We start from the raw sequence: 117,864 nt of genomic DNA, 5'->3' as shown, positions 1-117,864 counted from the left end.
ACTTGTTATTTTATTTTAGCTCTGACAAATCTGAATAGGTAGGTCATAACTTTGGCTCAATTTGACAAAAGGTATAAGATTAAAGGTTAACATTGTATAGGCTAGGTTCTTTCGAAAGTCTATTATTGGTTTCGTTGTCTTACATAAATGATATCAAGCGAATCTAATTAATTACTTACATACAGGTTCAGCATTCGTATTACCTACCTAATAGAAATCTTGTATTCTACTATATAATTTTCCGTTTGAAGGTTTTAAATTTTATGGAGATGACAGGTGTCACGATACCCAAGCTATGTAAAAAATATTAGAATATCTTAATCTGGATTTTGCGAGGCAGAGTTTTTTTTTTTATACTACGTCGGTGGCAAACAAGCATACGGCCCGCCTGATGGTATGCAGTCTCCATAGCCTATGTACACCTGCAACCCCAGAGGAGTTACATGCGCGTTGCCGACCCTAACACTCCGCACCCTCATTGAGCTCTGGCAACCTTACTCACCGGCAGGAACACAACACTATGAGTAGGGCAACACTAGGAGTACCTAAATAATAGCAAAATCGGGAAAGCTTTACTTATCTAAGCAAGTTTTGGCTTCCGAGGGCATGCAGATGGGCCATTTTATTTATATACTCTGGCACACCTACTTTATCAGTAGAAAAAGGCGGCAAATTTAAAAAATGTAGGCGCGAAGGGTTGACTTTTCTTAGAAAATTTGAATTTCGCACCTTTTTTGTTAGGGTTCCGTAGCCAAATGGCATAAAACGGAACCCTTATAGTTTCGCCATGTCCGTCTGTCTGTCTGTCTGTCTGTCCGAGGCTTTGCTCCGTGGTCGTTAGTGCTAGAAAGCTGAAATTTGGTATGGATATATAAATCAATAAAGCCGACAAAGTCGTACAATAAAATCAAAAAATTTTTTTTTTTAGGGTACCTCCCCTACACGTAAAGTGGGGGTGAATTATTTTTTTCGCTTAAACCCTAGAGTGTGGGGTATCGTTGGAAAGGTCTTTCAAAACTAATAGGGGTTTTCAATAAACATTTTTTGATAAAGTGAATATATTCGGAGATAATCGCTCCGAAAGAAAAAAAAAATGTGTCCCCCCCCCTCTAACTTTTGAACCATAGGTCTAAAAAATATGAAATAAATCGTGGAAGTAGAGCTTAAGAAAGACATTAAATGAAAACTATAGCGGACATGATCAGTTTAGCTGTTTTTGAGTTATCGCAAAAAGTTTTCCCTTCATAGTGAAAAGACTTACTTTAATTAGGTACTGATTATGCAAATTTGCCTATTTGTTTAACTCGGGTGAAAGGTACCGTGTCATCCCTTGGTTAACAATTTACTATACTTTAAGCTCCAGTTTAGCTTATTGTGACGGAAGAGTAACTACGGAACCCTACACTGAGCGTGGCCCGACATGCTCTTGGCCGGTTATTACTGACAAAGTGGGTGTGTTTGAGCACTGTAACTGTACAGTTATTACCTATTTTTTTGAAACGAGCAGACGAAACGCCTGATGGTAAGCGATTACCGTCGCCCATAGACACCCGCAGCACCAGAGGGGTTTATTTCTCTGCTTTTTCGACTAAATGAATATGTCGCTCCACCTAGAGTGTTTGGAACTTTTAAGTGCGCTACCAGAATTTATGATGGGAGAACGCTCTTTTCATGATGATATCATCGGTCCGGAAAAACCGGAGACAGTTCATTCCAAAGTTTACCTGTGCGAGGCAGGAAGTTTCTGGAGAAAGGCATACTTGAGGACTGCCATTTAAGTGATAAAGATTATTTTTATAAATTTGGACATTTTTATGTCATTTTCACTCACGAGCTCTTTCTATCCTGATAGGAGAAAAAAAGTATTTTAAGGTTTGTATTTCCTTTCCGTTCCCAATTTTCATAGACTTTGTATGACGGTACCGGAATGGACACATCGAAAAATGTATCAAAAATGTTGAGACCCTTTATTCTCCTATTAGCATGGAAATTGTTCGTGATTCTGAGCAGAAATAACATTCCGGAATTTGAAAAAAAATGTAATGTCCAACTTTAAACTTAATGGCACAGATATGCTCTATAAGCCCTAAGCTATGGGTATGTTATACAACAACACTATGGATACTAGGTAACTACTATAAGCAGGTATTTATGAAAATGACAAGATAGGAAATTTGGTAAAATTTTATTTTATATTATAAACAAACTTCTGCCCGTGACTTCGTCTGCGTGGAATTATGATGATGATGGATGGAACTTGCCATCCTGCTCAAACTATCACCATACTAGGTAGGTAGTAGGTACCAAATTTTATTTAAATTGGTTCAGCGGTTTAAGCGCGATGATGAAGAGGTAACAGACAGACAGTTACTTTCGAATTTATTATATTAGTATTATGATATTTTCAACCTTATTGAAAGTACTGAAATACATTTCATCTATCCCAATCAGGAACTAACAAACTGCGAAAGGTACCTATTAGGTAGTAGGTAGGTAAGTACCTTTCGGAATTTTGTTTACACTGCCCGTACCCTAAAAGTCGCCTTTGCGACTTATTTGAGGGTCATAAAATATTTTTAATATGGTCAAAGCATCGTGGGGGGCAGTATGCAAATCACTCTACCTGTAACCTAGCTTGGGCAAATACGCCTTATCCTGTGTTTGCACAAAAAGGCTTAAGCGACGGGTGTTGTTTTGTTTAATTCGTCTTTTTGTCCTCGGGTTAGTGGAGTTTGCTTAGGTTTACGACAGGAGTAAAGTGCGATTATGTGGTCCATTGAAGTTGCCGAATGGATAACAGCGGTAGGACATGATTGCGTTTTGGCGCTGGTTATTCCCGCTTGCGTTTGAGGAAAAATACTTGAAGTTTTATTTAATTATTACGATTTAGGGGTTAAATATGTCGGCAGACTAAGAAATATTTATTATTTTATTTATTTGAATACTTTTTGATATTTAACAAATTTAACACATCAAGTCAAATGGCGTTCTAAAAGTTTTAATCATGTGTCGAAAGATGGCAGTAAATTTATATGGCTACAAAGTTTTCTTTAAAAATGTACCTCTATTTGAAATTCTCTTTGGTATTACCACACCCATCTATCATGAACATGTCATAACCGTTCATTAATATCTGAAGTCGAATAGCTCCCCAAGTATTCCAGTACTTGATTTAATTTCAAAACGCATTTTTTTTATTCCTGTGCCAACGCACATTTAATTGCACCTTAGTTTTACTCATTTACCAAAATTCGTAGTTTTGACAACCGAATAGAGTCAAAATGCCTGAATCTCAGTACTCTTCCTCAAAATACCCCATTCCCAAAATCCCTCCTCAAACTGAATAACATTTGACCAGCAACTTTTAAGCCACTAGTTTTTACGAAAGCGGCTGCCATCTGACTTTCCGTTTCCAACCCAGAGGGTTAACCTAGGCCTTATTGGGATTAGTCCGGTTTCCTCAAGATATTTTTATCTTTTACTTAGATGATAATTTATTCAAATTTTCTTTTTCCTTCACCGAAAAGCGACTGGCGATGATGGTGTACATTGAATAGATAACATTTAATTTGTATGGAAAACAGGAAATCTTATTAGACTTTACAATTTTCTAAAGTTATTGAACAAAAGTGTCGTTTGAAGAGTACAATCTATTTTTGCAAGTAAAATAAAAGCTTGTAAAAAGAAGTCCTATCGGCAATTCGGCATTTAATAAAACGCACATTACTCACGTCGTCTTATACAAATTTTTCGGTCCACTGAGGAATTCATATAATGACCTCCAGGCGGGCACCACAATTGTGCACACACAAAATCATCTGGTATAACTTTATTTCCATAGTATGGTGGGCGATGGGAGGTTGCAAGATTAAAACGAGAGCATTAGTTTAGTGAATTTATTTCTGTTTCTTTAATCATAACATTGAAAAAAAAAACTATATTTAAGTGAAAATATGCAAATAATTGAATAGCGTCCGAGGTTCACCCACTACTCACATGTCTATCGAACTTCTTATTAACCACAACACAACATAACACTATAACCATGTGGAGACAATGCGCTCAACTCGGATATGATATATGGATTACAATACATATACAAAGGTACAACGAGCACGTATCATTGCAAGAAAAATTAACCTTATCCCTGCGCGTTAAGATTCGAAATTGACTTGACAATGATCAACCTCTAAACCCTAAGGGCACGTTCACATTAGGTTTATGCGATAAACGCAGCGTCTATTTCGTAAAACATAAACGTTCTTTTCAAAACTGGACGACGATGGTTCACCGTCAAATTATAAGCCTAATGTGAACATACCTTAAAATTTCAATTCCCTACAATACCTGAGTTGAATTTATTAGTACACAGCCAATATAGAACTTTCTGTCCATAATTTCAAAAGTATTCAAGAATGATTCATAATCAAATACTTATAGCGATTGCATTCGAGAAATATAAATACCTAAGATAATTGCCCATTGCGATCGGGATAATCTCGAAAATCGTATATATATCTAATCTACTAAAATAGATGTTTTTGCAACACTTACTTTGACACTTCGGATAGTCTTGTCAAAGAATGAAGTGATGCTTCTAGTTCAGTACATTAACAGTGTTGGCCGAACGTTCATTAGAATTGACCATATTATTTATTTAAGCTTTATTGCACACATAAAGAAAACTGTACAAATGGCGAACTTAATACCAAAAGGCATTCTCTACCAGTCCATTGGGTCAAACAGAGACATTTGTACATATTGTTCAAAAACTATCCATTACAAATTGAACCGTAACCTGTATCCGTCCGTTACAGTTTACGGTTCTATTTGTAATGGTTAATGTCAATATGGTCAATTCTGTTTGGCCAACACTGAGTACATATTTCCGAAGTTGTCCCAATGCGTTTTACCTACGATTACGGTACAATTGTTAGTCTTTTCAAAAAACGTTTTTATCACCGATTTCTAATTTCGTGTTGAAGTCGCCGGTCGAAGCCTATAAACTTCGCTTGATCTTGCGCTGGCAAAGTATTTTACAAAATATAGCATCTTAAGAAGATTTATGTTCAAGAAAATACGGCTAAGTGAATTGACAATACATTCGTTTACTACTAATATTGATACTAGTAATATTGAATGTCTCGAGAATTCAGTGGTCTAAATGCCCGTAAATGTCTAGGCCAGAGGTCGGCAAACTTCGGCACGCAAGCCGTATATCACTCACTCAATGTAGGTGTACAATTGCAGCTGGTCTGATAGTCTCCCAAAAAAATACATTTAGAGTAGAGTAGACCGACTCAATCAACAGTGCTCGAGATTCTTCAAACTCAAAAATATATTGGCATTTAATTTATTTTCCAAAAGTTTGCAAAACCTTGTTTTACGGTGCTATTTTATAGCAGTGAGCTACAAGCAACCAGCAATATCATCCCGTAACAGTTTAGTGAAAAAAGTATGCTTTCATAACACTGATTTAAACTTTCACGTTTTTTACGAATTTATTATTGACTAATCTAGCCTTCATCGCGTATTTTTTTATATACTACGTATGTGTCAAACAAGCATACGGCCGCCTGATGGTAAGCAGTCACTGTAACCTATGTACGCTTGCAACTCCAGAGGAGTTACATAGAGGAGGAGGAGGAGGAGGAGGGAGTATTAAAATTAAGTTTTAAATTTACCTGGTCTCGGAGAAGACGTCGAAGGTAAATTTAAAACTTAGTTTTACGCGATTAAGTCCCGTTATATCAATATTATAGAAATATATTATGCTTTCATGACTGATGTACTTTTATATAAACAGGGTTCTAAATAGCTCTTCACACAATCCTAGACGATTCCTCGTATATCCTAAATTCAGATTTTAGTAATTTTTAAGTGGTTTCAGCTTTCAAATAATAAAATGAGTAAACGATCACTAATAAATGAACTTAAAGGACGGTAAGAAACCAAACCCTTTTTTGAAAATCGATAAAAATAAGGAAGATGGATATGTTAGAAGATTACACTTCCTTGGATAAAGTTTAAATACCGGTCCATAACATAGGTTTTATTATCCTAGCAATATTTAACTGTCATCGTAACTTACGCTTGACAAGTTCCAAGGCAAACGAGTCACTAGAAGTAAAACAAAATGGATTTGAAAGATTTGTTTGCGTACAATGTTGCATAAAGCTCGGCAAAGCTAATAAAAACTTGTAATTTGAATGAACTCACGGCGAGTCTATTAATGCATGCCAGTATATTTTGACCCAGAAGGTCCGAAATTCAAGTAGTATGAGAAATCAACCATTTGCGCGTGTATTGATTTTTCCGCCGTTTTCTACTGACAAAATGGTTTTCCACACTAAGACGCCACGTCGAGCAAGACAAGAGGCACGGCTGTACCATTGTTTTCTCGAAGCCATTTAGGTCTGTATCTTTAGCCGGAGAACCGGAGATTCATAATGGACAGCCAGTTTTTTTAATTGCTGCTTAGTCCCGACCATATAATCTGGTATATATTTAGCTTTGTAACGTTTATCGCCAGCGTGAGGCATTATCCTTTAACGCATGAGAGATAATGGATTTCGGCGAAGGTGCCAGCAGAAGTATTATGGTCGCGTTTATGATACAATCGTCAGCATGCTAGTATCACAGATGACTATTAACACGCGATTATATTGCTTATTGCTCGCATAAGCCCAAACATTAACGTTTACAGCTATCAGGCGTAGATTTGTCAAGACTCTTTCAGACAATCAATAACAAAGCGTCCATTGTGTATTATTGACGTAGCTCCACCAAGCGAAAGTACGGCAGATCAAACGTTAGCAATGTAATATGGTCAAAGAATTTAATTTCAGTACCATTTCGTACCTTGCCACAGTGATAATCAACATGAAAGTGGCCAGGAACCTCATACTATTGTCACGGTTACACCTACGAAATGTCCTCACACTATTGCCACTGTGCCACCTACGAAATGGTACTCAAATTAAATTACTTGACTGTACTACCCCGTAATAATATCAAATTAGGTATTCAATGGCATCTAAACATTGCTTCTTTTCTTTATTAGACTGAAATAGTATGAGATAAGTATGGAACCTACACGAGCTGAATTTCATAGACTACGAGGTTTACTTTCAAATAAATAAATGTATATATACATTTTGAATTGAGTTAAAAAGCAAAAACCTTAATGCTCAAATGGTGTCCTAGGTATGCAAGGCTCTGCCCTGTCAGTTTATATCATTTAGGGAGTATATTCTTTAAACACTGTTATATAACCAAGCTGTACATACAGATTGATAAATATGTAAATAAACAATCGAACTACTTTTTATTGAGGCAGCCGATCTTATTGCATAAGTTTAGAGCGCATTCCCATTAAAACATGTTGATAATTTCCAAAGATTCACTTATCAGGTGTTGCCTGTTTTTTTTGCATTCCTCGAAGTTATTACTTTCCTATTCTTTTTAAGTTTCGTACATATTAGTTACTCAACTTTTATGATGGCATTCGCTTAGATTCCTCAATTTGTTTTAACATACATTTGACCTGATATTAGGTACAATCTATGAAAATATGAACACGATTTCACACAAAACCACCTGCATGCATGCTTTAAAGTGATATTGCGAATTATTAAGAGAAAACTGACAACAAATTGAAAAATAATGCGATTCAGACAGTAGTACAATAAACTTTAAGTCATAAAAATACTAGATCCATACCATAACGCGGTGATCACGTTAATTACACGCCCGCAAAGGTCAAATTGCTCTTTCTAATTCTAAATATCAGTATATGAGACCGCTTAGCGTGACATGCGTTGTTGTCACACGCGACTTTATATGTAAGGTGCGTTTTGAAGTATTGAGTCGCGCGCGACATCGCAAGTCATGCCTAGCGGTCTGTTTTTGTCACCTGTTTTGAAGGACAAAGTAATAGTATGTATGCAGAAGATTGTGACAAGTGAGTCGAAATTATGAACTATCCGACGACGGCGCCTCCCTCCCAGCGATTACCCTGTTCATAATTTTATAACATCTCGTTTTAAGCTAATCTAATCGACTATTTAAAGATTAAATATTATCTTATAACATAAAAAAAACCAGAACATATTAATTTCAATCTCGAATATACAAGCCGTGCGAGGAAACTTTAACAATCGAAAATCATCGAGTCGAGCAATTCTGGTAATAATTCTTCCATATTTCTTTTTACAGATCAAAGGATTGGATTGTTGGACATTCCTCAACTTCATATATTTTTGCATGGAGGAATTATTACCATAATCCACTGTACACGAAGACTGCACTAAAAATAAATCCAGTTTCACTGGAACGGACGCTGAATGTGTGCGAAAGCAACCTTGCGAACCAAGCTGCCGGAGACGTCCACCTAACTACAATATCTATTTGCATGTTTACAGATTTGATACAAATTTCGAAATTTACACCCGCTTGACTGCCATTGGTGTCTTAGAAAAATTAGACACCAAAATCTTTACACAAAATATGCGAGTATTACTTGGACGTCATGTATACCATGTTTTTTTTGCCTCATTGTTGAAAACTCACAACAATTACAGACATCTTTTGCGTACAAAGAGATCATAGAGGTATGCTAATTGCTTCATAGTAACTTTTTAGTGAGTATGTAAATGCGAGTCAAGAACTCAGTATTGGCACATTCACAGAGCTTAAATTACAGTATCCACCCCGTCTACCCAGCCGGGAGTAACCGGTCAGCTGATAAAGAGCGATGGTATCAAATCTGGTACCAACCCGCAAGAATATGCATAACAACACTCTTAACAGACCATTTTTAGATTTTGTCTTTGTTACAGTAGGACTTCGATTATCCGAACCCTCTTATTATCCGAACGCTGACATAGTTTGTCCGAACGTTCGCGAGAACTTGTTGCTCGTGCGGAACATGCACGCGCGTTTTGATTTATCTAATGTTGTTCGATCACTTATGTCAAATTCTAATATGCTGAACTTACTCTTTTTCTGTGAAAAGGTATTGTTTTGTTTAATCTCGTCCCAGAAAATCCACTTTTGATTTAGTTCGGATAATAGAGGTTCTACTGTATAAGATTTACAAACAGCGTGGAACTCTAATTGTGCCATTACGTGTATATTTCGAAATTTGTAGTACAACGGTGGAACCGCGGACCGAGTATCGAATCATCAGTTTTGATATCTTCAACAATCGACAGCGATTCGTGTTGTACACTTGCGTGCTTTAAGGACGTATGGTACGATTAGCTGATGAAAACCGATATTATTTGGTTTTATTGTTCGATTTTCGACCTTATTTTAATGCACGTGATGCTGGAGATGTATAATGCCAAGGTTGAAATGTTATCATGCTGTTATCCTTATTTATTGAGATCGTGAAAATTAAATTTAAGCTTAATGTTGTTAAGAACATGTTCGTGATATCAGTGATTTTTATAAATATGTTTTATTCCTTTCCAACAGTTATATGACAACGTGATAGGACAGCACATTTATTTATTAATTTCATAATATTAATTTTAAAATAAAAAGGTACGGAATGTTTATGATTAACGCCATCGACTTGCGTTACCTTTTGCGTGGAAAGCAGCCGGCCAGCCAGCGATTACATAAATAAAGATGAAAACTAAAAAGATGAAATCAACTTTTTCGACGATCTCTCGAGTTACTCTTCTAGGTCACAAGGGTCCTGACTGAGCTGTATGTGGTCTGAAGTGATAATCTGTACGTTTCGCTTGCATCGGGACACCGGTGGGGGACCGTTAAGCTGCCTCGACATTATATTAACTTAGCATCATAAGACCATAATGTTTCAGAATGCTTCAGGAACTCGCGATTTTAAGTCTTCGTTGGATAAAATAAGGTCGAAAATCGATAACAAAACCACGTACCAGCCTTCTACATGCTTAGGTGTGTTAGTCTTTCGACGAGGTGTCCATGGGGCTGGCCGGCTGCAGGGCGGGCTCGGGCGGCGCGGGGGCGGCGGGGGCGGGGGCGGGGGCGGGGGCGGGCGGCGCGGGGGGCGGCGCCAGCGGCTCCAGGCGCGGCAGCCCCAGCGACGGCGGCGCCGGCTTCACGAAGCGCTCGCTGGGCCGGCGCGGCTGCGGGGAGAGGGGTATTAGCGAGCTGCACATTAGAGAGTAGGGGGACGATTTTTGAATTTCGAGTGCTCGATTTCGTCACTTGAAAATCTATAGAAAACGGCAAGATGGTATTTTTCTACACGTCGACTGTAATGGTTGAATTCAGATTTCGTATACCAATCTATAATTGCATACTTTTCATGTATGGGCTCCCAACTCAACTATAAAATATCTTCGATACGCTGTAGTCGACTATAAAAAAAAATTACCAATCACGTGCCGCCGTGCTCTAGGCGACGGGTGGGCGGTGGCTCGCGCGTTTGTCTTTTTGTCTACTTAGATACTTACTAATTTTCATTGCTTATTTAGGTTTTATAGTAAAAATATATTATTTTTGATTACCCGTAGAAAAAGTATCGTATACAATAGTGATTTAATAAAGCTTTTCAATTTCGTACCTCACTTTGGCAACTCAGCAAGCTTCGTTACCTAAACACGGTACTCGACTGAAAAGCTTTCTATTATATCACGATTGTATAAAATACTATTTTTAAATACGAGCGATAGAAATTTGGAATCTAGTGGTATTGACCACTGGTTTTCAATTCTATTAGTATAATTTAAATGCCGAATGGTGTAGATATTAAGAACACGAAATCGAGTGATCGAAATTCAAAAAACGCCCCCCAAGCTCTCTAATGTTTAATCTAATAATTTTAGTCTTAGAAAGCACTATGGCGCTTAATCACATATGATGAAAACTTTAAAATAATGATCATATTAAATTTTTTAATATTTAAAAAAATATATAAATTGTGACAAATTAGTGTTTGCGAGTCAGTCAGTGATTAAGTAGTTTAGTAGTACCTGCGAGTTGAAATGCATCGCGGGCCTGTGCCCGGCGCCGGGCAGCAGCGGCGAGGCGTACGGCGACAGCGGCCGCGACCCGCCCGGGGACGACACGCTGCGAGACCGGGCCTGCGCCAACCGAACAATACTACATTATTGTCGAACCTCGGAAGCAGCTACTTGCTGGCTGAGGATTCGTTTTAAACGGACCTTGCGAGTCCGTTAATTGAATCCGAAGCCAGCAATTAGCGTTCCAGCCGAGTCACAAATAATGCTTTTCTCAAAAATGGTGCATGAAAACAACTGGTCGAATATCAAATTTATTAAAAATAAACCCTTTCCAGAAATCTATTTTATTTATTTATTGCACAAAAGAAAAACTCAATGTACAAAAGGCGACCTTAATGCCACATGAGGCATTCTCTACCAGTCAACTTTAGGGTAAAGCAGAAAATATTGTAGGCAGAGCATCTAAAGAAATTTTTATCTAAAGAGTTAGAGTCCTAATACACATAAATTAATTATAAACTACTAAATTTATTAAAATTTAAATGTCATGTTGGTACAACTTTTTTAAGTTTATTTTTCTGCCGAAAATAAGCCAACCTATTTTAGACGGCTAAATTGTCGCGGTTAATTATGATAATAACTGATCAGCTGTTTGGCTGTTTACTGGACCTACATAACAAATGCTAGATTTGTTTTCTAACTTTAATTGCAGCAAGGGGTTTCAGATTACAGAAGAGAAGACAAACCAAAACATTGTGGCCCTTGATTTAGCCGATTTGCATGACGCTATAGGGCACCATACGTTTTGTTGTAACTGACAAATGTCATCTTTTAAGCAACCAGCCTACCGCATAATTTACGAGATCGTTCATCTACATCACACGCCAAATTCTAGGAAGACAAATATTTTTTTTTACTTTATACCTCTTCTACTACAAATAATTTTACAGTACATATGGTGCTACTTTACCGCACTAGTGCAAAAATTAGCATATTACGTTACTGTGTCGAACATTTAAAGGGCAATATGTACTGTAAAACGTTCTACAATACATGTGCGAATAGGTAATTCGCAACTCGTGTCGATTTAAAACACTCCCTTCGGTCGTGTTTTAATTTATCGCCACTCGTTTCGAATTTCCTATTTTTCGCACTTGTATCGTAATGTACTATTTTAGTTTGTAGTAATGACCAATAACCAGCCAACAACTTTTAAACGGGAAATGCAAAACAATCGAAGTATTAATATTACTAAAGATCAACAACACTTACACTTAACGCTTCGTTAAATTGCCGCTCCTCCTCCATTTCCAATGAAGATTCGCTCTCAGACAGATGCCGGCATAGCGCTTCGCGACGCTCAACCTAAAATAAGAAAATGAAATTAGAAAAACTTTATAATTTTCCTACATTACTAAAGAACAATTTGAATAAAAGTGCCAGTTGTTATTTCCGTCATCCTTTGTACTGGGAATGGTAGGGATCACGATGCGTGGGCTCGGGCTACAGTCCCCTCGCTAGCCCAATGCGGATTGGGGACTTCACATACACCTTACTTCTTTTTTTTCATTTCTTCGCAGATGTTTTCCTTCACCGAAAAGCTAGTGGTAAATATCAAATGATATTTCATACATAAGTTCCGAAAAACTCATCGGTATGAGCCAGGATTTGAACCCGCGACCTTCGGATTGATAGTCAGACGTCATATCCAATCAGCCACCACCGCTTCTTTACTGCCTTTCATTACTGTCTATTTTTTAAGAAATCATATAGATCGTGTCATTCGCGAAGACGCGTGCCTTGACTCGTATTTTCATGTTATTTAAGGTTAGATTTGACCAATCTGCGCGTCATCGTGGATGACACGAACTATAACAACCCATCGGTTCTGGAGAATATGCGTACTTTTACCCCGGACAACTACATAGCTGGTGTAGGGCGTAGCGCATATTTAGCCAGAAACCTTTTCGAATATCCAAAAGTCCGAGCATTAGAATTACAAAATAAATTCATAGCGAAAGTCAAAACGCAGACATTATTTGCAAACAACCATCTAAAAAAAAGTTTGCTCCCATACAGAAAAAGTGCCTCTGATTATTGTAATGTGTTAATTAAATACTCATGGGTCTAATAATGCCCGTGTAAACAAAAAAGTAAAAAAAAAAACAACATGTCAACATGGTTTTTGAAAAATCGATTTTTCTTTGCTAGGGAGTCTAAAAGTTGCAGTGTTCTAAGAGTTGATTAACCTGTGATTAACTCATAAGTAGGTATGACAAACTACAAGTATTGAAATTACCTCTTGCTGAAGTTTTCGTTGTAAGCGAACGTTTTCCTCTCGAATGTGTTTCTCCTCTAAGGCAAAACGATGCATCTTCTCTTTGTTTTCATTTTGAGACACGGCTAATTGATTCCTGTAACAAACAACAGTATTATTTTATACATAATACAAGATAATACAACACAAAAGCTACCTACCTAATATCTTGTTAAGTTTTAGAACATAAATATCACTCGCAGAGAACCAGTGTCGTCATACGAAATAATTTGTGCTTTGAAATTCAACCTTTCAAAAATCGAAAAATTGTTGAATTCTTTGAAATTTGGCGAAACGTCATAGTCAATAATAAGTACAAAAAAGTAGTTTTTGAGTTTTGTGAGCGTTCTTGTTGGCAATTAATATTATAATATTATCTCTATCGACTTCAAAGATACGGTGGGTACAAAACTGCTCTGAATTGTTTATAAAAATAATAGTATGCTCGTTTGTTTTCTAACCTTGGCGAGGGAACTACAGTACCCGTTATACATATATACACATATCAGTTAAACAATTGTTTTACTGGAATCAAAGTTAATTAACAATGTTATCTCAATCTTCATCTAGATTACATTCATTTCTAACTAGTCACCAAATTCATTTCTACGGCAGGTACATTTTAAAGGTTATTAAATAACTAGTAAAAAGTCAGGCAGATTTTTCTAATTAGAATCTTTTTTTATACTCCGTCGGTGGCAAACAAGTATACAGCCGGCCTGAAGGTAGGCACTCTACGTAGCATATGGCCGCCTGCAACTCCAGAGGTGTTACATACGCGTTGCCGACCCTAACACTCCGCACCCTTGCTGAGCACTGGCAACCTTATTCATACTCACCGGCAGGAACACAGCACATGAATAAGGTCTGCGATTATTTGACTGCGATTTGCTGTAACTACTACTCAGTATCACATAACTATTTTTCAGAATCTTTTTTTAGAATACTTCTTCTAAAACATGCTCATTAATGCTTCAACATACTCGAAAGTCGGGTAGATATTTTTGAATATTTTTTTTTTCATTAAAGGAGTTCTTCAATACACAAACAGTAAATCCGTAGGCAACCGTGACTTATATTTGCTTCTATGTACATACCATCAACTAAAAGAAAGTTATTAGCCATCATAAAGAATATTTTTAGATGTATACAATTTTGAAATAAAATAAAACACGTAAATATGAATTTCATCATGTTATTGGTTTTGTTGAAAAGATATTCTAATGCCAATAGTGCTTAAAAATGATTTAGGTCATATGGGCGCCACGGCTGGCACGAATGAAGGGTTATCGGGATGTCCAATTTTCGACCACTTTTTCGAGTAACTGGGGCCGTCGGCAATAAGAATGTTGGCTTTCAAGTGGTCCAATACGTCTGTGGTTTATCTGCTTAGACGTGTGATATCACATATCCCCAAATAAAGTTATCCATAGGTGTGAGATTTCATGATCGTGGAGATCAGTTCACAGTTCAAGTTTGATGGCGAACTGAACCATGAATTTAATATTTGCAGAATTTGCGTTGTTCTGAAGTAAGTCTCTATACATGGCAAAACATACTGACCACAATATACAAGGTACTAAGCATTCGTGGTAATAGAAACTAAAATGTCATATAAAATTTTCTGGATTAGGCCTAGTTTCAGAGATAATTAAATGTTTTTCGAAATCATTCTTTCGCCATAAGTCAGTACAAAACACATTTTTGCGGTATTGCCACTTTGAGGTCTAATCTGGACATACCTATTGATTGACATCGAAAAATTAAAAAAATGTATTCTCGAATACAGCCTCTCGAGGCTACCCCCAAATAAAAAAAAACTTTTTAGTTAATTTTTGGTTATGTGTTTATCAATAAAAATTACGTTTTATGTACAGGAGTGTTCAAAAAAACGGAAAAAAAAAATTTTTTTTGTCCAATTTCACAGAAAGTCATATAACATTTTTTGCTTCTGTTGCCATCAGGAATGCACCGTTAAAATCTCTCGCAATGCTCACGGGCACCTTGTATGGCCAACTGTCAAATTGACAATCGCTAGAAACAGTGTTGCCAATTTGAAAAACAAACCTCTAAAAAACACCTGTTAGTAGCAAAAAAGTAATAGTAAACAAATACCTTAATTTGACAACCTCCGAGCGTAAAGTTTGAATATGATTGCTAAGATTCGACGCAGTATCACCGTTGCTAATGTCTCTGGAAAGAAAAAGAGTAAATTAATTACAAGTACAAATTTTACTTAGATGTTAAGATATCCACCTGACTGGTGGCGAAAAAGCGGCTAGCGATATAGTTACACCAAGGTGAGAGTTGTAGACTGCGCAAGTGTTATATAAACGTCATAACTTCACATAAGTTTGATGTTTAAAATAACACTTGTACTGTCTGGGCTATCAAAATCGCTGCCAACTTAGCATGGTCTAACTCTAGTAGCGATTGAGTATTTTCTTGTGCAAGAAACATGTCCCTATATCTAGTTATAGATTCCGTTTCAGTGTAAATAAAAGAGATGCATATTTATAATCGTTAATAGTTAGGGCGGCGAATAGGGGAATTTTCGGTAATACTCGAGCGTGGCAGTTTAAGATATGAGAGATACCTTAGACCTAATAGAACAACCTTGTAAAGTATTTAGCTCTATATGTAGTGACGCGCGCCTAGGATAGACGATCAGATTAGTAAAAAAATATCGATGGTCTGAAATACTCGAGCGCGTCAGATTAAGATATTGGGGGTTGATTTTAGTGTTTTATTGTAAGACTAAATTTAACTAATCGATAAGTCCTTGACGCCGCCGAGTTATAGGGTCGCAACTTGTAAAAAAAAAACGTCAATCCGGCGTTCTCGAGCGTGATTTTTTTTTTGAAGAATATAATCTAAAACTTACTAAAAATACAAAATCTGCCGGTTTCCACATGACCGGAAGTGTGGAGGAGCCATTTCGTCTTCCGAAAAACGCGTTGCGGCATATAAGTCGCGAACGATACATTTTACAAAAAAAAGTTTAAATAAACAAAAAAGGTAATTTTATTTTACACAAAAAAGGTCTCTTTACATTTTTGTCCAAAGTTAAAACTTTTTGACTTGAAGCATCATAAAAACTCAAACTCCCGGTTTTTTGAGTATATCTCGAAAACTGAGGGTGTTAAAAAAAAATTGATATGAAATAACGATGATTAAATTATGTGACTTTTATTATATCTCAAAAAAAAATTTTTTTTCTAAAGCTTCTCGACAATTTTCGTGGACTCGGAAAAAGTTACGCGTATCTTTATACAAAAGTATTATTAACATGTACAGTTTCATGTATGTATATTATTCAATAGCCTGTTGATCCTCAAATTGTTTTTTGGACGTACCGTAAGCAAAACGAAGTGAAGAATTGAAGCAAAAAAGAGGAATTTGCCATAAACATGTAATACAGACTGAGCGCTTCGCAGAAATATATTTTTATATCATTTCATTTTTTTATACAATAAATAATACAATTCGTACTACATTTCATCTACATTTACGTTGGTTGCATCTATCGCTTTATTGTCATTCTTAAAATCCCCGTTTTATCAAGGAGAAAGAAAGGAAAAAAAAGATACCAAAAAACCTTTTTCGGTCAGATTAAGAGAACCCACCAACATTTTTGTCAGATTAAGAAAATATGCTTTCAGGATACCGAGATAAACCTCCCCTATGAAAATCTGACGCGCTCGAGTATTTCAAAAAAACTTTTTTTTTTTGCATTTTCAAAAATTCATCGTAACTTATCGTCACGCCGAAATCGTCAGTTTTTTTAAAGGGATCTTCCTTGGGGCCTACTTAACACCCCTTCCGAAAATCTGACGCACTCGAGTAATTTTTTTTTTTTTTGCATTTTTGACTACTTTATATTCCTACCCCCACCACGCAAACCGGCAGATTAGTATACCGTTGTTATCAGAGGCATTTGGGGCATACGTAGTATGAATATCTGACGCGCTCGAGAATGCCCAAGTAACTGTTTTTTTTAACATTTTTGAAAAACCGTACACGCCAAACCCACCGCTAAAATGGTTTTTACCATACGAGCTTTTCTTTTCGAAATTATTTTATCTTTCGATTTTGCTAGGTCTCGACGGCGCCGTTGAATTACGCCATTTAGCTACCTCGCCTCCCTAACTATAATTGCTGACTGTTCTCACTGCCAGTGAAAACTTTTCCTATGAGAAAAAATACACTTGCAAAAGATTACTTCCTATCCTGTTAGGAGTATGAGTTATAGACTTTTGTAGAAAAACTTGTAATGGCGTAATGGTGCAAATAATATTAATAAAATAAAATACCTTGGACTAGCAGGATCAGAGACTGGCTGGTCAAGACGGATCTGCAAGGAACGTTTTTCAGCCTCTAATTTGTCCATGCGTTTCCACAGCCTGTTCACAAGCGCTTCCTGCTCTTGCTCCAATGTGTTTTCCAACTCCACCTAAAATTGGAAAAAATAGAATTTTGAACTTTAACCCAAAGAGGTTTGGCCCAAACAACTTGCGTTGCGTTATTTCATCACAGAATTCCTTTGGTCCTCTGGTCTAATTTATCAGGGCTGCTCAATATCATTAAAAAATTGCATTGTTCTTTCATAAGTATGTCACGTTTCAGGTTAATCAGATAACAAATGGGATTATGGCATAGAGCGGAGGTACTTTCATGGGATGATTCCCATGAAAGTACCTCCTCCTCCTACTACCTCTAGCAGAAAGAGACAGCACATGGCATTTATATAAATAACTTCTGTACTTTTTCTTCCATATGCAATGACCATGCTTGTAAGGTTCCTGAGGGCCTACCACTCAAAACAGAATCAGATTTTGTTATCTGCCTCTCTATCACTCTTCCAGATTCGTTTGATAAAACAGCAGGAACTGAAATTTCAATTTTCGTTTTTCTTGATATGCCCTCGGCCATTAGCTGGATTTGTAGTATACACACGGATTACATATTATTATAATAATAACGATCAAACTTTGTTTACCTTTTCCCTGCGGAGTCTTTCCAGATTAGTCTGTTTAGCAAGAGTCTCAGCTTCAAGCTTCTCAATCTTCCGCATAAGTTTGTTCACTAAGCATTCCTGTTCTTGCTCCAATGTCTGTTCGAGGCGACATTTTTCTTGACGTAACTGTAAGAGTAATTGTATTTTAAGAATTGTCAGCTGGGCTAATATGTCGAATAAAGCTAATAAAATAAACTAAACAAAAAAAATAAAAAAATAATTCAGCCTATATACATCTCACTGCTGGCCACAGGAATAAAGCTAACATGGTAGTAATAAGTAAAAATGAAAGGTTAGATGCAGAAGCTGGTAGTCATGGACAGGGCCCGAAAAATCCATTGGTTCCTCTCTCCAACCACCAGTCTGGGCCCCGCTACGCTGGCGGTAGTACTAGCACCCAGATTAGTTTATAAAAAAAAAAAATTAATATAACTTTAACTGTGGCCAACCAAGACCTAAAACTGATGGGGGATTAATACAAGCCTTTTTGAGAGAAATAGAACTACAAAATCTTGAGAAATAAATGCATTTATGAGATAAACTAAATAGATAACTTTTCTGTAATCAACTCCGAACTTTTAGCTAACTTCTAATGGTTAACTGAAGTTTCTAAAAGACCCTGACACTTGCCAAGTTCCCCTGCAATCCAGACAAAAAACCAAAAATCCTGGAATATATGTAACTCTATGCAATAGAATATTTTGGATAATGGTACGTATTAGATATGGACCGAACATGGAGCGCCGAATACAAATATTCGCCCGATACTTCAGTTCAAATCTCACCAAACTGAATGTACAGCCCAATTGTTCAGTTCATCTGTCACATTCTAATAAACCATTGGAAAACCCTTTCATTACATTAGCACCTAAAGAAGAATCGCTTCCTAGGCAACAAACAGGTCTAAAGTCAAGGACTCTCAAACAAATTTTCAACACTCTCCAAATAATCAAAATACCCGACAACTTCATATGAAAAATTATTGAATATTCAGTCTTCTTTAGTATGTCTACCGTGTAGCTCTCCCGAATTTCGGCGATTATATCGTAATATAATAGTATGTATAACCTGTTCTTACCTGAATTAATTTTCTGGACAGATCATTTGTGAGACACTCCTCTTCCCTTTCATAGTGATGTGCTAATGTTTCCTTTTCCTTCTTCAAGGCTTGAATTTTTTTCAATAGTGTGTTGGAAATATATTCTTCCTCTTGTTCAGCTTTAGCTTGCTGTAAAATGGAGGCTTGAGCTTTTTGCCAAATCTACTCACTACTTGGTATACTTTATTCTTTGTTAAAAATAATAATGTAGGTCACAAATAATATTACTTTTAAATATCACTAGGAATTTTTTTATCGAGTGTAAGAAGACTTGGCTTTTTTTTATTCTTTAAAGGATTAACTGGGGCTGCATATTAACTATACATCAATTTGCAAAGCATCTGTCCCCATTCAATGATACTAATTAGAAAGAGGTAGGATATTTTTATCTACTCATACATGTTATGTGCAATTAAGTATTTTATCACCACTATTAAAAAAAATCAAATAACAAAATGTTTGCTCAGTTTGCAATTCACTAGTGTAATTGGAACAAATATGGAACATTGTAAACAATGTGCCATTACATGGCTGAACATGGGCATATTTGTTTAAATCACTCAAATGCAGCAGGTTGATTGCAAAAAAAATGTACCTATTAAGCAGATTCTGTGTAAGTTTCATGCATGAAAGTGTGTTACTGTATCATAGATCATAAACTTATTGTGTAAGAATTAGGTACAATAAATACCTTGCAATTCACCCAACCACTTCATATGGCAATTTAATTTGCCTACTCTACAAAGCACAACCTTATTAACATACCCATTTTATTGTGTTATTTGGCCCTAGAAAGACATGCCAAGACTGATGTCAATTATGCTCCTTAATCACTAACAAAAATACTTTACAAAAATAAGAGTGATATCACCTATGTTATTACAACAGAATGTAGCGAGTGGGTTGTCTCTGTAGATATATATCTGGGATGGCTGTATAACAGAAATACAATGGGCCTGAATAACAAGTGCCTAATGTAGATAATAATGTAAATACATACTATTGATACAGAAGCTTGTCTTAGCGCGCGATTTTCCTCTTGCAAGGCCTTTACTCTGAGCTTATATGTGTCCAGCTCTACTTTTAAGACCCTGGAATCATCACAAGTATTTGAACAACTGTCTTAGTAGATTTTAACATCATTTGTTTTACAAGAATACAAGTAGGTGACGTCCAATAAGACTATTAAATGTAAAGTAGGTATAGAAAATACACTAAGTACCTGTTTTGCTGTTGAAGAGATTCAATTCTTTTTTGTAACTGATCACGAGAAACCGTGGTAGGAGGTAACATCGCCCCGCCATCGAGAGAACTGGAATCGCTCTCCGATGCTGAATTATCTATTTTATTCCCTAAAAAAAGAAATAAACAGAATTGAAAACCAAACCAAAATGTCATTGTATGCCTTGACGAATTACAACCACATTTCGTACCTGGGGAAATCACAGAATCATCCATTAGCACGAATGTAATGAGGACGGTCAAAATATATACGAATTGAACTGATAGAGTTTAAAATTTATGTTAACTATCTTATATATCCAAACGAAAGCAACGGCAATAATAAATTTTGAACACAACTTCGAGGAAAATTATTGAATTGCACTTAAAAACACATGAAAACTGTCGTTGTAGGCAGCCACCCATTAAGCACGGTGTTTTTCTTCAAGATACAAGCACAGTTTTAATTTCCACCAATACTTTTAGTGAAAAACATTTACGATTGACGCTCCTAAGAATATTATTGGTCGAAAAGTCTAAATAAAACCACGTGATGTAACTTGAGGAGATTTCAACTAATCATAGAATGGTAAAAAAGCCACAGACTAAATATTATGAGTATTTTACTTTTGAGTTAGTAAGGAGCACAATCGTAATTTTGCCTTATAATCGGTTTTTACTAAATTAAATTAATTGACTCAAAACATTAACAAAAAAGCCAAGTTCGACCGAAGATATATATTAATATTTTTACATTATTAACAAAATACTGAATGAAACTAAATAAATTTTACATATGTTCTAAAATATTTCAGCACGTAGCACACATAGAACTGTGTTCTCAAGTAAAAAATCCTGCTATTAAACTAGGGAGTGGAATATTAATTTCGTTAGTAACAGTAAGGTGATACAGAACAAGCAAAATACAGTATAATTCTCTCTGGCTATGCTGCAAGCACAAGCGACCGTTGCCAAACTATAGAAACATTTTTGCCCTATGCAGCACTGAGATTGCGTGTAGGATATCACGATCCATTCAAAGAAATAATCGTTATAATATTTAGTGTTGATTTGCTTTTATTTTGTATAACATTGTGATTATTTTTTGATGATTTGAAAATATAATTTTTGATTTTTTAGTGTCTTGGAAAGTTTGTCTTTTGCGGAGAACATAAGGCATGTTTTTATTTTAATTAACGCAAAACCTTTAATTAGATTTAAACTTGGACTATGTAGGGAAATTCAAATTATTTTCTTTCAAGAAAATATTTTAAGATAAATCCTAAATGTTAATCTTATAATGAAGATATATAAAAAGTACTTATTTAACAATGAAAAACACTCAAAAGTATTGATAGTTTGTAAGAAAAAACACATGTTTCTCTTCAGTGTAACTTTTCCGAACTTGGCTTAAGCACTACAGTGCCCTCTGCCAAAAACAGCTGTTCATGCATTTTTTTTAATCTGTGAAGGTCAATTTCTTTTGATAAAATTTTAAATAAACCTAGGATGCAGATTTTTGTGCTATTAATCATCCAACTATAATACAAAAGTAGCAGAAAGGGCTGTTAAAGCACTTTATTGATAAAAACTTTGCCGTTCTTTTAAGACGTGTTGTGAAGGTATTTGTACTATAATTATGAATGAAAGTCCTAATTCACAGTACTGAAGACTGAAATATACATATTAATCTAATAAAATATGTAAAAATATCATTACTTTCACCAAAACTGCAAGAATACTATGAGATATGATTGGGAGTTGACATCCAATTAATGCTCTTGCTGGCAACTCTGAAACTAACGCAACCTTTTCCCAGCAACACCGTATTAAAAAACATACACTTATAAAAAAAAAGTGACACACACGCCATAATGTAAATTGCTTTTGGATTTGGCGTTTGAGTTAAAAAAATACAATTTCGTGTTAAATAGTTGCTATTTTAATGGATAAATACGGCATTTAAAATGTCCAACGTTAATATTGGTGAGATATACGTTTACATCTTTGGTTTTCATGCAATGGTCTTTCAGGACATAATTTAGGTTGTATCAAAGGAATCGAAGCCATTTCGTTATATCTCTTGATATTATAATCAAAAATGCTCTTGTTGACGCTATTGTTATAAATTATAACATCATAACACAAAAAGTGCGGTGAATCTTTTGATCGTAAAACGGTCGATGTGTCGTCGCCATAGTTGAGTCTTCTTACGGTTTACGAAGTCATTGGTTCTGGGTTGTGTACGTACTGCTCCGTAGGGAAGGGTGTATGAATATCTGTCATCATTATATGGGTTTGTTCAATGTTTGGCACAATTTAACATTTGTTTCTTTACATTATCATTAGGTCAGTGACTGAAGTGGTTCACGTAATTAATTTACTAAAGTTGTGATTGATGTAAACAAATTGTATAATGAAAGTTACGTTTGATTACATGTTCGTTTTGAGTAAAAAAAGATATTATTTTCAATGTTTTAACTTGCATCAATGTGTTGTGTGTTTGAGAAATTATTATTTTTTTCAGGCTAAGGCTAATTGCAATGGCTCAATATTATCAGATAGTTGGACAAGCCGGACGCACGACACTTACTCTTGAAGATCTACAAAGATATTGTCCTAACATTTGTTTGGTCAATCAAGATGATCAGCAGTATTCTCAACAACAGGTAGGCTACTGTGACATTGCTACAACACTATCATTCCTAGATAATGCCATTTAACTGCTTAATATCTAGGAATTGCCACTCTTATATGAAAAATATATAGCAATTAGCATTTATTTATTGCACTTATCAATCCACAGTTATACAATTGTTAACAGCCCTTATACTTCTCTACACCTTATTTATTTTATCATAGTTTAATTCCTCCATCTAATCACTTATCTTGTTTTTTAACCATTATATTCCTATTCTGAACGTTGACAAATGTTACTAGCAGATCTTAAGAAATTTCCTGCCTCCATGTTAAAATAATTCTACAAGCTTAGGTATTGTAAATTAGATTAATTAGTGAGTTTTAATAGTCACCAGAAAATCTATTATGTTTGGTAAAATCTAATATTTTATTTCAATGTAGACAACACAATTATTGATAGTGTCTGAATAGTTCTTTTCGCATCACATTACATTTTCACTATTAAAACTATTTACCTGTAAAGGTGGTGGTCCAGCCAGCAGATCAGCCTAATGATATCATAGTAAGCGAAGGAGTCCAACCACAACTAGTAGTTGGTGATGGTGGCCTGCAGTATCAGCAGCAGTACATCATCCGCCATGAGCCTCCACCGCCACCCCCGCCTACGGACTTCCAACAACAACAACAGCAGCAACAACAACAGCACCAGCAAGCATTGCACAGACAAGTAAGTTTAGATAGTAATGTGCCAGTATTTCAGCATTTCTCACATGATGAGTGTGTGTAGTAGTTTTCTGACAGAAATGGATTGATCATGCTTTATTGACATTCTTGTACCAAATCATATGGCCAAATTGCATTTCTTAACAAAAAATCTAGTAACAGGGTCAAGCATGTATACCCAAATTTCAGGTCAAGATACTTCAATATATTATTAACAAAAAATAAAATACATATTAGCATATTCAAGAAAGCAAGATACAGCTATAATTCACATAGACTATGGCCTGTTAATGAAAGTTCATAGATAAAGATATTTTATTTTTCAAGTAGGCATATTACTATGCACTTATGAAACGTCAAATAAAGCTATATAAAGAGACACAGCTGTCTGCTATCAAATGACACTATATAGTATTCATACCTTCATTTTTAATAACTCTTCATCTCGCAATGGCTTTTAAAGGTCTATTGAATTTTACAATTGATACTTTATTACTTTATTGGAAAAATCAGCAAGTATTGCCAACCCTGCCTTGCTGCCAGTATTCACCATTTCTTGGGATAAAATAGTCTAAACCATTATGTTCGTACTTAGCTCTTTTAGGTGTTGGTCTCCCATTAAAGGCCATTTGCCTTAAATAAATTTTATGTTGCATTAAGCAAACCAACACATGTAAACAAATTATGTTTTTTAGAAGTAGTTTTGGAAGGGAGATCATATATGTATATCTGAAAGCTGTGAATGTAATCTTTTCTGGGAAGAACTTGGACATAGATTAAAATATTTATATTTAAAGACTAGTACCTACTTATTACTCTGGTTTCAATCAATTTTAGTGTGTTGATTGGATGACTTTAATTCTCAAATTACTTCTAATGTTTATTTACTAACTCTAGCATGCTAACATTATTTTTCAAAATTGTAATCTTTAAATTTATAACCAATATAATAATACTATCTCTATTCAATTTATGACATAATTAACTTATGTCCAATGAGTAGTCTTTATTAGGCATACATATCCTGAGACACAGAGATCTTTATAAATAAGTTTGTATAAGATAAATGTTATATAATGCAATGTTGTGTTTATATACAATTTATTTGTAGGTTTACTACACATCTGATTTACCAGTGGATGCTCAGGTTGTCTTGCAACAGGCTCAGCAAATCATTGATGCATCTATGATGCAACAGTCCTCTCCACAACACCCTCAACATGTATGTTGTCTAGATAATTGTGCATTTCATAGTACACATATACTATTATACTTGTACTCTTGGTAGACTCAATGTAATTCTAGATAGACCCTGCTTAGCATGAAACTGTGATCTATTTTTTTGTGGTTCACACTTAACATGCCATTATGTGAATTAATTAATTTCAGTTAGCAAGTATGCTTTTAATAATTCTGTTGTTGAATTAGTTGCAAGAGCTTGGAATAACAAACACTTGGTAACCTAAGGTACAATGAATACTGTACTGGTCACATTATTTTACCTACCTTGTCTTTCCTGCATTAATTTACCTACATGTTACCTTACCATAGCATTGTGTTTTTGTTTCTAACTCCAATAAAATAGTAACCAGCACTAGTCCTAATCTTCAATTCCTACACCCAAAGGGTTTCCAAATTACGAGATTCAAATCTTGCACTTTGACCCGCTGAAGGGATTCTGGTGAGGCAAAGGACATACAATCCGGCACATAACAAAGCGGGAGCATTTAAGGGCTGACCCTTACCCTCAGGTCAATAAGTTTGAAGATCCTTGCTAATATCCTTCCTATAAATATGTCTGGGAAGTTCTTGGCCGCAAAATTGTTAAGTTGTCTCACATTCAATACAGCTACAACTCATTGTGGGTTCGGCTTTAAGAAAGTTCGGCTTGGTTTGGCTAAAAGTTATGTAAAATTTATGTTTGTAACTGATATATATCATAATATGGAATTGAATTCCATCAAAATTGTTTCTAATGAACTTTAGAATTGTAACAAAGCACAGATTCTAACACTAACATTTTATAAACATCCAATGTATTTGACAGTGACATAGACATATGTAACTTATACCTGGGAAATTGTATAGATATTTTTGCGGTAATTTCTTAGTTTTACTTTGATTAGTTCTGGTTAACTTATTTTTTTTTGTTATCTTTAAGTTGATTTTAATTAAATAGTGGTGTAATAACGTGAATGTATAAATGTTTAATTACCTGTTTTGTTAATGCTAGATCAAGCTGCAGGTAATTAATGGTGGATTTCATAAAAATGATTTTAAAACTCACAATGTATTTTTAACCCACTTCGGGTTAATGTAATGAATGGGATTTGTTTGGTCTCCAACAAAACTACTTTTTTTACACACATTTCGTACATTTTTATTGAAAACCACCAGTTTTACATTTGTAATTTGCTATAAGCTTGTATTTTTGGTATCAGCGTTATTCGTCCCGTTCATTTTTCGTTCAATTCTTAATTTCGGCTCATTCTGTATTCACCACTGATTCTTTTTTCGTTTTGTTCGCTATATGTCCCTGTCTTCCTAAATCCAATTCTGTAACTGTCTTATTCTTAATAAGTCTTAATAGTTTTTCGTCACGGTCTTCCTAGGACTCCGCCTTTGTCTCTCTCGTGTTTAGTATCATTCGCACTTTTTAGTCACTTTCGTTATTGGTCTTTTTTGTCATTATTTGCAACTCGTCTCGTTATTTTTTGGCATATTCGGTACTCGTCCCGTACGATGTACGCCTTCGTCGCTATTCATAACTTTTTTCATCGGATGGACTATTCATAGTTTAATAATCAATGATCTTGCATCAGTTCTGAAATCTGCCAGATGCTTGCTCTATGCCGACGACTTCAAAGTTATTTACGGTGTGCAAGAGGTATCCGACTGTTTATCTCTCCAGGAGGATGTGGATAAAGTGCATCAATGGAGTCTTCAAAATAAGTTGTCCTTTAATGTCACTAAGTGTGCCGTCATGACTTTCAGTAGGGCCCGTCATCCACTCTACTATGAGTATCATCTAGGATCGGAACCTTTATCCCGGGTCAACACTATTCAGGATCTTGGAATCATTCTTGATACCCACCTCAACTTCCATGAACACATGATATCGCTAGCTCGTGATTGCTATAAGAGGTTAGGGTTTATCATTAGGAACACGAGAGATTTTCAGGACTCTGGTACTATAAAGCTTCTATACACATCTCAGTCAGAAGCAAGCTTGAGTCAGCTGCCATTGTTTGGAATCCTTATGAGGTATGCTACGTCTTGCTTTTGGAGCAAAAAGTATTTCTCTGGTTCTTATATAAAAAATATTCGGGTATTTCCCGTTTTTATACCCAACAAAATACTTGCTAGGTTCTTTAGGCTTGAACTCTTTGGAGGTAAGACGAAATTTTAAGCTCCTTACGACTGCCTGTTGCGTCTTGCGAGGTGAATCTGACTGTGCCGAACTGGTGGCGCAATTACTGCGTCTTTTTGTCCCTACGCCAACCAGAGTCAATTTCCGGCCTCGTGACCGTGGTCTACTTGTAGGCTCGATTTCGCGAACCGTGTCTCACAGTAAATCCCCACTTGTTCGCCCTTTACCCCTCCTGAATGCGGTCTTAGCATCAGCGCCCGAGTGTGATTTATTTTTGAGGTTCTGTGAGAGGATGGATGCACGTCCTTCAACAGTTTGAATGTGCTTGTTATGTCTTAGTGTGGTAACCTGCCTAGAAACTGTCGATGCCTAATTAGTAATTGTACATAATATTATTAGTTCACCTATTTTAGTTTCAATTTGTTTGTAGTTTTGCAGTGACTTAGTATATAGGTACTGTTATGCTGTACAACTATTTTGGAAATAAATAATAATAATGATAAATAAACAAATTGAAATTTACGAGTTTACGGCTTATGATTATTTTTAAATTTGCCTACTTATGAAGCGATGTTTCTTGTTGCAACTCCGGAAACATATAAGGTATACAGGATAAAAAAATGGGGACCCTGAACCTTTAATACTTGAGAACCTTGAGATAGCTAACTTTTCTTAAGACAAACATTATTTTGTCGAAATTAGAATAACTGCCTTCATACATTTGCTTCTGCTTCAGTTTACTTGAGTTGGGAATCTAAGAGACGCAAAAAAAAAAAAAAAATTGATACTGACTAATTTATTTATTAAACGACTCTAATAAACAATTGCCATTTTTCAAAAACGTCACTTCCTTCCAAACGAATGTAACGAACATAGAATTGAACTAAAAATGAATGAGACTAATTAGGAATGTGACCAGCATCGAACGTATGGAAAAAGTTGAGGCGTATAAGTGAATGAGACCAAAATCGATAGGGACTAATGAAGAATGAGTCCTAGAAATACCGTGACGATAAACGAATGAGACAAGTTACAGAATTGGACTTAGGAAAACAGGGACATATAGCGAACAAGACGAAAAAAGAATCAGTGATGAATACAGAATGAGACCAATTAAAGTATTGAACGAAAAACTAATGGGACGAATAACGCTGATACCGTATTTTTTATTATTCATAGATTACAACTTAAAAAAAGAAATAGTAAAAACATTCTAAAATATAAGAAGGAAACATTTGGTTGTTGATTATAATTTTTTTATAGTGATATAAAAAATACAAGTCTGGTAATGATTTGCTTCTTTATGATGTCTTGTGTACAAATATATCCATAGAAAATTCCCCAATATTGGGTAGGTACTGTAGAGATTCACGCGAGTTGTACATAATATACACAATATAATTATATTTTTTAACGCCAATGATTTAAACTAAAAATTAATAAACAAAATATAAAAATTAATAGTTGTTAAAACTTGAAATAACATATTTTATTTACAAGAACATTATACATTGTTAAATAAAATTAGAAAATGTTCTGAACTTGTAGAAGCTTGGCGAGAATGATGTACGACTGTTTTCACTCCCATGTTATTTATGATTTAGCATTGATATTGCTTGATATTGGTATACTTACTCAGAATAAAACTGGTTTCATAATATGAATGAACATAATTGGAATTAGTTCTGCCAACCATTTTTGGAATACAATGTATGTACTATATATTTTGTTTTTCACTCAAAATTTTAGGTTTTCAGTGGTTCAACTTGCATATGGCGGTCTGATCTAATATTCATTTTAATAGGCGGGTCTACACAGAGCGAGCATTCGCGCGAGGCAATTTCCTCGCGTACAAAACGGCACGTCTACACTGGCCGTTTTGTGCGCGAGGAAATTGCCTCGTGCGTCTGCTGGCTCTATGTGGCCCCGCCTATTTAGATTTGTAAAGATTTGCTGGCTTTTGTAACATTTTTTCACAACAAATGGGTATTTTTGCACCTACTCTGGTTGACTGCCAGAACTTTATAAAATAACAAAGTTTATTAACAGTATGAATAAGTACTAAGCAGCAGAAGTATCTAAACGTGTTCATAACACAATCTTGTCGTGACCAGGATAAGAGGGTGTTTCGATCATTTTGGATATCTGGCCTGTTTAGCCAAAGTGTTGGCCGAACTTTAATTGCAATTGACCATTAACCATTATATATTTAACCGTAAACCGTAACTGACGGTTACAGTTTACGGCTCAATTTATAACGTTTCTTTCTTTTTCTGTTTCCTCGCGTTGTCCCGGCATTTTGCCACGGCTCATGGGAACCTGGGGTCCGCTTAACAACTAATCCCAAGATTTGGCGTAGGCACTAGTTTTTACGAAAGCGACTGCCATCTGACCTTCCAACCGAGAGGATAAACTAGGCCTTTCTGGGATTAGTCCGATTTACTCACGATGTTTTCCTTCACCGAAAAACGACTGGTAAATATCTAATGATATTTCGTACATAAGTTCCGAAAAACTCATTGGTGCGAGCCGGGGTTTGAACCCGCGACCTCCGGATTGCAAGTCGCACGCTCTTACCGCTAGGCCACCAGCGCTCTTAGGCAACGGTTATTGGCCAATAATGGTTAATTGCATGAACGTTTCGGACAACACTGTTTAGCCACTTCTGCTGCTAGATGCTAAGCTAAAAGTAATGACAGATTGCTCTAATTATTAGTCTACTAAAGATTTCACCTCTTAATACGCTTTAATGCTCTCCACATTTAACAAGGCAGACTGGATCATGGTAGTACCTAATTTACTTCGCTTGTATATATGCCCTTTCTGTGATCTTAAACATCAATGTCTCATAACTACGTCATAGGTGTGGTGCGATTCGCTACTGACTGTCTCCCTTTGCTGCTTTATGGGCTAACTTTTATAGATCGTGTCATTCACGAAGACGCGTGTCTTGACTCTTATTGTCATGTTATCAAAGATTAGATTAGACAAATCTGTGCTTCATCGTAGATGACACGAACTAGATGATTTTGGGATCGAATAATTTTAAAGTGACTGAGCGACATTACGCAATAATAAACCATGAAGTATGTTAGTTTTGAATTGTTTTACTATCGATTATATTGTGTGCTATTTCACCATTATGTATGGATAATACGGACTAAATTTAAGAAGGATAGGTGTAAAAAAAACATTAATAGCAGCTCGGCATCTATTCTCTTGCTTCTGATTAGTAACTATATTTATAAATGCGTAAAAATTTTGATATTGATTTACCATTTTTTTTCTGCTTGAACATGAAGGTAAATATGTCGCAGTCGACTTAGTGTTGGGAAAATGCCGGGGAATGGGAGAAATATCTTGTTTAATTGTACTGGTGGGATGGGTCATGTGTGTATATCCATGGCAACCCAAAAAATAGCGATCAATGGTCTTCTTAAATACAGGGTATCTGTATAACTTTGGAATATGTATATTACTTGTTGTTATTTATTACATGAACGAATGTGTCCATACAATTTAGATAAATACTAGATAAAAACAAATTGTGCTCTACGTTGTCGACAATCTACCGGGGACAGATTTCCTAAGCCCTCTTTTATATCCTAGATATGAAAGTGAAAGTTGATGTCCCACCGGCATTTTTACCTGAAGTTCAAGCATGTTACAGTTTACAGTATGATACATATTAAATGGTCCATAATTCACATATAATCTTTTTTGTGGTGATTAGGCGGGTCCACACAGAGCGAGTATACGCGCGAGGGCAATATCCTCGCGCATAAAAGGGTACCGCTCGAACACGCGCGCGCCGTCTCGGCCGAGGCACGTCTACACTGGCCGTTTTGTGCGCGAGGAGATTGCCTCGCGTCTATGCTCGCTCTGTGTGGACCCGCCTATTAACATTTTATTTTCGCGACTACTTAAATTTTAGTTTTTACCTATAAGTATAAAAACCTTGTTTTTTTTTATCCAATTGAACTACTATTTTATTATCTGGGCTATAAAAACAGCCTATTTGAAGACGATACGACAAGCATTAAGCTTGCCGGGTACCAGGAATGTATGAGTAAAAGGCGTGCCATTTTCAGCTGGTGAGCCCCGCCCACGTGCTGTCTCAGCCGACGGTGATACACCCAGCGCAGCAGCCGCCGCCGCAGCCCCCGCCTCCTCCGCCGCCGCAACATGCCCCGCAGCCGGTAATTATTGAACATTCACTAGCTATTTCTATTTTTTTTTCTGTTGATTTTCTACGCTACTTACTAAAAAGCTTAACCGACAATCTATTCAAGATCGCAAGGAATTTACGGATGGCAGTTGGACGAGGGCCCAATCTTGGCCCATCCCGCGCATCATTGGCCGTCTCTCGGCTTTAGGTTATTCGAAAGTAGCTCTTGCTAGCAAGCTAGCAAGGGGGCTATTCATAGTTGAAAAAAAAAAATTGAATCTTGAATAAGCGGGTCCACGGCCGAGGCGGCACGCTCTGTCGAAGAAAACGCGCGCGCCGCCTCTGCCGAGGCGCGTCTACACTGGCCGTTTTGTGCGCGAGGAAGTTGCCTCACGCGTATGCTCGCTCTGTGTGGACCTACCTAATAATGGGTGCTTTAAATTTCGCTCAGTCGCCTAATAGCCACAGCAGCGTATTGTATTGGAGGCAAATTAAATGACCGCAATATTTTTATTAGGTGTGGTGCTGTGGTGTCAGTGGCACACAAAACTTACATTAGCCTAAACAGCCTATTCGTTTTTATTTCCTAAAAAGCATTGAAATTGGATACATAAAATATTGTTAATTTTAGTTTTCCTCACCATGTAGCGATATAATCATTCGCAATGTGTTGTAACAGCCGCAACAACAACAAATGCCGCGGGCAGCCACGCAGCAATCACAACTTATGCAGCAACTGCAGCAGCACCAACACAACATTCACATGCAGCAGTTGCAGCAACAGCAATTGCAGCAGCATTTACAACAGCAGCAGCAACAGCACCAGCAGCATATTCCGCAGCAACAGATACAGCACCAGCAAGTTGTGATGCATGCGGCGTATATTAACCAAGCTGTAAGTTGGATATCATGAAAAGTTTTTTTCTAATAAAATGTCCAACATCCACATGCAGCAATTGCAGCAGCATCAGTAACAGCAACAACACCAGCAGCATATTCTGCAGCAGCAGACACAGCATCAGAATGTTGTAATGCACGCGGCGTATATTAATGAAACTGTAAGTTTGATAGTATTTTGTATAAACATTTTGCCCTCACACTACTTTTAGTTAGCGCTGGTGGCCTAGCGGTAAGAGCGTGCGACTTGCAATCCGGAGGTCGCGGGTTCAAACCCCGGCTCGTACCAATGAGTTTTTCGGAACTTATGTACGAAATATCATCTGATATTTACCAGTCGCTTTTCGGTGAAGGAAAAACATCGTGAGGAAACCGGACTAATCCTAACAAGGCCTAGTTTACCCTCTGGGTTGGAAGGTCGGATGGCAGTCGCTTTCGTAAAAACTACTGTCTACGCCAAATCTTGGGATTAGTTGTCAAGCGGACCCCAGGCTCCCATGAGCCGTGGCAAAATGCCGGGACAACGCGAGGAAGAAGAGACTACTTTTAGTTATGACAGTTATGTTGATTGTGTTTGGAGAGGTTAGATCATCTTAATTTGCGTCTTTTATTTGTCTGTGACTATAGGAAAGTGTTGAAACGCCCATTAGAAATGTTAAAAGAAACCAAAAGCATTACAAAATTTACAAACCTGCTACGCTGCAAACGCTGTTACTAAGATTAATTAAATAAATAATTAATTTTTATTAACCAAAACCAGCTACAGTCTCTTTAACCTCCAGGTACAGAAAGAGCCAACTTTTGATTTTAAGTGTGTTTTTGATCAATTAGAATATGTTACAGAATGCCAAAAGCATCAGTTGAATTCTATAGTAGTTAATTTCTAGTTTTAGTCTAGTTTCTATTGTTAGCTTAAAAATGTTTCGTTGTTAATGTCTTAATTTCAATTTTGTTAAATTTTATGCTTAGATTTGACATTTTTGAAAGCATCAGTAACTTCTAATGTTCTCTGAAATTTGACACAGGGGACACCAACACGCCAAGCGCCCCCAAAGCTCCTTAACCAAGCGCTGAGCAACCCGGGCTCGGTGACGCTCGTACGGACGCCAGTGCGCACGGTGCGGCCGCGGCGGCCCACCGTGCGGCCGCCCATGCCCAACCCGCAGCTGCAGGCGCGGCTGCTGAACCCCCAGCACCAGCAGGTGGGTACTGCGGGGGCGGTGACGCTGCTGCGGGCGCCGGCGCGGCCGCCCATGCCCGGCCCGCAGGTGCCTAGCCCGCAGCATCAGCAGGTCAGTTTTCATACATATTAGCACATTTAATACATATTAGAGTACCTACACAATATACATATGACAAAGAAATAAGATGCTTCATCGGTTTGGGAAGTAGATCTTGTACTGCGTGAAAAATCAGAACCGTGACTAGACGAAGGCCCTAGTTCCTTATAATTAGTAGTTTGATTTTTATGTTTTGCAACGAGTAGTGGCTTGGCCGAATACCGAATATCCGGCGGGGTCATCGCCCAAATAGCCTAATATTCGGCTAGAAGTTTTACCTAAAACGGAGTTAATTCGAACGCGCGCGTGCGTGCTCTGTGCAAGTTGCAACTTGTTTCTCGCTGTAGGCAGTCTTCGATAGAAATTGCGCTTATTATGCTGCACAGCGAGTATTGAATTGCAGACATTGCGGTGCGTTAGTTTTACTCGTGTGTGTAAATTGTTTTATTTTTCTCATGTTTTTGTACTCTCTATGAATATAAAGGGAGTCTGAAAGATTATACTGATCATAATAATTGATTACTTGTAGTTTGTTACTATTTTTAACCCTCGTTTACCGTTATCTTCGTGTTAACGTACTATTCGGTATTCGGCCGAATACTATGCCACTACTCGGTATTCGGCCGAATAGTGAAATTGTGGCCGTATAGGGAAATTGTGGCTGTATAGGCCGGATACCGAATAATTGCCGAATACTCGTTGCATCTCTAATATACAGGGCCTCTTCGAAATAACGCTTACACATTTCGTAGTTGAATTTCACGTGGTTGTTGCGTGGAAATTGACAAAAAGGAGTTTATATTGTTCGCGACAGGCAAGATTATCGAATACGAAAATTGTGGATACGGGGCCCGAGGAAGCGTGTGGTCAGTGTGCGCTGCGGTCGAGTATTTAGCGCGCGATGGCCAAAGGGATGACACACTGCTTCCTCAGACTCGAACTGTATCAGAAAAATAACTGTGATTTCATTGCAGGGTGTAGGCAGCGTGACGCTGGGCGGCACCAGCGCGCTGCGCGTGAGCACGCCGCGCGCCGCGGCGCGGGCGCCGGGCGCAACGGGCGGGCCGCGCGCCGAGCCGCGCCTGCTCAACCCGCACGCGCAGCAACACCGCCCGCCGCGCCCGCGCACGCCCATCAGCCAGGTACGTACACTGATCAGCCTGCAAGGTGTGGGAAACGTGAAGCTAGGTGACACCAGTGTGGCGCGGACGCCGAGCTTGCCTTCTCAACCGTCGTGCGATACAACACCGCCCACCACGATCAGCCATCCACCCATCAACCAGATATGTACATTGTTCGGTAATGTGACGCTGGGCGAGCGCGGGCGGTGCGCGCTTAGCCGCGCCTGCTCAACCCTCACTCGCAATAACACCGCCCGCCGCAACAGCGCATACCTATCTAACAGATATACACATGTTTAGTCTAGCTGGGTGTAGGTAACGTGACGCCGGGCGGGGCTCAACCTGAACGCGCAACAGCACCGTCCGCCAAGACCGCGAAAACGCTTCCCAAAAATTTCCAAAATATTCTCATGTTGATGTTGGCGAAAGGTGTGAAGAAAACACCGGTAATATTAACCAATCCGGGGCTAATCGCGACACATACAAAGCATGTTTTCTATATCCCGGCTACAATTTAGCGCACAGTATTTCAGAGCCCCTAGTATAAATTTATTCATTTTCGTGACGTGACGTACGCGTTTGCGTTAAGTCTCATTTTATATGGGATTTAGAAACAGCGCGCCAAGCGGAACGTTTTGGAAACTCAAAATCCCATACAAAATGAGACTTAACGCAAACGCGTACGTCACGTAATGCCATCGAATAAATTTACACTAGGGGTACAGGATTGCTTGAGACTGGACATTTTTTCCGGGCCCAAGCAATTCTGGAATACTGAGTAATGCTAAAAGCGTGATTTAACAGCAAGTACATTGCTAATTAGGTGTCTGAACATTATATATATTATAATTAGAAATCGGAATCCACATCTACTCTCTCCTTTAACATATTCAGTGCTGGGAACCCGCTTGGCAGGTTCTCTGTTCCTAGTAGCTTTCCTCTACATAGTGGGAAAACTCTGGGATCGGCTACGAGCGTAGCGCTACGAAAACATTAGCAGTAAATGTGTTAAAATCACTTATTTCCTTCCTATTTTAGCAGCAGCAGCAACAGCAGCAGCACCAGCAACACCAGCTCTCCCCACACGTGAACCAGCTCGTAAACCAACAGCAGGCCATGAACCAGCAACAAGTTCACCAGCAACAACAACAACAACAACAACAGTTTAATCAACTGAAGCTAGCTACCCAACAAGTAATTATTCAAACTATCTCAATTCCCCTTGTTACTAACCGCAGAAGTTAGCAATTGCTTTCTGTATTGTGCAATTTTCACGGCTGTGACGATAGTCTCGTTAACTAGGGTCTAGATAATAATATAGTCTGGCAAATAAGTATTATATGTTGAAAAAATAATATTATATATATTTGGGGTTCTAATTCTAGCATAAGAAAAAGACAGTATGATTATCTCTGCCTATTCTCCACTGACAAATGACTCAAGTATTCAATATATTTACAATAAGTCACGGCCCCTTCACAAGAGGCTCCCTTTCATTATTTTTTTCTCTTCCAGCAACAACTCCTACTTAACCAGCAAAATCAAAATCAAGCGACGCGGATCATAACCCAACAAGGAACGATCGTGACGCAAGGAAACCAGTCTATGATACAGCATAACGTAGTCCAACAACCTAACCAGAATGGTCCCATGCCGAACACCCTCACTGTGATACCTCAACGCTCCTCCCCGCACCCACAACAACAGCAATCGAAGAAAGTCGTTGTTCAACCGAACAACGCTAATGACATGGATGATCTCGAAGAGAGTATAACAGCCGCTATACTAACAAAACACACAGTCACCGAACCTACTATACCCCAGCAGTACCATTCACCGTCGCCGCAGATACGACCGCAGGCTTCAACGCATCAGCAAATGAACTACAGTCCCCAGTTAGGCTATCAGCAGGTAAATAGGCTTAGGCAATGATTAATTGAAGATCGTGTCATTCACGACCACGCGTGCCTTGACTCGTATTGCTATGTTATTAAAGGTTAGATTTGGCAAATCTGCGCGTCATCGTGGATGACATGGACTATAGTTATAAGAACATTTCTCTTAGAATATTTATTTATGTATTTCTTAAAATTGTATCCCTTCTTTTGTTTTGAAATTGAGTTTTTTCATATTATTTCTACTCGAGAGTCCCGAGCTCTTTCCATCTTTAACGAGAAAAAGATGTTATTGGCGACATTTGGTACGTTTGGTTACATTTTCAATAAAAACTTCCATGATCGTAACAAAACGGACAAACATAAAATATAAGAAATTTTGATGAAATTAAAATATAAGACAGTTTTTCTCTCAAAATCTTATGAAAATGTCAAAATCTCAAATGCACGTTGAGGGACAACTTTAAATAGATATGCCCATAGTGTATTTTTTTAAATATGTGTTTTTGTTAGATATTTTTAAGGATTATATTATTACATTGTATACAAACTATGTTTAATTTTTTTTAATACAAAGCATATACATTCTAAAAATAATGACAGCGGACAAAGCCCCCTAAGGCTTAACAGCCACTGTAATCACTCTTATTTTCTCTTAATATTATCATATAAGTAGGTTTATTAAGCTATGGAGTACTTCATATCACGAAGTCGGAAATCCTGTAAATAAATTATGAACAGTTAAAAAACCTTAAACAGCAGATGTCGTACGAACAGCAGCCGCACCAGCACCAAGTGTTGATGGACACGGACGCGGAGGACGAGCGGCAGCTGCTGACGCTGTCCACGGGGCAGAGGATGACGTTGGCGGAGTACAAGCGGCTCCACCAGCCCGCCATGCGCGTGCCGGGCGCGCAGCCCCAGCTGCAGCAACCTAGGTAACTACACAGACATGGAGGACGAGCGGCAGCTGCTGACGCTGTCCACGGGGCAGAGGATGACGTTGGCGGAGTACAAGCGGCTCCACCAGCCCGCCATGCGCGTGCCGGGCGCGCAGCCCCAGCTGCAGCAACCTGGGTAACTACACAGACATGGAGGACGAGCGGCAGCTGCTGACGCTGTCCACGGGGCAGAGGATGACGTTGGCGGAGTAGAAGCGGCTCCACCAGCCCGCCATGCGCGTGCCGGGCGCGCAGCCCCAGCTGCAGCAACCTAGGTAACTACACAGACATGGAGGACGAGCGGCAGCTGCTGACGCTGTCCACGGGGCAGAGGATGACGTTGGCGGAGTACAAGCGGCTCCACCAGCCCTCCATGCGCGTGCCGGGCGCGCAGCCCCAGCTGCAGCAACCTAGGTAACTACACAGACATGGAGGACGAGCGGCAGCTGCTGACGCTGTCCACGGGGCAGAGGATGACGTTGGCGGAGTACAAGCGGCTCCACCAGCCCGCCATGCGCGTGCCGGGCGCGCAGCCCCAGCTGCAGCAACCTAGGTAACTACACAGACATGGAGGACGAGCGGCAGCTGCTGACGCTGTCCACGGGGCAGAGGATGACGTTGGCGGAGTACAAGCGGCTCCACCAGCCCGCCATGCGCGTGCCGGGCGCGCAGCCCCAGCTGCAGCAACCTAGGTAACTACACAGACACGGAGGACGAGCGGCAGCTGCTGACGCTGTCCACGGGGCAGAGGATGACGTTGGCGGAGTACAAGCGGCTCCACCAGCCCGCCATGCGCGTGCCGGGCGCGCAGCCCCAGCTGCAGCAACCTAGGTAACTACACAGACATGGAGGACGAGCGGCAGCTGCTGACGCTGTCCACGGGGCAGAGGATGACGTTGGCGGAGTACAAGCGGCTCCACCAGCCCGCCATGCGCGTGCCGGGCGCGCAGCCCCAGCTGCAGCAACCTAGGTAACTACACAGACATGGAGGACGAGCGGCAGCTGCTGACGCTGTCCACGGGGCAGAGGATGACGTTGGCGGAGTACAAGCGGCTCCACCAGCCCGCCATGCGCGTGCCGGGCGCGCAGCCCCAGCTGCAGCAACCTAGGTAACTACACAGACACGGAGGACGAGCGGCAGCTGCTGACGCTGTCCACGGGGCAGAGGATGACGTTGGCGGAGTACAAGCGGCTCCACCAGCCCGCCATGCGCGTGCCGGGCGCGCAGCCCCAGCTGCAGCAACCTAGGTAACTACACAGACATGGAGGACGAGCGGCAGCTGCTGACGCTGTCCACGGGGCAGAGGATGACGTTGGCGGAGTACAAGCGGCTCCACCAGCCCGCCATGCGCGTGCCGGGCGCGCAGCCCCAGCTGCAGCAACCTAGGTAACTACACAGACATGGAGGACGAGCGGCAGCTGCTGACGCTGTCCACGGGGCAGAGGATGACGTTGGCGGAGTACAAGCGGCTCCACCAGCCCGCCATGCGCGTGCCGGGCGCGCAGCCCCAGCTGCAGCAACCTGGGTAACTACACAGACACGGAGGACGAGCGGCAGCTGCTGACGCTGTCCACGGGGCAGAGGATGACGTTGGCGGAGTACAAGCGGCTCCACCAGCCCGCCATGCGCGTGCCGGGCGCGCAGCCCCAGCTGCAGCAACCTAGGTAACTACACAGACATGGAGGACGAGCGGCAGCTGCTGACGCTGTCCACGGGGCAGAGGATGACGTTGGCGGAGTACAAGCGGCTCCACCAGCCCGCCATGCGCGTGCCGGGCGCGCAGCCCCAGCTGCAGCAACCTAGGTAACTACACAGACATGGAGGACGAGCGGCAGCTGCTGACGCTGTCCACGGGGCAGAGGATGACGTTGGCGGAGTACAAGCGGCTCCACCAGCCCGCCATGCGCGTGCCGGGCGCGCAGCCCCAGCTGCAGCAACCTAGGTAACTACACAGACATGGAGGACGAGCGGCAGCTGCTGACGCTGTCCACGGGGCAGAGGATGACGTTGGCGGAGTACAAGCGGCTCCACCAGCCCGCCATGCGCGTGCCGGGCGCGCAGCCCCAGCTGCAGCAACCTAGGTAACTACACAGACATGGAGGACGAGCGGCAGCTGCTGACGCTGTCCACGGGGCAGAGGATGACGTTGGCGGAGTACAAGCGGCTCCACCAGCCCGCCATGCGCGTGCCGGGCGCGCAGCCCCAGCTGCAGCAACCTAGGTAACTACACAGACATGGAGGACGAGCGGCAGCTGCTGACGCTGTCCACGGGGCAGAGGATGACGTTGGCGGAGTACAAGCGGCTCCACCAGCCCTCCATGCGCGTGCCGGGCGCGCAGCCCCAGCTGCAGCAACCTAGGTAACTAACATACAGCATGCTTCCTACTTCTAGTGGCTGAACCTAATGTCATAGGGGAAAATAAAGCTCACAGACAACATTAGCTAGGCCATCTTAAGAGTGAAGTATACCACGTGATCCTCCATACAAAAAGAAAAAAAAAATCCACTTATAAATATTGCCTATGTCTCCATGATTTTTAGTATGTTATTGATACAATAAAAAACTAGCTTTACAGATTTTACTTTTTATTAAAAAAATTTTTTTTTGAAAAAAGCGAAACCACTATGTGTTACCTAGTTGATTACTAAATTGTGTTACTGCAATAATGTTTATCTACATAAAATATACGAACGAAAGTTGAATAAACTATATATTAAAATGAAGTACACAAAATCAGGAATTACATATGACAATATCATTCAAAATGGCCTCCTCTGGCCTTGACACAGGCCCTCAAACGACGAGGCCAGTCATCAATAGCGGCACGCACGATTGTCATGTCTAATTCCGTCACTGTCTTAACTATGGCCCGCTTGAGGGAGTCAAGATTTGTGTGGGGTTTAGCACAGGCTTTCTCCTCTATAACCTGCCATATGGCATAATCCAGGGGGTTAAGGTCCGGTCTGGAGGACGGCCAGTCTTCGTGGGCAATAAAGTCAATTTTGTTCCTTCGAATCTGTATTCACCGTGTAAGCCTTTGCTTGAGTTGTTTTTGCCTTATGTGCAGGAGCTGAGTCCTGTTGAAAGACCCACGGCTGGTTTTGAATAGGGTGTGGCTTAAGGGCTTCACTATTGGTTCGAGAACGGTTACCTGGTAAACTTTGGCCCCAGTTTTCACACCTTTTTCACAGAAATTAATCTGTGTTAGCCCTGAGTATGATACACCCAGCCAAATCATCACATGAGAGGGTTGATGGCCTCGTTGCACTCTCGGAACAGCCGCAATCGCCTCTTGACTGTTTTTTGCATACACTCTGTCATTCTGGCGGTTACAACATTCTTCAATGGTAAAATGGTGGCTCTTTGCTATAGCTGAAACTCGAAACGTATACGTCAGTACGTATGGAATGAGCTAAAAGTTGTCTGATCTCATTCCTGAGATATTTTGACTTAATGATTATTCTCCAGGGATAATGGCCGCCAAACGCTGGTGCGTAGCAAGGAGCAGCAGCGGCCCGTGCAACGCGTACCTCCAATGCAATCACAATCACAACAAGTGCCTCAGCATGGTAAGACTTAATAAACATCTTATACGGTTTAAACCCTAAACGGAATGGTCAATAAACATCACCAGTCTGGTTAGACCATTTAATGAAACCCAAGTGATTTGAAGGCGACCTTGTTTTGGTGCCTATCTAGAAAGAAAATACATTTCATCTCTCCTTTCGAAAAGTTCACCTTTCACAGGCTGATAGCCGGGTGGAAATTGCATTTCCCACCCTAGAGTTTATTTATTTATTTGTACTTTGAGCAACTGCTAACGGCCATATATGCCATATTATTCCGTTAAAAGCTCTCATATTAGCTTCCGCATTTTCAGACCAAGTATTATCGAAATTAAATGTCAATTGCATTGCATTATTAAAAAATTATACTACTTTATATACTATTTTCTTTTGAGCAGTATATATAGAAAGTTCTAAGAATATTGGTTGTTTTCTTTTACGCCTATTGATTATATGTATAAAAACGAGGAATGCAGTGTATTTATAACAATACTATTTACTTAGTACGGGACTTTAGTCCCGGAAAAAAATATTATTTCAAATCGCAAGGCAGTCTCCACTTCATGACTTAGTTCTACCAAGTTTAGGTATTTATACTCTGCCTATTCCGATCACTGATAATAGTGATAATCAATTAGTGAATCTTTGATCTTACATTATAAATCATCCGTAATCAGCAGAAATGTATTGGTATTGCAATAATATCTCGCCGTTTTGTATCATTCGGCCAAGTTATTTGCACTTACATCAACAGTACTGTTTAATAGATTATTTTACTTGGCCCACAGACAACAATGAGCCACCAAGTGGACCGTCAGAACAGTCATCGGAACCTCAGTCAGCAAAAATGTTGATATTCCTACAAAATGGTGAACAGAGACTTATCACATTTACACTGCCAAAAGAAAGTTGTACGCTTCAAGAGGTTTTAGAACAGGTACTTTGTTATTTTTATATATGACAATAGTACAGTACAGAATAATATAGTAGAACCCACTTAATACGATTTCCCGCGTAATACCAGAGGGGCGACACTCGTCCCTTTGGGTATTCTCGGCTCCATTCGGCTTAGCATTGCTCTGAGCAATAATTAGGGCAGGCACAACTTGACATCCCTATGCGTGCACGACCGTAGATAAGATAATGACTGGAATCTTGACAACCCAAAATAGCCGAAAGGGATAGTGCCACACATTAGAAAGGGACAGCATGATTCGTCCCTGAATCGCTGTCAAACTTCGGTTTTGTAGGAAGTGGTAATACGCGAGTTTACACGGGTTCTGCAACTTGTTTTTATATATCACTGTTAAGACGCTTCCCGCTCGATACGCGTTTTGACGTGACTCTTCAGAATCTTCTAAAACGGGTTTTACTGTATTTAATCCGCTGTACAAAAATAAAAAAATATTCCAAACACGGTTAATCTGTTTTTTTTTTTTAGGTGAATGTTCCATTTTCCGAAGATACTCATATACAATGTATGCAAAACACAAGTAGTGAGATAGATTACTTTGTGTCAGTTGGCTCAACTTCCAGAATTGAAGACTTACTGGAAAACCATCCGGTAAGACTGTCACGCCATAATATTATATGTTACTTGTTAACTTAGTAAGTAAATATTCGTAGCCATAGGCTTAAGCAAGAACTGGCATGCGAGTTTAGCTATAGCGCTTTCACATTGTCCGATCCGATATCGGATGTCGGATCCGACCACAACAAAGTAAAATTCTAAAAAGTGCCTATTTATTTCTTTATTGATGTAATGTTTAATGTTCGAAAGAGAACTTTAAGTAAATCAGGGCTCACCGATTAGTTTCTTCAGGAGTCCGGTTTTTTAAATAAAATGACCATCATGGTCCGTTTCTACTTGAGTTTATTAAATAAGTTAAAGTATAATATAGGTCGGCGGTCATTTGGTGTCCCCTGTTATAAACTCCCTCTTTTGTGAGAAAATTTTATTTTGATAAACACGGTTCACATTCTAAAATATAATTTGTGTGTAACAGATGCTAGTTGGCGATATGAGCAGTCGAAGCTCGCCTAATGTGTCCTTGCAACCTCAAAGCAGCGAAATGTCTACCCCAGAAAAGTCTTCATGCCCTGAAACTGGTAAGCTTTTTACAATACTCGTGTCAACATAGATTCTTCACAAACAATAAAAGATAGTATTTAGAATACTGCCATTTGCAAATTGTATTGGTAGATTTACTTGATGCCGTTATAACAATCCCATGAATCCCATAATTGACCCTTTCAACCTGATTTTGCAGGTGGCTCAATTTTTCTTTTCTGATCTCGTTTCTGACCATTCTGTCACGATTTTATTTGTCTTTAGTATCAAATATATAAATCCGGTGCCATTTTTTGTTTTGTGTCTCTAATAGCAATAGATAATATTCTACATAAAAAAAAAACTAGATTTTATCTTACACAAAAAACTCTACTCCGTGAATTTATAGGTACAGAAATGAATTTTGGTTTAGGTCAATCTCTGTACTTTATAAAGCCCTACACCCAAGTTTACCCTACACAAATACATTTTAAAGCTTTAGAGTACTACTCAGGCCCGGATTTAGACTAGGTCTCTAAATAGGCTAGGTCCCTAGGGACTTGGTATGGCACTTAGAAGATGGGGGGGGGGGGGGGGGGGGGGCTTTTCCATCTCAAGGTTGCCTGGGCCTTGTGGGGAAATCCGGCCCTAGGGTACTGGCATGAGAAAGTTATGCTATTATCAGCTACTTTAGTACCTCATCTCTCTATCGCTGTTATCAATCGCACAACTGGATATTTATACGTGAAACAGTTTCGGAAAGTGGTCCTTGCTTGCAGCGAGTCACAGCCCCGAATCTCCCGCGCACACGCCGCCGCCGCGCTACGTGGACGGCATGCTCGCGCTCTGCAAGACTTGCGGCTACACGGGATTCGATTTCAGTCGCTGCGAAAGGTTATATATTTTTAATACGTTTTGGTAATTGGTAAACTATAACAAATTATACCATCCCTGTTTTTGGGGTTAAAATACTAGAATTAGAGAAAGTCAGTATTGGAAGCGTGCAAAGCGGGTGCTGGGAGAAGCCGGAACGATCACAGTGCTTAATGTGGCCAAATATGGCAAAAATGCTAGGTGTGTTTCTGTCAATTCCTATACTATACCGGTATTTTGTTCACGTTTTTTGCTTTAAAATCATATTTACCATAAAAAAATAGGTCACGATAGCTGATAAAAAGGGTAAAAAGTGGCTGTGACATAATCGGACAGACAGACGGACATGACGAATCTATAAGGGTTCCGTTTTTTGCCATTTGGCTACGGAACCCTAAAAACTGCAATAATACTGGACGTAACAGTAATAGTAAACTTTATATATTTCCAACACCGAGCTAGAATGAGGCTTTTATATCATATAGTATTATTCCAGGCTTAGCAACGTAACGGCTAAACATTTTATCTAGTCTACAGCTCCAGTTTATACCCTCCTAACAGTCAAGCGACCTTTACCAAACTATAGTAGTGTAAGAAGAGGGCAAATAATGTACAGCCAAATAAAGCTCAACCCAATATTGCCCGACCGGTGTCCATAATGTTCAAGTACATGGTCCGACCAAGCGCGATCTGGGGCGAAACTAAAAGTATATTATGTTTATCGCGATAATGCTCTGCCTATAACCCACTTCCAAAAAAATGTGTCAATGCACTAAACTATGAGAATGAACGCACTGCCGATGTCAATCAATAGGCAGAGAGGGGCATCATTTTAAACAATTTATTTGTCAAATGTTTTTTTTTTCTTTCCATACAAAAGTACGCTACACGTTGAATTTTCTCCTTATTATTATTTTCGTGTTGCAGATGTAAACGAGTATTTACTGAAGAACCTAAAAGTGTACCAATAGCAAGTAAGAAAGTAGAACAAAAGAAAAAGGACCCCGAGAAATTAATTTTAGAAAAAACAAAAGTGAGTACTTTTATGTACGAAAAGATTTTTTTATTTTATGAACGTAAAGTAAAAGTCATAATACTGTTTGCTCGAGAAATTAAGTAACAAGAGTTTTGTTTCAGCTGTGGCGATGGAATAAAATTAAACTTATTAAAGACTACAGTAAAGAATTTAAATAGTAAAACGGTAAGACCTTTTTCCCATTGTTCATGTTTCGAAAAGTGTGGATAAACAATAAAGTTGAATAACATTTCTTATTCAGAAAAGTAATTCGAAATATTTGTTTTTATCTAGCCTGTTCAAGACAAAAAACCACCCAGAGTTAGAAAGCCAAGAGGGAAACAACCAGATCCGGAACCTGTTATACTGACATTAAGCTCTGACGAAGAAGACTCCAATAGTTCTCTTCTGAGCAACCAGGTATTTAATTTATTGATAGCTAGGTATAGGAGGAGCATAAAAGGTGCCCTTGCTCCTTTTTCTTCACACTGAGAATTGCCGCTCAATGTTGCCGTACATCGCTGGTCCAACTAGTAAACATTGACGCTATGTGCCATCGTTACTTACCGACCCAGAAATGTACAGTCAGAGTCCTTTCAATTGACAACATTTTAAAATTTGTAAATCTAAAACCATGTCGGTAAATATGCTTCCTGTATGTAATAAGTTATATTTTTTTGCCATTAATGTTTTATATTTTTGAATTTTGATTTGAGATTTTTCAGATTTGATATTTTTAAATGAAAACACGTATTCGAATATAATTTCTTTCAATACGTAACATAAATAGCCCACTCGGAAATGAGCATTGAGGCCAAGTGGAGAGCCAAAGATATTTATGTCTCTTATACTTACAATCTTGTTTTAGCATGAACATTCCATAATCATGAAGGAACCCTCCATGAGCGAGATTGAAAGCGGCACACCTGACAGCGGCATTGGAATGGATCACATAGATGGTAAGTATAGATGTGCATGTTGCGGAAAGTATCCGAAAATTTGGGAGTGTTCTCGGAAAATTTCATAGGAAAACAAGGAAACTTTCATTTTGGAAATATAAAATTACGATCCCCAAAAAAAATATGAGAAGTCTCTGAAATCTTTCCTTGTGGAAACTTTGCAATTTTGGTAATTTTCCGATGGCACCAAGGGCGTAGCCAGCCAGGGAACTGGGGAGGGAGTTGATATCGCTGGAGGCCTAGGGAGTGTGCCCCTGCCTACGTGCCCATGTGCACACCAGGAATGGTGAGTGATCATTAATATTCAAATTAGATTTCAAATATTGTTAACGATGTGCTGATATTTCGTGAAACGGAAAACTATTATTATGCTCGACGTCGGGCCCGATATCGGGAAGTGTGGATGTAATTGGCGCTGGACTTCGGGCCCGATATCGGGAAGTCTGAATGTAATTGACCCATAAATTTTGTTATTTTGAAGTTTCTCAGCATGTAATCTCAATGTGTCCAAAAAAAAATACGGTACCTAAGTAATTTTTCGTAAAGTTACAAAATAACAAACTATTTGTAAACAAAATGTTTTTTTATTTATTTGCGGATAGTTTAATGCGTCCACTGGACCAAATGAAACATATTTTCTACATCTTTCACATCTTTGCTGGCACAAAAACAATATGGGGGCATGTGTTCTAAGTGCATGCCTCCATTTTCTTAGGTAGAAACGGAGATTTATCTGTGCCACGAAAAATTTTAAACGTTCAAATATTTATGAAAACATGCCTGCTAAAAAAATTAAAACTATGATACTTATTGCTCTGCCACTCCACTATACAATGACGTGCTAGTTAATGGGGTTGGTCGGTCAAAGTATTTTACAGATGGCGCTAGCATAGGTTTTACCTGTCAATTCCTAGGGTTGTGTTTTTTTTATGACCTGAATAAAGAGCTAGCTTTAAGCCAAATCTCATTGCATAAAATAAGAGACAGGTAAAAACCCATGTTGGCGCCATGTATTAAAAACTTTCAACACACTTTTGCTCAAAACGACGTTTTTATTCCACCGATTTTTGGCTCATAATCCTAGATATTAAACACGCGTGCTTTTTCAGTATATTATAACACTCGTGCTTTTTCATTATATTATCCGACTGAGTTACGAAGGTAACTGATTGCTAATAATATACATGGAAACGGAGCCTTCCTTATTTGGTCGAGTAATACATTTTTTTTAACCAACTATCTATCTGGTTTCAAATGTTCAAAGAGGTTTTATCACGCCAAACATAATTTATATATTAAATTATCACATAAATTACATTAATGAGTAAACATAACATTTTATCGATTTAATCGCCCTCCGTTTAATAGAAATACGAAAATATTAGCTTTTTTTTCATTTTTTTTATTGGCTGTTTGTCGATTTCGTCGCCTTGCGCGCGCATTGGGATCGTGCGTAAAAAAAACGAGCCAGCCATTTTCCGTATTTGTCATAAAATTGGAATAGTTTTGCAAGTTTTTAGTTTATATATTGACGAAAATGTCATTTGAAGCACTGAAAATGAAGAACACATAAAATTGACGCTGCCAGTAATACTAATAGAGGCAAGAGCCGAGAACGAAAGCCTTTTACCATCAAAATCGGGTGAAAAATATTTGGCGACATATGAAACTTTTATTCAATGGAAAATCAGCAAAAACGTCCAGATGTTTTGGAAAACGTGTTGGTAGCTTACTTCAATGAACTGGCTAATAAGTGCCTACAAGCCAAGCACGCTTTAACTGTAAACTGTAAGCCACCATTTTGAAATGTACTATTACAGTTGCCAACCCCATCAGCGCTAACCCGTTATACTGAGGTATTTTTTACAAATATCAAATATCAAACATTTATTCAGCAAATAGGCCACAGGGGCACTTTTACATGTCCATTTTTACAAACAATAAATTAAAAAAAAAAAAATTACAAATATCGAATCTATGAAATAATAAATACTTTATTAGAGATGTATACTGTCTCTAAATGTCAAATTACACAAAAAAAAACTATGATAAAAAAATAAAACCATAAAATACTAAAATCCTTTAGAGATGTATAAGTCTCTACGTGTCAGAGATAAAATATAAAAATATATATTAAATTATCCTTAGAGATGTAGAGGGTCGCCAAGGCTTGAATTCTTATATAAATAATTAAAAGACAAAAAAATTAAAACGGACAAGAACCGAATGAAGTGTCTCACGTTAATGTCACTCAAAAGTAAAGTTACATACTTTAACATAACCTGTACCCCGTGTAAGCTTAAACAGACCGGTCTCCACAAACAGCACCCGTTCACGAGTATGACGTGTATCTCAGCCCCTCAACCTTCATTCGGGAAAGTGGCGACCCGATCAACGACGCCACCGTAAGTAAAGACTTTTAAGCGAGCATGACATGTTCAAGCTGCCGGGTTGTATTAATATAAATATAATAAAAAAAAATGTGAGATACAACATTTGTGCTTGTAAGTTACATTAAAGACGGCATAGCGCCACATAAACGCGACTACATATTATTCATAAGGAGTGCCTACCTATAAAACTAAATTATAAATTTAAATTGACTTAGAGATGTACAGGTCTCCAAGTGTCCAAATCATTAAAATAGGTATTAAAATAAAATGAAATTTAAAATAAAATAAAATTTAAAATAAAATAAAATCTTAGAGGTGTATAAGGTCTCTAAGTGTCCAAAACTAAAATAATACAATCAAACGAGAACATGATGTTCTCTTGTGTCAGTTCTACTGGACGCTAGTATGGTTATTTCACAGGAAGACAACGAAAACACTATTACTGACATTTTTATCATACTATCAAGATCAAGCTACTGGCTTAAAGGCATCCTTATCATCTATGAAATCATTCACAGCATAATACGCCTTACTTAACAAAGAGCTCTTAACGTGTGACTTAAATTTGTTAAGAGGCAAATTCACTATATCAGTGGGAACTTTGTTATAAAAACGTGTACAGTTCCCGACGAAAGACGTACTAACCTTACGGAGGCGGTGGGTACATGCAATTAAAGTGCACCGCCGCACCAAGAAAAGAAATATTATATGCAAATAAATATAACAAACACCACCAAAAGTACAAAACTCGACGCACGTTTGATCTCTCCTCTCTACAGCCTGATTTACATGCAGTCAGTGCCAAGGCTTGGAAATTGTCAGGGAGAGACAGCTATGCGGTGGAATGAGATAGCAATATCGCTTGTTCCCTCTCACGCATAACTGCGACCCTGACGCTTGCCAAGCCTCGCCTCGCATGTAAATCAGGCTTTCTAGGCATCATCAGCATGACCCGACTCATGATTAAAATCGGTGATTTGGCTAAAAATCGTGATTAAAGCATCCCTGATTAAATCGAAATGAAACTATCAACTAATTTCTTTGAAAATAAATCTACCGACCGATACTGATTGAAACTTAAAAAATAGTAAGTTCATCTAATTAATTGCAAATAATGAATATTTTCATTGCAATTTATTGAAGGCCACAAAAAGGAAGGGATTTTGTCAAACTTAAAAGTCATAAATCAAAGTTGTGTTGTGACCTTACCGGTTTTCTGGTTGTTGCGTCGCAGCACTACTAATATATGGTGTTGCCTGTTAAAAATTTACAAGTTCATGCGCGCGTCACTACGTAATGCCGCTTGCGACAGAAACGTCAAAGTCATCTTAGTTTCGCTAGGCGAGCACGTCATGAATTTAAGACACGAAATTATAATTTAACATCGATTAAGGACTCCAAATGCTTCCAAATAGAGAAATTCGCCGTAATAAAGGTACATTTTATGTTCATTACTTATGTTTACGTTATTTTAAGAAAACACGTTGTGTTGCGCCGCAAAGTGAGTTATACTTTTATATAGCTATTGAAATGTGTTCATATTCACATTGCCGAAAGAAGCTTCATTTCACGCGTAAATACGTTTAATGCGCTGGATTGCTCATGTAAAACACTCCGAGCATCTATAAAATCTCTTTCGTCAACTAGGATATTGTAACCTATACACAAACGTAAACATCTAAAAAAATCGTTAAAAGCTTACCTATAGTCCAACACTTTGTCACTTTGGCATGCTTTTTATAGATGACTCCGACCTGGGGATAATTTCAAATCAGAATAACGAAGATATTTGAAGGAAGACATCCCAATTTATGTTCTAATATTGAAGTCAACAATAACAGCAATAAAAAATGCTTACCTAAATATATTTTTGACGCCCTGCTACCGCTGTATATCTTTGCTATCCACTTTCATAATTGAATTGAAAATAATTATTTCAGATTGACATCCATATTTGTTAATATAACTTGGGAACTAATGTTAATTTTGTATATAATATTTCAACTATATACAAGGTGTAACTAAAATTGTGGGGACCCGTTGAAGAGCATATTTGGTATTGTATTCTCACTAGGAAAAAGTAGAAGAAAAGTTTTTTTGACATCAAACCCATGAAAATCATCTGTATGGGCCTCGGCAAACATGAGCATGAGCATGCATTGCACCATGTGATGATCCCCAACAACTTTCTGAGTGCATTATTATATTGTATGCACAGGGCAATCAAAGGCTTTTTTCATGTACTTCATCCACAGGCTACTTGAGTAAAATGATTGATTAATTAGATAGTGGAATGAAAACATAAATCTACCTTTTTATTTGAGGCAATTTATTATAGTTCCTTTTTTTTTTATACGATTAGAGAAAAGGTAAACTAACTTGTGTCGTTTTCTTGGAATTTATAGAAAAACACTTTTTAAAAATTAGTTTATAATTACTTCACAAAACGAAATAATGAAACATAAAATTTTGAATTTAAGTACTTAAGCTTGAGTTATTACTATTAAAGCTTTTTTTCCACTTAACAAGTTTTGCAATGTATTTTTAATTTACAACTATTTCTTCCATCTTTGTTATGTGGCCCCTCTGAGGGTAAAAGCCTCCTCCATTCCTTTCCACCTTCCTCTGTCCTTTGCTATATGCATCCAACATTTTCCTGCTGTGGTTATTATATCATCGGCCCATCTTTTCTTTTGTCTTCCCCATTTTCTTTTGCCTGTTGGCCATTTAGTTATTTGGTAACTCCATCTCCTGTCTTCGTATCTTGACAAGTGCCCGGCCCAGTTCCACTTCTGTTTTAAACTAAATTCAAGGGCATCTGTCAATTTAGTTTTCATGCGTTTCTCGTTTTTTGTATTTTAATTGTAAAAAAAAAAAAAAAGCTTGAGTTATACAGAGTGAATAACTTCTCATTTCACTTGCAAGGAAAGCAAAAATAAATGTATAAGATTTGAAGTTGTTTTATCATATCCACAAATGAATTTCATAATTTATGATATGACATCAATATTTGAATATTTGATGCATGTCAAAATAATATAATAACTAAAACTTATTTGCTAGTGTAAATTCTGCTAGCTATGTCTATGTGCGCATGCTAGTTGGACTCTTTGGCGTAGTCTATAGGTTGCACCACCTAGTGGGTTGTCTGGCTCTGAGCAAAAGTTATGAGTGCCCACTAGCCGCCTCCTGATTAATCTTAGTCCTTATATAAGTTGTAAGTCCTGATAAATGGATGGAAAGCAGCATTACCCTATACCACAATTAACAATAAGTTATTTTTATGACTATGTAATGTAATGTAATGTAAATAGCCTTTATTATTGAAGTCTTCAGTTATCACAATTAATGTAATTAATTTTGTTTCACAACATTGACCTCAACTCGTCCTTTGACGTAGGCCTCCTCCATTTCTTTCCACTTATTTCTTTCCTTTGCTGTTTGCATCCATTTACCTCCTCCTATTCTACTCAAATCATCTGACCATCTAAACTTTTGTGGACCGCTCTTTCTTTTATTATATCTAGGGCACCACTCTACAAGGTCCTTTGTCCACTTATCTATGTTTTCTCGCATCATGTGGCCTGTCCAGCGCCACTTCTGCTGTTTTATTATTTTAGTTATTGTTTTTGTTTTTGATTTTTCCTTAATTATGGACAATTTGACTCTGTCTCTAAGTTTTATATTAAGTATGCTTCTTTCCATATGGTTTTGACACACATTAAGTTTTTGGTGCTGCTTTTTTGTTAGTCCCCAAGTTTGGCAACCATAAGTTATTATTGGTATTATACAACTATTGAAAACTTTAAATTTCTGTCCTGTAGGTATTTCTTTTGTCTTAAATACTTCTTTCAAAGACCAAAACTTTCTCCATGCATTTGTGGTTCTTTTCTCGAGTTCCTTATCCGTTTGGTCTTCAGGTGATATTATCTGCCCAAGGTATACATATTCATTGACATAGTCTATTTCCTTTCCATTCAGTATAATTTGCTTTTTAGTACTGTTCGTCATTAATTTTGTTTTTGACATATTCATAGAGAGGCCTACCAGTTTGCTTTGTGTGTCTAAATCTTCTAACATAGTTTTCAGCTCTGAAGGGTTATCTGTTACCAGTATAAGGTCATCTGCGAACCGTAGGTGATTGAGTTTTCTCCCTTTAATATTGAGTCCAAAGTTTTCCCAATTCATGCGTCTAAAAACGCTTTCAAGGACCGCAGTAAATATTTTTGGTGATAAGGGGTCACCCTGACGGACTCCCTTCTTTATAGGAAACTCTTTGCCTGTCCGCTCTAGTTTAATCCTAGCCGTGCTGTTTGAGTAAATTTCTTTTATAATTCTAACGTATTTTTCTGAGATTCCTTGTTCTCTAAGTGATTTCCATATCTCATTATGCTTGAGGGAGTCAAAAGCCTTATTGTAGTCTACAAATGCTACATAATATTTCAGTCTATATTCATGGCATTTTTCTATTATCTGTTTGATGACTAGGATATGATCTATTGTAGAAAAATTCTTTCTAAATCCGGCTTGCTCCCTTGGCTGGTTTTCTTCTAAGATTTTTGTGACACGTCCTAATAGTAATTTTGAAAAAACCTTGTATAAATTACTCATCAAGCTTATTGGTCTATAATTGTTCATTTCAGTTTTGTCTCCTTTCTTGTGTAAAAGAGTGATTGTGGTCTTGGTCCATTGTTCAGGTATAGTCTCCGTTTCCAGAATTTCATTGAAAAGGTCTGTCAGTGGGTCTAAGATGGTGTTAAGGACGACTTTTAGGAGCTCATTACTAATGTTGTCTTCTCCGGGAGATTTGGCATTCTTTTGTGTAAGAATTGCATACTCCACTTCTCTTCTTAGAAAATCCGGGATCTTGTCATATTCGTTTTTAACATTAGTTTTTGTTTTCTCTATTCTTTCTTGATTATCGTCTGATTGATTATTATCATTGCCGTCACTGTATAAATCTTTGTAAAATTTTGTCGCTATATCCATTATATCTAATCTTTTGTATATTTGCTTTTTATTTATGTTCTTAATAGACGTTATCCATGGTTTTTCTTCTCGTAGTTGTTTCATAGCTTTCTTTACTCCGCCAGTTTTTTCTATGTAGTATTGAATTTTATCTATCCTTATTTTTTGTCTATATTGTCTAATACTTTCGTTGATTCTTTTGCTAATATGTGTTATTTCTCGTCTCTTATTTTTCCTGTCCATAAATAGTAGTTGTCTTTGTTCGATAAGGTTACTTGCTTCTGGTCCTATTTTATCTTTTCTCTCAGGTTTTAGTCTGAATTGGTTATTTATATCGGTCAATCCCTGTTCCAATATGTTGTATCTATCTTGTATACTAGTCGCATGTTTAGTTCTTGTGAGTCTCTCTGATAGCGTATTTTGTAGTTCTTCGGGTATGGATTGGGGGATCATTATTTTAGTGTTGGTTATGTGTTTTCTTGATTGTTTTGGGGTTTTCGCTGTTATTTTTCCTCGTAATAATCTATGATCCGAGTTAAAATTAACATTATTAAGTGGCTCTATATCTTCAAATATTTTCCGATTGTTACTTAATATAAAATCTCTTTCGTCCTTTACTCCTAATGGTGATATCCAAGTCCATTTTTTACTAAAACGTTTTTTGAAAAATGTATTCAATATGTATAATCTATTTTCTGTTGCGAATTCTATTAATCTGTCACCATTGTCATTTCTTTTTCCTGTAGTATAGTTGCCAATATGGTTGTTATTTATTTTATCTGATCCCAAGGTACTGTTAAAATCTCCCATTAATATTTTATTTTTGTGTGTATTTTCTAAAGTATCCCTTAGGTCTTTATAGAAGGAATTTTTCGCTTTTTGCGTAGCTGTATCTGTTGGTGAATATACTTGTATTATCGACCATTTATTACAGCCTGGTATATTTATATTTAGGACTGCAATTCTCTCTGAAACACCTATAAATTCTTCAATTTCCTTTGATAGTTGCTTTTTTACTAAAAATCCAACTCCAAACATACCCTTTGTTTCACCTTTATAAAAGAATATGTATTCATTTCGGTCTATGATTTCTTCTCCTACTCTCCTTACTTCGCTTAAGCCAATTATATCGCACTTTATATTTTCTACGGATTGTTCTAACTGTATCAAAGATTCTGCTGTTCGCAGTGTTCTCACATTAAAAGTTGCTATATAGATGTTTTTATTTTTTTGTTTTTTGGATTGATTTCTTATAGGTTGTTTTTGGTTTTTATACTTTTTGTGTATGTGAGGTATTTTACTTTCTGGAGGGTTTCGGTCGCAATCCCCACGATGACCAGTCGGCTTGGGGAGTAATGTTTTGTTTTGATTGATCGCTGGGGTTGTACTATTGTTAATTTTTATTTCCCGGTTACCATAATTTACTAGTTTTTTGACTGTGCTTTAGTCTGCAAATTCTTATTGTTTGTCGTTTTTTCAAATGAGTTAATTTTAGATTGTTTAGCAGGCTGGATAATTTTTTCTTGGTCTTCGATCCCACTGGAATTGTTTGTTGGTGTAGACGGGGGTGAAGATGGTACCCTTTTCCTTTTCTCGTTATGTTCTGCCCTTTTTTCCTTAATTACAAGCTTGTCATGTTTTATTATGGCATATTTTCCTGACTCCCTTGCCTCTATCATTTTCGGTATGAGGGTCTTTCTCTCTTCAAGAACTTCTTTTGTGAAGTCTTCGGTAATTTTCACATTTTTTTGGCAAATATTTTTTATTTCTAAGAAGTTCCAGTTTTCGCCATCCTAGTGTGAGAGTTATTTTAATAGGTCTTATTTTATTCTCGATCTTTTTTCCCAATCTTTCCGCTCTACTAATTTCCCACTTATCCCATTCGGCACTGTTTAATTTATTTTCAACGTTATTTAAAGTTTCCAGAACTATTTCCATCAGCTCATTACTGTTTCTTTCTTTTTCTTCCACGCCGTGAATAATCAAGTTGTTCCGTTTCGATTCCATTTCCAAGTTTTTCATTTTAGATTTCAGCATGTTATTCTCAAGTTTCAAATTTTCGGTTTCCTGCTTAATCGGCAATAATTTTTCTTCTATTGATGACGCAATAGTTTGCTGGACCGTTTCATTTATTATATTAGTTTGTTTTTGGAATTCTTCTTTCATTTTATTCAACAATAGATTCATCTGTTCATTCATGTTCTCCATGATGCAATAACGAAATGTTTGCTTGAAATGGAATGTAATTTTTCTTGTTAGGTTGCTTGTCTTTCTGATATGTCACTTTTATTGATGTTTAGTTTTTTTTTTGTGTGACAACACTGAAAGTAAACTGTTATGTTGGCAATGGCAAGATCCAAATATCCGATTTGTGGTCTGTGATATTGATATGACATTTAACTTTGTAGGTTATGTTTGCATCGGTTTTTTCACTGATTTTTTGTTGCGAATTTTACGTAAAACGTTGGGATTTTCACTAGTATCCTTTCGTACACTTCTAATGTATAATATTATTCACAGTCCAATTGTTTTAGCTTCGTTTACACTGACTTATTAATTATTTTCCACGGAAAGCACTGACAACCATCTTTACTGTTGAAATACCGGAACCGGAAAGCCTATAATGACTTTTATGACTATAATGTGGAGAATCTCACAGGAATAATCATTTCAGACGCCAGCAGAGACGAGATGAGCCAGAGCTCCATGCAAGACGTGATCGCATCTCTCACATGCCGCACCATCAGGATAGGCTCATATAAATATACTCCAAAGGAAAAGGTAAGTAGTAAAGTTGTCTCTTAATTATGCTGCTAACTAATTTAATCTATACCAATTTGCAGTAACTGGAGCCATACTATTGATATGATTTTTATGTCTAACTTTTAAAGGCATGATGTCCTTTTTAGGGTTCCGTACCCAAAGGGCCAAACAGGACCCTATTACTAAGACTTCGCCGTCCGTCCGTCTGTCCGTCTGTCACCAAGCTGTATCTCATGAACCGTGATAGTTAGCCAGTTGAAATTTCTACAGATTATGTATTTCTGTTGCTGCTGAATAAAATAAATATTTAACCCTTAAATGCATGATTTTTTTCTATCATTCCTAAAAATCAATTTGGATATCTAATGGCGTAATAAACACGAGAAAAATATATAAAAAAATCTATGGATCTTTTTGGGTGAAATTTGTACTACTAATCAAAATGTCGATACAGCTTACATTATGCATTCCCCGCAAAACTAAATAACCCTGTACACGGCCTATGACAGATATGAAATCCAAAATGTTTGTAGGTATGAATCAAACATTTTCGGAAATATATGCTTGTAATACACGTTATTAACATAGCCGTTTCCCTCAGAGCATCGAAGGTCCAATAGTTGTATCTCAACACCACATTTAGCATTGATTTTTAGCTAAGTTATTATATACGACGAAATCAGTGACAGGTTGCGAGCCCATGGCCTACATAGTTTCCGAAATTACCCTTTCCCTCGATAGACTACTATCTGCACGGGAGGATATGCAGCTGGCACATTCTATGTTTTCCCTTCGCTCCCTGAATAGCATGGGTGTCCATGTAATTACACTCTAAGATGACTAGGGGCTCTTTTTTTGTGGCTGTGGGCTTTATTTTGTGTAGTTACAGTCTTATGCGGAGAGATATCTAATTCACCTGTATGACTTTCCAAAAAGTCCATGTAAAAGTATACACCAAAATCCCGTTATCGAAGAAAAAGGGTAACACCCTAGTAAAAACACAACACACTCTAGTAACGAAACACATGGCCATTTTGTTAATTAATTTATATTTCTATTAAAAATGATAATCTACAAAGCCGTTTTTTCTTTTATTATAACACAGAGACACCCTACATTTCTGACAAGTAGTTTTGAGTGACGCCTAAGCATCCTAGCATTTTACATCTTTTACTTATTTCGCCAAAAGATGGCCAATGGCCAACTTGTTCGAGTCGCACATCTTTCGATGGTGCCACTTGCAGTTTTCGTGTCTTTGTCTAGCTGATTTTGTACAGTACTGGTCCCCGGTCTGCCTCTTTGTCGGTCATGTTTCTTACCGAGTTCACATACACTCGCGATCAAAAAAATCGACTCAAGAAACATTTTTTACTTTTGGTCGTTTTTCCGGAAATCGGGAAATATTTTAGTAAAACTTTGAATGCAATTTTATTACGAATTTATTCAGCTACAAAAAACAGTAAAAGACAACGATCTCGCTTGCGTAGTATTTAGGTTATTGCAATTTGTGTACAAAATGGCATTTTGCATGGTTATGATACGCACGAGTTGTGCCCCCCTGAGACGAATAAAAACCGGTGTAACCGGTTATTTCTTATCAGTCGCTTATCAGAAGTTGACCAGTGCACATCTCCTCGCAATCTTTCACCGGAATCACCTTGGAAAAATGGATACCACCGAAGCTGAAGCCGCCGAAGTCGTCGCCTTGGTGAATCAAGGATTCTCGCAGCGTTCTGTTGCCGAGCAGCTGAATTTAAGCCAGTCTGCTGTCTCCAGAGTTTACCGTCGGTTTCGTCGATTTGGAATCTTGAAACGGAAACAAGGATCTGGCCGTCAGCGGTGCACAACGGAGAGGGAAGACCGCTTCATCGTCACCTCCAGTCTTCGTAATCGTCACCGTACCGCTGTTTCCATCCAGCGAGACCTGATGCGGAACCGGGTTGTGCCTGTTAGCACTCCAACAGTTCGGCGAAGACTCAAGGAAGCGAACCTTACCCCAAAAAGACCTGCTACTGGGCCCAAACTGACTCAGAGACATCGGGACGCTCGGAAGGAATTCGTGGCGACCTACGAAAATTGGACTTACGACCAATGGAGCCGCGTACTCTTCAGTGATGAGTGCAGAGTGTGTCTCCATGGCAGCGACAGAAGAGGACGGGTGTACCGAAGACCTGGAGAGAGGTTCGCCCAGTGTTGCTTCGCTGAGACAGTCGCCTACGGTGGTGGATCCGTTATGATGTGGGCGGGGATTTCCATGGAGGGGCGGACCGAGCTGGTTTTTGTTGATGGCGGGGGTAGAGGCGGCGGTTTGAATGCAGACAGGTACATCACCGACATCCTGCAAGACCATGTCGTCCCCTACGCCGGGTTTTTTGACGAGGGGTTCCATTTAATGCAAGACAATGCCCCTTGTCATACCGCCCGCGTCACAAAGGAGTACCTTGACGCAGTTGGCATCCCGACTCTGAAGTGGCCACCTCTGAGTCCCGATTTAAATCCTATCGAGCACATGTGGGATTACCTGAAACGCAAGGTTCGAGCTCGCGATCCCGCTCCGGAGACAATTTTGGCCCTTAAAGAAGCTTTGGTCGAAGAGTGGGAAGCATGCCCCCAGGATACGATCAGGAAGCTGATCAGGTCAATGAAGAGACGCATGGCATGTGTAAAAAAGGTTTTTGGTGGTAACACCAGGTATTGAAGATAAAAATAAATTGTTATTTGTCCATGAAAATGTTTTTTCTTTCGTTGTTAAGGTGATTTTTGTACCCAAATTTTACACCTCTTTGGTATGATCGCTTGTTTTTCATGAACTGAAATTTTTCGCCTGAAAAACATGCTCGTATTGAAAGCTTACACTGTAAGCTCTAAAATGGTACAGTTGCTTTTTTGATCTCATGATTGGTTCCGGAGATATTAAACGATGAAATCAAAAATTAGTTTGAGTCGATTTTTTTGATCGCGAGTGTAGTCTCGGAAACTTCTAGCCGAAACATAGCAAGAGTGCATACTTTTTCGTTAGTTTTTTGTGACATGACTTCTTTATACAAAATCCACGAGTTTATCATTGCTAAATCAATAAAGTGGTGAAACAATCTCATATACCAAGTGTTCTACTTTTAATTTGGATGTGATACCGTCCTATGTAGCTGCCGAAGAGGTCTACTCCGCCTATGTGGGTGTTTTAATATATTGCTTTAGTGATTTATCAAATCGATTAACCTTTTGACCGCCAAAGACGTCATATGACGCGCGCGGCTACAGCCCAATATCAACCTTCATGCGTACCGACAAGGTTCACGATTACTCGCCGCGTACGATACGCGTGGCGTTCAAAAGGTTAAGTTTTGTAAGGGGTTGAACTCCCACATATTAATTCTCCAAAATTCCTTCCTTTCGTTGTTTATCTAATGAATAAAAAATATGAAATAGAATAACCTACTAATATCATTGAAATCATGTACGAGTGAAATTATTTAGCAAAACAATTTCGATTCTGCTCAGTGCTCATAGAAATGAAAAAGTGCTGGGAGTGCATAATGTAAGCTAGATCGTACATGATCAAATATGCAAATTTAATATTGTTTACTTTTAGACTGAGAACTTTATTAAATTAAGTAAACGTAACATCGTTATGATATGAGTTACAAAATTATAATAATAAATAATTAGTTACTTAGTTCAAAACCGCCAAACATCTCAACAACGAAAATCTTAAATATTTAACTTATTCTAAATTGACGCCATCTTGCTTATAAACACTTATAACTTTTTTTAAATACAGTTTTGCCAACAAATCAGTAGTAAATGTGAAAATACGTTAGTCTTCCTTGCACAATCACTCTTAAGAACATAATAAATATATCTAGTTTTCAAACACTAAATATGTTTTAGTAATGTACGATGCATCCTTACACCATGCATTTAAGGGTTAAGGGGGCTCCCATACAACAAACATATTTTTTGCCGTTTTTATTATAAAGCAATTAAGCTTTGAAATAAGAACATCATGCCTTAGTAGTATATCATAAATGCCTTTTATATGGTCAACTTTTTCGAATTAAATCATGATTTTATGGAGGCTGAAAGCTTTACCCAACATAAGGTTGCCACTTTATATTCATGTCCTAAATTTAGATTAAGTCTCTGGTAATTAAATAATCACATTTCTTTTTAAAATTATAGTAGTTATAGAAAAATAATGATCAGCTTACACCAGGGTTTTGGGTGCCGGCATAGAGAAATAAGTAAGCTCACTCCATTTATGTGTTTTCTTACTTAATAATAACAAGTTGTATGGGAGGTATGGTAAAACGTAGTATTAATAAGATAAATCCTCGCTTAAAATTTAATACTTAAATCTTATTACAAATGGGTTATTATATTTGTGTGGAGTGAGCACTCCAAGCCTACTTATTTGTGCCTATACTGCCTATATGTTCTATGGTGCCGAGACTGCCGGGAATGTTGTACACATCGTACACTTGCCAAAAAATTGGTGAAAACAGAAACTATTTTAAAATTTCTAAACATTTGGAGAAAATATAAAGTATACATTTAAAAGATAACTGATAAATTGGTATATTTTTGTGTTAAAAATAAATGTTCCATATTTCGTCTACGGATGCTTATCAGTTGTAGTACATTTTTATGTTGTTTTCAGGTCACTATCTCATCCAAAGGAGTTAAAATTGTTGCTCCCTCACTTCAAGATGAATCCCGAGATGTGGCACTTCAAATTCAGCTGAAAGATGTTGTGAGATTATTAGCACATTTCTCTAAAGGTGTCCCTGTCATTTTCTTATATACTGTTAACAAGTGTGGGATTAATATAAGAAAAGCTCTTGACATGGTGGATGAATCAGGTACGTATTTAAGTAATATTTTTCTTAAATCTTATGTTTCATATCACTTTTTGTAAATATTGCATAATGTATTAATGGTAAGTTTTGTTTTATCCTTACATTTGAAGTTGCTTTTCTGAATTTCAGTTTTATTTTAGAAGTAGTTTTGATTTACACTATCAATGGGACGTTTATATTTTCGATACACACGGTTATTGTAACTGTACTTGCTACAAGACTAACTGGCTACTGAGATCATAATGATATCTCCCTTACCCTTGTTAAGACCAACCAAGAGTGAAAGAGATGGCATTATGACCTTACTCGCCACTTAGTTTTGCGGCAAGTATAGTGCTCAACATGTCAATGCTCATTAGATGACATCATGCTGTCACCTCTATGGACAATGACTTAAGTTTAAGATGAAATGTACTGGGACAGTGACGAGGACTCGGATGATTACCCCAAGAGTGTCAAATAATGAAGTATATCTGTCAACAGGTCCTTATTATAATCCAATGTCAAAAATTGATCCACAACGAAGAATAACATTATTGCCGGACTGTATATCAGATGAAGCAAAGGCAGCATTTAAAATACTGTTCGGCAAAACTATGGACGAACTGAATGGTCGAGAGGCTAATGACATTTTGGTCAGAACGTGTACGAAAGAAGGCAACAGCGTTGCGAAGATGGCTACGCGGTCGTCGAGTGCTTCCAGTACTAGTGGAGCTAAAAGGTAACTTTAACACATTAGCTAATGAAGTAGAACCACTTGATAAGAACACATTAATAAGAGGAAAGGGGCGAAGTCACGTGACCGTTTCTCCTCACAAAACTAGTCCACATTTTCATCTCTGGACATCGATATTATGGAAAATATTTTAACGCATTATGATATATATTAATTAAAAATTTAAAAAAATCAAACAGGGCCATAGCTGTGGTTGACATATACTGTGAAACTCGATACATATAGCGACACTCAAGGGACCGGGCGTTTTTTGACGGTATAGAAAGTTCTCGCTACATAGAGAGAAATTAATACTAAAGTAAACCAACTATAGCCAACAAATGTCGATCTTATAGGGAGTGAATCCAGAGAGCAAAATGGCTGACTATTTGCATGGAAAGGCGATTTCACGCGGTCGTCCACTTTTCGTCTTAACACAAAAGTTAGAGTAGGACCAAACTAACTCCACACGGCATTTTCTACGACAAAGTTAGAAATGTCGTCATTAGTGTCAGATCTCTATGAAAATGTGACATTTATAATGGCACTCCTTTACTTTATTCAAGTCCGTGCAATGTTCAGTTAGACAGACTCGAGTCAAGAAAATCAAGTTTGAAAAAACTTTGGCGAACTTGATTTTAGAAAACGGACAGGCTATAAACAGAAGCCCTTATTGCAACGATACGATTATTCCTACATTACACAAATGTGACAGACATTTTCAATAAAAGCGTTTTATGCATGCGTTTTGAGTCTATTGATTCACCAACTGATAAATTATTGTTTGTGAGACGGGCAGCTCTTTTTTCCTACTAACTTTTTGTCAGTTTAAAAATGGGAACAAAATAATTTTGATGTGCTCAGCAAACTATTTACAGAACACTTAAAATAAATAAAAAAACTATGTCATTATAATCTTATTTTCTTTCAGCTCTGGCCCTACAGATATAAGACAAATATTAATTTATCCACCTGGGAAAGGTGGTATACCTATCAATACAGAAGACTATATGTGCCTAGCCCAAGACCAATTCTTAAATGACGTGATAATAGACTTCTATTTAAAATATTTAGTTCATGATGTCCTCACACAAACTCAGAGAGAAAAGACTCATATATTTAGTACTTTCTTTTACAAAAGACTAACCACAAAACCAAGTAAAGTTAACAAAAGTTCGAACCCCCACGAGTGGGACAACAGTCTGACACCGGCGCAAAAGAGACACGCGCGAGTTAAGACGTGGACTAAAAACGTCAATATATTTGATAAAGACTTCATCGTAGTTCCTATTAATGAGAATTGTCATTGGTTTGTGGCTATAATATGTTTTCCAACCATTGAGGGGTGCCGGAGTATGATAGACAACCGAACAGTTACACCACAGGAGATTAAAAAAAGAGGTAAGATTATACAATAGTTTTAAATTTCCATTTCCACAATAGATTACAAGGAATTGAAAAATATTGGGCTTGACTATAGTTTGAATAATTTAATGAGTAACTAATGTTTACAGCAGTTAATAGTTGAATTATTTTACAAGCTTTTATTTTACTTGGAATGTTTGCGACGTAACACCAGTGACCGACAGGTAACCGGTTAACCAACACTTCTATTTTTATCTAAGGAAATAAGGGTAGGAATAGGAAGCCGATTTCTTAATATGGCAACACTTGCAGTAACTGTACAGCGTTGCCGTGTTGGGTGATCGGTTTCCTACCCTTATTTTCGTGAATGAAATTAGAAGTGTCGGTTAACTGGTGGTTCCCTGTCAGTCACTGGTGCCACTACATTATGTATGTATGTTCGAGTCAAATCTTCCAAGCTAAATAAAAGCCATTTCCTATTATTTGATTAAGCTATGTAAGTTGGGTGACAAAGGAACTGATCTGATAATGGACACGGGGACATAAGAACTCTGTGATAAATGATAGCTAATTGTGTTGGAGTTTGTTAGCATTGTATTGATGAGTACAGTCGGAGATAAAAGCATGTATTAAAAATTAGTTATTATATAAAAAAACTTATTACTAATATATGATTTGTTTTTAGAACGGCGGTCGTCTATGCAGATAGGCAACACCACGATAACGCCGCTGACTAAACAAGAGCAGCTTACATTAAGTTGTGACTCGGACAATCTCAGCGAGCGCGACGAGGCTGAAGCAGAGGTAAGGACATTCCTAAACGTCTACAAAGGCTGCCCAGTGGTATCCTTCCCCCAGGAAGTGCCTTCCTTCTTAACATTATACAAATCAGCTTCATGTAGCCAAGTCCTCAACCAGTCCGTAGCTGACCATAATAACCTCTTACCGACCACCGCAGTCAAAAGATTTAGCCAAACTGAAGTTAAATAGTTATTTGTTTTACAAGGGGGCAAAGTTGTTGTTTAACCGCTCATGCTAATATTGATACCCGAACAAGTGAAAGATTCCAAAATGGAACCATGAGCGTAGAGAGTGGTTCGAAAAATGGAATCTTGAGCGTCGCGTGGGTTTCAAGACATGAGTGGTTAAACAAATTTTAACCCCGAGTGAAACACAAAATTTTTCACCAAACTAACCTGAACAAAATATGAACTGTAAGATATCAAACACAATCAAATCCAAATGAACCTCATTAAGAGCCTCCGCTAGCTGACGCGGATTATCCGGAACGGACGCCCCGTCTAATAATATAATTGTATGAACAGCGCTAACTGGCGACCGGTTGACGACCGGTTTGGCCTAGTGGGTAGTGACCCTGCCTACGAAGCTGATGGTCCCGGGTTCAAATCCTGGTAAGGGCATTTATTCGTGTGATGAGCATGGATATTTGTTCCTGAGTCATGGGTGTTTTCTATGTATTTAAGTATTTATAAATATTTATATATTATATATATCGTTGTCTAAGTACCCTCAACACAAGCCTTATTGAGCTTACTGTGGGACTTAGTCAATTTGTGTAATAATGTCCCATAATATTTATTTATTTATTTATTTTTAACTGGCGCGGGCGCGTGCGACGGATTTGGCCTGTTGGCGCACGTAAAGCTGGCCATACACACTCTGGTATGCCTGCGCAGTTTTGCCTGTACAGTTTAACTGCACAGGTAAAGCTGTATAGAAAACTGCTCAGGCGAATGCCACACACACTCCGTTTTACCTGCGCAGGCATACCCTAGTGTGTATGGCCAGCTTTATAGTCAATTCTACCAGATGGATAAAATGCAACTTTCTCATCAGTTTATGAACAATCAAGAGAGCCTTTACCAGCTGGAGTGTTCAAAGTTAAAATTAATAAAATACTTTTCTTTTAAACAGGAGAGTGACTTGGACATGCAATGCGATTCCGACGAGGAGGAGGCCGAGGCGGCCGCGGCCGCGCCCGAGAAGAAGGTGGAGGCGCCGCCGGCCTCCAACACGGAACCTATTAAGCAGTAAGTTCCTGTTGCTACATTGCATTCTTTGTAACTTGTAAACAAATCACCGTGTATGTTTATGATGACCAATTTTTTGTTTCGCGGGGCAAAATGATTGTGTTTGTACACGTATAGTGAACCCGTTAGCCATCTATAGTACGATGAATATTATAGACAAATCACCCCCCATACCTATTTTTGTCAATCATTTTAAAAATGCACCCCTTCAAAGTTTTATGGCGCCAAACACGACTGCACTTGGTTAATGTACCATACCATCATTCGATATCTTATGAATTAGGGCATGAATTTCAAGTATAAACGTCACAGAGAATTTTCCAGAATTACTCTAGAATTAATAACAAAGAGAAAAATTGACATAATTTTTTTCCGTCCCGCAGCTGAGTTTAGTGATGATTTTGAAAGATAGTATATTATATTGTAAACTTACAATAGTTGTTAAGTTCAAGACACAATACTTCAACAATATACAATTTTACTGCTTGTTTTCCTTTTGATCATATGTTACAGTGCAAATACTTTACAAGTACATTTTTTACAGACCCTGTATACTAATCTTCGATTCTCTTGCCGGAGCGTCCAGGTCAAGAGTGGTGGCTACTTTGCGAGATTACTTGACCTGTGAATATCAAGCCAAGGTAAAACTGTTTATTATTTCAGATCCTTTTGCTTCAGCAAGACTAGGACATAAAAGAAACGAATGGGTTATAAATTTCAATGTTTGGATTATTTTGGGGTTGTGATCCCGAATGTCAAAAATGTGTTAAGATAGTCATAATAAACAAATATTCCCATGGGACTAACCACAAAATCGCGAAAACAAATCTAATGTACACCCTTGAGGGCTCAAAGTAAACGAAATGTATGGGACCAGGAGTATATTTTTTTTACGATTTTCATATTGGTCCCATAGGAAACCTTGTTCAGTATGACCATCTCAATACATTTTGGACATTGGGGATCACAACCCCGAAATCACCCAGTATAATTCGTGTCATCCATGATGACGTGCAGATTTGTCAATTCTAACCTTTAATAACATGACAATACGAGTCAAGGCACGCGTCTTCGTAGATGACACGATCTATAACATATCGTCGCTATACTTACTCAAACTCGCATCTGATATACGTATCTAAATATATAGATACGAGGTTGAGTAAGTATAGCGACGATATGTACATGTTACATGCTGTTGCATAACATTATGGAACTTGCACATTGCACAATGATTTATTTGGTTTAAGAAAATAAGTTTGTCAGCAGGCTGCTTGGCACAGTAGTGTCAGTTTGTTGAATCCTCTTATTAACTTAAGCATTCATTAATAGTTTTGTACATTAACGACAAATATCAATTTTATTAAACATACATACCTAGTATTTGAAAAATCGTTATTTATGTTACAGCTCTCGGCTACGAAAGTGTTTAACAAAGATAACATCAAAGGAAGCTGCCCCAAAATCCCGCAACAAAACAATTTTACCGATTGCGGGCTTTATCTGCTGCAATACGTGGAACAGTTCTTCAAGGTAAATTATTTGGTAGTGCTTCAAGATGAGTCACATTTATAGTTATTTTTACTCCTCTTTTACCACAATGGACGTAAAATGAACATGGCCAACAAAAAAAAAACTTATAACACTCATTCTTATGCCGATATTTTTGATTGACATAGACTACGACGCTGTATGAAACCTGTCGTTTCTTCATTTTGATGACATTTTATTAACTAAATTATTTTCAGGATCCAGTTAAAGACTACGCGCTGCCGATCAAACAGTTGGCAAATTGGTTCGACGAAATCGTAGTGACGCGGAAGCGAGAAGAAATATCCATGTTGCTGAAGGCGCTCATGAACCGCTACAATCCGGACTCGCATTTAACGCTGCCCGACATTGCGTTCCCAACTCTCAACGGTACGTGCATATTTAAATATTTAGGGACAATCTTACACAGATCGACCTAGCCCCAAACTAAGCAAAGCTTGTACTATAGGTACTAGGCGACGATATACATACGTATAAATAAATACTTATATACATAGAAAACGGCCATGTCTCAGGAACAAATATCGGTATTAATCACACAAATAAATGCCCTTACTGGGATTCAAACCCGGGACCATCGGCTTCAAAGGCAGGGTCACTAACTACTAGGCCAGACCGGTCGTCAAATATTTATCTCTATTTTTCTATTAGGATGAAACCTTACCTATCCAGAGTAAGTAAAAGCTAACTAATATTAGTGTGATAAATAAATCATTTTCACCTAAAAGCAGAGTTATTAGTTGTAGAAGAATTGCTTTGAATTTACCATTGAAGATACGGCCCCGTGGCTCTATAATTGTTGCTAATACTTAGTCGGTCCATAAGTTCTGTCACAAAGGTTTTGGCTGATAAAATGGTTTATTAAAATAATGTAGCCATGACTTGGAAACTTGTTTAATACTCATCAAAACGTAATATAATTAATTTAAAATTTAGATCGCGACTTTGTTTAATTCTTGGTTATATTGTTCTTGTCGTTAGACGCGAACACGCGGCAGGATTGTGAAAAATTATCCTTCACAAAAGGGAGTAAAATTGTTATCTCATTAATAAAATATTTATAATTGTTTATTTGTATGTACCTACTTTATTAGAACATAATTTTATCACCAGCATTTAGTTCTCCGACAAGTCTCATCTTCAGCTAATACCCTTCAAACTTAGGGTACTTTCTCAGTATCATGCTTTTGACAGGAATCTAACAAGTAGGATTGGTATAACATGTACAATAGCAAATTTGGCATGAATTTACCTATAAGTACAGTAAAAACCTTTTCGACAGAACTTAACCCTTTACCAGGCCAAGGGATATATTTCGCCCACATCTTATATCGGTTACCGTAGTCAGGTTTTAACCCATTCATTGCCGACGCCTCATATTTTTACTCATCACGCAGTGCCGCCGCCTTCCACGCGACGACGCGAATTCGCGTCCGCGGCATTACGTTAACATTTCATGGACGCGAGTTCGCGTCCGCGGCATTAGGTTAACCTATTTCAAGGGCGCGAATTCGCGTCCGCGGCATTACATTGTCAAGGACGCAATTTCGCGTTTTCGGCATCGTAAGTGAAATTGTTGCGCCTAAAAACAGTTTTTGTCGAAAACGTATTCAGTATAGACGTCACGGTCGTATACTTCAGACGTATATGAGTTTTTAATGGTTTTTAGTAAGATTATAAAAGTTAAAGAAAGTGTTTAGATAATGGACAAAAATGGTAAGTGTTTTGATATTGTTTTATGAAATATTTAGCAGTTCAGTTATTGATAATAGATAGATATAGGTATATATTATTAGTAATTAGACTAATATCATGTTTTTGCAAATTAGTATCAATATTTAAAAACATCACTGGTTAGAAACCTTTTCTTTATGTATAGTTATTTATTTATAATACGTGCATACATTATAAGTATTATTACGTTATAATTATAACATACACTACACATACATAATCTTGTGCCTTTATGCCCGAATTGCGGTAGGCAGAGTTACAAAATCAATAACAAACTTGAACAATTTCTTGTTAATTTTTTATAACCACATTATGCAGGGTTGCATTTACGACCGTTTGACGGAATATATATATATATTTATATATTTTCACAATGATTATTAGTATATAACGTTCGTACGTATATATAGCACATAGAATAGAGTTCTCATTATGCAAATTGGTTTGCTACTTAGTAGAGTTCGCGACCCCGGAATTACGATCGGACGTGAATTCGCGTCTTCGGCATCCGAGATAAGAATTATGAAAATTACAAATGCACTGAATCTAAAAACCAGCAACAGTATAATATTATCCTTCATAAATAAAGTAACATTTTGGTATCAGCATTTAAGTACAGTTGTTTTCTAGCAAAAAAAAACACAACTCGAGGACGCGAAATCGCGTCCTCGGCATAACGATTACACATAACATGGGACGCGAATTCGCGTCTTCGGCATCCGAGATAAGAATTATGAAAATTACAGATGCACTGAATCCAAAAACCAGCAACAGTATAATATTATCCTTCATAAATAAAGTAACATTTTGGTATCAGCATTTAAGTACAGTTGTTTTCTAGCAAAAAAAAACAAATAACTCGAGGACGCGCATTACGATTACACATACATAGGACGCGAATTCGCGTCTTCGGCAATGAATGGGTTAACTCCAAACCACCTACAAAATATTTTGTCAATCCCTGAAAATATTATTTTATGATCTTCATTCACAACACGCTTCTAAATTGCGTAATATATCTTTGGCAGCCGTTTAAATTCACTTGAACGCTAATTTCAGTAAACTACGGATAAATTCGAACACTTTTCATATTTTCTATGAAACAGAAGTACATAGGTCGAACAATTTTTTGATATTTTGTAGATTTTGAGTGTTGAAAGCTAATGTAATCGGAAACATTGCTAAATATTCATGCATTATTGTGTATGACCAGAATTAGGATGTGGGTTGACATTATCCCATGGCCTTATTAGAGTTTAACTGTGTGAGAGCTATATTTCCCATGGCCCGGTAAATTGTCTTGTCATGTCATAAAAACTCACGTAAGTAAGTGATTTTTTTTCAGTGATTGATATAATGTTTCGTAGGAGATTTGGAGTTAAACCTTGACTATTATAACCGATATAAGATGTGGGTGGAATATATCCCTTGGCCTGATCAAGAATATAATAAGACAAAATCTAGTATGACAGTTCATTACTTAGACAGGCGATGGGATAACCTTAACCCACATTTTTATTTCTGGTTTAAAGGAAGATCTCCGACGTTAATAAATACATTTTTTACAAGGCGTTCAATACGGTTGCAACAGCATATAAAGTACGTATTAAGACACACTGGTTCTTCGGGGCCTGGTAAAGGGTTAAGGACTGAATAAGAATTTTTTCACCACACCAACTGGTAAAGGCGCTCTTGATTGTTCAAAAACGAATGAGAAAATTGCATTAAAATTGCAAAGTAATCAGATGCAAATTTTGAGTTGTTTCCTTATGTTAGCTAGTAAAATTTACTTTTAAATGATTTTGAATGTTTTTATTAGGTTCATTTCGATTTGATTTCATTTGAATTTTTTGGTATTTCATAGTTAGTAGTTTCCTCGTGTTGGTGTGGTGAAAAATTTTGTTTCACTCGGAGGCAAAGTTTGTTTAACCCTCGTGCATTGAAACCCTCGCAACGCTCAAGATTCCACTTCTCGAACTTTGGGATTAATTTTAAGGAAAAATTTTGGGATCTTTCGCTTGCTCGGGTATCAATATTAGCACGAGCGGTTAAACAACAACTTTGCCCCCTTGTAAAACAAATAACAATTAATGTGTCAAAGAATATTGGAATGTATATTTATAGTACATATGGGGCTACTTTATAGCACTAGTGCGAGAAGTAGCATATTACATTACTGTGTCGAACATTTAAAGGGCCATATGTACTGTAAAACGTTGTAGGTTTACATGTGCGAATAGGTAATTCGCAACTCGTGTCGATTTAAAACACTCCCTTCGGTCGTGTTTTAATTTATCGCCACTCGTTTCGAATTTCCTATTTTTCGCACTTGTATCGTAATGTACTATTATCGTTCTCTTCAAATATCAAGTCTTACTTCAAGAACTAAACTTTTTTTCAAGATTCCCAATACATTCATAACATGAACAACTTATGTGTGGTTTAATAATTATTTTCCTATATTACAGGCAAATTGGTTGAAAATGAAGAACACCAAGATGAATCAGACGGAGACAAAGCGAATTCCAGCACCAGCAAAATCATCAAAACAGAAGTAAAGGAGTCAGAGGGCGGAACAATGCTCACTTTCGTCAAACAAATATCGGGTGACATCCTACTGAAGCCCAACTTCTCGGATGCTGCCGACGCGTTGCTCCGCAAAACGATCAGGATCTCCGGCGACGCAGAGAACAGACTACAACTCAAGCCAGGGTTCATTAAAAAAGTTGACAATGAAAATCAAATTCTGATTCCTATCAAGCTCCACTCTAGTAGTGAATTAGTTAAAGACATTCAAAATACGTTACTAGTTAATAAGAATAATAAAAGTATGGGTGATAAAAAACATGGTGTAAATAATCAAAATGTATCCAGTGTGCACTTCAGACAAACCGTGAGTGAAAGTGACGGCAATTCATTCCTTAAGACGCGGCGGATCAACAAACTCGAAGACGTCAACGAAACCAGCAAAAAATTCAAACGGAATGAATGCTAATTGTTGCCTGTCCATAATTTTATTATACCATATCTATTAAATTATTATTAATTTAATAAAGTGTAAAGTTGTTAAATGGACTCTGTAAATATTAGTTAATAATTAACATGTATTAAATTTACTGTATTTTATAATGTAAAGATTTAAAATTAACTTGTGTAATTATATTAGTTTCCACAAAATATAAACTTGGAGGTTAAGTTATTTCGAGGTTTTATTTAGTTATTCCTCAGAGATAATCCTTGTAACTTCGGGGGGGGTGCTTCGAGTAGTCTGTGTAAGCTAAAGCGCTACGGCAGGGACGGAAGTCATGTGTGTCGAACTCTTAACTTTGTACAGACTTCAATAAAGGTTAGTCCAGATGGGTTGATCAATTTGCGTCAATCTCTAATTTATTTACCAATTCTAGATTTATGGTGATATTTGAATATTTGAGCGCTCTAAATAAAATATGGAGTGTGGAATTAAAAGGAGTGAAATCTCTTATGGTAGAACTGTTGCAAAAGTGTCCAGCTATCACCTATAAATAATAGTTTCAAATCTCTCCAGAATAGCTAAGAACAATTCAATTCAATTCAATTCAAATATACTTTATTCATGTAGGCCTAGCAACAAGCACTTATGAATAGTAAGACAGTATTACATATAATTATCTTAATCTAATTATCAGAGCAATTTATTGATGTTGTAAATATTATTCCATATATAATACTAATGAATATAATTCATAGATCAAATTTAATACTAAAACTTTCACAAAATATAGTCATACAAAAAAAAAATGTATAAAAAATACTAGTCTAGATTGTTTCTAGAATAAATTCTAAATGTCAAACAAATATAATAAAAACAACAAAGGAAATACATGCATTGGAATATCCATTTCATCATCATTATTCAAATATAATAAATAATTAATCATTTCGAATCACAATTAATCCCACGTTGTTTTATCATTCATGTAGTCTTGTGTGGTATAATAAGCTTTAGAAATAAGTTTACGCTTTACATGATTCTTAAATTTATTAATTGGAAACTCAGTAATATGGTTTGGAAGTTTATTATAAAATCTCACACAATTACCCATGAATGATTTTTTAATTTTATGGAGCCGAGTGAAGGGCACGGCGAACTTATGTTTATTTCTAGTATTCATATTATGAATGTCACAATTTTTCTTAAAATCGGCAATATTTTTATGCACATACAGAATATTCTCATAAATGTATTGACAGTGCACTGTCATGATGTCAATTTCCTTAAATTTATCTCTCAGTGAGTCTCTATGGTTCATTTTATATATTGCTCGAATAGCCCTCTTCTGCAGAACAAAAATGGTATTTATATCTGATGCACCACCCCACAGTAAAATACCATATGACATAATGCTATGGAAGTAACTAAAATATACTAATCGAGCTGTTTTTACATCAGTTAACTGACGGATTTTGCTTACTGCAAAAGCTGCAGAACTCAGTCTATTCGAAAGAGTAGCAATATGGGGACCCCACTGGAGTTTAGAATCTAAAGTTATACCCAGAAAAACTGTACTATCAACTAATTCCAATTCCTCATCCTTCACAATGACACTTGTTTTTACATGCCTTACATTACTAGTGACAAACTTAATACATTTAGTCTTATTCTCATTTAACAATAAATTATTAACATTGAACCAATTTACTACTTTTGAAATAGCATCGTTTACATCATTGTAAGCTTGTTGCTGTCGTTTGACTTTGAAAATAAGTGAAGTGTCGTCTGCAAACAATACTATATCATGGTGGGTCTTTACAAGGAATGGCAAGTCATTTATGTAGATAAGGAACAGGAAAGGTCCCAATATTGACCCCTGTGGTACACCCATAGAGACCAATGACCCCGGTGATCGCTGTCCATTCACATCGACCCTTTGTATTCTACCATTTAAGTAGGACTTAAGTAAATCCAGTGCCGCTCTTCTAACTCCATAATAGTGTAGTTTCCTGATTAATGTTTCATGACAAACGCAGTCGAAGGCCTTAGACAAATCACAGAAGATACCTATAGCATCTCGTGACTCCTCCCAGGCATCGAAGATATGCTTAATTAGCTCAACACCAGCATCGGTTGTCGAGCGACCCCGTGTAAAACCAAACTGCTTATTATGCATTAAATTATTGACGTTAAAATGTCGTACTAATTGAGAAAGAATTAATTTTTCAAAAATCTTACTGAACGTTGGTAGCACAGATATCGGTCTAAAGTTAGTGGGGTCAGAGTTGCTACCCGATTTAAATAAAGGAGTTATTTTACTATGTTTCATTAAATCAGGAAACTCGCCGCAATCAACACTGTTGTTAAATATAATTACTAAGTCAGGCGCTATAATTTCTACTAAGGATTTGACAGCATGGACAGAGACTCCCCAGAGGTCATTCGTTTTTTTGACATTAACCGAATTAAACGCCTTTACTACATCGGAGGTACAAACACGTTCAAAATGAAAATCTCCACAACACTCTGGAGCGTTATCTTTTAATAGAGTAACAGCGGATGAGGGTGATGAATTTAAATCCTTAGTTGTGAAAACTGGTACGTCAGTGAAAAAATTTTCAAATTCTGTAGCTACTTCTAAATTGGAATCTATAATTTTGTTATCAATATTTAGTTTAAAATCATTCACTCTGTGTTTCGAGCGACCAGTCTCCACGTTGATTACTTTCCAGGTTGCTTTAATAATGTTGGGACTATTTTTTATTCTTTGACTTAGATAATTTCGCTTAGCTATATGACAATCTATTTTAAACTTTTTCGAATATTGCTTGACATGTTCTTTAAATTCATCACTCGTGTTAAACCGCCGTTCCTCATACAAGGCATATAGTGCACGTCTTCGTTGATGTAAGTCCGCAGTAGCCCACTCACTAAAAACTGATGCACCACTAACTACGACCGATTTTGAAGTAAATATCGCATTATAATGATCCATAAAAGTGTGAAAGAATGAATTATACATACTATTTGGACCCATATCGGAAGACAAAAAGGGTAGCGCCTGAACTAGACTTTGCTTCATTCTTTCTACGCGGTCCGAGGTTACTGGTACAAAAGTTATTTGTTTTCTCAAAGTATTTTTCCTTAATGTCTCAAATACCATTAATTGACCTAAGTGGTCTGATTCTAAATTACTGATAACTTTTTTAGTAATAGGAACAATATCAGTGAAAATATTATCTATACAGGTTGCACTAGTAGCAGTCACTCTAGTAGGCTCCATAAACATGTGGTTGAGATTACCAGATTTGAATAGATTCAACAATCTACAAGACATTGTTGAATTTTCCAAAATATTTACATTAAAGTCGCCGCATATAAATAATTTCTTACTAGAAGATGATATTTTAAGTAGCACAGAATCCATTACACTTTCAAATATTTCAAAATTACTTAATGGCGGCCTATACACACAGACAACAATAAATTGCTCCAATTCTACTGCACTTAGTTCTATAGTCCGTTCAACAGACATGGATACAATATCCTTACGTTCCTTAAATTTTAACTGACTATTTAATATAATTAACGACCCACCATGTATGGAACTAATTCTGGTGAACGAACTTCCCACCTGATGATTATTAAATTGAGGCATTAATTCATTATTTGTTAACCAATGTTCAGTAATACATAAAATATCAACATAAAAATCGTTCATAAAAAGTTCAATCTGTAAATCTTTTCCTCTAATACATTGAATGTTTTGATGCACCAGGTGGATATACTTTCCATGTTTACAGTATTTTTCATTATATTTATTTAAAACTAAATTGCCAGAGACAGAATCTTTTGTCTTAACAGCTAGTTTAAATCATTGGTTATGACTGGAACCAATTCCAAGCTCATACTGGGCTGCTCAATAGGAGCAGAGTTGTCTGCCAAATTCTTGGCAGAAATGTCAAGTAAATAGGATAGCGATAAAGCTATTTGTCTCTTGTAATAATTTGAAAGGTAACACTTACCTTTAGTCAAAAACACCATAGGCATATGGTATTTACTAACAAATTTGTTAGTGTCAAAGTAGTAAGAACCTAGGCGTTATTGACGGAATGACGTGCGCTGTCTATGATTTGATATTTTTTTCAAGTATTCTAGGTATTATAGCGCCACCTATTTAAGGTTTTTTGATGTAATTTTTTGGTACATGGAAATTTAATTCCTTACCTCCACCTTCCATAAAATAAAATAAAACGTATATGTCAAATATTGTTAACGATGTGCGATATTCTGTGAAACGGAAATCAATTATCACGCCCGACATCGGGAAGTTTGGATGTAATTGGCCCTGTAAGGCCTAGGGCTTCCCTTATCATTCTTATTAAACATTCAATATTTTTAACAATTATAGACAAAGTATTTTTTATATTACAAATATTGTTAACGATGTGCTGATATTCCGTGAAACGAAAACTATTATCTGGGGGCCTACCGCGAAAACCGAAATTCGCAAATTGCGGGGATCTTTCTCTTTTACTCTCACTAAGACGTTATTAGAGTGACAGAGAAAAATGCCCGCAATTGACGAACTTCGATTTTCCTGGTAGCCGCCCAGGCCCGAAATCGGGAAGTGTGGATGTAATTTGCGCTTGAGACGTAATTATAGTGCCAGAGAAAAATACTCGCAATTAACGAACATGATGATTTTCGCGGTTATAGTCCAGGCCTGATAAAGTGTGGGTGTGTAATTGGCACTAAGTATTTTTTTACATATCAAATATTGTTAATGATGTGCTGATATTCCGTGAAACGAGAACGATTATCAGGCCCGAGACTGGGACTGATTTCAGGCCCAAAATCGAGAAGTATGGATGTAATTGGCACTTGACATCGGGCGATAGCGTGTGTGGATGTAATTGGCTCTACTCGGACCCGTTTGGATGTGGATATAATTATCCCTTAAGTGCTAACTACATCCACAAGTGCCAATTACATCTACACTTTTATCAGGCCTGATATCAGCCCGATTTCGGGTCCGAGAAATAATATTTTTCCGTTTCACCAAATATCAGCACATCATTTACATTATTTGAAATGTTAAGAAATGGTTCATATGCAAAAATATCAAACATTGAACATTTTTGGCAATTAGAGAAAGTATTTTTTACATTTCAGATATTGTTAACGATGTGCCGATCAAAGAATACAATACTCACTAGTGCTGATAATCCGTGAAACGGAAAACGATTATGGCCCGAAATCGTGGTCGCCGTTGCCGATCACGGCATGTATAATAGCTATATAGTGAGTACCATAGACATACAATATGTGAGTACGCACTTAAGTTTATTTAAGTTACACGATATACCGCCAAAAGGTTCCACTAGAAAAAAAAAATGTTTTTGACGTTTGCCAACTTAAAAACACTTGTCGCCCCATGCAATGTGAAGTGAAAGAACCAGGAAAGTTAATTTTTGAATGAAATTACTTAAAGATTACTTCGAAATACTGAATCATTCTGCATTTACAATGTCGGCAAACAAAGTGGACATAGGGACATTGGAGGAAAAGAGTAGCTGGCTTCTGCATCCTAGATTTTTCCCGAGTAAAATCGGAGGGAAACCTGCATGGTTAGATCTTGAAAATATCCCTCACCCTAAAGATTTAACCTGCAAGAAATGTGGTGATCCCCTCGTTATGATATGTCAAGTAAGTATCTTAGCAGGAACTAAATCATATTTATTGCAACTAACCAAGTGCATAATTAATATAATTATTTTGTCCTGGAGTATTGATTATTCTTATAGTAAAAACGTTTATAGGTCTATGCTCCGTATGAAGAATCCGACGACGGTTTTCATCGCACAATTTTTGTATTTATCTGTAAAAATGGATCTTGCTGTCAAATTAATTCTTCAGAAAACTTAGTAGCATTTCGCTGCCAATTACCACGAAGAAACAAATTCTATTCTTATGAGCCCTACAAAGTGGATGAGAATGAAGTAAGTTTTATCTTAATGCCAAATATACTTGTAATTTATATTCTGATTGTAGTTAATTATGCTGAATGACTTTTTTACAGGTGTTTCCAATGGACAAATGGCCTAAACTGTGTGAGTTATGTGGACTCAGAGCCCCTTCGCATTGCTCAAAATGCAAAAAAACTTACTATTGCAGTCGCAAACACCAAGTACTTGACTGGCAGAATGGTCATAAGCAACTTTGCCCCACTTTGCAGGTAAATTTTGCTGATAACAACTGAAAATAAAAATTCCTAATCATCACCAACATACAACTTTGTCAGTAGAAAAAGGCACATAATTAAAATTTTCTGTGGGACAAATACGCTTCACTCCAATTTTTTTTTAATTTGTCCCTTTTTTCTACTGACGGTAATGGCTTTAAAGACTATAGTATCTACTTGGAATCATTTTTCTCAGTTTTTTTCAGTGGTGAAAGGTGAAAAAAATTTTTTTTGTTGTTACCACTGGTAACAAGTTTATAACTTAGTGGGAATAACCTCTAAATAATATTTAGTGTACAGAAATTGGAGCCAAATTGTACTGCATTGTGATAGGATCATAGACATCTACGGTACACAAATGTATTTACCAGAAGTTGTTGATGTACTTTATTTGTGACATTTCCAAGCAACATTGGCTAAGGTCCGACCGAGAACGCTTTTTTTGTTTCGCCCGAGACCGAGATTCAATGGGATTCTCGGCCGAGACTGAGAATTATAAAATAGAAAAAAAAGGAGTCGACGATTTATCAGAAAAAGTTATCATAATCAATTCGTAGTGCTATTAAATAGTATTTTTAGGGTTCTGTAGCCAAAATGGCAAAAATAGAATCCTTATAGTTTTGTCATGTCGGTCTGTGCGAATGTCACAGCCATTTTACTCAAAAACAATATGATATATTTTATAACCACATTTGGAACGTAGGTGTAGAGGTATGTATGTCGCTTTTTAGTTCCGAAAAAAAATCATTAAATATATTTTCAAATATATACTCCATAGAAATGTAACTAAAAGTATAAAAAAAAAAACATGTGGCTCATCATTAGATAGGTTTTTAAAAATACATAAAGGTTGCTAAAAACGTTTTTTTTGATTAAGTAAATACGTTTGGAAATAATCGCTCCCAAAAAATAGTGTGATCCCCTCTAACTTTTGAACCGGGAGAGCAAAACCATTTAAAAATATCTTAATAATAAAGCTTAATATTTTAAGAGATTAAGAGAGGTATGGGCATTGTGAATGTCATCTCGCTTTGTGTGGTATGGCACAGCCAGTGGATGTCATTCCAGATCTAGAGCAGAGCCTCTAGAGATCTAGGAAAGTACCTCCACCTTACAGAAAACAGCAGCCAAATAACACTAGACCCTACTCATAGTGTTGTGTTCCTACCGGTGAGTAAGGTTGCCAGAGCTTGATGAGCTCAACGCGCATGTAATTCCTCTGGAGTTGCAGGCGTACATAGGCTACGGAGACTGCTTACCATCAGGCGGGCCGTATGCTTGCTTGCCACTGACGTAGAATAAAAAAAAAATTTTCAAGAAAATTATTTTAAATGTGGTCGGTTAAGCCATTTAAGAGTTATAAAAAAAACTAATCTTATTAAAACGACGAAAGTGCCACTAACATACGCTCTTTTGCTTGTACGGCTATTTTGTATTGTATGAAGGTACGGAACCTTCCATTATGCGTGGTCCGCAACGCACTTGGCCGGTTTTTTCAGTCGGATGTGCACAAAAAGAGTTCTATATTGTAACTCAAAATATCCGCCACAGGTGTCGCTTTGTACTTACCTACTGTTTTGCTTCTTCCCGTTAACACAAATATATTTAGTATCAAAATATCCAGTGTCAACTACCACTCACAACGAGTTAATTTAAAACCGATAACAACATACACTTATTTATTCATCAATAACAACAACCATAAAACGAAAAGACAAATGAACAAGTCATTACTTGCTACCGCGCCTATCCGAACCCAACACTTAGTATTTGATAAGTAATTGGCTTGAAATGTGGGTACGAAACCAATCAAAATCACAAAAAACGTCACACCAACCGGGCGATGCAACCAACAGGTGGCTTAGACCCCGGCGCTCGTGTGATTCAAATTCACCAATGATAACTCATTGCCCAGTCTCGGTCTCGGCAAGAATCTCGGCCCATTTTGGCCGAGAGCCGAGTCCGAGATCTCGGCTCGATTTTTGGCCGAGAATGCTGAGACCGAGATCTCGGTCGGACCTTAACATTATAAATAATAAAATAAATAAATATTATACGACATTATTACACAAATTGACTAAGTCCCACAGTAAGCTCAATAAGGCTTGTGTTGAGGGTACTTAGACAACGATATATATAAGATATAAATATTTATAAATACTTAAATACAAAGACACGCTCATCACACGAATAAATGCCCTTACCAGGATTTGAACCCGGGACCATCAGCTTCGTAGGCAGGGTCACTACCCACTAGGCCAAACCGGTCGTCTACAACATTGGCACTTAGCATAAGGATGAAGTTTGCTTGTATCTTTATACAAGTAACCTGTCAAGAGTGTCCTTATTGCAAGTTTCAAAGTGGTACCTTTTGCTTGAAGACAACACATTTAAGCATGTTTTACGTTTATTATTGCAGACAGAGGAAGTTCCCGATAATTATTTCACAGTCACAGAGGCAGGAAAAAATAATCTATACAAAGAATGGGAACTTATAGTGGATGAGGAAGATGAAGAAACTCCAACAAATGTTGATGAAAATAGGGAAATAGCAAAACTTAATGAAATGATAAAAGAAAAGAAAGCTGGAACATTGTCCAATGTAAGTGAAAGTGAATTGGAACAATATGCCGGGAGGGCAGTACCTGATGACAAAGTGTTCAACAAGTTTAACAAGAGAGTGGCAAGACATCCAGAGCAGGTACTGAGATACGATAGGGGCGGCACTCCACTGTGGATTACAGGCAATGCAGAGAATTGTATCACACAAGTTGAAAACTGTGAATATTGCAATGGAGAAAGACAATTTGAATTTCAGGTAAGCCATCACTAGCCTGTGTTTACTGATGTGCCAATTGGGAAGTTTCCAAAATTGCAAATTTCCACATGGCAATTTTTGGAAGTTGTAGATGAAAGTTTCCTTTGTGTCCTGTAAAATCTTTCTGAAATTTTGCATCTTTTTGGATTTTTCTTACTACTTTGGATAAATTAATAATCTAATTGTCACTGTTTGTAAGTTTACGTCAGTAAAATTTATGTCCTGATTTTTTTCTTTCAGATCATGCCACAGCTTCTAAATTTCATCAATGTTGGTTTAGACATCAACAGTGTAGACTGGGGAGTCCTGGTGGTGTACACTTGCAAGGCAAGCTGCAACCAAGGCCCTGCTTATAAGAAGGAGTTTATTATAAAACAAGACATAACCAGCTAAATAATTTTTATTAAAAAATTATATGTACATGTAAATTGGAAGGCTTATTTTTTCTTCCCATAATCCTCTGCTAAATATGTCATTAAGTCATTAAGCCCACTGAACTCTGTTCTGGATTGTGGAGGGTTATTCCTTGGTAGGATCGGCAGCATGTTTCCCATCTTAATTCTGAAATCTTTTAGCTGTAACAAGGAAATTTGAGGTTTATTATAAGATAGTCAAGTCTACTAACATGGGTGTTTGTAACATCATCCTGGCATTGCAACTATCAGGGAGGCCAGGATGATATGCTATCTATATTTAAAAATAATATAGTAGTGTAGGTAATTCTATAGATCTAATTACAGGGGTGAAGTATAAATATAACCAAGGTATTTTTAATATGGATAAATTAACTTACATCTTTAGCACCAGAAAGTTTCCATATTCCGTAACATAAACAAGAGGTGCCAGCTACCGCATAGAGTGTACCCCAGCCCAGGGCTCGGAGAGCAAGGATGGCCCCTGCATCCGCTAATTCTGCACTAGCATGTACACCTGCATTTCAAATAAATATTATACAAAAACCATTGAAGTTAAATGTACATTTCAACATAATTATGATTCAATTACCTTTATTGAAGTATTTGGGGTCTGCTTTTTTTGCTGCTGCTAATGTGGTTCCAAATCCTACAAATGCAGAAATGCCCGCGACCGTTGCTAAAAATGCACCTGCTGTAATAAGAAAATAAAATGAGTATACTTATGCTCTACTACAGTCGAGCAGTATTCTAAAATCGCTTCAATATGGCTTTAGCCAGCGCAGAGGCGGCGTAAGGCGTGGGCGACGTGTGTAGTCTCAAATAACTATATCTCGGACACAATGTAAAAATGTTCGTTATTTCTTGCGTCACCAGAGAGGGCCTCGCTAAATGTACCTTGCCCACAAATTTTGGTCTTGTCCCGCCACTGAGCCAGCGTGACCTTGTCAACATGCGATTATAGCAGTAATTTTATTAGCATATCTTTTGTGGCCCCGGGGAACATATTGCCAGTCTCAGATTATTCTGACCCTAAGATTTCTATCACATTCAGAAGCAATTTGTCGTTGGTAACTGGTTGGTTGGAATGTGATGATTGTTTACATAACTTTTATTCGTTGCAGTCGTTCTTCCTTTTCCATACTAGCAACTTAGAATTATTTTTTCTACTTTAAAACCACGTATTCAGTCATGTTTAACACTATAGGTAAAATTTTACCATATACTATAACCAAGAAATCGAAACATTCAATGTTGACATGAGTACGCACTGAACTTGTGACAGCTCAGACAGCTGTCAAAACGGTCCGATTCTGACGCTGTTCTGAGGATAAAAACTTACTTTACTCTTTGGGATAAAACGAATCAATGAAAAGGAGGTTAAAATTACGTTCAGATACTACAGTGTCTTATCAACTAAAATAAACTATGAGTGGTTTTATATTGATGGATTGAATTACATTGTAAATCAATCATATTTTTAAGTTATCATAATAATTTTAGTGCCTCCATCAACTCGGTTTAATAACTTTAGTGAGTATTTTACTATATGCTTCAAAACTTACTACTCTTTGGCTTCAAATTATGCGAGAATGCCAGAGCTCGTTCTAGCGTGATATTTGATTGCACTAAAGTATAGTACTTATAGGGAGCGTGCAGGAACTGTAGGAGGCAGCACAGGAGCCGTCAGATTTTTGGCGCGAGGCGTAAATTTGATGTTTATTGTTCCGATGTAGCCCACAAGATGGCAGAACCTACTATGCACAAGAAAACACGTGACGTGTAAATGTGCATGTTTATGGTTCCGATTCAGGCCACAAGGTGGCAGACCCTCCAACGCGCACGGTCCCTATAGTAGTCGTAGTGATTATATGCTCTTTGATAGTAGTGACATGCACATGCAGATTGCAGACGTGTGTTGGTTGAGTAGTATATATTATATAGTAGTACTGTGAATCGTGAACTTGAAATTCAATAAAACAGGTTAATCTGGATATAATTTAATGTGAAAACAAAAGCAAGATGAAGCCTAAAACTAACATAAGTAATTTGTTCAGTGAAGCTACACAGTCCAATACGTATGTTAAAGTCTGCGCGCCTATGGTGCGATACAGCAAAGTTCAGTTTAGAACTTTAGTGAAAAAGTAAGCGAAAATCACTTATAACATTCTTAATTCATCACGTAGAGACTATTTTTCATATACTTATTTACTTTTTTTCCAGTTATGGAGTTAACCTATGCTTCACGCCAATGATATTAGCAGATTCCTTCTGCCAAAACGAGAAAGCGCGCTCCAGCGAGTTTGCCACCACTTTCAGCGACACCCCAGTAGTCGCTCAGTTCGCTGCCAACAACGCAAATGACTTTGTGGATGCTGCTACATTACTATATCCATACACAGATGGGGTCGATTTAAACTGTGGGTGTCCTCAGCGTTGGGCCATGAAGGATGGCTATGGCTGCGCATTACTCTCTAAGCCTGACATAGTTCACAGCATAGTGCGAGAAGTCAAAAACAGATTACCTGAAAATTTTAGTATGTCAGTTAAGATAAGAATATTGAAAGATTTGAAGAAGACTATAGATATGTGCCAGCAACTTGAGAAATGTGGAGTTGATTTTCTGACTGTTCACGGAAGGACACCGACACAGAAAACTGGAGATAGCATAGACAAACCTGCTTTAAGAGAGGTCTGCACTTCTGTTAATGTGCCTGTTATAGCTAATGGAGGAATTAAGACCTTAGAAGATGCCGATGAACTGTTTGAAGTGGTCCATTGCAATGGAGTAATGGCTGCCAGTGGGATATTATCAAACCCAGCATTATTCAGTGGAGCCACCCGTACCCCACTAGACTGTGTCTGTATGTGGATAGACTTGAAAAATCAAAATAGAGATAAGATAACATTCCAATGCTATCATCATCACTTAGTTTTTATGCTTGAGAAAATATTGAGTAAAACACAAAAACCAGTATTCAATTTGCTCAATACTTTTGAAGCTGTTGATGATTTTCTGTATGAAAATTTTAATATTCCAGAAAATTTAAGTTATGGTTGTAATCTGGATGAGTTTGTGACTTGCGAGTTTGATGAAGAAATAATATTGAAGCACAGGGGCAAGTGCCGGGGCTGTGGGAAGAGCACATATTATTGTATTTGTGTGAAGTATGACTCCAATACTACAGATGGTAATTACTTCACATCTTATGTGCAAGATGAAGATTGTGATGCTTATTGTAATATGTTTGATGAGCCCACATGAAATCAAATAAAATACATACATATATGTAAATATAATTATTTAAAACTAAACTCATAAAAAAGGCAGGAATGAGCTATGAAGATAGCTTCTTCATTAAATGGCATAATAGGTATATAATTATAGTTTTTCACCTGCATGAATACTTTGCCCTCTATTGGCTATCTAAGCCAGTAAGCAATGTAAGAATAATAATATTTCTGTGCATATTGAATTAGGATTTTTGTGAAAGACAAGACTACATGGCGTTGTTCCGTATCGTAAAAATGTGAATCACGCTATTAAGATTTTTCCTGGGACAGTGAATACCCCAGACACTTGAGTTTTTTTTTTGAAAACTTATTGCACGCCAGATAACGTTGGAAATGCCGTGTAGTAAATATAGAATAGCTTTTATTAGGTTGTATTTCCACGCACATTAGAAAGACAAACATACACTTTGTACTTACATCACTAATAGTACTACCGTACTTACATGCACTCGCGATTTTGGTGACAAAATCGTGCAATTGAGAAAGCTTGTGTTTTGGCCATAAAAGTTATATTTTCGACACGATTGAATACCTAACCAAGTTCCAAATAACCAATTTAGAAATGTAAGATGTCGGCCATTTTTTGTAATTATAATTTCCAATACTGATTCGTATCGAGGGTTCTTTACGATCGAATGAAGAAATTCGAGATGGCGGCTGTTAGTTGCAATTTTGACTACAATTTTATATTAAGAGGTAAGTTCCGACCGAGAACGCTTTTTTTTGTCTCGGCCGAGACCGAGATTCAATGGGATTCTCGGCCGAGACCTAGACCGAGAATTTATAAAATAGAAAAAAATACGAATTTTGCACTAAAAATGTTTTTTCAATCGAAATTCGACGATTTATCAGAAAAAGTTATCATCATCAATTCGTAGCGCTATTAAATAGTATTTTTAGGGTTCCGTAGCCAAAATGACAAGAATGGAACCCTTATAGTTTCGTCATGTCCTTATTTTATACTATGTCGGTGGCAAACAAGCATACGGCCCGCCTGATGGTAAGCAGTCTCCGTAGCCTATGCACGCCTGCAACTCCAGAGGAGTTACATGCGCGTTGCCGACCCTAACCCCTCCCCCCCCCCCCTCGTTGAGTCCTCCTTATGTCTGTCGGTCTGTGCGTATGTAACAGCCATAACCAAATTTCGAACGTAGGTGTAGATGTATTATGTAAGTCGCTTCTTAGTTTAGGAAAAAAAAATGTTCACATATATATTCCATATAAACGTAACTAAAAGACACATGAACATACTAAACGTGTGGCTCATCATTAGATAGGTCTTTAAAAATACATAAAGGTGGCTAAAAACGTTTTTTTTTATTAAGTAAATATTTTTGTAAATAATCGCTCCAAAAAAACAGGTGTCGTTTTGTACTTACCTACTGCTTTGCTTTTTCCCGTTAACACAAATATATTTAGTATCAAAATATCCAGTGTCATTTTCCACTCACAACAAATTAATCTAAGTTACATCTCGATAACAATACACTCATTGATTCATCAGTAACAACAACCACAAAACGAAAAGACCCAAATGAACAAGTCATTACTTGCAACCGCGCCTATCCGATTCCAACACTTTAGTATTTGATAAGTAATTGCCTTAAAATGAGGGTACGAAAACAATTAAAATCCCAAAAAACGTCACACCAACCGGGCGATGCAACCAACGGGTGGCTTAGACCCCGGCGTGGCGTTCGTGCGCGGAAAATTCAAATTCACCAATGATAACTCATTGCCTTGTTTCGGTCTCGGCCCATTTTGGCCGAGAGCCGAGACCGAGATCTCGGCTCGATTTTTGGCCGAGAATGCCGAGACCGAGACCGAGATCTCGGTCGGACCTTATTAAGAGGTCTTGAGTAGGGTTGAGGGTGGCCATGCGTTGGGCGGACAGAATAACTTTAGAAACAAAAACCACATTTCAGGCTAGCATGCATCGAGCCCTAGATACAGCGGCTTGGAGAGCACTGGTGAAGAGTGTCCACAATCGTCACGTCCCTCAGCCATGAGGATACGACAAGGAAGAAGAAGAAGAGTAGGGAATGCAATCTCGACCTTGCGAGATCTCGTGCGAATTTTCGAGATTCAATCTCGTCGACAGGAAATCTCGATTTTTGTAATCTTGGTCGAGATCTCGATTAGTATTTTCGAGATTTCGAATGAAATTTTAAAGATTGGCGCTTATGAGTTACTTTGTTTTAAGCAGGCGGGCTGTCGATCGCTCGTAGATTCATGTTATTCAGATATCCTCTTGGTGGCTCTTGCTCATGTTAGAACTTTAAAAAATATGCTGCGATCCTCGCTTTTACCTAAATTCATTTAAATTAAAAACAAATGTAATATAATTAGCGCGGAACTAACTACCTATAAAAACATCCAATTGCCGCTAGTTGCTTCGATAATATTACGTCAGCTAAAGTTGCAAACCTCGTTCAAGGACATTAGGATTTTCTACTTTAGCTAACCATATCTAAAACCTCAACTACTTACTCTTTGTGATTTCAGCCGACGAATTTAATTATTTATTTGAACTGGTTGATATTACCGACTTATTACGATAGTTCTCACGGTAAAATGCTGACCGTCAGCAACTAACGAGATTTTTAATGTGTCTACTAACAGCGTCAAGTGTATACGACTGTTTAACTCGTAATTAACTAAGTCACCGTTGGAATTAAGTACTTACCTTCTTAAATAGATATTATCTTTGGGGAACACGCTCAATATTGTACGTTAAGAGGAAAGGGAACGACGGCTTCTCCATTCAATATAGGTATTTTCCTTTCTGGATATTGACGTTATGGAAAATATTTATACATAAGTAATTACATACATGTATATTAACTATGGCTGTCTCTTCGTTTGGCTTTGTCAACTTTTTGTTTATTAAGTATAAGAATTTAATTTTTAAATGATCCTAACTCTAATAATAACTAGTGGTTCTATGAGCTGTAGGTAGACCTCACGATAAGATTGATAAACTTAAAACATTTAAATTAATAAATACTTACTCCCTCTCCCTTGAGTCATTATTACAGCGTACTCACAGTAGTCTTAAGTGCCAAAGACTCGTAAGTCCTTTGCCCGAGTCATAACGAGACCGGTCAAAACTCTTCGGTCAATTAAACATAAAAAAAAAATTAAGGGGCATAGCCTGTGGTTGATATTCATCAAACTTTGTCAAAATATTTTCAATGTGTTAATATCCAGAGAGGAAAATGAGGACTGCATTTGTATGGAAAGGCGGTTTCGGGCCGGTCGTCCAATTTCGTATTAAGTGCTCCATAGACCTTTCAACAAATCGCATGATATCCCACTTACTGGAAAAGTCCTGTACTGCTACAGGACAGTGTTTTGTACTAGACACGAGAGGACGACGAATCGAAGTTCGTCAATTTGCGGGCATTTTTCTCTGTCACTTTAATTATGTCTTAGTGAGAGTAAAAGAAAAAGATCCCCGCACTTTGCGATTTTAGGTTTTCGCGGTAGGCCCCCAGGTATATGTAGATGGGCACAGTGAGCATCAAAAGTAAATATGTGCCACCCTCGACTACTTAGTACTAAGTTAAATTGTTCTATACAGGGTGATTTCAGCGTCGTGGAGCAAGAGAACAAGACATCATACAGAATTCAAAGATGAGCCTAATGATGTTGCTAATTATTTATTATCACCAATAATGATTATTATTTTTCAGATGTCAAGTAGAAAAAAAATTTTTTTGCATACAACTTGGTAGGTACCCTACTCAATGTGACGTCTGGTCGCTTTCCATACAGCGTATGTCAAAAGTCATACGATGACCATGATTACTTAATATTACTTGAAAAATAAAAACAATTAAACTAATTATCTTTTAATCAAATACTACCATATAATAATGTGGATCAATTACAGAGTCAGACAAAGTGGTTCTAGATCACGACCCAGAAATCACCCAGTTATACTTATAGAGACAATAATATTTTTTTTCGTTAAGCTATCACTTAGTGATAGCGTCATAAGTATCTATATACTTAGTAAACATATAAAGGGCAAGACACCACAAATGGTGTAAAGTAACATTAAGGAGCCATTTTTAGATAGGTATTGAACAAATTTAACACGTATCAGTGAAATAATAGGGGATCAAAGTCAAATGGCGTTCTAAAAGTTTTATCAAAATCAAATCAAATCAAAATCAAAAATATTTTGTTGTATGGTTATGGGTTCTACAAAGGTGTTAGGTAAATGAGTCATGTTCTCCATATCCTGCCTTACAAAGGCGTACAATGTTTGGTTAGGTACTTATCTTAGATCTAAATTCAATGTAAATTACTTTAATCATGTGTCGAAAGATGGCAGTAAATTTACTGTTTTCTTTGACAATCCAACTCTAGTTCAAATTCTCTTTGTCTATAGTGAGTGACCTTCGAGCAACACCGGCTAAGATAGTGACTAAACGTTTTGACAGAAAAAAGAAACAGATTTGACACATTGTTTCACAGATGTTCTAGAATATAGACGCGTAAACGTCATTATAGATATGTGCAGGTATTTTTTAAATAAAATTAATCATACTTTTTTTTTGTATACCGGTAACACGTGCAAATAAATATAAAACTTTTGTTTAACAACTTTGAAAAATTATGAAGTATTTAGACAAATTAATAGTTATCTTCAATATACCTACGCTATCATTATTGTAATTGAAGTTGCTTGTTACATTACGCTTCGCTTTAAACATAACTAAATTCGCAATATATTGTTTGTTATAGGCCAATTAGAATAATCTGTATCTTTTTAAATTTATTCTTATTTTGACTAATGTACCGTGTTGTATTTTAAGTGACTTGTGTTATTAAAATATAATTGTAGTTAATTAGGTTAGTTTTAAGTTATTAATTTTATCTTCATTCCTTGTTTGTTTATTCCATGTACTTTTGATTAATAAAATGGATTAGAATAAACTACTATAACTAGTAGAAGTATTATAAGATTATAACTGTTAGAATAAACTGTAAAGTGTACAATAAATCAAAACACAAAGTTATATTTAACAGTCGCTGAAAAAATGTTGGCCAGTTTGAGGAGTATATAGTTTAATTTATTGCTCCTGTTCTAGGGCCCACCCGGTATACATATGCCCCAACAGCCAGCAGTGCAAATCACCAATAGGCCAATTCGAGTTTTAGTTATTCGATCTGATTCCGATATGATACTGATCTGTCAGTGTCAAAATAAGTGGTTGAAGAAATGTCGCTTTTGACACTGACAGATCAGTATCATATCGGAAACAGATCGAATATCTAAAACTCGAATTGGCCTGCAAGAGTGTCATTCAGATTTAATATTTTATTGATTTGATATTAATGTCATACCGGCTAATCCTGTTATGCTCAGTGCAATATGTTGTATGCCAACAAAATGTTATCTATCCTTATTTATTGGTGCGTGTGCGATGCATAGAGCGCTATCATATCAATATAAAATAAATAAGTTGGTAACATATTTTTATAATCTGAATGCCACTCATGTCACGCCTACGTAGTACGGTCGCCAAATCTCAAAAGCCCTCTAGAAACACGATTTAATTGACTCTGCTCGGCCTTACCCACAACCGGTATCAATGTGTTCGGACAGTTCTCCTGATCACCGTACATGCGGTAGTAAAGCGGAAAAATGGTGGAGGGGATAGTAATGACGTCACAAAGATGGCGGCCGGACCTATTCTTTTTGGCGGTGTATCTCGAAAACCACTTAACCGATTTTAATCATCGAGGTGTCAAATAATAGCTTATATTATGGAGATTATTTCCTTTTCTACAAACATTTACGTGAAACCTATAGGAAAAAAAATAATCACAAAAAACAGTTTTTTTATAAAATTATTATTTTTTATTTTGTAAAAATCTCCGTAAATATTAGCATTTCGCAAATTTTGTTTAATATAAAACATATTGCTTCATTATCAAGGAATATAATGAGCCTTAAAACATACAGATCGAGTAATAAACAATGAAGCTACACTCATTTATTTGCGCATGGGTAACGATAACTGGCTTTTACCGGTCGAAACTGTGGTGACTGTTACGATACGTATTGAATGGAATTTATAGAGTATCGGTTTTAATTACTGAAATTATAATGACAATTATAAAAACCAGACACAATAATGTTACCTTACTTCGACGTTTAGTCTCTTTTTTCGTCTTAATCATAGGTAGGTACATATTTCTTTTTACTTAAAAATTTTATACAGGGTGAACTTTTAACCACCAGTCATACTCTGCGCAGCGACTTTATAGGTCATACTGAACAACTTTTACTATTAGTAGTCCCCAAGCCGCTCCGAGGCCAGATTTAATTGACTCAGCTCGGCCTTACTCACAACCGGTATCAATGTGTTCGGGCGTTTCTCCTGATCACCGTACATGCGGTAGTAAAGCGGAAAAATGGTGGGAGGGGATAGTAATGACGTCACAAAGATGGCGTCCGGACCTATTCTTTTTGGCGGTGTATCTCGAAAACCACTTAACCGATTGTATTCATCGAGGTGTCAACTAATAGCTTATATTATGGAGATTATTTCCTTTTTACAAACATTTACGTGAAACCTATAGGAAAATAATAATCACAAAAAACATTTTTTTTATACATTTGGTTGGTAGGTTTGTCTTATGTTTTAAAGCAGTAAAATCTTTCAAGTCGAAACACAGTATAAATATACATTTTGGTGTCTAATCTAAAAGTATGATGTTCATTGTTTAAGACTGATTAGTGATTACTGAATTAAATAACATGCTTAAAAAAGATGGTATGGTATGGTGGACTGTATGAATAAAAGGGAGGAATATACCTTTGATATTGTTTTAATAAATATTTACAATAAATAGAAAATCACATCAACGACACAACCAAATCAGTATAAAAAAAAGTAACCTGAAGTAATCAGAATGACAAATATTTTTTAAGTCAATTTTGAATTTGAATTTATAATAGACAAATAAGAAAAATAAGCCTGATGCTGCAAAGAGTGTGCAACATCCTGCCCCTCGTGCAGCTATGCACCAACTAACTTAAGTACATTAATAAAGGCTTAAGTGGTAAGTCTTATTATTTTTTTTAAGGGGACGGCGTAGCGTACCCCCAGCCGTCGCAACGTCCACCACCCTGGTCACGCCATCCTTTCCAGGAAACATATTGGTTACCCTTCCTTTGGGCCACGTTCCGCGCGGCAGTGATTCATCCACTATTACCACCACATCTCCTATTTGAAGTTCCTGACCACGATCTCCTTTCACGTTGATTCGTGTTTGCATCGTTGGCAATACTTCACGCACCCAGCGTTTCCAAAAGTGGTCTGATAACCTTATTGCCTTCTTCCACTCTGCGCGACCGAACAGGTCACGGTCTTCTAAGGTCGATGGCAAGGTTTGATTTGATGGACACCCAATTAGGAAGTGGAAAGGTGTAAGGCTGGTTGGGTCCTCTGGGTCTGTGGACACGTGCGTCAGTGGGCGAGAATTCGCAATCGCTTCAGCTTCCATCAGCAGCGTCGTTAGTGTCTCCTCCTTGGGGAACCTTTCGTTAAGTGTTGCCTTCAGCGCCACCTTTACTGTTCTTACTAGACGCTCCCAACATCCACCAAAAGACGGTGCTGCAGCGGGAATAAAACTCCACTTGATTCCTCTAGTCGCTGCTTCTTCTTGAATGTCGTCTGAGTAGAATTGTCGTAGGATACGGTTTGCCCCAATGAAGGCGGTCCCATTGTCTGAGTAAATTGTATTTGGGGTACCTCGTCTGGCAATGAAACGCCTCAAGCTCATTATGGCGGAGTCTGAAGAAAGGCTGTGTACCAATTCCAGGTGTAATGCCCTTGTTGTGAGGCATGTGTAAAGAGCCACGTAACGTTTTTCATGGCGGCGGCCCACAGTAACATTGACGGGGCCAAAATAGTCTAGGCCAGTAAATGTAAATGCCCGTTGGTGGTGAGCGAGCCTTTGAGGTGGTAGGTCTCCAGTGGCAGGGTTCATAGGCTTCGATTTGCGAATCTTGCAAAGCAGGCATTTCTGAGCGACTGACCTGACTGTATCTCGGAGCCTCAGAAGCCAGAATCTTTGCCTTAGTTCATTAATGACGTATTCGTTATTAGCATGACCTGCTCGTCTGTGGTAAAACTGAACTAACAGCCGTGCGACTGGGTGACGACCATCAAGTAGTATCGGGAATCGTGATTCAGGGTCGATGTCTTCTACAACTTTTATTCTTCCAGCCAAGTGAATTAAATTATCTTCTCCCAGAGAGGGCGATAGTTTGATGAGGCGGCTGTTTGAAGGAATCGGCTTCGAGTTGACGATGCAGTGGAATTCTTGAGAAAAGCTTTCCAGTTGGATCCGTTGTAAAATGTGCCTTTCAGCGGCTTTTATCAGGTCGGCATTCAAGGGAGTGTGAGTGGTGGACGCTGATGAACAACGCGAGCGGGAGAGAACCATTCCGCTATTTGATTTTGAATTTCGAATTGAGGCCAAAATACTACCAAAAATTGCCGCAGCTTGATGTACCCGAGCTGTGGCACGTAAAAAACGAAGCCAGTCACTAAAATGTTCAAAATTTGCCGTGACTGGAGTTGGCAAAACAGTATTGACTGAAGTCAGCCCCACTAACTCGTTTTGTTGACATTTAAGTTCTTCGCGAACTGGTGTGACATTAAGTGGCTCTGTGGGCCAGTCCTCTGGGGACTTTAAAAGAAATGATGGGCCAGAGAACCACCTATGCGAAGTGGTCAAATCAATTGGACGAAGTCTAGTTGCGTCATCAGCCACATTTAAGTCTGTCGGTACCCAGTGCCAGTCTTTGACAGCAGAATTTTCGTAAATTTCGCCGAGGCGATGGGCAACGAAAGGCTTAAAAGCTCGTGCATCACTACGCAACCATTGGAGAACAGTCATCGAGTCAGTCCAAAAATATGTACGCGTTGGTTTTCGTCGATGACTGTCCTTGATGACAAGTGCGATTCGGGAAGCTATCAAAGCGGCTTGCAGTTCCAATCGCGGGATAGACATTGGTTTCAAAGGAGAGACCCTTGTTTTGCTTGCGATGAGAGTGAGCTCGACGCTACCGTCAGGGTACACCAAGCGCCAATATGCAACGCAGGCGTAAGCAAGCTCACTTGCATCTGCAAGAACGTGCAATTCTCGGTAGGAAGGCTCCGAGCCTCTTATCTTTGAATACCAACGCGGGATCTTTAACGAAGAAACCTTTGAAAGGTCTTGAAACCATTCAAACCACTTAGATGCTTCAGTCTGTGGGAGCTCGGTATCCCAATCTATGTTAGATCTCCAAGTTTGTTGAAACAAAATTCGTCCCTTAACAACTATAGGCCCTAAAAGACCCAGTGGGTCGTATACGCGCATGACATGTGACAGAACCTTTCGTTTTGTTAGTGAAGTAGGAACAGTTTCAATTAAACCTGTGCGGAACCCTAAAATATCTAGGGCAGGATTCCACGCTATGCCTAGGGCTCGGATGCTGTTGGCAGATTCACCAAGATCGATTTCCAACGGCTGAGCAGCTCTAAGGTCATCGGGGACAAGATTAAGAGCCTCTCGCTCATTGGAGATCCATCCTCGCATCTCAAAGCAGGCGGCGTTGTGCACGGTAATAATATCTGCCGCTAGCTGAGCAGCTTCGTCGACGCCATCTTGTGAATCGATGTAGTCATCCATGTAGTGGCTAAACAAAATGGCGTCCACAGCTTTCGGATACAAATCAGCATGTTCAAGAGCGTTTTTATTTTTAATAAATTGGGCAATAAAGGGGCTACAGCAGGCACCAAAGATGACAGACGTCATTCTGTACTCTTTAATGGCAATCGTCTTATCGGGTCTCCACAGAAATCGAAAAGCGTCCCTATCTTGCTCTTGAACGCGCACCTGAGGAAACATCTCTTTGATATCTGCGGTTATCCCAACACGACTTTCCCGAAAACGAAACAAGACCTTAAGCAAAGGTTGGAGCAGGTCAGGACCCGATAGCAGTAAGGAATTCAGGCTGACTCCCTCATTTCTGGCTGCCGCATCATGGACTACTCTAACCTTTCGTTTTTGAGGATGATAAACGCCGAAATGTGGAAGGTAGAGACGTGTGTTGTCAGAATTTTTATTGTGCTGCGCGTAGTAAGTATCTGGCGCACATTCCTCTGCGTAACCTTTTGCTATCATATTGTTAATAAATGCGTTGTACGCCTTAGCGAACTCAACCTCTTTGCACATGCGTCGTTCCAAACTTAAAAAACGTGACATCGCTTGTGGGTAACTATCAGGGACACGCTGTATACCGTCACGCCAAGGCATGCCTACTTCAAATCGACCAGTGGGCAGTCGTTTGGCAGTTGTTTCCAAAATGTCAACTGCGCGCTGGTCTTGTTTGCTATGCAATGTTTCAGTTTTAGTGATTCCTATAGAGTCGAGTTTATATTGTTCTTTGATTAAAGACTCTAAATTCTCATCATTAAATTTGTCAGCGTGTGTGTAATTAATAAATTCAACCAACTTCGTTTTGCTAGAAACAACGCCATACAAAGTCCAGCCTAGTGCTGTCAAACAAGCGGCTGGCTCGTTGATTCTACCAACACGGACGTCACGGGCGATTGACAAGTGCCAATGTTCGGCTCCTATTAAAATAGTCGGTGTAGCGTCTTCATATGTTAGAACGTCGGCTAAGTCAGCCAAATGTGAAAATGATTCAAGCGATTCACGATTGAGTGACTGTGTCCGCAAACCTAAAGTATCCACGCACCGAGCATTTCTCACTAAAAACGTTTCCTTTGCATACCTACCCTTAATTTCAAAATTGACATATGATATAGTAGTCTGACATTGTAGTTGGCACACACCATTCACTGTAATGGTCTCTGTTGGCCCAGTCGCCCCTATGCGCGTGGCAATACTGGAATCTATAAGGCTCGCAGTACTCCCGTCATCAAGGAACGCGTACACGTTACAGGATCCAGTAGGGCCCGCGACAGTGACAGGTATGATCTTTAGATGGGCGCGCGGACGGAGAGCTAAATTTACGTTCGATTTTTGTGTGCCGGTAGAGGTAGTGGACACTATTACCTTGTCGTCGGTAGTTTGGTAACAAGAAGTATGTGGCGTATTGTTTTCAACATTAATTGAATCATCAATGTCATTGTTTGTTGTCTGATCGTGAATAACGTTGACAAGCGGAGCCGACGATTGCTGTTGGTGGAGAAGCGCGTTATGACGAAAGGGGCAGCCGTTAACGCCGCACGGCTTCACCCGGCACGCATTCCACTTGTGTGGACTAGCCCTTAAACACCTATAGCAAACTTTTGCTTCACGTAGCCACTGCCAACGTTCATCGACAGATACAGATTTAAATTTTGAACAATCCTTAATATTGTGATCATTTTTACAAAATACGCAGGTTTGTTTTTTAGTTCGACCGCCTATATTTGACGATCTTGACTGCATAATAGTATTGTGAACGCTTTCACGCTTTAATATTTTCTCGGTAATGTGTTGCGGTTGTGTAGCACTAAACTCTGGTGACAACCCGAAACGAATGTGTTGATCAAACTCGCGTTTTAAAAAATCGGACAAAATTTCAAGCTTAGGACGCCCTGTGGCATCTAGTGTGGCGAAGTCTGTCCACCGAATTTTCATTGTAGGGTTAAGTTTCCCTAATACAGCGTGAAATAGTTCAGGAGAATACAAGTATTCCAAATGGTTTAGCAACTTTATTGTAGAAATGGAATTGCGTACCTTATTAGAGAGTATTCCTAGTTCTTTCAAGTCGTTACTCAGGCGCGGAAGGTTTTTTAATGAATTGACCTCTTTATAGACGATGAGCTCGGGGCGGGCGAAGTTGTCCTCGAGAGCGCGCATGACCTCTTCTGGGTCCTCCGTGGACATCAACAGTGCCGCAACAGCGTCTCGCGCGGGGCCGCGGAGCGCATTATGGAGCCGATTAATATTATCTAGAGGAGAAAAGTTATTTTTTGTAACATTGTAGATACGTTTAAATTGTAACCATTGCAGCGTGTTACCCAAAAATTGAGGTAATTCCAGTTTTTTTACACTGGAAGCTGAGGCGAGAGCCTTCGCTGCGGCCGCGGTGTCAGCTACCGCTTGCAAGAGAACAGGTTGGCCAAGCTCCGTGGGAAAGAGCGGGGGCATATAGCCGGCCGCCTCGGACGCTTTGGCGACGTTTGCAGGTTCTGATTGGCGATTGAGGGGGTTAATAGGGAATGCAGATACCCGGGTGGCCGTCGGTGGTGGTACCGTGAGGCCGGGAGATGGAACAGAGAAACGTTGCTCGCATCCTACTGCAGGGGTGTCCTTATTAACACAAGTGTCAAAATCGTGATTTTCTATCCATTTTTTGGTTCTATCTACGCTCACCCGTGTAGAACTCCGATGACTAGCGCGGCTACTGTTGGCGTCAGCGTCGATAGCCTGGAGCTCAGCTTGTAGCTCGCTCTCCTCAACCTGCTGCTGCAACTCCGCGAGGTGACGTTCACGCTCGCGCTCACGTTGGGCGAGCTCCTGCTCTCGTTCCAAGCGGCGGCGCAGGGCGAGCGCTTCAGCTGTAGCTTTTTGTGCCTTTACGGTGGCCGACGAACGGGACGATTTGCTATACGCCGTTTGTACGCTAGGTGCGCTAGGTGCCCTATCGCCTGGCGGAACAGAGCTGTGGGGCTGCGGAGGTGCTAAGTCGGTGTCAGGATTAGCTGACATAATTTTACTTTTGCTACGGGTGATCATACGATGAGAACTACGTGAATATATGAATGTAACCAAAGAAAGAAAATGAAATGTAAACACGAAAACGTAACTGTCAAACTAAATAGGCACTGAATAAATGAGGTGAAGGACCAATAAAAAAGATGGTATGGTATGGTGGACTGTATGAATAAAAGGGAGGAATATACCTTTGATATTGTTTTAATAAATATTTACAATAAATAGAAAATCACATCAACGACACAACCAAATCAGTATAAAAAAAAGTAACCTGAAGTAATCAGAATGACAAATATTTTTTAAGTCAATTTTGAATTTGAATTTATAATAGACAAATAAGAAAAATAAGCCTGATGCTGCAAAGAGTGTGCAACAATGCTATTTGTTATTTTTGTTTTATTTTTTAAATCAGGTATTAATTTATTCACTATGTATCACTATACAGGCAAAATGTGTATCATAGTTGGTCTGTAAGTACTTACTACTTGTGTCGAATATAGGTATAAGATGAAATTTTAACCACCAGCCATACTCTGCGCAGTGACTTTACAGGTCATACTGAACAACTTTTATTATGGGACCAATGCCGAATCACGCAAGAAAATTTGGATCTGGAATGACACCCACTGGCTGTGCCCTACCACACAAAGCGAGATGACATTCACAATGCCCATACCTCTCTTTTGGACGTAGTTTAAGGACGTACCCGGGTCCATGACGCATGCTCGCCACACCGCTGCTTAAAATAAGCTGACGCACCGTAAATTGAACTGCGTAAAAATCGCAAAAAATATTACACGGAGATCTTATGGCAGACACCGTACCGGTGACGTAAAAGACGCAACTGTTTTGCGAACAAAAAAGATTCGCGTTAAGCACGTCACTGCGATTCCGTACCGTCACCGTTTTTTAAACAGCGGTGTGGGGAGCATGCGTCAAAAACGGTACGCATACGACGCGTCACTGCGATTCCGTATCGTGACCGTTTTTTAAGCTGCGGTCTGGTCGCACCTTGTATTGTATTGTATTGTATTGTATTGTATTCGGGCGATTTTTCCGCAACTCGACGACTTGCGCCTATTTTGCGTGATATGTTGGGGGTGGGCTAGTCCTGCCAGCCCAGCTCCTCGAGGAATCCTATCAAACCTTTGATGTTAAGTAGGACCTCGGGGAGGTCTCTCGGAGATCCGAGATGTTTAGCCCTGTATGGAGTCACTCCGCTGCATTCTAGCACCACGTGAGAGGCTGTTTCTTCTGTCTCCATGCAACCTCGGCACAGGGGACTGTCTGTGACACCTGTTGTGAAAAGATGTTTGTTAAATAGTCCATGACCTGTTATGACACTGGTTACCATACTCAGTCGGACCTTCCCTAGTTGCAGGAGCGCCCTTGTGAGTTTTCCGTTGATGCCAGGCATGGCTTCTTTTGCCTGTCTGCATCCAGTCTGGTTCAGCCAGTGTTCTGTGTGTAGTTTCCCTGTACGTGCCAGCAGCATTGAGCGTACCTTGCTAAATGGTATCGGAAGAATCGGTTTCGGACCAATCGCCCCCGCATTCGATCCTTGCCTGGCAAGCTCGTCCGCAGCATCGTTACCTCGGGATCCACTGTGTCCCTTGATCCATTGTAGGGTGATCTTGTTATTATGACATACCTCCATTAGTCGTTCGTGGCATTCGTGTATAAGTTTGGATGTAACTATATGGCTATTTAGAGCCATTAAGACTGCTCTACTGTCGGAGAGTATGCGGATGGAGGATCCTACTACCTTCCTTGCAGTGATGGCAGCCGCCGCGTTTATGATGCCCATGCACTCAGCTTGGAATACCGAGTTATGGGCTCCTAGCGGAGTGGTGATCGACATGTTCAGGTCTTCTGAGAAGGTTCCAGAGCCCGATCCGCTGTCTGTTTTGGACCCATCAGTGAAGATTCTCAGCTCCCGGGGATTGAGTCCTTCATGATTGTCGTCCTCATATAACTGTATTTTGTACCTTTTATCGAAGATAGCTTGTTTGTGAATCCGGTCCGTGCCTGACCTAAGCACTGGAAATTCGTCATACACTTTTTCCAGGCATTTTGTGTGAAGAGCTCCTGTGATGTTAGACCATATCTTGAGGGTTCGCAACCTTACCGCTGAGAGACTGGCCTCTTGCTGTATGTGTAGGTGCAGCGGTGGAAGGTTTAGCATGACCTCCATGGCTGCAGTCGGGGTAGACCTCGTGCAGCCAGTGGTGGCCGCGCATGCGAGCCTTTGAAGTCTTTGTAGTTTGTCTCGTACGTTGCCTAGGTTTGTTCTTGGCCTCCAAACCACCGTAAGAAAGTAAGGGGCGGATTATCGTCTTATAGAGCCAGAGGGTAATTTTCGGGTTGAGTCCCCACCTCTTACCAATCATCCTTCTGCACTGCCAGAAGACAACTCCCGCCTTGTCTATCCGTTTGTTGATGTGTTTGTTCCAATTGAGTTTATTGTCGAGAGTTAGTCCTAAGTACTTAACTTCATCGGACAGCTGTAGCTCAGTTTGGAAAAGTGTTGGTCTGGTAAAGTTGGTCGCACCTTTATATGGGACAGTCAAAATTTTTTTCGCGATTTCGGAATTGGTCCCATAGTAAAAGTTGTTAAGTATGAGCTATAAAGTCGCTGCGCAGAGTATGACTGGTGGTTAAAAGTTCACCCTGTATAAAATTTGTAAGTAAAAAGAAATATGTACTTACCTATGATTAAGACGAAAAAAGAGACTAAACGTCGAAGTAAGGTAACATTATTGTGTCTGGTTTTTATAATTTTAATTATAATTTCAGTAATTAAAACCGATACTCTATAAATTCCATTCAATACGTATCGTAACAGTCACCACAGTTTCGACCGGTAAAAGCCAGTTATCGTTACCCATGCGCAAATAAATGAGTGTAGCTTCATTGTTTATTACTCGATCTGTATGTTTTAAGGCTCATTATATTCCTTGATAATGAAGCAATATGTTTTATATGAAACAAAATTTGCGAAATGCTAATATTTACGGAGATTTTTACAAAATAAAAAATAATAATTTTTTTAAAAAACTGTTTTTTGTGATTATTTTTTTTCCTATAGGTTTCACGTAAATGTTTGTAGAAAAGGAAATAATCTCCATAATATAAGCTATTATTTGACACCTCGATGATTAAAATCGGTTACGTGGTTTTCGAGATACACCGCCAAAAAGAATAGGTCCGGCCGCCATCTTTGTGACGTCATTACTATCCCCTCCACCATTTTTCCGCTTTACTACCGCATGTACGGTGATCAGGAGAACTGTCCGAACACATTGATACCGGTTGTGGGTAAGGCCGAGCTGAGTCAATTAAATCTGGCCTCGGAGCGGCTTGGCGACCGTACTAACGTAGGAGTTTCTGCACATGAAAATACATGCTACGGCGTAGCGCTACGAAATAAGCTTCATGATTAATAAAATTAGTTACATTAGATTTTCAAAAATCCGAGATTGATGTGATCTTTCTCATTGCATCCTACTCACACCAATATACAGGATGTGACCAAAATAGTGATGGGGATCCGTTTAATGGCATATTCGGTATCGTGTTCTGATTAGGAAGAAGTAAGTAAGTAAGTAAGTAATACAAATTGCTTTGGATACGTGTATACCTAAAACTCAAAAAACAATTAAGAAAATATCAAAAGGGAAGCCTTGGCTGACATTTGGTATTAAAACTTCCTGTAAAAATAAACGACTCTTAAAACTTTTAATTTCTAAGACTAACTATCCTGCTCTAAATGACTATTATAAGCGATATGAAAAAATATTAAAAAAAATAGTAACAAAATCAAAAAAGCTGCACTACATACATAAAATTAAAAACTCTGATAACACTACAAAAACAATGTGGCATATAGTAAAAGAGCGAACGAACAAACTTCCCAAAAAAAGTAAACAAAATTTAAAGTTAAAAATTAATAACACTGTAATTGAAGATCCGAACAAACTTGCAAATTACTTTAACGACTTCTTTGTATCAGTGGGCGCGGAGGAGGGAACGAGTACCGACAGCAGCGCTAGCGCACAACGCGCGCCCGCTGCTGGCCGTCCCGTCCTCGCCCCCACCCCCAACTCGCTTTACTTAGATCCAGTTACCGAACACGAAGTCTTCCAGATTATACGCAATTTAAAAAATAAACGAAGCTTTGGTCACGATGAATTACCCCCTATACTGATTAAAAAATGTGCCGATGAAATTACCCAACCTTTAACTTTTCTAATAAACCAGTCTTTCACTGAGGGTATATTTCCAGATTCCTTAAAACTGTCTATAATAAAACCAATTTATAAGAAAGGACAACATACTGATTGCAATAACTATCGACCAATTGCACTTTTACCCACTTTTTCAAAAATTCTTGAAACAGCTATGTCCACACGTCTATACTCATTTCTTGAAAAGTACTCTATATTCAGTGAATGCCAGAACGGATTCAGGAAAAAACATTCTACAACCTTAGCAGTGTATAAGTACATCAGCCAAATTTTGGAAATAATAAATAATAAACAATATGCTGTGGGAATCTTATTGGACATGAGTAAGGCGTATGATAGGGTTTCTCATGATATCCTTTTAAATAAGTTACAAGGTGTCGGGATACGGGGAATAGTGCATAAGTGGTTTGTGTCATACCTCAAAAACCGAGTACAATGTGTAGAAATCGAATACTATGATAATAGAACTGGAAACATAAATAAGGTCAGATCAAGTATAATAAACGTTAAAAGGTCCATACCTCAAGGCAGTGTGTTAGGGTGCATATTGTTTTTAATTTATATAAATGATCTACCAAAAATTATAGATTCACCAAGCGTTTTGTTTGCTGATGATATATCCGTTGTGTTTCCGTGCTCAAGCGTTAGTAACTGTAAATTTTACCTTAATAGTACCCTTTCTAAATTAGAATCTTGGCTAACTGACCATAATCTCCAAATAAACTACAACAAAACCAAAATAATGCAGTTCAGGCCTTATCAAAAACAACCCTTAACAATAGATATTTCATTTAAAAATAATAAGTTAGAATCTGTAAATACGTTTTCATTGCTAGGATTAAATATAGACTCACATATAAATTGGAAGGACCACATACAACAATTAATTAGTAGATTATCCCGATTTACGTATGCACTGCATGAATTAAAAAAGACTACGGATATAACAACTGCTTTAACAGCCTACCATGCTTATGCCCACACCTTGTTCCGCTATGGCATATTGCTTTGGGGAAATAGCACGATTGTAAACAGTCTGTTCACTGTACAAAAAAAGTGTATCAGAATAATAGTAAATATAAAACAAATGCACAGCTGTCGAACCTATTTCAAGGAGCTAGGCATCTTAACACTAACGTGCTTATATATATTAGAAATATGTAAATTTGTAAAAGCCCATAGCAATCTTTTCTTACAAGCCAAAGAACGTCACACAAAACCGCTAAACCTCCGAAACAATAACAACCTCGCGCTACCCACATCCAACCTAACATTATATCATTCAGGACCTCACATGATGTGCACTAAAATATATAACAAAATTCCACAAGCAATAAAATCAATAGCAAAACCTAAATCATTTGAAACCGCCTTAAATAATTATTTATTAGATAAAAGTTATTATTCTTTGAAGGAGTTTTTTGAAGATACCTTTCCGACAAAATAGAATGCTAGTTTTTTTTTTTTTTTTTAGGTTTATTTTTATTTTTACCTACATAGCTGTGCAATGTAATGTAATTAATAATATTAGTTTTAAGTATAAGTACTTATAGTATAAGAATAAATTGCTGTGCCCTTACAGGGTCTGTATTCAATGTAATATATGAGCAATAAAGATGTTATGAGTTATGAGTTATGAGTTATGAGTTATGAGTAAGTAAATATTCTTTATTGCACCAACAATTATACATTTTACATACATGTAAAACTACAAATGAATTTTAAAGGAAAATAGAACCAGGTAACAACAGGCGGTCTTATCGCTAAAAAGCGATCTCTTCCAGACAACCTTTAGGTAGCAGGAAATTTCGAACTCGTACAAAAGTCAACAGGTAGTGCAAGGAGCTAAATATGGAGACTATTAAATACAAACACACATACTACTTATATAAGTATTAAAACAATACCTAATATACTAATAAATATACAATATAATATAATACAATATATATATATTTATACTTACACATATAAAATATATAAATGGCAACTTAAGGTAGAGATAGAAAGTATAGTTTCAGCTGATTTTTGAAAATGGGGAGAGATTTAGCTAATCTTAATTCTACTGGCAGAGCATTCCATAACCGAACAGCCCGGAAGGTAAAAGAGCTATTATAAAATTTTGAAGTAGATAAGGGAGGAGCAAGAATATGAGTCTGAGAACATCTGATAGAAGAGAGATACTTGAAACGCTCTTTGAGATAAGGTGGTGTAGCGGGGTTAAAGAGAATGCCATATAGGAGGGCAAGAATATGAGAGTCACGGCGAAGACGAATAGGAAGCCACTTGAGCTGAGAACGAAACTGAGACACATGGTAATATTTGCGCAAGCCAAATATAAACCTTATACAGAGATTCTGGAGGCGCTCAAGCTTATTCAGCTGATCCTGCGTAAGGTCAAGATAGCAAATGTCAGCATAATCTAATATGGGCAGTAAGAGAGATTGAGCTAGCGCAATTTTAGTGGCGTAAGGCAAGAAATTTCGAAGTCTGCGGAGCGATGCAATTGCAGCAAACATCCTCCTACTAACCTCACTCACCTGAGGTGCCCAAGAGAGACTCTGGTCCATCATGACACCCAGATTCCTTACCTGGACAGAGAAGGGAATCTGAATACCGTCAAACACAATGGCAGGTAGAGAGCCAAAATCAATCCGGGCAGTAAGCTTTGAGCTACCTACTACCATAACCTGAGTTTTAGTAGGGTTTACCTTGAGACCGTAACGCTTACTCCAATCTAAGATGCTCTCCAAGTCAGTGTTCATGGCGCAGATAGTCTGTGGTAGATCGGCAACAGAGCCCTGAGAGTATATTTGAAGGTCATCAGCGTAAAGGTGGTAGGAGGACAAAATATTGGAAGTGATAGAGTTTATAAAGATAGAGAAAAGAAGAGGAGACAGCACGCCGCCCTGTGGGACACCAGCAAGCGTGTTGCACCACGAAGATCGAGAGGAATCCACCTTTATACGCTGCCGACGCCCCACTAAATAACTGCGAAACCAGTCAACTACCGCAGGAGATACATTAAGTGAACGCAATATCCCTAGCAAGATATCGAAGTCAACCGTGTTGAAAGCATTACTGAAATCCAAAAGCGATAATACCGTGATCTTACGATTATCCATACCAGCCCGGATATCATCAGTAATTTTTACAAGAGCGGTAGTTGTGCTGTGGCCTGAACGGAAACCGGATTGGTATGGGTTCATGAGCGCATGTCTGTTCAAAAAAGAAGTAAACTGCTGATGTACTAGACGCTCTAGAACTTTTGAGAGGAAAGGAAGAATGGAAATAGGACGGTAGTCTGAGAAGGAGGAGGGACTGGACTTTTTAGGCAAAGGAATAACGTCGGCATCTTTCCAAAGCGATGGGAAAACATTAGAAGAAATGGAGCTATTGAGGATACAGGTGATAATAGGAGCTATAACGTCAATGAGAGGAAGGATCATGTTTCGGCTCAGGTTATCGACTCCAACGGCATTAGACGAGATGGCTATTACGTTCTTCTTAACGTCACTGTCAGTAAATTGAGCAAGAGAGAAAGGGGGATAGTCAGGAGTTGGGATATTTGAAAGAAAGTTAAGGGTGTCCAACTTAACTGACCCAGAAAAGGAGGCAAAAGAAGAGAAGTGCAGGTTAAGCTGGTCAAGGTCAACGCTATGACCGACTGAGTTTTGAGGTTGCTTCCCAACTCCAAGTGACTTTAGAAACTTCCAAACTTTGGCGGGGTTACCATTTTCCACGGAATTGTGAATGTGTCGCCTCTGAGCATCTCGGCATATTGTACTGCAACGATTCCGCAAAGCATGGTACTTAGCCTTGTTTTTATCTGAAGGGTATGACTTAAACTTAGATTTAGCCAAATTCTTTTTTGCTATTAATAACTTAATGTCCGCAGTAAGCCAGGGAGCAGGAAGGTGCTTAATTTTTACCGGGCGTATAGGAGCGTGAACATCGTAAAGATGAGTTAGAGCAGAGTTAAAGAGCGATACCTTCTCATCTACAGAAACAACCTCAAACACACCACTCCAGTCGAACTTCGAGGCATCCTCACGAAGCTTTTCAACATTCATCCGACTAAAATTGCGCTGAAAGAGTATTTTAGGTTTGGCCTTAGGTGGACGGATTTTATAAGACAAAAAAAGCAGATGATGATATGAAAAGGCGTCCGCAGAGTATTGGACATACCTTGCAACATGATCTAGAGAAGAGACAAAAGTGAGGTCGAGAAGCGACGGAGAACAGTTAGGAAAAAAGTGTGTGGGACCGGATGGCAGGATGAACATATTGCAGGCTTCAGCAAGAGATTTAAGAGACTTGGAGCGAGAGTCATTTTTTAGAAGACATGTATTAAAATCCCCCATAATTATATGATGTGTATATGATGGCATTAAATCCTCGAGAAGCTTTTCAAAAGACCCAAAGTAATTAACTTGAAGGGAGGGAGAATAAAATACCCCTAAAAGGACTTTAGAGTGAGATAGGCTAGATAGGAAGAAGTAGAAGAAAAAAATTATGACAAAAGAAAAGTCTACGGGGCAGGTCGTTCAAGTCGGTCAATCGGCCCGATTCGAAGAATGAGATACGATAACGATAAGTTCTGGTTTAGATAAGTTCTCATTTAGAGCTCGTTTGTATGTCGTATAATTGACAGAAGCAGCTCGATTCGGGCAACCAATGTCACTTTAACGTTAGAAATATCGTAGATAGATCTTATTTAGATCACAGCGGAATCGAAATAAACGTCAATTTTGACATGTCGTTTAGTTATCGATCTTTTAAAGAGCTTTCAAAGATCTTAGACGTGTCTTAATAATTTTTGGAATCGGGTCGTAGGCCGAACAAATTTCGGGTCAAAAAAAAATCTACTTTTTCTTCGGTGCGCGAGTCCGATTTGCACTTGGCCGGTCAACGGACTGTAGACCTGAGTATATGGTTTTAATTTCAACTTGATACCTCCACGCATTCTCGAGATAAAGGGTCTTGTTAGACGGACGGACGGACGGACAAGAAAGTGATCCTATAAGGGTTTAATTTTTTTCTTTTGAGGAATGGGCCCCTAAAAAATAAAGAAAATCCTGGGCATACTTAGCTTTAAAAGATGTTAAATAGTCAAATTCTTAAATTAACTGATGTGTGTAAGTGTTGTAAACTAGCAACGAGGCATGTTTTATGATATTTCTAAGTACCTGCATCATGGATCAATTATCTACTTATAACATAGTTCTACTTCTTGTCAATTACTGTCCCTCTTTTTAACGGTTTTAAGTTTAAAAATATATCAGTTAAAAAATACCTAAGTATGTACAGGTTGGGCTAATAAGAAATATTCATTTTGTTTTTAAATTTAAACTATATTAAGTTCAAAGATTATTAAGTATTGTTTTAAAAAATATTATTCAGGGTTGTCAAATACATGCGGAATATAATGTGTAACATATGTCCACCTCTAACAGTCGGCAAATGTGAGCCCTATCATCGCAATTATCAGCATATTTTCACACATTTTCGGCGTTATCTTTGTAAATTTGTGGCGGATAGTCGGTTTTAACATATACACGTATTTTTAGATAGTCCCACAGAAATACCTAAGTCAGGAGCTGCAAAATTTGGGTGCCAATCAGAGTCACTTTTTCTCGAAATTAATCAAGCACACAACGTGTTTTAAACAACACAAACATTTGAGAAAAAATTGGTTGCTGCTAGAGGTAGACATTTGGCAGAAATTATCTTCCGTATACAATTGCCAACCCTGAATAATATATTTATGAAAAAAATATTTAGATAATATGGCATTTAATATTATTAAAATTTAAAAACAAAGTGTATCTATCACTCTTATTTGCCCGACCTGTATATGTATGAAAACTGACAAGTAAACAATTCAACTTTCTTAATACTAATAAGAACAAGGCGGTTAACCTAACCTAACCTAACCCAATCACATTATTTGGCAGGTACCATAGTACAATACGAGTACCTACACATTATTTAGTACACAGTACCTACGACATATAGTGGACAAGAGAGGGGTCTATTTTTATGAAATATTTAAATCGACGACTGTCAATTTACTCAGCTAATTAAAAATTCGATTTATTGTAGGTATTCCGACTCGCATAGCGGTGCCTACATCTATAGGCGTGGTGTAGCACCTATATCTCTTTGATGGTAATGTATGCTCGCCAAATAGGTGCCAAAAAGAGTTGTTTGCTCTCAAACAGGTGCCATTAATCTGTAGTGAAGGCAGCAATGGTAACGCACATGCATTGCGCTTGCGGACCGTAGACGCGTCGGTAGTGCTCCCGACTTGTACCTACAATCTACATGTGTCAAAGTGTTTTTTTTTTTTAAGTTGTGTTATCCTGAGTTGGACTTAGGATTTTGGAAATGTAAGTATCATAATATATCAATATTAATTTATAATCGGCCATACCAACTTTGTCAGTAGAAAAAGGCGGTAAATTTGAAAAACGTAGGTGCGAAGGGTTGATTTCCCAAATTTTGAAGTTCGCTCTTCTTTACTGGCATATTGGTTTCCCACAATATATAACCTATATATCAATAGGTATGTATACAACGTGTCCCAAAACTCAACGATAAGCCGGCACCAGAGGATGGAGCTGCTTATGATTAGTCGAGAAAAAATAAGGAAAAAAATATATCTCAATTATTTTAGAAATTACAGAAAAAAAATGAAATTCATTGAAAATCGACATCCCTAATGGTATTTTTAACGACCATGTCTACAAATATTCAAATATTACTGTTTTTTATTTTGTTTTTGGAAACTTCAGTAGCCCTGCTATCTAACACAGTTCTTAAAAATACCAAAATACATGTAGTTTTTACACAAAAAATAATCAAAATTCATTTTGTCCCTACAATTTTGAAAGATTGTTTCTTACAGTCCACTTTCAATCATCATGGTGTAAAAAAATAGTATCGACACCACTATGGCAATTATTTTCAAAAGTTGACGCAACTAACCAAGATTCCAAAATGGTATAATACTTTGGGAAACCTAGTCACAACAAAAAACAACGAATTTTTAAACAAGAATCGACATTATTTAATGTTGGCGGTAATCACTTTTACTGTACCCAAAAAAGGATTTTTGTTGTTGAAAAATGTTGAATAAATGCAAAGAAATGGTACAATTTTTTTTCCTTTTTTTTAAATTCATTTACTACATTATTAATACTACAGTAAATGTTCAAATTGCCTGCCACCGGCATTAATACAGACATAACATCGCCTTAGAAATGATCGTTTTATCCGTCGTGCATATCTTCTACCATTGATATGATCCGCAGCTTGTGTGATTTTTTGGCGAAGCTCGTCCAATGTTGCTATGGGTTTTGAGTAGATTTTGTAGTATTAATAATGTAGTAAATGAATTTAAAAAAAAGGAAAAAAAATTGTACCATTTCTTTGCATTTATTCAACATTTTTCAACAACAAAAATCCTTTTTTGGGTACAGTAAAAGTGATTACCGCCAACATTAAATAATGTCGATTCTTGTTTAAAAATTCGTTGTTTTTTTTTGTGACTAGGTTTCCTAAAGTATTATACCATTTTGGAATCTTGGTTAGTTGCGTCAACTTTTGAAAATAATTGCCATAGTGGTGTCGATACTATTTTTTTACACCATGATGATTGAAAGTGGACTGTAAGAAAAAATCTTTCAAAATTGTAGGGACAAAATGAATTTTGATTATTTTTTGTGTAAAAACTACATGTATTATGGTATTTTTAAGAACTGTGTTAGATAGCAGGGCTACTTAAGTTTCCAAAAACAAAAAAAAAACAGTAATATTTGAATATTTGTGACATGGTCGTTAAAAATACCATTAGGGATGTCGATTTTCGATTAATTTCATTTTTTTTCTGTAATTTCTAAAATAATTGAGATATATTTTTTTCCTTATTTTTTCTCGACTAATCATAAGCAGCTCCATCCTCTGGTGCCGGCTTATCGTTGAGTTTTGGGACACGTTGTATTTAGTGTGAATTTTTAAACGTGTTGAATTTTTGAAATTCGCTATACTGGGTATGTACACCTACAATTTCTGGGACTCCTGTTTACGAGTCTTAAAATTTGAGCTTGGGGGACCACGGGGATCAGACCGCATAGGAAAAAATATTTACACGAGATTTTGGTAAAGATCGTAGATTTTGAGTAAAACGCGAATTTCTCCTGGATGGTACACATTTTCCAAGATGGCTGCGATTCTTCGAGGCCCCCAAATGTCAAATGGTGTGGGCATGAAAAAGGGGCCTTTAATTTATATACATACCAAATTTCATGACTGTTCCAAAGATTTCGGGGTTGGTCTTAATCCGATTGTGCTACTATTAAAATTGCACTCTCGATTCTGTCTAACGACACCACATTTTTATTTGAATTTTTACCCCCAACTTTGTTTTGAAATAAGGAATTTTTATATTATTTCTGCTCAGGGTTATGAGCTCTTTCCATCCTAACGACGTATGACATTTTGAGGACACTTTTTTTTCGTATTAAGGTCGAAAGAGCTCGTGATTCTGAGTGGGCATAATATATAAATTCTGAAATGTAAAATGCAAGTTGGAGGTACAGTCAGCATCAATAGTAACGGATGAAACAACGCGCCAAAAGTATCTGCACCCAGGAATACATATTGATAAAGTTTCGATACAAGCTTATATTGCTGTACTTATTGCTTTTCTACTTCACTTTCCGCACTTTTCCACACTTTTCTTTGTTCAACAACTGGGTACCTTCGCAATGGTTCAACAATTTTAATCTTGAACGTTTTTTTAATACCACGTCGGTGTCAAACAAGCATACGGCTCGCCTGATGGTAAGCAGTCACCGTAGCCTATAGACGCCTGCAACTCCAGAGGTGTTACATGAGCGTTGCGACGGTTCTTGCTGCCAAGTGAAACGCATGTTTCACTACAGCGAGGGAAGAAATATGCTAATATGCTGGAGCCTTATTCGAGATACACAACTGTCAAATTTCGCGTCCACATCAAATCAACACTTGATTCTATCGCATGTTGATTGTATCAAGTGTTGATTCTATCAACTGTGGATATTATCATTTGGAACAATCAAAACTCATTCATAGAAAAAATAATCAAACAAAAATCAACTTTGTTTATTACTACTATATAGTTTGAAATGGCTCTGAACTCGATGTGGTTCGGTTTGATTTGACTGTCACCTGACTGTGGATTGCTAATGTCAAATTTTGACAAGTGTTGATTTTATTGCTAGACTTTTTTGTCCATGGGCTTGGGCACCATCTTGGATTTTTTGACGTACGACAGGGAATACCCTTCCTTTCCTACAATATATGGCATAGAGTAAAGCGTCTTTTTTTTTTAAACATAAGTTTACAGGAATCAGCGACATCTTGTATTCGATAGGATAAGTAATGCGCTATGAACAATGCGGCGGCGAGTAGTGAAACTGTACCTGACAACGTCAATCAATTAAAAAGTGACCACACAGTTGATGGTCGATAAAGGCGATTATTAATTGAATTTTAACGACAATAAAGAACTATTGACATGCGATCTTTCAGTTGAACCCACACCTACACGTCGAATAATGCTCTCTCCACATATTCTCCTATAAACGCTCAAAATTGTAAAAAAAATTGATGCAATTTACTCCGCACCCAGTCTCAAGTTGCTTCTAAACCACGTTCACGAACCAAGTTGTAACCTAACACATCTGTAAATATAAGGCATATGATTTAGAGATAAAGTCCGTTTTTTTTAAATTACGAGATGGTTCATGAATAACCTTTATTACTATAAAAATAATACTACATATGTCAATTTTTTTTTCTGTATTGCGCTATTACATAATGCATAAAATTGATATAAAGATAGGTACCATAGTAGCTCGCTCACTTGGTCTATCAACAACTATTTTAATGCTCTTTGTACTCGTATACGCGACCCCATTGTATGTACAGTCGCCATCAGATATATCGGAACGCATGTATGAGATCTCAAATTATTAAGATAAGACCTACTGTACTGTCTATATTACTTACCAAGACCTAAGTACCTATTATTTATATGTACCTACACAAAGAGAATTCCTATGTTAAAAGGAGATTAAATACATATTTTGTTATTCAACTACAAATAAAATAAAATTTATCTTTTTCAGTTAACACATTTTTTTACCGATTTCTTTAATAGAATAAAACATTAAAGTGTTATGTGACTATATTTCATTGCCTTCGGTGTAGATTATTTACTGATGTTCCAATTTCCTGTATCAGTTTGGTACCAGGAAATATAAAAACTACACCTCTTCAAAAACTTTGCTGGTAGTTCGACATCTGTAAGTTTAAATATAAAACATGATAAAAACACTTAAGTCAAAAACGTAAATCATAATATATTTGCCCTATATTCTGGTCGCTCGGTAGGGTGCTCAGAAGGCTGGGTGCATTTCCGCGCTGGTTAACAATGCTGATCCTCTGGTCACCAGAAGCCTATATAAGGCGCTCTCATAGAGCCACACTAGTGCCCTAGAGTTTCAAATTCAACCCCAAGTGCCACAAATATGTAGTTAAGGGTTTAAATTCTGGATCAAGAACATGGAATACTGTTCGCTAGTAAGGCCATAGGTATTAGAAAAAAATAATAGTAGGAGACGGCCGTGGTCATGGTAGGTGGTACAGGTGGGCCAGGCAAGCTCTGAAATTATGCACCTATTTTACTATAACTTTGTTCACCTGTGTATATTTACTGTTTCCATGATAATCATTTTTAATATGTAGCCCGTGTAATCGGGCTGTATCATTGGTCTCATATTTTTTAACACAAAATCATAATTTTAATTCAATAATTAATGGTGTTTTACATATTAATCATTAATATACCTATTTTGCAAAATTTTCTTGCATATAATAATATTGTTTACTTCAATTGACGTGTTTATTATTTTCGTTACTATGTCAACGTTAATACTTAAAAAATTATAACGTGAAGGTTGAGTCCGCAGTACAGTTACAGTTTACGTACATAGTGGCATTAGCACAGTCGGATTAGGACCAAACTCGAAATGTCTGAACAGTCATGAAATTTGGTATGTAGGTATATACGTTGAAGGCCCCTTTTTCATGCCCACACCATTTGACATTTGGGGACCTCGAGGAACCGCAGCCATCTTGGAAAATGTGGACCATCCAGGAGAAATTCGCGTTTTACTCTAAATCTACGTTCTTTATTCAATAATCGTGTACGGCAACATTCAAGCTTATAAAATTCTACATAAAATAGTTTTAGACATCTTTGCGAAAAAAAAATGATCTTGCTTTAAAAAATACTTGCTAAACCCAGATTTAGCCCTTATACCCTTTCATGGGATATTCTCTTAATAGGAAACTTGGAAGAATAAAAATTCCACTTTTAACTATACATTTGTACATAATCTACCCCAATATCAATATTTTACTTGACTGCAACTTAACCAGAAAGTAGGGTTATGGGTATAAGTACTGAGGATTCAGGACAGCCTGTAGCTTAGGATACTGGACGGATTTTTTAAATGACGTATTATTTAGCCCTAAACTTTTTTCTTCCGTTAATTTTAGTAACTTTGTATTGCATAGCACTTGTATACTAACTGTGGATCTACTGATCAGGGTGATACTTTGACTCAATAGTTTAGGCGCTAGAAGAAAAAATATGATTTAATATTCGGAGTCCTCTTAAGGCGGCTGTATTGATTTTTCTTTAATAGAACAAGTAAAAGTAGGTTGTGAATGGCAAGAGGAATCTAACGATACGTCATTTAAAAAAATCCGTCCAGTATCCTAATACCTAGGGTGTACTGAAACATCAGTACTTACACCCATAACCCTTCTTTTTGGTGTAGTCGCAGTAGAATAAAATGTTAATATTGGGGTAGACTACGTACAAATGTATAGTTAAAAATAGAATTCATATTCCTCCGAGTTTCCTTTTAAGAGAATGTCCCCTGGAAGTGTATAAGCGTTAAACTTAGATTCAGCAAGTATTCTCTATAACAAGATGTATTGTTCCGCAAAGATATCGAGGACTTTTTTGTGTAGAATTTAATAAGTTTTAATGTTGACTGTTGTGTTGATGGTACACATTTTCCAAGATGGCTCGGATTCCTCGAGGTCCCCAAATGTTAAATGGTTTGGGCATGAAAAAGGGGCCTTTAATTTATATACATAATAAATTTCATGACTGTTACAGAGATTTCGAGGTTGGTCCTAATCCGATTATGCTACATTGTGCGTCCGCAGCAAATTCGGTTCTCCATACAAATGTAGTTTCGCTCTCATTTTAAATCGGCTAGCTAGATTGCTCTGAAACTTTGTACTTACAATAGGATATGGTATGTCTATGCCTATAATTAATTTAAAATATATTTATGCGTCTAGTGGTGCAGGGTAGAGCAAACGGAAAAAGACCGCGCAAAAGGCCACCTATGCGATGGACTGACCAAATCAAATCTGCCATGAAGGGTCCCCTGAACGCATTTGCCAGAATGGCCCCCAACCGCGAAAAATGGCGAGAAATCGTACGGCAAGCAACATCTGCGCCTGATATCAGCAGTTGACCACGACGCTCTGCAAAGAGTACAACGACAAAGAAGAAGAAGACGTATCATATTTGTCTAAAATTTGGTTTGTTGGTACACACACAAGGGATAGTCTCTAGCTAGGTACGGGGTGCCACACTCATCAGCGCGACGGCGATATTTTTTACCTTTTACCTAAAAATCTCAAATTTGTGTACGGGCTCAGCTCCTGTTTCGTCTTAAGCCTAAATTTAACAGATTCTGACTCACAGGGGGCTTTGAGCATGCTGTTGCGTTCGTTTTCAAATTTTGAAAAAAAAAACTAGCCTAACAACACAATAAATGCTTGTTATCTCCCTGTCTCACTACTATCTGACCTTCTAACCCAGAGGGGAAAATATACCTTATTGGGGATACTCCATCTTCCTCATGATAATATATTTTACTTTACTGAAAAGCGATCGGTACATGTTACAAGATGCACATTGTTAAGAGCCGGGGTTAGAACCCACGACCATTGGTTTTAAAATGAAGCTTTGTATATAATTTGTATTTTTATAATAAATCTGTTTTCTTGTTGACATTTTGTGGTATTGTATTGCTTTATGTTAATTGTCAAGATATTTTTTTCATTTGTCACATGCGTCACATGTACGTTTTTATGATAGATCTACATCGACGCAACTGCATGTCATTGTCAAAGAGCATATAATCACTACGTTTTAAGAGACGGGACTTCCATACTAGTGCGTGGAATCAGTTTGTTTCGCAAATCATTACCAAAATGTACGACAAAGAACTGTCAAAGTACCATAGTACCAACATAAGCGATTTAAATAGTGTAGTACGCTACACGCTTACGATTCTTATCGATATCGATAAAATGGGGAGGGTTGAAACATAGGCTCCTGTCTACAAATTTTGTACTCGAAATCAGGTTAGCATCGAGTCCACATTTAAGTTGTATGTTATATAGTGGATAGTTCTTAATTGGACTACTATCTGGTCGGGCTTAATTTGGACCCGAATTATTTTAATACAGTTTTTAAGTCGTGTTTATTATTTTATTAAATGCTTGATTTTCATAATGATGTGCACATACATGTTTGAATAAATGTAACTTTTCTATGGGAAGATGTATCAGGTCTTCGTTCCCAACAAATTTGGCCCACTTTCTGCATCTGAAAACATACAGCCTTGGAAAAACATGACTTTATCTACAGTTTATATTCCATGTGTTTGCTAATGAGATGATTAACTGATTATTTCGCGCTAATATGCATCTATAAATCATGTTTTTCGGCATCCAGTTATCAACAACCCTTTATCAATGCTTTAACTTTTTATGTATTTATATGTCTGTTAATCATGAGAACGGGTCTGGCCTTGTTGGCAGCGACCCTGCCTATGAAGCCGATGGTCCCAGGTTCAAATCCTGGAACGGGCATTTATTAGTGTGATGAGCATGAATATTTGTTCCTGAGACATGGGTATTTCCTATGTATTTATAAATACTTATAAATTAGGACTATGTACATATATATATTCATTATTACACAAACTGACTTAGTACTAAAGTATGAATGGCATGTGTTGTGGGTATATATATATATTGTTGTCTAAGTACCCACAACACATGCCATTCATACTTTAGTACTAAGTCAGTTTGTGTAATAATGTCCTATAATATTTCTTTATTTATCATAAAAACAGAGATTAATTTTCTTACATTTTAGGTTAATATATTAAATAATCACTAGATAAAAAAAATATGATAACTAATGACCATTAATGCATAAGTAATAAATAATTTATGCATTATTAATCTTCGACGAATTAATTATGGTCATATTGCATGCTAGTTCTAAGGAAATTTCACATATTTAATTTAATTATTTACACTGATATACAAATAAAACTACAGTTATCGATAGTTATAGTACATCCCTAGTTCACAACGAAAAATAATGTAAAATATCTAATTTTCGATGTGTTTATAGCCTGCTGACCCAAAATAAGGTCAAAAGTATCTAAAGCAATACTTACCAGTCTTCATCCAAGGGAAATTTCGCCATAAAATCCCTTTTTTCGTGATTTTCTCTAGTGGCTCGCTTGCCACATATTGCACACTTAGTAAACCGTTTTCTCGCTGGCATTGTAACAAACTCGCTCTTTACTCTGATCACGGTTGACTATTTTCGATTTTTTCACTAAATAATAAAGAAATTACACGAAATACCCGAACAAAACATTGAAGCCTTCAAAACAAACAAAGCAATTAGGCTGACAGTAGACTTGATGTAAACTTGACAGAATAAATAGCACTGACGTTTTCTTTTTATTCGTTGGCAATGATTTGCGAAACAAATTCCATACAAAACTTTTTTCTTCCTAGTTGCGTCAGCCTGATCGGAATTTGGCAGCTAACTCCATCTTGCGTCCAGTAGAAGAATCAAAATCGTACAGAAAAAACTACTCTCTGCCTTAGGATCCCCTTTTAAATGTCATAAATCCAAACATGGCAGCCATACCCATCGACAAAAAAGTCTACCGTTGATCTAATTTCATTTGACAGTTAACTAATACGTATTCGACACGCTTATATTTGACAACTAGAATCCTGACTAGAGCTGGGACTGCGTACCAAAAGTACGTCTCTGTTACTCGTACCAAAAGTACGTCTAAAATACCAGTTTTACGAGTATGACCCCCAATAGGCAGTTTACGTATTTGCCGTGCTTAGGCGTCTTACAAATAAGGATTATTTATACAAATATCGACTTATTATTTCGGTAAGGGTCGGAAATATGGTGACGTTTTGAGTGAAGGCTATGAATCTATTGTCATATTTTTGTTATATATTATTACATTATTTTTAGATACAACAGACACCCAGACGACCATCTGTTAACAAAATTTTATTTTACCTAAAGTAACGGTAAGAATGGAGGTACGAGGTGATAAAAGTATAATATTTGTTTTATTTCAGAAATCAAAGTCCGTACTTTTAAATACTCGACAAGCTAAAAGTAGTCTATTACAAATAACCTGTTCCAAAAACTATTCCGGTACAACGCCCCGCCTCTAGTGTGGATATTGTTCACTGACAGGTGGTGATAATAGCAATTCGACAAGTCACAATATTTCTCACATCAAATGGAAATCAACACGAAACGTCACTTTTAGCATGTCGAATAAGGGCCCTGGTCTCTCCAACAACCACATATTTGCGGCGTTTGCAGTATTGAGCAGCTCATGTGAGCTCTTTTTGGTTTAACCCATTGGTTGACTGGTAGAGAATGCCTTCTTAAGGCATTAAGTCCGCCATTTGTACCTTCATGTATTGTATGATGTATTGTGCAATAAAGATAAAATAAATAAACAAAATAAATTGACCAATCACGTGCCGCCGCGTGTTTATCTCTTTTTGTCTACTTAGATACTTACCTATTTTCATTACTTATTGAGGTTTTATAGTAAAAAAATTTATGACTCGTAGAAAATAGTACATTACGATACAAGTGCGAAAAATAGGAAATTCGAAACGAGTGGCGATAAATTAAAACGAATTACCTATTCGCACATGTATCGTACAACGTTTTACAGTACATATGGCCCTTTAAATGTTCGACACAGTAACGTAATATGCTACTTCTCGCACTAGTGCTATAAAGTAGCCCCATATGTACTGTAAAATATAGTATACAATAGTGATGTAATCAAGCTTTTCAATCTCGTACCTCACTTAGGTAACTCGGCAATCTTCGTTGCCTAAACACGGTACTCGACTGAAAAGCTCTCTATTATATCACGATTGTATAAAATACCATTATACTTCTCTTATAACTTTCAAGTATGGAATACGCACAGATGGACGGACAGATAATAATGAAAATTATGTTTTCCGTTTTTACAAGCTTTTATTTAACTTACCCTGTTATTTGCACACAAGTAAGTCGGGTGACAATGCAATATTATATATGGTACCATCGAGCTGATCTGATGATGGAGACAGGAGGTGGCCATAGGAACGCTGTGATGAAACAATGC

At 37.8% G+C, this 117,864-nt stretch overlaps 5 protein-coding genes across 6 annotated transcripts; 3 read left to right on the top strand and 2 right to left on the bottom strand.

Annotated features, from left to right (window-relative positions):
- Positions 1-3,882: 3,882 nt before the first annotated feature.
- Positions 3,883-21,350, bottom strand: LOC133520056 (coiled-coil domain-containing protein 6). Its single transcript, XM_061854342.1, has 11 exons — positions 20,825-21,350; positions 20,614-20,743; positions 20,392-20,482; positions 19,371-19,520; positions 18,275-18,418; positions 17,589-17,728; positions 15,391-15,468; positions 13,258-13,372; positions 12,231-12,323; positions 10,968-11,078; positions 3,883-10,118 (listed from the first exon to the last, which is right to left on the bottom strand). The coding sequence occupies exons 1-11, from the start codon at positions 20,847-20,849 to the stop codon at positions 9,933-9,935; spliced, it is 1,263 nt and encodes a 420-aa protein (XP_061710326.1). The 5' UTR covers positions 20,850-21,350; the 3' UTR covers positions 3,883-9,932.
- A 1,090-nt stretch (positions 21,351-22,440) lies between these two features.
- LOC133520060 (uncharacterized) lies at positions 22,441-71,710 on the top strand. Its single transcript, XM_061854348.1, has 30 exons — positions 22,441-22,598; positions 23,140-23,281; positions 23,776-23,979; positions 25,087-25,197; positions 31,437-31,544; positions 32,193-32,408; positions 33,436-33,702; positions 34,665-34,832; positions 35,850-36,005; positions 36,327-36,722; positions 37,466-37,644; positions 41,118-41,218; positions 42,004-42,152; positions 42,657-42,779; positions 43,222-43,324; positions 44,045-44,159; positions 45,066-45,185; positions 45,276-45,339; positions 45,448-45,573; positions 46,022-46,112; positions 56,148-56,254; positions 60,897-61,098; positions 61,579-61,816; positions 62,742-63,211; positions 63,861-63,979; positions 65,111-65,226; positions 65,771-65,867; positions 66,637-66,759; positions 66,975-67,146; positions 70,980-71,710. The coding sequence occupies exons 2-30, from the start codon at positions 23,156-23,158 to the stop codon at positions 71,504-71,506; spliced, it is 5,094 nt and encodes a 1,697-aa protein (XP_061710332.1). The 5' UTR covers positions 22,441-22,598; positions 23,140-23,155; the 3' UTR covers positions 71,507-71,710.
- Positions 71,711-76,893: 5,183 nt separating this feature from the next.
- Positions 76,894-80,978, top strand: LOC133520058 (programmed cell death protein 2). The gene is made up of 5 exons (XM_061854344.1): positions 76,894-77,191; positions 77,305-77,484; positions 77,565-77,720; positions 80,146-80,544; positions 80,785-80,978. Exons 1-5 carry the CDS (start codon positions 76,961-76,963, stop codon positions 80,935-80,937), a joined length of 1,119 nt encoding a protein of 372 aa, XP_061710328.1. The 5' UTR covers positions 76,894-76,960; the 3' UTR covers positions 80,938-80,978.
- On the bottom strand, positions 80,927-85,910 carry LOC133520059 (transmembrane protein 242). 2 transcript variants are annotated; one of them, XM_061854345.1, is made up of 4 exons: positions 85,631-85,910; positions 81,550-81,651; positions 81,338-81,474; positions 80,927-81,119 (listed from the first exon to the last, which is right to left on the bottom strand). In XM_061854345.1, exons 1-4 carry the CDS (start codon positions 85,689-85,691, stop codon positions 80,982-80,984), a joined length of 438 nt encoding a protein of 145 aa, XP_061710329.1. In that variant the 5' UTR covers positions 85,692-85,910; the 3' UTR covers positions 80,927-80,981. The 2 variants fall into 2 exon arrangements, with proteins under 2 accessions (XP_061710329.1, XP_061710330.1); XM_061854346.1 differs by lacking the exon at positions 85,631-85,910 and adding an exon at positions 82,068-82,230 and having other exon boundaries at positions 81,550-81,653.
- On the top strand, positions 82,877-84,246 carry LOC133520057 (tRNA-dihydrouridine(20a/20b) synthase [NAD(P)+]-like). The gene is made up of 2 exons (XM_061854343.1): positions 82,877-83,101; positions 83,181-84,246. The coding sequence occupies exons 1-2, from the start codon at positions 82,980-82,982 to the stop codon at positions 84,220-84,222; spliced, it is 1,164 nt and encodes a 387-aa protein (XP_061710327.1). The 5' UTR covers positions 82,877-82,979; the 3' UTR covers positions 84,223-84,246.
- Positions 85,911-117,864: the final 31,954 nt, after the last annotated feature.

This window comes from Cydia pomonella, chromosome 7, assembly GCF_033807575.1.
Source record: "Cydia pomonella isolate Wapato2018A chromosome 7, ilCydPomo1, whole genome shotgun sequence".
NCBI classification, from domain to species: domain Eukaryota; kingdom Metazoa; phylum Arthropoda; class Insecta; order Lepidoptera; family Tortricidae; genus Cydia; species Cydia pomonella.
Note: the sequence above shows the minus strand (reverse complement) of the source record. Positions and strands in the feature narration are given on the sequence as shown.

Excerpts from the sequence above, each read along its gene's own strand:
- LOC133520056 (XM_061854342.1), bottom strand. The coding sequence starts at position 20,849 with ATGGATGATTCTGTGATTTCCCCAG. Across the intron at positions 13,373-15,390 it reads TCGGAGGTTGTCAAATTAAG|GAATCAATTAGCCGTGTCTC; the intron begins GTATTTGTTTAC and ends TGTTTGTTACAG. Across the intron at positions 12,324-13,257 it reads AACGAAAACTTCAGCAAGAG|GTTGAGCGTCGCGAAGCGCT; the intron begins GTAATTTCAATA and ends TTCTTATTTTAG.
- LOC133520059 (XM_061854345.1), bottom strand. The coding sequence starts at position 85,691 with ATGACACTGGATATTTTGATACTAAATATATTTGTGTTAACGGGAAAA. Across the intron at positions 81,652-85,630 it reads GGGAAAAAGCAAAGCAGTAG|CAGGTGCATTTTTAGCAACG; the intron begins GTAAGTACAAAA and ends TTCTTATTACAG. Across the intron at positions 81,475-81,549 it reads CCCCAAATACTTCAATAAAG|GTGTACATGCTAGTGCAGAA; the intron begins GTAATTGAATCA and ends TTTGAAATGCAG.
- LOC133520057 (XM_061854343.1), top strand. The coding sequence starts at position 82,980 with ATGAAGCCTAAAACTAACATAAGTAATTTGTTCAGTGAAGCTACACAG. Across the intron at positions 83,102-83,180 it reads TTTAGAACTTTAGTGAAAAA|TTATGGAGTTAACCTATGCT; the intron begins GTAAGCGAAAAT and ends CTTTTTTTCCAG.
- LOC133520058 (XM_061854344.1), top strand. The coding sequence starts at position 76,961 with ATGAAATTACTTAAAGATTACTTCGAAATACTGAATCATTCTGCATTT. Across the intron at positions 77,192-77,304 it reads CCCTCGTTATGATATGTCAA|GTCTATGCTCCGTATGAAGA; the intron begins GTAAGTATCTTA and ends AAACGTTTATAG. Across the intron at positions 77,721-80,145 it reads AACTTTGCCCCACTTTGCAG|ACAGAGGAAGTTCCCGATAA; the intron begins GTAAATTTTGCT and ends TTATTATTGCAG.
- LOC133520060 (XM_061854348.1), top strand. The coding sequence starts at position 23,156 with ATGGCTCAATATTATCAGATAGTTGGACAAGCCGGACGCACGACACTT. Across the intron at positions 45,186-45,275 it reads ACAAAAGTGAGTACTTTTAT|CTGTGGCGATGGAATAAAAT; the intron begins GTACGAAAAGAT and ends GTTTTGTTTCAG. Across the intron at positions 63,980-65,110 it reads GCGACGAGGCTGAAGCAGAG|GAGAGTGACTTGGACATGCA; the intron begins GTAAGGACATTC and ends TCTTTTAAACAG.